Consider the following 128,766-nt stretch of genomic DNA (forward strand, 5'->3'; position numbering starts at 1 on the left):
CTGCATAGTCGTGATTACTAGTGAGAAAGAGGATCTTTTCATATACAAAGTGAAGTGGCCCTTTATATTTATTCTCCTGTGAATTACTTACTCATATCATTTGTCCAATTTTCAATTGGTTTGTCTTTTTCTTATTGATTTCTAGGAGCTCTTTACATATTCTGGATACTGATACTTAGTCTGTTACATATATTGCAAATACTTTCTCCTAGTCTGTTGGAGGCATTTTTTAAAAATCCTATCTATTGAATGCTTACTATGTCCTAGGCTTTGACATGCATTGCCACTAATTCTTGTAATACTGCAAATTATGTGTTACTCTCTCCCTCAGTTTCAGAGTAGAATGACATGAGATGCAAAAGATAAGCATCTTGCCACAAGTCACACCTAAATAGCAGCACCAGGATTTGAAGTCTGCCTAAGTCCAGACCCAGTCTTACAACCGTTCTTGACTTGGTCTATTCAAACAGCTCCATGTGGCCAAATGCAAGGATTATTTTTTAAATATCAGGTCATGCTTATACAACAAATACAAACTTTTGAGTTCAACTAGTAAGTTCCCCTATTTTCCATTAATGTTATTTGGTGTGACGATTAGGCAAGCAGGCCCCAGAAGTAGAAATCCAGCCACAAATGCTTTGAAGACAGGAGCCAGGTCTTTTTCATGGCGCTCTGCCATGACGCAGTGCCTGGCTTGTGGAGGTGCTCGACAAGGTGAGAGGTTCTGACCATAGCAGGCAGAATCCTACTTGCCTGGTGTGGCTGCCATGGAAGGACCTGTGCTCTTCAGTGTCCATGGGAACGTGCTTCCACCAGTGCATCCCCACCCTGGGCCCTGGATGGAGATCTGTGTGAGGAGATCCCACTTCCTTTCTGCTCACTGCTCCTCCTGAATTCCAGATGAGCAGCTGTCAGTCCACTTGCCAGCCTGGCATGCTTGGTAAGCCTTCATCAAAATCAGTGTCTTCGGCTCACAGAGCAAAGGGGAAGTAGACTGTGTTATTCAGTTTCTCTTTAAGAGCCCTTCTTCCAGAACATGACCCCTGCCCCCCCTTGCAAGGTCCGTTCACATTTCAGAGAGTGGTGCAGCCAGCCATCATTTTCATCACTCTCATGGATTCCTGGTCACCTTCCCCTGCCTTTCCAAATCAGTCTCGAAGGCTCTGCAGGCACCTTCTGCTTTGCTTATATACACTTAGGATCTATTCTTGCTTGACGGACAGATGTGCTCCCCTTGAGGCTGATTCCAGGTACTCTGGGTTTTCTCTTCTTGCTTATATCTGCACCTTCCCCCCCCCCACCCCACATGTCTGATATGTGGTAGGCTACATGATAAGTCATAACGGTCTCTCTCTTGCCCCTGCCCTATAGTCATCCTTCTAAAATCCTCTTTGGAAGCAGAGAGGTATTAAAAAACCCAAAAACCTCAAATGTCACCGTCTCGGCAAAATCTCTCCCCAAACTCAGCTTAGCCCCTTGGCTCCTCCACCTTTTCACGGCAGCTTTTCTCCTTCCTGGTCCACCCAGCTGTTACCCCGTGACATTGGGGTGAGGGATTCATTTCCGTCTCCCACCTTAGACGGTCAGCCCCAGAGGACCAGCTCCCCTCACGCACTAAGTACTCCCAGCGCCTAGCACACCGGCAGGGAGGGGTCCTCCTGCTGCAAGTATGAAGGAAGGACAGAAGGAAAAGGGAAGTCGGGGGAACGGGCTGGGTTCTGGGGAGAGGGAGCCTGCCTGTGGAGTTAGGGAGCAAGAGCTGATGGGTTAGTTGGGGCTGCCCGAGGAAGCAGCGGAGGGTGGGCAGGGGCGGTGGACACGTCGTGCGGCTGGGCAGAGGTTGGGGGGGGGATGGCCTATCAACCCTACAGGTGCTCCGCCCCAATGCCTGGAAGAACACTGGCCTCCGGGTCTTGCATTGCCACTCTTGTGAGACAGGATGGGCCAGGCCTCTCCCAGCGGGTAGAGCTGGGACGGGAGGCCAACCCTGCCGGGTGAGGCAGCGGGCCGAGGGCGGGGAGTCAGCACCCAGCCAGGAGCGGGGCCCAGGTGCCTGGCCTGCGAGTCAGGGCCCTCGGGCCTCATGGGGCTGCCCCTCGGGCTCCGGCGCAGGAACCATGACCCCGGGACGGCAGAGGAATTCTGTTTGCTCGCACACAAAGCCCTACTCAGGCCAGCTCCGTGGCAGGCCAACTGAATTGGATGCTGAGAAACAGGAAACAACCAAGCCATGAAGTAAACTGATCCGAGTGTTGAAAAGATAATTTGTCCAGAAACAGACCCCTGGTGAAGCTTCACTGTGTTATTTATTAGCTAAGGGCAGGAGTCTGTGCAAATGACGGTTGCTGGGACCATTACTGGGAGAGCTTGAAGGCCATTCCTGACTCAAATGTCAGCGACGAAGGTGCTTTCGTCTCTAGGATTTCCAGCTCCTTTTCTGGGAAGGTTTTTCAGATAAGAACTCAGTCCAGTTTGGGAAACCATCCCCATGCTTAAATTTGGGGTGCCACAAAGGATAGGGAGAGGAGGGAAAGAGGCAGTACCCACGGCGGGGCTCGCATCTTCCTGGGCAGCCAGGAGAGGCAGGTCTTACTGGTCAAGCTTCCCTCTGGGGCAGCGTCGGGGTCCCCACAGTCATGCTCCCAGCGCCCCTGGAGCCCTGGCCGGGGGTTGGGTCTGAGCAAATCCCGGCCCGATTTCATGGCAGGGGAGAATTCAGCTCTCCCGTCCACAGGAGACGCACCGGAACCCTCCAGTCCCTGAAGGCAATCGCTGCCAGCAAGACAAGGACACCAGCAGACACAGGCTGGGGCCTTCGGACACGCCAGGCAGAGAACTAAGAGCACTGTGTACCCGAGCCGCCCTATTGCTCCGTGAGGCGTGATGTTCTACCAGCCCTAGGTCTCAGCTCCCTCATCTGCAAGGATAAGGAGACTCTAGAGCAGACCCCCCACATGCCTGTCTTGAGACCCGCTGCACCGCAAGCACTGGGGCTACACATTAACAATGTCAATGGCATCTTTGGAGAGATACCGAGAAACCGGCAACGGGTCTGCTTCTGGAAAGAGGGCTGGGGACGGGACATTTAAACCTAACACAGGGAAACAGCTGTTGAGCAATAACTAAAACAATTCCCATGAACCACACATCCAGATTTCCAGACTGAACCTCAGTCCAACTGAATCGAAATAGCCAGAGAGGAAACAACGGGGCAGTGCTTTTAACCAATTCTCCAAAGTGACCCTGATGCCAGGTTCAAGGACCGCTGTCCCTGAGGATGCCTCTTCTCTCCTCACCCACGACCTCTATGTTACAGATAAGAAAACTTAGCTCTGAAAGGGACAGGGATGGGGCCAAGTCATCCTGTTGCTTAGAAGCACAGCACAGCAAGTAAAACCAGGTCTCCAAACCATGACACCCTCGCCCTCACCCTGCTGCAGGCCCCCGTGTCTTTCTCCCTGATTCCACTTCTCTCCACAAGAAAGACTTTCCTCATCTCAGAGCCCTCACCCTCCAAACCATGCTTTCCTTAAGCTAATCTGGTAAACTGAGTGATGATGTGTTTAGTGGGTACTAATGGGCTAACGTGTTCTATTAAAAGACGCTGCTTGAACCCTTCTGGAAACATTTGCAATTAATGGCCATGTTTTACGTCTGTAAAGTAATATGGGGGATTCAGTGTAACAAGTTTCCAAAAATTCTATCCCAGGTGGCAGAGGAGAAAAAACATCGGACCAAAGTCCTGTAATCTGGGTTGTAAGGTTTACCGTGTGGAAGTCATTTCTCTTTTTTGGCTCATTTTCTGCATCTGTGAAATGAAGGTGTTAGACTGAATAATCTCAAAGGTCCCCTTTAACTCTTAAAATCCCATTACATAACCCTGTCTAAATCTTCCTTCTCTGGCGAAATCTGTATTTTCAACAACAAGCACCAGAAAATGCCATTGGCCCTTTGGAGAACGGTTCCCGGTGACACTGAATATTTTGCAGCTCTGAGCACCAGGAGCATGGTCTTAGCCATTTCAGGATCAGGTACGGTGGCAAAGGGAACCATTCAGTACAAATTCCATCTTCGTCACAAGAAAGAAGAAGAGCTTGGGGTTCACAAAAAGAAAATGAAAGCAAACAAAAATTAAAGAGGGAAGACAGTCTGCTTGCGTTGGAGGGGACCCAGCACAGGGAGCTGTTTGTTAGCACGAACATGCCTGGTCTCTAGTAATTTCTGCCCCTACCGAGGGAGGAGAGCCAGGTCTGTGTCTGAGACAGGGATTGTCAAGGAGAAATGCTTTTTTTTTTCATTCCCTTACAGTTCCCCCTCTAACAGCTGGGACAAGAGGCCTTGATCTAAGGCCTCTGCTAAAATGCAAGCATCCCAAGAGGTAAGCCTCACAGTCACATCGGCCTTCTTACCCCTGAGTGCATATGGATTGATCAAATCTTTTCACGAACAGGATTTTTCCTTATTGCGGTGAAATATGCATGGCATACAATGTGCCATGTTAACCATGTCTAAGTGAATCATTCTGGGGCATTAAGTATATTCCTTATTGTGTTATGAACACCACCATCCATCTTCAGAATATTTCATCCTTTCCAACTGAAACTTTGAACCCATTAAATAATAACTCCCATTTCCTCCTCCCCACCCCCAGCCACCCCCAATCTGCTCTCTTGTCTCTATGGATTTGACCATTCGAGATGTCTCATAGAAGTGGAACCGTGCAAGAACAAATGTCCTTTGGGGCCTTACTTCTATCACTTAGCATAATGTCCTTAATTTTCATCCACTTTGGAGCAGGTGTCAGAATTTCCTTCCTTTTTAAGGCTGGATAATATACCATTGGATGGAGAGACTACACCTGTGAACACGGGTGTACAAATATCTGTTCAAGTCCCTGCTACGACCAGATTTGTAAATAGGGGTGGGAGGACCGTACCTGGCAGGTTGGGGCACTGAGGACCAACTCTGTACTTCAGGGTTTTTCCCAGGCTTTCCATGGAGTGAGTCCTCCGCCATCGTCTCTTCAGATCTGTTCACACCTTGGCATCCATGGCCACGATGGAGGTCCATCTACCTGTGAGCACTCCCTAGTGGGTAGCTCTGTCCAACATGCCTAGACTCTCCTTCCTGACCACGGAGAGCCTGGCCCAGCCCAATTTGGTGGCTGTGGGGACCTTCCTGCCTCCTCAGCTGAGCACATGGATGTGTGACTCAAGCTCATGTTCAAGCACACCTTCCAAAGTCTTAATGACCTTCAAAATAGGAAAGAATTTAATTGGAGGGTATGGGAACTTCTCTCCTAGAGTAGGGCTTTAAAGGTTACCAAAACATTTCTGAACAATGTGTTGAATAGACAAGACTAAAATTGTGGTTTAGTTTCCTGAAAAGAATTCCTGACAAGCTAATTTGTTACAAAGTCCTTGATATCGCTGAGGGTAAGTGGAAAAAAAATAAAGGACAAGTGTTTCCAATATGTATGTGGCTTCGCGCACTAGTTTATTTGTTATCTTTGAGTGAGAAATGAAAAGAAAAAAAATACCCAAATCAGAATCCTGGGTCATCGTGGCCCCTGGGATTGAGTGAGTTTCCAGGGTGGTTTTATTTTCCCTAAGTTTTTTAAGGTTATTGATTCTTCTTGTGGGCAGTTATAAGAACTGTTACTTCTTATAACTAGTTTGTAAGAATAACAGTTTCTTGTGGGAATGAAACGGAACAAACAGGCAGCCGAGAAAAGTGTTCTGGGCATTTTTCGGTTTTGTTCTCTGCAGTCTGTTAGGCTTAGCTGATTTTACCAAGGCCCCTGCTTGGGGGAAGGTTCTTGTTCTTAACATCTGGGCCAGAGCAGCCCCCAGTCCTCTGAAAGGGCCCAGGTGCAGAGTCACACTTTGTAGCTTTGGGGAGAGGTGATGCCTTCCCACAATGTTACTCTTCTAGAAGTGCTGCCATCACCTTCCTGAGAACCTTGGCTATAGTGTAAACATTCAAACAGACAGGTGATTCCCTCCCCCGCACCTAGGCAAAAACCCCACCAGGTTCCTTGAGCTCAGTAGCAATCACAACCACAATAATATTGTTGTAACATAGCAAACCCTTACTCAGCAAAGTTGGCAAAAGCCTCTTCTAAGTTAATGTTTGCCTCCTTCACCAACTTGCCCTGACTTGCTACCTGTTCTTTTAAACAAATGGGAACCAGGACAACATCTTCTGTGTTAGGAAATCTCTAGATCTCAGTGACAGGGCAGGCGGAGCAGAACTGACTGGACACAGAACCGTGATTTTAAATGATTATATCCTGCCAACCTCCCCGCATTCACCAAAGCTCCTGGTTCTAATCCCACCACTTAAAGCTACCATAGTACCCGTGCCCTCCTGCCTGGCTTCTGCATAGGAACCCAAAGCCACGGACGTGCGAAACCAAACCCAAGGGACTGTGAAATTTACCATCTCTACGGGACTATAGCCCTCCTGAATACTGATTTGTTAATTAATTTTTATTAATTGCTACCATTTTTTTGAGCTCTTACAATGGACATTATTAAGCATTTTACACACATTTTCTTATTCCACTCTCATGACAACTGTGTGAGGTCGGTGATTTTATTACCCCATTTTCCAGGTGAGGAAACTGAAGTTAACTCATTTTCCAAGGGCACACAGCTAGTGAGCAGTAGAATACTCTAGAATTCCCTTCCTTTGCCCATTGGAGAAGCTCTTTACGGTACTAGCTAACTGTACTACCGGTTACCGAAGACAATTCCTGGAATCAGAGTGCGTCAGATCTGAATTTAAAAGAGTAGACATGTGATGGGTGGACACCCATACACACACACACACCCGTGGTCCCCAGCCTTTGTCTGACAAGCTCCTGTCCCCACCTTCCCTTTGGCAGGCAGGGCATGGTCTTGCTTTTAGCACATAGAATTAAGGGCTGGGAGGGAGTGGACATGGCTGCAGGCTCTGGGAGTGTTTGCGGGCATTCTACCTCCCTTGGGGCCTCTAGGGAGCATGAGCTAATGGTACTAACAAGGGACATCTGGAATTTATCCAATTCTACTCAAATCCCATGTTGTTATGAATGAACCTAACTTGGGAAATGGAGACTGGGATCTCAGCTGTTCAACAAACAGCCCCTTCCCTTGAGTTTAGCCAAGCTATGGGGTCTTGTTCATTGCTACTTGGCTACCTTCTTGGGGATCTTTCAAACTTCCCACTCTAGGTCACCAATCAAGAGGAACTGGGAAACATCCTACGCCATCCTTCCGTAAACTGGACATATCTGCTTAGAATTGAAAAGCGAGAGGTCTTCCCAGGGTCCTGGAATCACGGCGTTTGGCTCCTGATGGGGTAGGGACCGGAGGAGTCTCTGTTCCTTGCAGCTCGGGAGTGTTTGGGGTTGGAATATTTTTTATGCTGCTCAGAATATAAAATATGAAGCCTGCTGCACATCTCTGAAAACAGACTGGGGAAAACACACTGGAAAAGAGATGAGGCAACTTAAGCCCACCTGATAAGTAATGTCTATTTCATGAGAAGGAGAGGAAGGACCGGGACCTGCTCTTGAGGAACAAACCCAAAAAGCAAGGCTCAAGGACCTTGAAACCATTAAGAGGAGCTCCTGCTCCAGCAGGGAGGGGGCCCAGGCCAGGCTGGTTTCAGGTTCCTCCTTGCTACATAGATAAATGGCCAAAGGAAACATTATCTAAGCAGTTTCACATCAAAGGCTACATGGCAAGCTGATCTTCCTTTTAATCTGGCCAATAACCAAGTGAGAATGAGACAATGCGTGTTTAGGAAGAGGGCTCATGCGGTTCTGGAGTGGACTTTCCCATGCTCTCGTTCCCAGCCGTCTCCACCGAGGAGCAGTTGTGTAAGACACTCGGGGCGGCACCGAGCCCGCGGGCCTCATAATCACCCCACATGGGCTCTGAACAAAGCGTTGAACCCACAGGACCGAAACTGGGGGAACGGTCAGAGCTGCAGTCATCGCTTGCCCCTAGCTGGCTCGAGGGATGCACCTGTGGCCCGCCTCCAGGCCAGGAGTCCTATCCGAGAGAGTCAGGGTCCAAACGATGGCCTCAAAGCTGGGTGAGAAATGACAGATTCTGGGGTCCTAGGAACTGATCGGCAAAGCAATGGAGTCATCCTGTGATGACTTTTTGCAGTTCAGAGCTGTGTGTGCAGCATGACATCTTGGAGCACCTGAAGAAATAGATCATCCACGAGGTTTTCATCCCCACACCGCATTGCAAGGTAGGCAGGGCAGGCGTGATCATCCCGATCCCACAGAAGAAGGGGAGGCCCCCCGAAGTGAGGTGACCTACCCAAAGACACACACCTCGTAAAGGCACTCCAAGTGAGCAGTGCTCATCCCTTCCTGGACCTTCTGGGGCAATGTGCTTTTCACTCTTTCCACACTGCTGGTCAGCTGTGTCTCTGAGCCGAGCTGTCACTCTGGATGACCACCCCGAGGATGTGGGAAAGGGTCTACAGGACCCTTCCATCAGCTGGATGTGTGTGCCCGGCAAGGAGTTACAGTGAGAGCAAAGCATGGGGTCCCCCCGCAGGGAGCAACGGCCTTGGCCCGCGAGCTTCCCCAGGGCAGGAGCCGTGCCCGGCCTGCTTTGAGCTCCCGCATCCGTGCCAGCGCCTGGCGTCAGAAACATTGCTGGAGGGAGGGAAAGGAAGAGAAGGGGACAGAGGAGGAGGGTGGTTTCTTAGGGTCACTGGTCAGCGGTGCCGGCTCTTCCCCGACCGGCTGACGGCAACCCCCGAGAACAGTGCCAGGACTTCGTGGAATGTGTATTTTCCAGCCTCGTTGGGCTGCATTCATTAGCTTCCCACCTTTGTTTTCTTCTTTTCTCGTCCCGTTTTTAAATTCATGTGATGCTGTTGCTGTTTCTATTATTCCTGTTATAGTTTAAGCATTGTGATTGACTTTAAATATTTTGGGGATGTTAGTCAACAACAACAATAAAAAAAACAAGCTAGAAAAACTAAGAAGTGACTGTATAAGTACATGTAACTGGCAGTGAGCCTTTCCATTCTGCCCCCGCAGAGAATGCAGTCAGTATGGCAGTAAAAGGGCCTGGAGATTTTCCCCAGCAGTCCTGCTACCCCTCCTCTCTGCACCTTCCCCAATTCTACCCACATTTTGACGCTTATTCCGAGGCCGGTTTCCTCCTCTTGACCTCCCCCAGCTAATCCAGCTCGAGTTTCTTCTAACTTAAGACAGGGAGCTCACGTCCTCTCTTTCCATGGGGCTCTGGAAATTCAAAATCCCCTAATGCAGGGCTCCTCAAACCATCCCCATCCTTTCAACCTCTTGGCTGCCTGTCCTTCTTGAGCTCTCTGCCCTGGGTTTCTGGGGTGTACCTCTGACAGGGTTTTCTCCCAGTTCTCTGCCTACCGCCTTCATTTCTTTCACTCAGCTCCTCCTCCTCCTTGGCCCAGGTTTTGTTTTTATTCTTGTGTTCTCTGTACAGACAACCATCACTCTTACGGCCGTGTCCCAGTCCAGTCACCCGAGCCAGGTTCCAATCTCTTACCTCCAACTGCCTGCGGGTCTGTCCGGATATCCCTTCATCACCCCCAGAATTACATGTCCAAGGCTGGACATCAAGATCTCTCCCTAAAACTCTGTTCCCTGTGTTCAGCTTCTTGGTTCTACTTCTGTGGCCATGGCATTGCCATTTCCTTCTCAGCCAGGCTTGAAAACATAGTCATTTACTTTTTATTCTTTCATATTCACTCACCGAGTTCTGGTGACGTCCCCACTGATTTGGTTCCCTCCTCTCCATCCTGTGACCATGCCAGGATCACCCCAAACTCATCCCATCATCAGTCTGCTTCTCCTGCCATCCATTCTGCTCCAGAATGGTAAGCTCTAAACGCTGCCTTGTCATTCTCCCGTCCCCAAAACCACTGGGGACCCCCTTCCCATTTTCTATTTCAGTACCAGGGATCTCTGGCTGACCCCCAGGACCATCGGCACTCTGAACACTCGCTGGCATGCGGTGCCTGTCCCATCTTATGATCACATGACCGAGCCCTGCCTTACCTCCAGGCCCCTGCAGATTACTGTCTCCCCGGAGTGCCTGCTTCCTGCTCCCTTGCCTATTGGAATTACATGCCATCCTCAAGCCCAAATCAAAACCCACCTCCTCTGCTAGCTTCTCAGACTGTCCTCTTTTCTTGGGCATCTTCCTGTTTTGTTGTGCAGTCCAGTGTATTCACGGTTTCTTTCTGTTCCTTAGTCCCTACATTATAATATTCTTGCCCTTTATTATCTAAAAGGTAGTGAAAAAGCATGAGATCACCAATATGAAGGCACTGAGCAAGTTTTGGAGGAAAAGGTATAATGGAAATCTCAGGTGTTAACAGTGAAAAAAAAAGACCGCAAATATATGGTGCTGATGGCAAATGACGGAGTGTCTCTGTGTTAGTTTCATTAGTGACATTTGCAATGCTGTCATTTGCCTTTATGTTGGTACCATAAAGGGATGAGGTTTGAGGGACTTTGTGCTTTAAAGAACCATCAAATTATATCTTATTCTGGATTCCTGTTATCTGTAAGCTCTATAATGCCACCTGCCAGAGGACTTTCCATGATTACTCTATGCCCGTCTCATTCTCGTTTTCTTCCCGGTGGCTCAAGGTAATGGACATGAGATAGAATCACAGGGAGCCCACATCTTCAATTTCAGAGTACGTCCCAGCGCCCAGGGACCCCGCGCCTAAGGCTCAATTTGTTCCTCCGCCCTCGGAGGAACGAGGTATCAGCAGTCAGAGAGCAACACGTCCCGCCCCGAATCTGATTCTCTTTGTGGCCAACTCAACAGTTTTTGTTTTGTCTCACTGGACCAGGACTCGGGTGGAGACTCCAAGCATTGAAGGAGGGGATGTACGGGTCTGGAGGGGGGGGAACCTCTCCCCAGAAGCTCAACTCTGAGAACGTGGAGAGAGCAAACAAGCTCTGGCTGGTAATACAGTCACCACTTACAGCTTCCTTTTTGCAGCTGTGAAAATAGTGCATCAGGTTGTCAGCTTTTGACTTCATCTCACCACGGTAAATAAAAATAAAGCTACTGCCAAGTGCCATCAGCGATGTGAGCTCTGTCATGTAGCCCACGACTCTGAGGACAAGGCCCTCAACACCCCTTCACGTTTTAGCTTTCAGGGAGGCAATTTTGAATTAAAACAGTCGTTCCAAAGATTTCATCCATGATTCTACTTGTTGGCCGTGTAAAACAGTATGTGTACACAAAGTTTAAATAGTGTCAGAAAACAAGGGTGTTGCTTACTGCATTCTGTAAAAATACTCTCCCAGACTCCTGCTCAGTAACCAGAGAAAACAACACAGCTGAAAAACCCAGCAGCTGAGAGAAGGACCCAAGTGTACTCAGTATGACGCAAAGATTTGTAAACACAGCCACATAATCCCAAGGAGTACACAATATAAATGCTTTATTGCTAGCACAGAGGTTTCTTTTTAAGTAAATTAAAAGACATAAATCTTCATTTTCACATTCTATATTGCAGTTGAAAGGTAAACTAGCTGGTTAATGGGTATGTTCACTTGGACACACGCTAGAAGAGGAGAGCATGACATTCACATGGAAGAACTCAGAAGTGTGGCGTCTCTCGAGGCATCGGGCCACTGAATGCACTGTCGTTTGTAAATAACAGCAAACGGAGATTTCTTTTAAACATCATGAATAGACGAGACTCATAAATAGAAAACCGGTGTGGTTAGAAAGCAGAAACCCATTACATACAGAAGGCTACCTACGTGTTGCCCATATTCCACGTACTTCTAGGTTATGTTTGGTACTTTTAAATAAATGATCTTCATCTAGGTTACAGACTGGATTGGATTCAGCAACTGGAAAAAGGGAAGGAGCAAAGGAAGCCGACACTGTCCGTCAGCTGGTGGATGCGCTGGAAAGCAGGAGAGGAAGTGTGTGGCTGGAGGAAAGGGAGAGGGGCTGCTTTGTGCCTCCCCCTCGGGAGGCCTGTCGGGAAAACCATGTGTGGATGAGCCACTGGGCATGGCGGGCTGGGGGGTTGTTGCTGGTGGGGCATGGCAATCGTGGTGCACTGCAAGTCTAAGAATGGAAATGGAACCTCCAGGCTTGGCCGGATTTTCCAAGGTTACTGCCAGTGCATTTAGGGCATGAGAGGCCACAGCAACACCCAGAGCATTGGGAGGAGCGGGGTTGGTGCAGGGGGCCTGGGGAGCAGAAGCAGCTTCGGAGTCCAACTGCAGAGATAATTCACTTCCTAAGAATTGTCAGCCAGCAGGGAAATGAATTTCTTTCTGCAGGCCCCCAGCACTACCCCGTACCAAATTCTTGAGCCAACTCAATTCATTTTAGGGTTGATTGTTAAGAGAAGCTTTGGAAAAAGATCTTATCAGTCTATGAAAAACAACTGCCCCCTCCCCCGCCTTATTCCAGAATCACCCAGAAGGAAGTAAACACACACGCACACCCACACACTCTAAAACCAAGCGGCAAGCTCAGAAGCTGTGAACTACATGTGATCATCTCTGGATCTGCATCTTCCTGATCTTTCACTCGTGTCTTTTATGGATGTATGAAAGCCAGACTGGGTCAGGAACATCTGAGTTCTTAGTTCTCGTTACATCTGCAGTGTACCAGCTCCTGGCAGTTTCGGTCTGGTCTGGCTCTAACTAAAACCATTTCATGTTTCGCTTTGAAGAAGTGGATAACATGAAATGGTAATTTGGCTGCAAAACCTTGGAAAATTGTTCCCGGCCCAAACATCTGCCCCAAATGAGCTCAGCTGAGATCTTGGAGGGGTGGGAGGGGTGGGGGGGAAGTGAGCAGAGAGAGCCTGGAAGGGGGAAAATGGAGACAATGGAAAGACGACCTTTCCTCAGGAGGAAAGTTCCTTGTGACGAAAGGCATCAGCCCATCACTCCGGAAAGAGAGACTGGGTGTATCCGGCAGTGACTTCTCCTGCCTTCAGCCCACTTTCCCCAATATTTGGTATCGTTAAGGTGATCCCTTACAGAGCGCCAGGAAACCGTGCCCACGTGGTCTGCTTTCGTTATGCAGTGACTGGCCTGGCCTACATGTCATTATTTAAATCTTTAAATAAGGACTGGGTATGGACTTTGGATTCCTGAGAGCCGGGCCCCCCAGGGAGAGCAGAGAGGGAGGGTCCTGTGGGCTGGCCTCCACCTTCCTCCTTGGCCTTCTTAGGAGTTCTTCTGAGGGATCTTTACTGTCACCGTCTTCACCTCAGAGTACTCTCGCAAGCCGAATTCCCCCCTGAAAGGCAGAAATAAGCTGTGTCAGACACCCAAGGCCCAGGCAGCCTGGTGTGAGTGATAGCAAGAGTCCCGAGAAGGGGCCGTTTAGCACCTGCTAACAGTAGGCCCTGGGTTTCCATGTAGAAATGTCCAATGAGTGGACAGCCCAGCCCTCCTCTGAGGAGCAGAGGGGGCTGTCCTGTCACGAGCAGTGACCGTTTCTTAAAGGCAAAGGCCGATCCGTCTTCCCAGTATGGCCCAGGAAGGGGCAGCATTCCCAACTACTCAGAGAAACAGGCATGCGCGTTAGCCTGGGCCAGCGGTCACACAGACCCTGGACCATGTCCCTGGGTGGGCACCGCAGACAGCAGCAGGCCCAGGCCCTTACCGCCGTGTCTCTACCACGGACAGCAATGGCTCTGGAGGACAATGGTGTGCTTTCCTCCTGCCACCTGCCACCCCGATCTGTGGCACCTCCTGCCACCTGCCACCCCGTCTGTGTTCTAGTCGCTCTCCTAGACACCTAGTCCACTTTAGCTGAAAGAAAAGCCTGAGATTTCTAGGCTGGGATCCCCTGGATGTTCTAAATTCTTTTCCACTGGTCCTTAGACTTAACAAATGGAAGCGGGGACCCAAAGGCCTGGGCAGGGAAGAGCATGGATCACCAGCAATGCTTTAAAGACAATCCTGACGCGTGCTGCCCACAGCCCCACAGAGTCAGGGGAAAGAGGGAGGAAATCCAAGTACCTGACTTCAAAGGAAGTGGCAGTAAGCTGGCCCCCCAAGACTCTGGGTAAACGTTTATGGGGTGGGAGCTGGGTCCCCTGCCTCTGCGGGGGCCAGGGGACGCTGCCCTTCCCGGCCCCCGGTCCCGCTGCGCCGGGCTCCAGCCACTGCCCTCAGGGGGCCGGGGTTCGGCCCAGCCGGCGGCTGCTGTGCTCCCTTTCTTCCCCTCTGTGTCGTCTCTCCTCAGTTCACCTCATTTCCCTCGCCTTTTTCACCTTTCCTTTATTTCATTGTAAAGTCAAGCATGTTCTCCTAATTTTCTCTTTTAAAAATTGAACTTTTTCCCCCCTCTATTCTTTTTAAAGTCACTGGCCCGTGAGGCTTTCCCTGGCTCTCTCAAGGGGAGGAGCTCCTCCCTCCTCTGGGTTCACAGAGCACCTGGTGCACCGACCACCACAGAGCTGTCACCTGTCCCCGGGAGAGAGGCCGTCTCCCCCTGCAGACCTGTAGCTGACTGTTCCTGCTTCCTGCCAGCCACCGAACCTGGTGTAGAGCCCACGGCTTCAGGCTCGGACGGCACTTGCAGAAGGGAGGGACAGAGGGAGGGCTTTTTCCCATCCCCCCTTCCCCAGTTCCACCCAGTGGATATATCACCTCTGCCAGGAGAAAATAAAAGAACACTTAGAGATTTATTTGAATAAGAAAATATTAATAAAAAAGTCACATATGGGGTGCCTGGGTGGCACAGTCGGTTAAGCAACCAACTCTTGGTTCGGGTAGGGTCGTGATCTCAGGGTCGTGAGCTCGAGCCCCGTGTCGGGCTCTACACTCAGTGTGGAGTCTGCTTGGGAATCCTTCTCCCTCTCCCCCTTCCCCAATCTCTCTAAAAAGAAATAAATCTTTAAAAAAGATCCCAGTCATGTATAAAAGATACGATGTTACAGTGACTGGGCTTTACAATAAAGACCTGCTGTAAGGGATTCATGCCGCTTCCTTCCAGGAACCCCGTGCCCTGCACAAGGCTCCAATTATTTTGCCAGCGGCAACTCTGAGCACCCAAGTCACCTGAGTTGTCATGCCCATGCCCTCCCCGCCGGGACATCAGAGGCAGCCAGGGAGAGACCAGGGCATGTGTGCTGTTTTCTTATCTGTGTTGGCCATCTTGCTTACGGGAATGAGAATCAATTTGGGACTGTCCCACTCAGTATGAGGTCCCCTCATTAGCTCCTTCCAGGCCCTGAGTCTTTATTACCAGCTCAGCTCTGTCTCCTTCTCGACTTCTTCCTGCCCTTGGGCAATTCTGAAAGTGTCTCTTCATCACAGACATCATCTGCCTCCTGTTTGAAGTGAGGTTACTCCCTTCTTGTTTTCTGGCTTGCGCACGCACATGGGGCAGACCCTGAACCATCTCCTCCCACTCAGATCTCTAAGTCTGTTGTGAGAAGCAGAAGGAAGCCTACAGAGTCAGAAGCATGGTGGTATGGTTGCTTTTGAGTGTGATGATTGGCTCCTGTAATCTTTGGGTGCACAATGCGAAGGAAAATCATCCTGGGCTGGAGGAGCTCCTCCCGTGTGTCTCGGGCAGCCATCTGCCACCCTGGTCCGCACACAGCCTGCTCCGAGAATGAGGAGTGGCCTCGAATCTGTCATAAAAACAACCCTGGAGCTGGGGGTCAGCAGGCAGGCATGCCCACTCAGCTCTGCCATTAACTGGCTCTAAGACTAGGCAAGCCACCCCATCCTCCTGGTGCCCGGTCATCTCTCAGGCATCAGGAAACGTAAGGATCGTCCTTGGAGCTTGCTTACATTGTGGATTCCTGACCATCCCCACCAAAGACTCTGATCCGGTAGGTCTGGGGAGGAGCCCAGGAGACTGTGATGTAGGTGGTTGTTTGGGCCACCCTTTGAGAAGCGCTGCTGGAAAGTCTCTGAGGGCCCCACGTTTAGATTCTTCTGCTATTTCACCATCTCATTCTGGGGGCTTTCTCTCCAATCTAACTTAATCCAGTTAAATCCCAGTTACGGGAGAACTGCACTACGGTGCAAACGTAGACACGCCGCTCCCGCTGCACCCCGATCTCTCTGCAGAGCTCCACAGTGCGTCTGGGCAGAGGCACACTCAGACGCCTGTGTTCCTGCTTCTGAGCCAGACTGGGTTATATTCCCTACCACGAACCAAACCTGGCACCCCACGGGCAAGTAAGATGTTAGATTTGAGTGCCTCTCAGCCAGTCATTGTAGAAAATCACTCATAAAACAAAGAGGGATTTCCATGTAGGATGTATACTTCCCCGCTCTTTTCTTTGCCTTACAGCAACATTTCGCAGAGCAGGGTTTCCAGACCACCTGCGCCGAATCATTCCAGAAGCCTGTTATCAATGCAGAACCTCAGCTTTACTAAAGCCAAATCTCTGAGAGTGGGTCGCCAGACAGGCACGCTTGGCAAGCCCTTCTCCCAGACCACAGGTGACTTTCTGTGCACAGGCATGCTCTGCACCTACATATGAGCACACATGCATGCATGCATGTGCATGCGAACTTGGGAAGCCCTTATTATCCTAATAATGCTTCTCATCTTCAAAGCCGATGTCCTTAGTTTTTAAAATGCTGAGGTTCACAGCTTTCTTTCCATGTGCTCAGTTTGTGACATGTATTTTATAGCTTGTCTCAGGGAAGCTTAAATGAGGAGTAAGGGAGGGGTCAGGAGGAATGAAACCGGGAACTGGCTGCAGGGCAGGTCTGAGCCGCCCCCCTCTCTGACCCTGGGAATCAGAGGCCAGCCCATCGGGGAACCTGTAGAGGGCAGCCCTCCACAGCGCTCTGTGGGGGGAGAACTCCGGTGCTCCCACAGTCCGCCTTGGAGCTTGTTTCCAGAAAGTGCTACTTCTCTGTGCCTCTGAGAGGTGGGAAAAGGGGTGCCAGGGACCAGAGCCACATGGGGTTTGCAAGGCCAGGAGATAAACAGTACTGTCCAGAGGAGGGTAAGGGGAGTTTCTGGGATTGCAGTAAGTAGGAAGGAAGAGTGGGGGACCAGGATAGAGTAGGTTCTTTTATTTGAAGCCTTTGCGACCACTCTCGGTCATTTAAGGAAGAAAAAACATGTTTGGGGAGCAAGTAGGGACTAAGAATCATATAATCTAGACAAGATGAAGTGAGTCTCATCAAAGAGCACTGTTCCCTAATTATTTTTTAACTGCACTGCAAAGGCCAAATCACTACAGCACCGAGACAAGTCGAGAAAGGCTGCTTTTCAGTCTCTTGGGCCACTGTTCTCTGTGTGGTTCTGACACAGCCAGACTGTCTCCTGGCAAGTTCGTCTCTTTGTCTTTCCAGGCAAGGGGAAGGTTTCTAATGGGAATAGACTGGACCTGGACAATGTCACAAGCCCGAATCCGGTCCATGCTGAGGGTCCAGGACAAGTCTGGGACAAGCTCCATCAACCGGCGATTATTTATTGTATTTTATGCCCATGATTCACCCTCTTAATGATCTGTAACAAAACAGTCGGCGTGAGAAGCATTCCCAGAGCCAGGGATCGTCCCAACATTTCAGAGACCAAGAAGGCACAAACACAGAAGCGGGACACGGAGTATCAAGTTACATGCATGCTGAGAAGTGGGAGTAGAAAGTGAAGGTCATATGCAAGTTAGGAGGAGATAGCTGGAGTACACGAGGACTTTATAAAAGCTGAAAAAATACTGGTAACAGAGCAAAGAGGATCCAGACTGCTTCTGTATCCTCTGGTTTACTTGCTGTAAAGCAAGTGGGAAGCACTGAAGGCCAGAAGCAAGACTCAAGCAAGAGCGATTTCTCCAGCATTCCCAGGGACAGAACAGAAGTTGATGATGCGAGCTGAAATTCGGGAAAACATTCTGCCACACTTCCAAAGTAAGACATTTATTAGGAAAAAGAAGGATCACCTACATAACACTCATCTACTTGACCACTAGTGACGATATCAGCTAACATTTCTGGAGGCTTGCCAGACACTGCTGGATATCTGGAACACTGAATCCTACCATTTAATCCTCACGGCAACTTCTGGGGTAGGTACAATAATTATTCCCATTTTAGAGATGAGGAAACAGAGGCTTAGTGAGATAAAGTAATTTGTCCAAGGTTGCATAGGTATTAAGTGGCAGGGCCAGGATACGTATCTGAAGCCATGTGATTCTAGACACTCTGCTCTTAGCCTCACCACTATGCTTAACTTTCAGTTTAATGGCTCAGAGCTAGAAATTACCAGCTGAAGTATCCGAAGCATGTAAATCTTCTGCACTGGTCTTACGGGTTCACTCTACTTTGTCCGCAACACCGTACTTGTTTCTCCCACAATTGCCGCTACTCACTCTTCCTCCACTCTTACCAACCCTGCAAATTATTCCCCTCTCTCCAGCTACCCAAATGTTCCTCTCCTTTAAAGGCCAATTCAAATCCCTAGGTTTGATCCTACCCAAAGGTTTTCCAGGCGTCTATAGCTCACAATGATCTCCCCCATCCCTGAACTCTATGACTTCATGGTCTTCTCTGGAATTCTTCTGATTCTTTCAATGTTGTATATTTCATTTATCCAGCAAAATCTCAAGTGCTTTGATGAACCACATCTTCTCCCACAGGCCAAACACTCAATACTTCAGCAGACTGATCATGAACTGGCATTGGCTCACAAAAGGATGCATTCATTAATGGCAGAGGGAATGGACATAAGGATGTTTCCTCTTGGGAGTCACAGGATTTAAGAAACACAGAACCAGCTCCTTTCAAGAGGAGGGAAAATTTTTTGTTTTTGTTTTTTTAGAGAGAGTGTGAGTGGGGGCAGGAAGGAGGGGCGGGGTTGGGGAGAGCAGAGGGAGAGGGAGAGAGAGAGACTCTCAAGCAGACTCCACACTCAGTGAGGAACCCAATGTGGGGCTCAATCTCATGACCCTGAGATCATGACCTGAACTGAAATCAAGAGTTGGACGCTTAACTGACTGAACCACCCAGGTGTCCCGGGGGAAAATGTTTTTTTGTTTTTTTATTGGGGGAGGTGCGTGTCAGCTCAGGAAGACCCTGGCTACCATTCACACTCTGAATGCCACTCAAAAAATCCATTTATATATGAAGGCGGCAAATAACATCCCCTTGAGTGTAGTTCTCCACTGCTACAGTCCCATTTTTCAGGTCCTTTGCCTCACAGGAGGACCCTCCACAGCTCTGATCCCGGCCCTGAAGAGTCCCCACACCTGGCCTCCCTGCTTCCTTGGCTGCATATCACGGCAGCCACTGAAACCTACGTTCAAACCTCACATCTGCCACGTACGGGCTGTGTGACCTGGGCAGGCTGCTTAGCTGGTGCAAGCCCCAGTTCTCCACCTGAACCATGTGGGACGTGAGGGGAAGTGTATCAATCCCACTCTGTCATCATGAAAATCAAATGAGACATTAGGAAAGAAGCTAACGTAAAGCCATACACAGAGCGGGCATTTAATGAGTGATACCTATCAGCGTTAATTGTAAAATCCTCGTGATGGGTCTTCTTCCTCTAGTCTTTGCCAGGACGTCCTCTACCTGCCAGAAATCTCGGCCTTAAAACCTCTGGTATCTCCTCAGCTCCCACAGAACGTCTAAGCCCTCAGAGACCGGGTTTAAATCAACCTTTCCACTTGTATCTTCAGCATCCTCCAGCCATCCTACGTCCAAACCCTGCAGTCCCAGCCTCAGAGAACCTACAGGAGCAGAGCAGGCGATGTAAGGGAGGGGCTTGGGCATGTGTAAAAACGAAGGGCTACCAATATTCAGGCCCCAGAAACAATAAGGACGGTGGGGAAGAAGGCGAGTTCTAGAGCTCACAGCTGCAGCAATTTTGCTATGGGGGAATGAAAATAAGCAAGAAATCCAGATTTTATGGAAAGCCTCATTTTTGAATGCCAGTTAAGGATTTTAAAATGTGGGGCAAAGTGAAACACTTCTGCAGGCCAGATTTGTCCTTGGGCTGGCAGATGGTGACCTCTGTTTTAAACACACCAAATCCCTGATGTTCTGTATTTGTTGTACCTTCACACCTTGGTTCCTGCTATTCCCTCTACATGGCAAGACTGGTCCTCACAAACTGAAACGTGATTTGCTCTGTGAAGTCTTCTCGGACCCCAACAGGCAAATTCCATGGATTGTTTCCTCTGTACTTGCAAGAGGTTTGGCACACTTCTATCAAGAAAGCAGCCCTGATTTTGTGAAATAGATGGTAAATTTTTATCCATTCCCACGTAAGGGAAGGGAGTTGTGTTCTATTCATCTTTGTGACATGTAGCACAGTGCTTCGTTTATAGAAGTACGTGCTTAACAAACTGTTTGCTGAATGAATGGATGAGAGTAAGAGAATTAAACAATTGTGTGCATACTCCTCTAGGCTGGTATTTGTAATCCGTTTCTCTGCAGGCACCAGCAACTTTGGACACTTACATTTCTCTCCCATTTCCAGACATCTTGAATCCCCCAAAGGGGCTCTGGACATTTAAGGCATTGTAACAATTGATCCTAAGAAAAGAAAACATAGTACCGTGAGTGTGAATTCTGCTTGCACAGAAGTAGTCCCCTCAGCATAATAGTTCTTTTAAAAGTTTTATTTTCTAATTCCCCTTTTTGCATATGAAATATTTAGAATTTAAAATTGACTTTGATCTCCTGACCTAGCCATGAAGGAGTGTATATCCCTTTTCAGGGCGAAGGCTGGTTGCCTTCCGTCTTCCCCATCCCCCTGGAGGATATGCTTATGACCCACACTCCAGAGATCACGAGTACCGCCAGTGGTGTGTGCGTTATGGCCAGAACCATGAGGCTGGCCCTCATCTTACCAAACAGTCCCAGCTTGCATTGCAGAAGACACTGTGAGCGCCTTGTTGATGTCATTAGTGAAGACGGCTGCTACAAGTCCAAAGTCTGAGTTATTGGCTCTTTCGATAACTTCATCCATAGTCTTAAACCTCAGAATTTCCTGAACAGGTCCAAAGATCTGCAACAAAACAGTGTCAGCCAACATGGGGTTGTTGCTCTGCCTTCATTATTTAAATGACATTTAAGTTTAGTAGCACAGAACTGTAAAATTGCTCAAACTTTGCCAGAACAGGATTATGTGAGTCTAACTTTAGAGTTCATTTAAGGCCCCCTCTCCTCCATCCTCCCTGGCATCCCCGGATCCCATGGTCTGTACCAATGCTGCCTTCTCCGTGATTCCCCAGCCACTGCCCCAGACCTCAGAACGGCTGCTGGTTGAGGTGCTCCGGTTGCCCTCCTGCACAAACGTGAGGTGGCTTGGATGCTTTCTCCTTCCCGGCGGGCAGCTTAGTAACCCACGTCTGAAGGATTGACCTGTGACTAGCATATTACTAAGGCCAGTGATCGGCTGTTACGATTGTCCTCTTGGCTAATAATAATTGCAGTCGAGGAGCAAGTCACGACCTGCCTCCACCTAGCTTGCCTGCCTTCTGATTTAACATTTTCTTGAAAGCAGGATTTGCACAGACATGTGTATTGTTACAGAATGTATATCAAATATAAAGAGCCAGAGCTAGAATATCATCTACAAGAAATGCTCTGGAAGCCATCCCAAGAAAGGCATGTCTTCCGCTCGAACCCCATATTTGATACCTCCTCTTTGGCAATGCGCATGTCGTCGGTGACGTTGGAAAACACGGTGGGCTCGATGAAAAACCCCTTTCGGCCCAGCCCTTTGCCTCCACATTCCAGCTTGGCACCCTCGGCCACACCACTCTGGATGAGTTCCAGGATCTTGTTGTATTGTTTCTTATCAATCTGCAAGAGAAATTTCCTAAAGACTCCATGTAAGGTCTTCTATGAAAAGAGAAAGAAGTGTGTACTCAAGGATCTCTCACTTGTGATTTTTTCAAAGCTCCATTATATCTAGTCATGTCATAGGGGACTGCTGCCATTTAGGCACTGTTCTCCGAAAAAATGGTCACTTTGTATGTTTAATCCGATATACTGAGAATTCCATTAAATGCACTGCACAGATGACGGTGCCAAATCAGAAGTACCAGATGCAGAGTTAGGCAATGTTTCTAAATGATGGAGAAACTGGCTAATTGATTAAATGCGGTTTCTAAATGGGGAAAAACTGACCGCTATAACCAAATGAACAGTTCACCAAGTTGAACTGATACTAAAAAGATGAGAACCATAGGTAAGCTCCATGGTGCTTCAAATCCTGCTGGGGTCTATTTTTGATGGAGCTCCTATTACACTTCTAGAGGAAAGGGTTAAGTATAAAGAGCAGGGACCAGCTTCCTAGTCCATAAAATACGGTTAGTCTTGCCCACCCCCCCAAGTTATAGTCATCATTCAATTATGATGGTAAATACAAAAACCTAAATTCACTTAAGTTTGAATTACTCGGCTAGAACATCAGTCATCTTTCAAATGGTCCCCAAATCTAGGAGATGTTGTTTCTTATCGGGAAGACCTATATGCCAGAGATTCAGATGCAATCTGATCCAAGTATCCTTTAAAAATTCCCAGACTCTATCTACAGTTTAAGATTCGACCAGAATTCTATCCAGAAATACACCTTGATGATTGTGGAGAACGTGCAGAGCCAGATAGTGTGGGACTTTTGTGGCCCTCCCCACGGCACTGCATGAAGCCTACAGAGTAAGAGACAACCATACAGCAGGGGGACAAGTAGACAGCCCTCTATTCCCTACACATGACAAGCCACAAGTAGGCCAGTTTGGCAGAGAGATTCCTTAGCCACGGATGAAAGGATACAGGGCTTCTGAGAAAGAGAGATACCCACTCTCCCTGACTGTGGCATTTGCAGGGATGTCTTGAAGGCCAGTGGTGAGGACTGGGACTGGGTTCTCAGGTCAACCTCCGTCTTGTCATGCTCAGGTCCTCCCTTAGAGCTAAGAGACTCCCACTTACCCCAAGTTCAAAGCAGCCATGAGGCAACTTTAATCCCTTAATGTTTCCAAGATAACACTTCCAAAGGGAAAGGGAAGCTTGAGGAATAAGCAATGCCTCATCAGCTCCAATTCCAGCCACGAAGCTGAGGTGGGAGAGCAAGGAGGCGGGAAAAGGACGCTGTTTCCGGGGCCCCGCTAGAGTGTCCGGCGCTCGCCAGGGATTACGAGGAGAAAGGGAATGCTTATGATTTCTCTACCTGGGGTCCCTGCTCCGTGGTGGGATCAAAGGGACTCCCCACGATGCGCCTCTTGGCCCGCTCCACGCTTCTTCTCACAAACTCCTCATAGATGGACTCCTCCACAAAGATGCGAGACCCAGCAGTGCAGCACTGGCCCTGGTTGAAGAACACTCCCTGGTGGGCCTGCTCCACAGCGTAGTCCACTGCAAGAGGAGACAGCCGTGTCCTCAGCACCGTTCACCCGCGGACGGCCCGTCCATGCAGCCCCCTCCCCTCCCCCTGCCGGAGCCCCGGGTCTAATGCCGCGCTCACCGCACAGTGGAACCGTGAGGAGGCAGCACAGGGGAAAGCAGTGGCTTGAGAACACAGTTTAGTACAAGTTCTGGCTAGATCCTGACGGGACTTGCTACGTGACCCTGACCTTGGACAACTTCACTTCTTTGCGTCTCGTTCTTCTTCTGTAGAACGAGGGCCTGGACCACACCATCTAGAACGGGAGTCTCAAGCTCCACGTGCCAAGGGGCCAGGCAGATAATGGAGTGGTATCGATCGGCCAGCCAGGAAAACAATCTGATGGAGACTCAGAAGGAAAGCCACTGCATTTGGCTGTTACTGTGCATGAATGTAAGCCCCTGGGTTGCCAGATTCCGATTTTAAGAAAAAACAGACATCAGGATTTTTCTTTTATTTTCTTTTTTTAAGATTTTATTTATTTATTTGACAGAGAAAGAGACCGCGAGAGAGGGAACACAAGCAGGGGGCGTGGGAGAGGCAGAAGCAGGCTTCCCGCCGAGCAGGGACCCTGTTGTGGGGCTCGATCCCAGGACCCTGGGATCATGACCTGAGCCGAAGGCAGTCGCTTAACCAACTGAGCCACCCAGGCGCCCCTGAAATCAGGATTTTTAATGCGTAGTTTTTATTTTTTAAAGTGCTGCGTGACATTTCGACAGTTAAACATATGTATGCCCTGCGTTGGGTCTAGGGACTGCCAACTTGCAATCCTTGATCTATAGAACTTTGTAGCTGTATGTTTAATTAGTATTATGGTGAATTAAACTCTAACAGAAATGGAGCTTCTTGAAAGATACCAAGTTTTCTCTACATTTACTGGAATTGTATAGCAGCAAATAACTCTTTCATCTCAGAGCTTACACTTCAAGATAGGACTAGCAAATACAGTGTGTGCTAGTTGCTAAATGACTGACTGAATCAATCAGGCACTCATCAGTCAATCAGTCGTGTCAATGGAGGACCTACTCCCCAAGAGAAATTTAGGTGTGACAGTTCTGATCCCTCTGACAACCAGCATGACGCTGATGCTTTATTCTTCATGGACTCCAAGTTGGGGCTGAAAGGCAAGCAATCCGCTTTCTGTTTTCTGACCTCCCAGTGGTGAAAGGGAAAGCAGCTCTGTCTGGTGGGATGGGAGGAAGAAAAAGAGGGTGCGAAAGAGCTTTTGAATTTTTATTCCCTGGAAAGCTTTTCAAAACAGAAGGACCACACCGATGCAGAATGGCCTAGAGGGCATCCTGCCTGGAGACATGGGGTTTCCTAGATTACTGCTCCACGCCACCATAGGGTCCTACCTCCAAGGTGTAAGCAACTGGCCAAAGTGCATCGACATTCTCAAAGTCATGGAAGCAGCAGAGGATGGGGGTACTAAACAGAGGAGGGGTTGTGGGTTTGGGAAAATGTTGGCAGGGCTAGTGAACTAGAATTTTTGTAATGATCTACAAAGCCACCAGACACCGTTGAGAACTTTCAGATTTCTTGAATCTAAGCAAAGAGAGGATATTTCTGGTTTTGAGAGGCTTAGACCATTGCTCTTTCCACTACACAGCACAAAGCAGGCCTTCTGCTCTTCTATCCTGGCCTGAAGTGCCACAGAGTCAAAGCAGCTCAGGAGAGTCTAGAAAACACTCTGTTCAGCTATCAACTGGCAAGTGCTCTTCCCCAATACTAAACTAGTTGCCCTCTAGGTGGGAGGGTCCAGGTTCTTCTACTTGAAGCTTCTTCTTAGCCTCACAGATCTTTTTCTTAGTGTCCTGTCAAAAGTGGAGATACAAAAGAGAGCACCGAGGGGCAATGTACCGGGACATGGAGGAGATCTGTAGTTGACTTACAATCAGCATCAGCAAAAATAATATTGGGACTTTTCCCTCCAAGTTCCAGAGTTACTCGCTTCAAGTTACTTCTTCCAGCTGCTTCTTGGATAAGCTTTCCAACCTGAAAGAAAGGAAATGGAGCGAGGTTTTGCACACCTTGCAGCTGAGACAGGCAGTGGCCAAAGCCAACGGTGGGAGGCAGCAGGGATGGATCCTGCAAGGCAAACTAGCAAACTAGCCCCATGGACAACGCAGGAGCAGCTCCCGTGGTCAACTTGGTCAACTTGGGTGGACAAGATACAAGTCAGTTGGGATGCAGTTTAATGTCTAACTGGAAGTGAACTGGAAGTGAATTGGAAGACTGCTTTAGTTTCATGATGAAAAGAGCACTGAAAAGGGGTTTAATCTGGAAACTTAATCATTGAAAGATTTCTTTAAAGGCAACTGGCAAGCAAAATGTGACTAGAGGTTTTCTACCACTGTACTGTGGCTTTTAGCTCTGGACTCTGGTCTCAAAAAAAAAAAAAGGCCAATTGGCTCCACATGAAAGACATGATGACTGTAAAAGAAACTCTTCATGGATTTATAAAACTGCCAGGTATGACTTTAATCAGATGGTTCAAAGAAGATACAGATGTTACACCTTTGCCTCTGCCTAGTTCTGTAAGTAAAAGGAGTCCAGACAGCTGAGGATCTGTCTGTATGTGTGCAATGCCTATTTACTTAGAAGCCAAGCAAACAAGAAGCTAGGTTGGAGATAGCATTTACCACTGTGTAAAGTTGTGTTTCTAATGAAATTGAAAGCGTTCAAATGGAAACAGGGATGTACCACCTACAGCCTCCCTTCGAGGAAGAACACATTGATTACCTCGGTGAGTAGAAATGTTGCCAGATCCTTCAGAGTCGGCCTCAGATGAAGAGCGTTTCCTTGCCCAAGAGGATCCCCTTCCCCTGGGTGGCCTATCCACTGGTGGCAGGGGTACGAAGATCCTCACTTTCAGCTCACCACAGGACAGCTCCAAAGGACAATCTATGTGCCGCCATGCTGCCTGTTGTTGGCGGAAGCTACCAGGCCTGCATTGCAGTTCAGTTTCCCCTTGTGCCCACTTCCCTTCAGCAGGGATCCCTCATAAATAATCAGCATGGCAAACTCTGTCTCAGCAACTGCTTCCAGAGAACCTGAGCTGTAACAGAGTGCTACTCTACTATGGAGTAGAGGTCCCATTATGGAAAATGCCAAGTCCCCACAGAGCCCATATGGGCAGTTTGCTCTTGTTGAGATGAAAAATGCAACTTTTGCCTGGAATCCTACAGAAAATAAAAGATTTTAAAAGCCTGGAGAAGAGAAATGCTACATTTCAGCCCCTCCTGCCCCTTGATATCCTCAAGTAGGGCTAATAACTCCTCAGGCAGTGTAGTCATGGTTGAGAGAAAAGGCTCTGGAGCCTGGAAGTTTTACTGATTTTATCACTTACCAACTGTTTGACCTTGGGAAATTAATTTCTCTGAGCCTCAGTTCCCTCCTCTGTAAATGGGGCTAAAAATAGTATCTACCTCAGAATCCATTGTCCTGAGGATTAAGTGAAGGTACTTGGGCCTTAAAACCTAGCCTGGTACAGAGTAAGTACCCACACATGGTAACTACACACAGGCAGGAGAAGTCGGGGCCCCTCTGCTTCCTTGTTCAATGCAGAGAAATGGAGCTGATTGTAAAAGGAGTTACTGCAGCTAGACTTTCCAAAGCAGGTCTCCCCTTCTTCCCTCAAACAGCCTCTGCATATCAATTGCTTCAGGAAAATATTGGGGAAATGCTGACTTCCCTCAGCCTCTAATATTACTCATTCACTGGATTAAATGCTTTTATGTTATTATTACTCTCCCTCATGGCAAAAAAAAAAAAAAAAAACCGTGGAAAATATACTTTCATTCTAAGGAAACCTGTGGGGGAAAGACAGTGATGTCTCTGAAAGAGCTAGAATTAGAGAGTTTCTTAATTTGCAGGACAACGCTAGTTTCCAAGGGGTTGAAAAATACTAACATGTGGCCCTAAAGATTAATGGGTGGGCATCAGCCCCCCAGTCAGATGGTCCCTCTCCCGCCTTGCCAGGTTGTCTTGTCTGTCTTCTACCTCAAGGTAGACTCCCTGGGAAGACAGGCTAATAAAGGCCCTGTTCTCAGGCAGACATGCTCCCTCTCCCTCTTCTTCAGGAAGAAATTACATGTATATGATGGAAAGGAGAATCTGGCTCTCTGTTGTGGCAAGAGAATAGCAGTCAGGTAGAAGTTATGACTGAAGCCTGAGATCTCGAGCGTGAAACCTGCACTCAAGGGCAGCTGGGACAGCGCCGTGGGGAGTCCCCGACCAGGTTATCCCCCGCGACCGCCTGTTGTCCTGAGGAATTCTAGGGTTCTTGGCTCTCTCTGCCCTGAGGAATCCATATTCACTGATGATGACTCATCTTAAAGTCCAGGAAGATAACAGGCAAGTGCTTTCTCAAAAAAAGGCAACCACTGGAATTCATGAAAATTATTATTAATTATAATAAAAAAAACTAACATTTGCTGAGTCGTTCTGTGTCAGACATTGGCATGTATGAGCTCATCTAAGTCTCGCAAAAACCCTTCAGAGTAGGTACTATCTCATGTTAAAGGCGACCAAACTGAAGAGCTGGAAGCCAACGGATGTTCCCAGGTTACCCGGCAGGTGGCTGGTAGAGCCCCTCAGAGCCCAGGGAGACTGACGCCAGGGGCCAGGGGTGTGTCACTTGCTCTATGCCCCTCCCTTCTTCTCTACTTTCTGCCCTGTCTGCCTTCCTTTCTGTATTTACTGAGCACCCGCAGTGTGCCACACACCACCAAAACCTTGGCCCTGAACTCTAAATTGATTTCAAAGTGAGTAGGAATATCCCCTTTTGAAGATACAGATGATGGTCACACACGATCAGCTGCAAAACTAGCAGTTGGCCTTCAGAGTGACAGAAACAAGAAACAAGCGAAGGCATGGAGAAATCACAGGTTTCACACACAGTAAGACGCTGAGTAAATGTCTGGGGCTGGTAAAGGGAGTGCTGGCCCAGCTGGTATCACGGTTCTGTCAGCCCTACTCCCTGACAGTAATCAAAGAAGTTCTAGGGGTTGGTGTTTTTTGCCACAAGGAAATGTTGTCCGGTGATTATTTTCATGGCTACGGTAACTATACGAAAACCTCTCTCAGTCTGTGGTCATCAGAGAATACCTAAGAATAATTTTTCTGGGGTCAGTGCTTTGCCAGTCTTTCCTTAGAAACCAAATTTGTACTAAACATTGCAAGGCAAGTCTCAGATGAATAATGCCTTTCCTCTTCATCTTTGGAAGAAGGTCAAGTTGCAGCTCGGCCTCAAGAAACAGCTGGATGGGGGCGCCTGGGCGGCTCAGTGGTTAAGCATCTGCCTTCAGCTCAGGTCATGATTCCAGGGTCCTGGGATCGAGCCCTGCATTGGGCTCCCTGATCAGTGGGAAGCCTGCTTCTCCTTCTCCCACTCCCCCTGCTTGTGTTCCTGCTCTCGCTATCTTTCTGTCAAATAAAAAAATAAAATCTTAAAAAAAAAAATAAAACAGTATAGCAAAAATTAAAAAAAAAAAAAGAAAGAAAGAAACAACTGGATGTATGAGGCCACGGGAGAACCATTCCCATCTGGAGCAACCTCTGGACTGGACACTGAGAAAAACCCAGTTTTCACTGATCCCCTTCATTCACCATGTATTGCTGGTTCTCCTACTTCGTGTCAGGTGCAATGCTGGGCACAGTCCTGCACCCGGAGGGCACTCGCAGCTAAGAGACTGCATTATAAACTTAGCAGGTGCTCAGTAAGTGAAGCTTTGAGGTCCACTTGGGAGAAAAACCTGGGTCAGAATGTAGTATTAGATCTGAGCAGATGGGATTAGGGCTCTGCAGTACTTTGTTATAAGCCAGGGTCAGAGCACTCTGGTCCTTATGCACAGAACTGGACTTCGGAGAATGTACTATTGCTCATGAATTCTCTCTGTGAGTGGACAGAGGTTAAATGACCCCAAATAGGCACTCCTCATGATCACTACCAAGATGGGAAAAGAGATGATGGAAAGGAGAACAGATACAACTCCAAAGCAGGAGATTCTTAACAGGGCAAAGTAATGTTTAAAAACAAAGAGTTCAAGTGAGAACTGACTCCGTGTCTGCTTACAAAATATGATAGGTCCTATGCAAACTAGCCTAAAATACTACTTGTACAAACCCCATACAGAGGTTTCCAGAATTACAATCTATGGAGTTAGACAAGTTCAGAAAGAATGAAATACAGGCACTACACAAAGGCCTGGGGTTAACTGGCCCTTCCATGACAAGAAAGCGGTGAGGGGGGGCGTTCCTTGGGGATACGTGCTGCTGGGTCAGAAGGCAGAAGAGCATGGAGAGACAAATGGGGTTGCAAGACACACGGGCCTTGTGAGGGGTTAAGAGTCAAGTCAACAGGGATGGATTCATAAAACCAAGTCCTATTCTGAAAAACAGGCAACATCTCCTGTCTTATTGCTGACAACCTGGCTAATTAAAAGCATATTCAGCTTTGGAGACTACAGTTTGGCCCACGGGAGGCAGGAGACCCAGGTACTCCAAACTGTGGCTTGGCTCCTAACTCCGACTGCAATGTGGGAAAGCCACTCTGGCTCCTTGAACCTCAGTTTCTTCACGTGCAGAATGAAGGCACAGGCCAAGCAGTTAATGTCCGTGGTACTCGAGTTAGTTAGAAGAGTTTAAAAAGACATATGGGGCTCCTGGAACTCCTGCTCGTTCTGAGAGTCTGTCCACAATTCTTCTGCATTCTTCTTGCTTATGAAGCAGAAGTAGCTTATCATACAAGTACCCAGCTGCCCTGAATGATAGAACCACCTGATTTTTTTTTTTTTTTTTTTTTAGTTTCCTGCGCAGAGCTCATTATGAAAGAGTAAGTGATAGCGTTCCTGCCATGTGGTTTCTTAACTTTGCATTCCCCGTAGTCAGCTGTATCTGGGTACCCCAAACAGGCGCAAGGATGCGAAGGGGGGGCTCCCCCACACATAATGGAACTGGGCTTGCTCTCAGCAGGAATGTTGGCACAGAGCAACTCTGACTCCCATCCTCGTTTTGAATAGGCTTCAAGATTGGTATGAGGAGTATCCCTGGAAGAGCCACAATGGACCAGACCACGTTCATGGCAATGTAGCAGGGGCAGGAAAGGCAATGTGCTTTGCAAGGGAAAGGATTTGTTATACAGGACAAAAAAACACATGAAAGGCCTTCCCATATGTGCTCTTTGCTCTTCATTTAAGGCTGTTACTGCCTGAACAGAATTTATGAAGTTAGGTAAAGTTTTTATTAATTACTGAATTGTCCATATTAGGAGAGGTTCTTGCTCAGAAACATTTCTTTTTATTAATTAGTTAATTACACCTATTAATAAGGGTGGATTCTTTCTCAGAGATATGCTACCTTTTTAAAAAAAAACAGAAACACCTCAGTAAATTGGTTGAAAATGCCTGCTTTCTGGAATATATTTTCATTTCTTAAACCTCAAACAGATTGATTCTATGCTTTTTCCCTCCTCTCCTTTCTTATTTTTCATTGTTGGGCTTACTGGTTGACTATGATGGAAACAGGAATGCTGAAAATATGCATAATTGGATATTTCTTGTCTTTCTGAAATATCTACAAATAATAGCCCAAATCAATCTGTTCAGATTTCCACCAGAAAGTAAAAGGACCAAGATATTTAAGCAGTTCCTTTAATCTCAGTGTAACAGCAATTTCCAAACTTTGTCAAATTCAGATTATGAAAGCCAATATGGCCACTACCGACCCATGCCCCCCATTGCACACCTGCCCCTCCAGCCACATGAAACCACTTGCCTTTCCTGGAACATGCCTCTCTTTCTTTGTACAAGCTGTTTCATCTGCCTAAAAGGCCTTTCTTCCCCTTGCTCACCGATAAACTCATTTTTCCAGACCTACTTCTGCTACTTCCTCTGTGAAGCTAGTTTTCCAGACCCACCCTCCCTACATGTCTGATCCTCTGATCCAAAAAAACCCTCACCCTGTTCTTGTTTAATATTCGTCTTCTAGACTGAATGTGAGCAGAGAGACCCTCTGTCTATCTGACATACATATGGAAGATTTGTTGGGCAACCACACCAGAACATGACACCTGCTCTTAAGGTCTCTGGAAATCAGAGACCATGAGGGCTTTAGGAAAACAAGTGAGAGATTGGAATACAGGAGGCCTATGTCCAAGGTAGTTGTATTTTGCTACAACTAACAGAATAATCTTGGGCCTCCCAGTACTTACCTTTGGCTTAAATTTCCTCTTTTTAATGAGGGGGATGACTTCATCTACTACTGGCCGCACAGTTCCTGGGGGGCTTAAAAACTTTTCTATGTCTGGGCTCTCCCTCCAGAGATTCTGGTAGTTTTACTCTGGATTATTTTTAAAAGTTCCCCAGAACATTTTTTTTAAGACTTATTTATTTGAGAGAGAGAGAGGGAGAGAGCATGAGCAGGAAGGGGAAGAGGGAGAGGGAGAGAAAATCTCTAACAGACTCCTCGCTGAGTGTGGAGCCTGATGCGGGGCTTGATCTCATGAACACTGAGATCACGAGCTGAGCCAAAACCAAGAGTCAGATGCTTAACTGACTATGCCGCCCAGATGCCTCCTCCCCAGAAATTCTAATGTGCTGCTAGGGTTAAGAACCAGGAGATTCAAGAATCTTTAAGGGCATCTCTCCCACACTTGTCTCTCACCTTGCATCATTGCTTCTCCTTTCTAGTTGTGCAACGTTACTGTTGGCTGAGCACATATTCTGTGCTGTTTGTTCTCACAAACATTATTTAATCTCCATGTTGTTTCAGTGAGGCGAAATTACCCCCGTTTCATAGTTGGGAAAAAAAAAAATGAGGACTCAGAGAGGTCCAGAAATGACTTGCTGACAGGCTCCTATGGAGCCTGTCCTGGTTCTTCCTGCCCCATTACAGTTCCTGTCTGCGGTTCCTGCCTTTCTGCTCCAGATGCCCTGCTGGGGATAAGGTCCCCTCCACTAGGATAAGAATCCCATCAGCCAAACACACTATCCACAGCTAACAGTTAGTCCAGATTGGCTGTCTGGTACACTTAGCATCCTTTTGTTAACTACACAGGACCCTCCCTTTTTATTTCAAAATAAATAAAAAAGGCAAGATTTTGATTTTTTGGTTTGCTTTGATAGGAAGACTCCTGGAGTACTCAAGTCAAGGTATGACACTTCCCACTCACCAGGTGAGCTAAATAAAGAGCTGGGCATCTTGGGACCTATTATCATCCCGAGCTCCAAGGAGAGGGACCCACTGCAGAATAAATAAATAATCTCGGCTAGCATGCAGAGGCCATAGCAGACTTTTTCCTATTCTCCAGTACTCGAGTTTTAAGTGTTAAGAAAAGGAAAAAAAGAGAATTTAAAACCTGTACATCCAATGGCTTTGACCCATCAAACTGGTATTTTTGATTCACGTGCCGGATGGTTTACTCGTGGACTCATAGACCCTTAGGAAAAGGCCCATTAGCTTTTTATTAAAAATAGCTAAAACTCTAGCAGGCTGCTTCCCCCACCTACGAAGAGGTGGTGCGGCTACGAGAGAGAGAGAGAGAGAGAGAGAGAGAGAGAGAGAGAGAGAGAGAGCGCTGCTCCAATCCCTGCCTCCAGCAGCAGCGGGGGCGTCCGCACTATACGACATAACCTTCCTCCCGCTTAGGAAGTGAGAGGAGGACCCCGGCTGCGTGAATTCGACTCAGTGCTAATACAGCTGTTAGCTACAAACATTTGTTTGGCACGAATCAGTCTGGACTCTCCTGTAGTTTGCTTTGATGGTCTCTCGACTATCTTGTTGACTAATGATGAAATCATGGTTTGTTCATCTAACTGAATAAAGAAAACACCACACCAAGCAAAGTGCAAACTGCTTTCCTGCACTTGGTTGAGGTTGTTTATTGACTCTGTGTTTATAAGAGCCCTTTAAAACTCACTTAGTAAATATTTACATGCATTGTTTATGTATTTCGCTGTATAAGGAGAAATTAATCCCATCTTTAATCTGCGTAACTCTGTTTTTCAAAGGCCTTTTGCTAAAGTAAAATGGAAAGCAGCCACCTCAAATAAGCTTCTTGTTACTGCTGCAGACATTCTGTGATGTCCCAGTAAGTCCCCTCTCCCTAGGGTAATCAGACCAAGAGCCATGTCCAAATTCTTCCCTCTGGAAGAATCTATACAATTTCCCAAGAAGCCTACAAAGTTAAATGAGAATAGATGGATCAAGAAGTAAAAAACCTGATGAGAGCAAGCTTAAAGTGGGTCTGGGAATTATGGGCTCATCTGATTTGCCTGTGAAAATTCTCTACCCACCCCCATTAACATGGGTAATTATAAGCTGGCTTCCATATTCTAGACAGATGCTTCTCCCTCAGGTCTTCCATTGTCTGTTAATGATATCGTTCCAGAGAAGAAACTAGGAGATACTCCCGAGGCCACAGAAGTGGTTCCCCTCCAAGTGAGTGCAAGCCTCTCTAGAGACAAATATCAAATAGAGACTGTGTCAGAAAAAGTCAGTGAAATTTGCTCTACTAGCTCACTATTGTGAGTATTCCTAAGAGCAAAACTCTTCACAGGGTCACCTTCCGCCTCATTCTTCTTCTCAAATTCCCCGTTCTCTCTCTCTCAGGTCCCTCCATTGAAGATGTGCATCTTTGAAGACTACATATTTAGTTTTTAATGTTCTCCCATTAAGATAAAGAATTTCCTATGTTATATAAAGCTACAGTAATAAAAAAATAGTGTGGTATTGGTGAAGGGACAGACATATGGATCAGCAGAACAGAACAGAATCTAGAAAAAGACCCATACAAATATGGACATCTAAAACACAAAGGGAAAGGCAGAAAGCCAATTCAGTAGGAAAAAAACATCTTTTCAAGAAATGGTGCTGGAACTCTTATTATCAACATTTTTTTTTAAAAAAAGAACTTAGTTCCTTACCTTATCACATGCACAAAAATTAAATAAAAACAGATCACAGACCTAAATGTTAAACATGAAACTATAAAATTTCTAGAAGGAAATATAAGAGAAAATCTTTGTGATACTAAGCTAGGCGAGAATTCCTTAGGCGTGACACCAAAAGCCTGATCCAGAAAATTAAAAAATTAATGAATCAATAAATTGGATGTCATGAAAATTAAGAACTTCTGCTCTGCAAAGGACACTGTTAAGAGAATGAAAAGATAATCTACAGACTAGGAGAAAATATTTGCAAAGCACAATGGACTTGTATCCAGAATACACAAAGAATTTTTAAAATTCAACAATAAAACAACAGAACAGTAAAAAATGGACAAAGATTAAAACACACTTCATCAAAGAAGACATACAGATGACGAACACACACATGAAAAGATGCTCAACATCACTTATCAGCAGGGAAATCCGTATCAAATCCACAATGAAGTATCCCCTCACACCTGTCAAAATGGCTAGAATCAAAAATACTAGAAATAACAAGTGTTGGCAAGGACACGGAGAAAAGGGAACCCTTAGGCAATCTTGGTTGGAATATAAATTGGCGCAACCATTATGAAAAATAGTATAGAGGTTTCTAAAAAAGTTAAAGATAGAACTGTATGATCCAACAATCCCACTTCTGGGTACTTACCTAGATGAAGAAAACAAAAACACTAATTCGAAAAGATATATCTGCACCCTCATGTTCACTGCAGCATTATTTACTATAGCCAAGATACGGAAAAAAACCTGTGTCCATCAATGGGTTACTGGATAAAGAAACTGTGGTTACGTACACAATGAATATTAGCCGTAAAAAATACTAAACTCTTGTGCTCTGTGACAACATGGATGAACCTCAAGGGCATTATGTTAAGTGAAATAAATCAGAGAGAGACAAATACTGTAGGACTTCTTATATGTGGAATCTAAAATAAATATATTTTATATATGTGTATGTGTATATATATGTATACATACGTACAAACATATATATATATATATATATATATATGCATGCCTATCTAGAGAGAGAAATATCAGATATATGTATCTAAAACAAGTTCATAGATACAGAGACAAAACTGGTGGTTACCAGAGGCAGGGGTGGGGAGTAGGAGAAAAGGGTGAATTGTTTTTTAGTTTAAATAAACTGAATTCTTAAAATGGGGGCTAACATAAAAACAGTAAGTACGGGAAACAGCCTGTCTTTCAGGCTCTCCATCTGCAAAGCAGGTGCTTTATTCTCTTCCAGGACCACAGCTGCCAATATGTGTGCACTCAGTGTTTTAGCTCCTCTGCTTCAGAAACTAACATTACAGGGAGGAGGGCCAGAATCCAAAAGTAAAAAATGTGCAGTGGAAACACCACACAAAAGCAACTACCTATCTATAATGCACATACATGCACAGGATCCTAAGAATAAGGGGAAAGGACCCCCAAGTGATGCACCAAGATCACCTAAAAAATATTTTAATATTTTTTAATTTTTTAATTTTAAACAAAAATTGTTTAATTTTTTAAAAAACTGCAGGAACTCACTTTCAATTATGCCACATGGTATGTTTGTTGATCTATCTCATGATAAGGTCTGGACTGATTATTACCTAATTTCAAACACTGTTAAGGATAATTAATATGTACAATGTCTGATTTCAACTCACAGTCCAGAAGAATCACTTGTAAGCCAGTAATGGGGTAACTGTGTTAACAGGATCTTCTGCAGATGTTGCCTAGTTTAATGCTCACAACCACTTTGTAAAGTAGGTGTCACTCTCCCCACGTCATAGAAAACAGACTCAGAAAGCTAATGAGTAATCAGGTGGAACTTGGCATTAATTATGTATTTATGAAATAAATTTATAGCAAAATGTTTTCAAATGGGCTTCTATAATTTAAAAAAATTTTAAATAAATGTGGTGCACAGTCAAAAGTTCCCAAGCTAGATATATACTATATACACACATACACTTTAAAAAACACTATGTTGAGATAACACTATAGATTTATTAGAATGGCTAAAATTAAAAAGACCGACCATACTAAATGCTGGATGTAGGGGAGTTGGAAATCTTATACATTGTTGGGAGGAATGTAAGATGGTACAACCACTTTGGAAAATGGTTTGGCAGTTTCTTAACCTACCATATGATCCAGCCATTCCATTTCTAGGTATTTATCCAATAGTAAAGGAAAAATACACACACAAAAACACACACAACACAGATGCACAAAGACTTGCACATGAAATGTTCATAGGAAATTTTATTGATAGTAGTTCCAAACTAGGAACAACCTAAATGTCCTCCAACAGCTGAATGGATGAACAAATTGTGATATATCCATAAAATGGAATATGGCTCAGCAACAAGAAGGAATGAATTACTGAGATACACAACAAGGATGGATTTCAAAATTACTATGTGAGTAAGTACAGCCAGACAGAAGGGTATATACAGTGTGTTTCAATTTATATGGAATTCCAAAAGTGCAATGCAAACAATCTGCAATGGCAAAGAGCATATCAGTGCCTGGGAATGGGAAGGGAATGGAAAGAAGGAGGAGAGAGATCACAAAGCCCAGCAGGAAACTTCCAAGGGTGATGGATGTATTTGCTATCTGAACGTGGTGAGGGTTTCACAGGTAGATACATATGTCAAGATATATCAAAGTGTACATTTATGTGCAATTTATTGTATATCAATTACAGCCCAATAAAACTGTCAATAAAGATACATTAAACAATGAAATTGTTACTTTATTAGAGCAATTATGCCAGACATCTGCTTGTTGTCCTTTCTGGACTGTTGTCGGGGAAATTATATTGAATCTACTTGACCATTTAAAATACGATTTGATGGTTTTAATTAAAGTCAAACGCGTTAGGAATAAATCAACTAAATTTTAAGATAATTTGAGCTTGAGAGGGAGAGAGAAGAAGTGACGAGAAAAAAAGAAACTGACAAGCCAAAGGTGGTGAAAATAACAGATCAGAGGACGAAAGAAAGAATTATGATTAGAACTAGAAAGAGGCAACATTTGAGATAATCAGTCTCAGTAAGAACGAAGCACCACACTCACTAGAGAAGCAGACCAGTTCTCATTTACCCGCACGGACGGTAGAACAGACCCACGGCACCAAGGGCTCACGGGGCAGATAACGGAGAGGAGGGCGCTCCGGCAGCAGAAGCAGCAAAGGCAAGGGACAAGGTCACGGAACGGAAAGGCATAGCACTTGTGGGGCTATGCAAGTGGTCTGGGAAGGCTGGACAAAGGGGAAGGTGCGGGGCCAGGTCATGAATCGACCTGTCCGTGACCTGGAGGAGTCTGGCCATCCAGGTAGAGGTGTCCACTCTGCAGTTAGAAAGCAGAAGTCTAAAGCTCAAAAAAGAGGTCAATAATTACAGTGAACTATTTCAAGGAAATATTCTAAATGACATACTGTGTGGACTCCCTCATTGAATTATTTCATATTGCTCAATTAAAAATTAAATGGGCCAATTAAGTTACTCCAGGTGAAAAATCTTTTGTACTGATGGTCTCATAGGATGGAAGAGTTGGAGCGGGAAATGGTGGTTAATTTCCAAGTTCAGAAGCCAATAGTGAGGACTGAAATGAACCTCGTACCTTCCCTTAGGAATAGTGCTTTTATGCAGAAAACGGCAACAAAAATTGCTTGTAAGAAGAAAATCTGACCGGCTAAGCCTGGAGTGTCAAATTTTCTCTGAATTCATCAGCTGATTCTCTGGGCTCCCTTGAACAACGTCTGCAGGGGGATACAGGATGATGCCATGATCTTGGAGCTGTGCTCAGCCTGGAGAAGCCTCTGGGGAACGGGCCCGAGGCACAGAAGGACTAGCAAAGAGAGGGAGGAGGAAGCTCATGAAGGACCCGGGTGATCTTTGGCTCTGTGTGCCAGGGGAAGCCCAAGGTCATCTGTCAAACAAGAAGTGACTTAAGAGCATCTTTACCAGGGCCCAGCATGCCGTGGGGAGTCCCAGTGGTTACCGGATGACAAGGGACTCTGAGTTTTAAGATTATCAAAGTCCTCCCTCCTGGGCAGCTGGCAAGGCCATCCGGGCCCTTCGGGGCTCCGGCGCCGCTCCAGGATCTGGAGAGCAGGAAGGAGAGACGGGTCATTAGCTAAACACAGACGGAGAAGTGGCAGAGGACGTGCTGTGGTTCTTGTCCCTGAGGTGTAGCTTATGGAAATAAGAAAAGCCTGAGCACGTTACAAGGGCACTGTGTGAGCGATAGCTTCTTCAGAGAAATATAATCATTGCAGAACCCGTCCCCGTGGCAGGGAATACCCCCGTGTTCCGTCTAAGCACCTCTGCTGGTGCTTAAAAGAGAGAGGGTCCCTGGAATGAACTTACGGACAGAGCGGACACCGTGAGTGGCAGGTGTCAGTTCACACAAATGTTCTCTCTGGCACAGGCTAAAAACCTCAGACTTGTAGTTGTTTTCTTAAACGGACCCAGGAGCATGTTCTGGAATATGAGCCAACTCGTCAAATTATGTATAAGCTAGTGATTCCTGAGAGTTAGTGAACCTAAGGATCACTAGAAAAGCTTATAAAATGAGAATTCCTGGGCCTCGTTTCCAGTTGTTCTGACTTAGAGGCTCTTGGGTGGTGGCCAGGAATCTGCATTTAAACAAGCCCCTCCACCCTCAGCCAGCACTCCCCGTCCCCAATCCCTGTAGGTGAGGGAGTCCTTGAAGAACTGCTGGAAAACATGGTAACCCATTACACTTTGTTGCAAAGAAATTCTCCCTGCTCTGGGATTCGGTTCTGGCAAACACAGGTTGTGGGAGTGGTCCCCACTCTAGGCCATAGTGGAATCATACGAAAGTTCCTTAATAGGTACCAAGTGTCCTCTTCTAGCACGCTCTCTAAGTCAAGTACACTGTTCCACTTTGGAGAAAAAAAAAAAAAGGACTTAAAATCAGCTGATCCAAGGAAGTACCTGGGCGACCTTTCAAAAAAGTAAAAAAGAACAGCAAAAACAAAAACACCCCCACATTCATTAGAAGACAAAAATATTTGTAAACTGTGTATAAAAGCCCTAAAACACACAAATGGAAAGTAAAACTGCCAGAGGACTGCAGGAATTAGGAGTTATTCATAGCCCTTCTTATAGATGAAGAAACGAGAGGTCAGAAAGACTAAATAATTTGCCAAAGGTCACAGAGCAGAAGATTTGGGATTTGATCCCAGGTTGGTTGAATCCAGCCCCCTTCTATTCTACCCCATTTCCCCAAGCATAAATTATTCTATAAATTTCCTTTAAAAATAAATAGAAAACAATGACAGCTAATATTTACTGGTACATTACTATGAAACAGACCCTGTCCTAAACATGTTACATACATTAGCTTATTATATCTTCAGATCCATGAATTAGATACCTTCATCCCTTATCTAGAGGTAGGCATCTGAGGACTGGAAGGATAAAATAATCACACGTACTGTGAACAAGCCCACACCACCGTTATAGAGGTTGAAATTATGTCTAGCTTCCCGATACGGATCTGACGTATCTTATTTAATCTTGATTGCTTTTAGTGTGACTTGAAGACAGTGCTTGGAATTTCTTACCGAAAAAGTGATTTCCTCTGTTTGTTTGCTTGTTTTACCCCCCTCTGGTTTTTTTAAAGAGGCAAAGTGTGGTGTTGTGACGGCAGTGTTCTTTCAAGTTTTCATTTAGCAAAAGAAGAGGAGTACTTTATTTCCCTTTAAGAGGCTCTCAATAAAGGATTGAAAGAAATTAACTCAAGCTGAATGACATTAAAGCTCTAAAATTCCTAAACTAACATAAGATTCTGTGAGGAGGTCTTTGTTATCATGAGGCTGATTGGATTGATTACTAACGGTTTGGCTCAGTGATTAACTTCGGTTATGATAAGCCACTGGATAGCTTTGCAGATGGAGATTAACCTGGCCTGAATATAGGGGAGAGTAACATAATCTAAGGAGTAGAAAGATGATTTATGAGAAATAGGTATAGGGTAAAACCTAATATTTTACCTAACTCTGGCACATCTTTGCATCCTTTGAATATGAAATTCTTCCACTAGAACTCTGGGATTCCGTGTTTACCAGTCACCGAACATCTGCTGTCCAGTGTGGGTTTGCTCTACGAAGTGTTCGGGGCACAAGGAAATCAAACACACACCAACTTCTCGATATGTCCCATCTGGCATGATTTAGGTTCCTTGGGCTGGGTTTTGGGGGTTTTTTTTGTTTTTTTCCCCCCATCTCTAAAAGGTTTTTCACTTCCAGAAGGGACTGTTAAGGATACACACTGATTTAGCATAAAATCTACAGTTCTGGAGCGTCAATGCCTGTTAAAAGTAGAGCTGTCGGAAACGGCAGAAAAATGAAAACTATCTTTGCTTTTGAGAGGCAAACGGTGACACCTAATCTCCCGTTTTACATCCCAGCAAAACACGTATTAAGCTTTTTGAAAGTGCTGGTCCTTCCTATCAGGCTTGGGAAAGATTCTGAGAACTGAATGGATTTCAGTATTTGTTGATTATCTGCCAGCATCGAGGAACACATTACTCACAAGAGTCCTCACAGCTGGGGTTACTGTCCTCCAAAGGCCCTTCTGTCCCTTGGTCCCCATATCACCACCATTTCATTTTCCCCCAAGACAAGAGGAAGATAGGCCTACATTTCTCCCAGGTGTGAATACGAACAACTGTGGAATTAAGATGTAGAACTATCTTCTTCTTAAATGTTATCTTTGAATGAAGTAGCTTTTCATTTAAACTTAAATACCTTGAACTAATGATATTGTGGTAGTGCTGTATGGTGGCAGGTGGTAGCTACACTTGGGCTGAGCATAGCATAATCATCCCCTTCTAGCTCTGAGATTAAGCTTTTTTCCCCCCCTCAAATGCAGTCCTTCCTCTTTTACGGGGCTAACAAATATTTATAATGCAAGGTGACTACACATCAGATACTACTTGAGGTACTGAGAAGAATGCCTAAGATAGACTCCAAAGAGAATGCCACCCCAAAATCTGCATATACGGCCAGAAAGTAAATAAATTTATAACCTCACTGACAACCATCTATCCAATTTGAGGCAATGAGGACAAGGACAAACTACGAGGATAAGTGATCTGCCTGAAATCTAAAGAAAGAAATCGAAGAATAGTATCAAAATTAACGAAAAGATGCCACAGAGGCTTCTGCTTCTGGTCATAATGGAGTAATGGCCCTGAACTTGTCTTCCCACCGTGAACAACTAGAAAAGTATGTGAAACAGCTTTCTTCAAACTGGCCACCGGGCAGTATGGGACTGTGATCCCAGAGATGAGAGAAACGGATAAGGGAAGACCTTTTTGCCAAAAGACTTCCTTCACTGCAGCATGGGATGGGGAGACCAAAGTAGAACAGGGTGGTCTCCCTAAGTTGATGAAGAAGATCGGAGTTTATAGAGGCTTCAGTGGCTAAAAGGTGAGGGGCTTAGTACCAGAGGGAGAGAATGAGGTCCAGAAATCAGCACGGGGGTCCCTTTGAGTCTCTGGCTGAATGCTAAGCTGGGAATACATGGGGTGAGACTTCACGAGACTGGATAAAGAACAAAGACCAGGTCATCTGTATGCTGATAATCCCCGGAGCTCATACAGGGCTGGGAGACCTTTGAGTTTGGACTGGCCAGAGTGGAAAGACATGCTTAAACACTGGGAGCATTCAGTCGAAGCTTTGGAAGAATCTTCGTAATCTTAGTAAATTTTAATATTTAGTGAAAAATAAACTAGTCCCAACAAAGCTTAAAAGTCAGTGTCAAAAGGGTCAAGCTGTCATGCAAGTGACTTAACCATTTGTCAAAAACAAACAAACCCAGCACTCTTTAAAGAAAGACAACAAAATCCACATGGTAACAATCCGTTCCAAAATTAACAGACATGAAAACCAGCCAAACAACTATATATATATATAAATATAACCAACCAACCAACCATATATATATATATAAACCAACCAACCATATATATGTGTATGCATATATATATAACTAAACTAAATACATATATTTGAAAGAAATGGTTGAAGTTTTCCAAATTTGATGAAAACTATCAACTTACAGATCCAGCTATAAACTCATAGATCTAAAAGTTTTCAATGAACCTCGATTAGGAAAGGAAAAACAAAAAAGAAAGAAAACTACACCAAAGCACACAAGAATCAAATTATTGAAAACTAGTGAAAAGAGAATCTCTCAAAAGCATACAGAGAAAAAAACATTACGTTCAGTAAAACAAAAATAATGACTGCTAAGTTCTCATGAGAGACAGTGCAAGTCAGGAAACAACAGAACGGCATCTTTATAAAGCGTTGAAAGTAAAATAAAGCAAAAATAAAAACTGTCAAATCAGAATTCTGAATTCAGAAAAAAATTAATTCAAAAACGAAAACAAAATAAAGACATTTTCAGACAAAAGCCAAGAGAGTTTGCCTCTCATAACCTGCACTCTAAGAAATGTTCAAGAAAGATGGTAACACAGAGGGAAAACGGTATCCGAAAGACACTTGGGCCTACACCAAAAAAAAGAAGAGGGCCAGAAATGGCAAGTCTGTGAGTAAACACAAAATAACTGTTTTCTCACTCTAAATTTTTTTAAAAGATAGCTTACTTACCAAAAAGAGTAGATAACATACACAGGAGCAAATCAGAGGGCAACAGCATAAGGGATGGGATGAAAAGTGGAAGAATTCTGTTGTGCGGTCATTATATATGAAGTAACAACACTGTTTAATGATAGACTGTGATGGAGATGCGTATTGTAATTACTAAAGCAACCACTTTAAAAAGAGGTAGAGCTAATAATCCAAAACAGAAGATAAAATGGCGTACTCACTTCATCCCAAAAGAAGGCAGAAAAAGGAGGAATGAAGGAACAAAAAAACAGATGGGACAAGTAGAAAATAAAAATCAGGATGGGAGATTTACACCCAGTGATATCAATAATTCTTTAATATTAAACAACAACCAAAAAAAAAGAACCCACCAACACAGGAGAGTATGTACTGCATTACTCGATTTACCTAAAATTCTATAATAGACAAAAATAGAAAAAGGATCAGTGGTTGCCTGGGGCCAAGGGTATTACACACAAAGAGGCATGAAACATCTTTTTAGGGTATGGAAGTGTTCTATATCTTTATTTGGGCAATGATTATATGAGTAATTTTGTGTACATCTGGTATTAGGTATTTTATTGTGCATTATACTTCAATGAAGTCTTTTAAAAAGTTGAAAAAAAAAAAGGCAAGACAAGAGATTTGAACCCAAGCAGCCCAGAAACAAGTGCTTATGTTTTTACCGATTCACTATACCCTTTTTTTTTTTTTAAGATTTATTTATTTGACAGAGAAAGAGAGAGAGAGTGAGAGAGAGAACAAGCAAGGGGAGTGGCAGGCAGAGAGAGGGAGAAGCAGGCTCCCTGCTGAGCAGGAAGCCCGACTAGGGGCTCGATCTCAGCACCCTGGGATCATTACTTGAGCCAAAGACAGATGCTTAACCAACTGAGCCATCCAGGCCCCCTCCCCTTTTTTAAGATTTTATTTATTTGAGAGAGAGAGGGAGAAGGAGGAGAGGGAGAGGGAGAGAGAGAGAAGCAGACTCCCTGCTGAGCAGCAAGCTCAAGCTCACTCCATGTGGGGCTCGATCCCAGGACTCTGGGATCATGACCTGAGGCATGACGAAGGCAGATGCTTCAACGACTGAGCCACCCAGGTGCCCCTTACTATGCTACTTCTTGTCCAGCCTTTAAGATTGGGTCATCCATCAATATAGCTTGCCAATACATGACATTGTAACTTTAAAAACCTATGTAACTGACACATAAATGAAAAGATTTGCATGGTGCTCCTAGATGAGAAGTCAGTCTTGTACAGAAAGCACTCACCCTCAATTTAGTACAGACAGATAATGTAACACCAGTCAAAATTCCAATGAGAGTTTTTGGGAGGAAGGCAAAGTGTTTAGAGAATCAATTTGAAATTTCATCTGAAAGGATGGGCAAGAATAGCTAAAAGGTTTTGAAAAACCAAATAAGAGGGTATCTTGCCTGACATATTGCAACATCTTTTTTTAAAGATTTATTTATTTATTGTAGAGAGAAAAAGAGAGAGAGTGCATTAAGGGCAGGGGGAAAGAGAGAGGGGAAGCAGACTCCCCACTGAGTGGAAAGCCCAAGGTGGGGCTGGATCCCAGGACCCTGAGATCATGACCTGAGCTGAAACCAAGAGTCGGACACTTAACCAACTGAACCACCCAAGAGCCCCTACTGCAACATCTTTTAAACCTAGTAATTGAAGTAATCTGGTACTAGTGAAAGAATAGACAAATAAAATTGTGAGTCCTAAAACAGAAACATGTATATATGGAAATTTATCATACGTTAATGTTGTACTCAAATTAGCTGCAAAAGGATAGAGTAACTGAACACTCACTTATAAAAAAATAAACCTAGTCAACATCACTGATCATCAGGGAAATACAAATCAAAACTACAATGAGATAGCACCTCACACCAGTCAGAATGGTTAAAATCAACAACACAGGAAGCAACAGGTGTTGGCGAGGATGTGGAGAAAGGGGAACCCTCCTACACTGTTGGTAGGGATGCAAGCTGGTGCAGCCACTCTGGAGAACAGTATAAAGGTTCCTTAAAAGGTTAAAAATAGAACTACACTATAAGCCAGCAATTGCACTCCTGGGTATTTACCCACAGAATAAAAAAATACTGATTTGAAGGGAGACATGCACCCTGATGTTTATAGCAGCATTATCCCCAAACTATGGAAACGGCCCAAGTGTTTAATTGAACTATGATACACTGATGCAAGAATATGCTATTCACCTATGAAAATGAATGAAGGGGATCTGTAAGTACTGACATATAAGGAGCTATATCTCATTTTATACATTATGATCCCATTTTTATTAAAAAAATATTATATAGTAGAAAGCCCTTAACTGGCTCAATCTGGACCACTGACTAATTAATTGATTTTTGAGAAAGAGAGCATGTGTGCAAGTGGGGGGAGGGGCAGAGGGAGTGAGAAAATCTTAAGCAGGCTCCATGCCTAGCGTGGAGCCGGACGCGGAGCTCGATCTCACAACCCTGAGATCGTGACCTGAGCCAAAATCAAGAGTCGAATGCTTAACCGAATCACCCAGGCGTCCCACGACTAGTTAATTTAAAAAAAGGTTAAAGCAGGTAAAGATCCTTAAATATTTCATTTTAATTTAAAAAATATGTACATTCATTCTCTAGTCTTTGGATATAGAACCAAGGACTTTTCTTTAATTATGGGTTTACCTTTCCTTTCTGATGAAACCATCCCCCTAAAATACTGTTTAAGATTTCTGGTTTCAGTTTCTTTAAAGTGGAGTGAAGACTTAAAAATATTTGCAAAGTGAGCCAGGTGCACATTCTAGCTAGCTTTATATTGTCCCCCAGGTTCTTATAATTGTCTTGCCCACTGCTCGTTGATTGCAGTTTTTAAGGCATCTAGCCCTTAGCAAATCTTTTCAAAGCACTAGACTTAGTTTAAATAGGAACTATAATTTCCTTTCACGCCCACATTTTGGTTTATATATTTCATTAAAACTGCAAATTACTGTAACAAGTACAACTAGAATAAGAGGTTTGGAAACAAGATTAACTCTTCATAAACATAAAACCCAAGAATCTCTAACTATAAATTAACACTCGGGTTTATTAACCAGTCTCTTATGGAACTTTTTTACCTGAGTCCATTTAACCAAGTATCATTAATTGCATCCATTGATACAGTCAAGCCCTTCCTCGCGGGCAGTCCAGTGTGGGAGTCACTAGCCACATGCGGTGTAGCGACTCACAAAGGGGCTGGTCTGCTTTGACACGTGCTGCAAATGCAAACTACAGGCCAGATTTCAAAAGCTTTGTATTGAAAAGAGAATGCAAAATACTGTGACAATGACTCGTTATACTGATCCTGAGTTGAAATGATAATATTTTGGAAATACTGGATTAAATAAAATATGTTAAAATTAATTTCACTTGTTTTAAAACTTTTTTAACGTGGCTAACAGCAGATTTCAAATTCCAAGTGTTGCTCATTGTATTTCTGTGAGGCAGCACTGTTCTAGATCTGCAAACATCCTTCCTTCGACAGGGAGGTCATCCGTGAAGTTCTACTTGAAACAATGAATCACTTTCTTTTTTATCATCTCTGTTACCTGAATCCAAGACATTGAGAGTAATATTTCAGAATAAATCTTTCTAAGCAGATTTATGACTCTTTATCAAGGGTCAATAAACTATGGCCCATGAGCGAATTTGGCCTGCTGTCTATTTTAGGTATGGCCTGCAAACTAAAAACCGTTTTTGTGGTTTTAAATGATTGGGGGGGCGTGGGGGGAAGAATCAAAAGAAGGTTAGTAATTTGGGATGTGTAAAATTATATGAAATTCAGATTTCAGTCTCTATAAACAAAGCTCGATGGGCCTGTGGCCATGCTCAGCTTGTACGTTACCTACAGCTGCCGCTTCCTGCTTCACAAGGGCAGAGTGGAATGTCGCCGCAGAAACGACAGTACCTGCAAGGTCTCCAATATTTAGTCTCTGGCCTTTTCCCGGAAATGTTTGCTGACCCCCGCTCTTTCTCATCCCTTATGGCTCATGGGCATAGTTAGATGTCAACTGTATCTACAGGATCTGGTGAAATAGTGAGGACAGAGAGCTGTGTTCCCATTTTTATCTCTACTAGAGATCAGTTTGGATTTCCAGCTTCTTAACCTGCTTCTGCCATTAATGTCCTTGACTCAGAAAAGTGTTTAGAACCCCAGCTTCTGGGATAGATTTTGTTTGTTTCTTTTTGCCTCTGGGAAGTGTTCCTTCTATTTCAAAACATAAGAGGGTGTTTTTTTGTTTTCTGGGACAGGTTTTCCACAGATGGCATCCCGAAAAACACTCCAAGATCCGTGCCATCGAAAGGTCAACGCACAACTTGACTTTGACATTCGCGAGTGTTCTAGCTATGACAATATGCCAGCCTCTGAGGGCTTGGGTACTCACTGCTCTTGCGGAGTCCCACCTCTATAGATAACACATTCTCTTTTCTTTCAAACCCTCTCTTCATTTGCAGGACTGTTCCTCAACCCACGGCTTCTCAGGTACCTACCTCCGTTGACCCTGTGAACGCAATCTTGTCTATACCAATGTGAGAAGCTATTGCTGCCCCAGCCGTTGGCCCGTATCCTGGCAAAATATTGATGACTCCCGGCGGAAAGCCAGCCTGACAAAACAGAATTGGAGGAAATGTGGCTTGTGAAAGCTGATGAAGCACATTAAATCGGATATGCTCCAGTAGGCTCCAGCTATAAGGGGAGCGTGAGCCACTCCTAAAGCCGGTTTCCCTTACCTCCTTGATGAGGGCTCCCATGTAGAGCGCGCTGAGCGGGGTTTGTTCTGCCGGCTTGATAACTACTGTATTACCACAGCAAAGAGCCGGAGCAATTTTCCAAGCAAACATCAGCAGGGGGAAGTTCCACTGAAAGGGAAAAACTCAAGGTGGATAAATGAAAAAATATTACTCTATGACTCTGTTTTCAAGCTGTGACTGCTCAGATTTCTCAGACGAGGCCTCTACATAAATCTTGTCTCACCACAGAGTATAGATTTTGGATATTTTAATTACTTCATTAAGAAGAGAAGAGGACTGGCCTTGAAAATCTCCCCTTTTCTCTCCATTCAGCAAAATACTATATCCCAACGCCCCACCCAAAGGAAAGCTCAGGGTGAAAAGGGAGTTTTTGTTTTTTCTTTGTTTTGGTTTGGTTTTTCATTTTTGTCATTTTGTCTGTTTTTAGAATTAGACTTTGGGGGGTGCCTGGGTGACTCAGTCGGTTAAGCGTCTGCCTTCGGCTCAGGTCACGATCCCAGAGTCCTGGGATCGAGCCCCGCATGGGCTCCCTGCTCAGCGGGGAGCCTGCTTCTCCCTCTCCCACTCCCCCTGCTTGTCTTCCCTCTCTCGCTGTGTCTCTGTCGAATAAATAAATAAAATCTTTAAAAAAATAAAATAAAATTAGACTTTGGTTCCAGTAAGTTCCTGTATACGAAAACTTTTTCTTGCATGTGTGATTTTACACCAGCAGCTTCAGACGGGTTTGAGAGAGCTATTCGGTGTGGAAGGGCTGGAAAAGAAAACTCCGGCTGTTAAGTCAACGTGTACTTGAAGAGAGTGCCTTTTCTTCATATACACGTATTGTCACAAAGCACCCGATGATGAAAAAGAATCGCATCGCCTGATGAGTATGCAAAAATTTTCATTTGTCTCCTTTCCGTTGCAAAATAAACGAATGGGAGGCTGAGAAATATAGGGGAGTATCTGATTTTGGGGCCTAAGATGGTTTATTTAAACTGATTCCTAAAAAGGATATTAAGCTTGTACTGTCACAGGCATAGGGATGAACCTTGGTGCTATCAGGTGTCATTGATAATTTCATTAAGAAAGAAAACAGAAATCCTGGTCCCCTGGCTTCAGCCCTTGACCATAATGTGTTTCAGCCTGAAGCATCTCAGCGGCCACCCTTGAAAGATTCTCACTGGCCCTGGCAAGCTTGCAAAAATATACAAGTGTCTTGCCTTCACCAAACACCCAATTTCTTTTCCCCTTGGTTGTTTATAAACTTGGGAGTCCACAGAGATGTTTTAATTCCATCTACAGTATATAAATCTTGGAGTGCGGTAATTGAGCCGGAGCTGGCTGACAAGTGGTTCTTGTGTTGTCAGTGAAAGCTGGAGCTCCGAGCTTGCCTTTGGGGAAGGGCGAGGAGAGCAGGTTTGAGTTCCCGCAATGGAGGTGACAGACCTCACCCCTGGCCCGATCCACGGGGGATTTCCCTAGATGGGTTAGGAGCAGCAGAACTTAAACCCAACTTCTCATTTTCTGTTTCATTCTCTAGTAAATTTCACAGAAACCCACAGCTTGCAGATCACTTAAAAAAAAATACTAATACCTCTCAAAAATCTCTGCCCCCCCCCCCCAAAGCCAAAAATGACTTCCTCCTACATTTTGGAAAGAGAACACTTCTTGTCTCTACTGTAAGAGTTGAATTTGAGCCTCTCCTGAAATCCCTGCCAGAATGATTAGCTAGTACTGTTGGAAAATTCGATGATGTTTTATACAGTGCCAAGGCTGTGTATGAGAGAGAGAGGGGAAAAAAAAAAAAGACAATGTTTAATGTTCCAATCCAAACACTAAGCACTACATCTATTTCCCTTTACAAGACATACAACAGCCCGGCATGGTTTCAATTATGACCGTGACGTTAATTGTACTGCTGTGTCTTCCGTAGAGTCTTCTATCTAGATTCTTGTGAAAAGAAACAGTGGGAAAGAATGGGATTACAAGACCATATAAAACAATATGCCTGGAAAGATGGTGAGTCATAGTTCTAAAAAATAAACAAGCAAATATAACAAAGCATTAATTTTCCATAAGCAGAACAGACATCCATAATCAAGGGCAGGTTATTAATACACTGGGCTTTGCTTTGCTTTGCTTATTTTAATATGAGAATTCCATGGCTTGAGAACTCAACTCCTGGTAACAGAGCCGAAACCCTATTAACCTGTTCAAATAAGCATTTGCGGGGAGGCTGTTAAAGATATGTCAACAACATGAGCTCAGTTTTTTGCCCCCTGTAATGGAAAGCATACCTCGTTGAGGTCCATGTTTTATGTATCTTTAAGAGAACTGATTCAAATGAAAATAAATAGGAGGCGTAAGGAGATTCACTCACCGGGATGATCTGTCCACACACTCCAATGGGTTCATGTCTGGTAAAAGTAAAATAATCTCCATCTGAAAGAAATGCCCACGGTCACTACCAGAGAATTTGGATGAGAGGAAAAAAACGTAGAGAGAGAATTTGGATGAGAGGAAAAAAACGTAGAGAGAGAATTTGGGTGGCGATGGAAAAACCAGAAATAAAGTTGAGAAAACATCCTACTCAGCCGTGTAGGAAAGCTGGCAGAAGAGCTTATCACTAGGCACAGGGTGTCTCCAGATACGGCTCCTGGACACCCAGAGTACTGATGAGGGGCCTCGAAGGTGAAATGAAGGACAAGTTTATGACAGGAGAAGCAGTCTTCTGGGGAGGTGGGGGCAGGGGACTGGTGATGGGAGGAGAGGGGCTGGGAACTGGAAAATTATAAATACTAAATTTTATGTTAAGTGCTAAAATGATACTTCAATGTACCTCAACATTTTAAATAACTTTATGAAGTATTCAAAAAAAACTAAGTAAAATGCTACTGGGTAAATTTTAAATGGTAGGCAACTAGGAAAGGTGAATAGTACAGTAAGATCTTTTTTTAATAACTGAATCTAGGTGTCAAAACACTTTCTGGGCCCTGGGGGAAGAGAGACATGTCCGGGCCTCTTTCAAGAAGGCAAAAGTCCACTTCAAAAAAGATTCTATCAAAACCCCAAAGATTCCACCCTCAAATTAGCCAGGGAAATAAGGACGATTTAATAATCTTATTTTCCTTATAGGAGCAATAGGCATAATAATAATAGGAATAATTACCCAGGAAATCCAAACCAAATTTTTCTTTAGGAAAATACCATTATGTTTATCTGATTTTATTTTTGAATTTTTTTATAGATGCATTATTTATTGAAACAGTCTATTGTTAATGAAAATTTAGATTGTTTCCAGTCTTTTGCTAATGCAAACAATGTTGCAATGAATTATTTCATCTTTATGTACCTGTACACATGTATTTTTGATCACTTCCTTGAGGTGGAGTTGCTGAATGAAAGCATATGTTCATATTAAATAGTAATAAACCTTTTTGACCTGACCTCCCTAGATACTGTTATCAACTTGTACAGCCATCAATGATGTGTGATAGATTCTGTATCAATGCATTATTATTTATTTATTTAAATTTTGTTAGTTAACATATAGTGCGATATTGGTTTCTGGAGTCGAGTTCAGTGATTCATCACTTATGTACAACACCCAGTGCTCATCATAACAAGTGCCCTCTTTACTACCCATCCCCCACCCAGCCCCTCCCCCACCCTCCTCCCTCCATCAACCCTGAGTTTGTTCTCTGTCATTAAGAGTCACTTATGGCTTATTTCCCTGTCTCCTTTTTTCTTTTCCCCCTTCCCATATGTTCATGTTTTGTTTCTTAAATTCCACACATGAGTGCGATCATATGGTATTTGTCTTTCTCTGAGTGGCTTATTTCACTTAGCATAATACTCTCTGGCTCCACCCATGTCATTGCAAATGGCAAGATTTCATTCTTTCTGATGGCTGAATAATATTCCTATATATGATATGATAATATATATATCATGTTTTATCTGAATTATTTTAAATGGCTAACTGAGATAACCAAATAATGGCTTGTTCTTAGCATACGGCATTACAATGCCAATACTGGACAAAGTCTTTGTTTTTCCCCCAACTGCCAACCCTGTGGCCACTTCACTCATACTTGTTTTCTATCTCAAAAGCTGTCCCCAGGGAAAGTGAAGACCTCAGCTAATTCTCCTGAAGAGCACTACTCTTAAGGATGAAGAAGTAGGGACAGGAGGAGTGTTGTAGGTTAGGGGAAGAGAAAGGATGTGATTGTTTATCATTGTCTCTCAACACAACTAAACCCCTCCTCTTTATACACAGAACTGTTTTAATTAAGTTCAAAATCAGGCATTTAAAAATATTTAAAGGTCTCTCTCCCTCCTGGACCTCTTCCCAGAATTCACAACTATCTGTTGCTGGTGCATCTTTTCAAAGAACTTAATGTGATCATACTATTCACAGTCTTCTATATTTTTTCCCACTTTTTTTTTTCAGATACAGCTTACACATTTTTTGAACTGCTGAATGCTATTCCACTGGCTCAGTACTTGAAACTACTATAAACTGTCCCGAGGGACACAGAAATTGCTTTCAGTTTAAGCTATTATAAATAATGCTTTAAACATGATCATTTCACATTATCTTTGCACATCTGTGGAATTTCATGGTCAAAGGGTATGTGCATTTCACATTTTGATAAATACTGCCAAATCATCCTTCAGTAAAATTATACAATTTAGAATTCCAAACAACAACATGATATTTTTTCCCATCCTTTGACACTGGGGCTTTTCAAACATTTTGATTTCAGTCAACCGGACAGGTGGAAAATGACAACTTATTTTGATTTGTGTTTCATTATAGATACATGGTGTGAATATCTTCTCATGTTTACTGGCCATTTTCAATTATTTTCTTCAAATTTATATCTTTTGCCCTCCTGCTGTTGGGTTATTCAACTTTTTAGTCATTTGAAGAACCCTACATACATACATTAAGGAAATTAGGTCTTTGTCACGTGTACTTGCAAAGTCTTTTCCTAATCTGCGCTGCCTGTCTCCAAATTTGTTTTATGACAACGCTTTAAATGGAAGAAATTGGGAAACAGGCAGCATTCAACAACTGTAGGAAGGGAATTATTTTAGCATATATCCCCATTAAAACAAAAGTAGCCCAGTGGAAACTGTCCATAGGATGACAATAAGAAGTCTCAGTAATACTTTAAGAATCAAATCAACTATCTTAGCTTTGTATGCAGACAACTCAAGAATTTTCATAGATACCGTTCTTTTAAAGATTTTTTTTTTTTTATTTGACAGAGAGCAAGACAGTAAGAGAGGGAACACAAGCAGGGGGAGTGGGTAAGGGAGAAGCAGACTTCTTGCTAAGCAGGGAGCCCGATACGGGGCTTGATCCCAGGGAAGGCAGACGCTTAACAACTGAGCCACCTAGGCACCCCTCATAGATACTGTTCTTTACAAAAGTACAAGTTACTGTCCTTTTTCAACTTACAATCTCTGAAAAGGTTGTTTTGTTTTGTTTTGCTTTGTTTTAACTATCAGTACCTTTTACTGCTTCACTTTTTGTGTGTGTGTGTAAGATATAAATGGGATGTCAGGCCCTTCTTCCCGGAAGGTTTTTCATAAGGAGCAATAACCCTAATCAAAAGGTTAGATAGTTTCATTTGCACGGAAATCCTTGCCAACCCAACTGTAACTTGGCTAAGGTGACGGCTCCAGGTGGATCATCATAGACGACAGAATCAGAGTATCATGTCAAGAAGAGGTGCAAACGGGCTGAGAAAAAGATGGGAATCTGGACTAAGACCACCACGGGCATTTACTGTGGCAGCACATGCGGGGAAGCTGGAGGAGTTCAGATGAAGCATGTCCCCCTCTACATTCTAATGGCTCAAGAATTTAGTTGTATTACTTATATAATTTTCAAAGTTCCTGAAGAAATGAAAGAGAAACAAAATGTAGGCAAAATCTTACAAGGCTGACCCCATAAGGAATTGAACTCGACTCTGTAATTGTGTCCCAAGAGAAACTGAGTTATGGGGAACGAAAACTTCCTTGGATGAACTGTCCACAGATTTGACACTTAGCTAAAGGCTGGTATAAAGAACGGACTGAAGAATCTTCTATCTCTACAGCTCCTCTAAGCAGGAAATGAAGAAATAAAGGGTATTTTGGTGCTTGAACTCTTCCCCCAAAGAATGCTGTGTGAAAGAGATAAAGGGGCCCTGACCTTGAGCTCAGTCTGTATTCTCATCTGGTTGGTGAGTGGGAGATGATCCCGGACACCCCGAGTCTGACCAGGGGTGCCAGGCAAACATAGGAGCTATGCCTTCTATGCGTACCCTTGGCTAGGGCTAACGTGGGCACCACAGAGGTCTTTCAAGCTACTCTGACCCCGCTCTGAATCCCACCCAGCTGCTCCGCTAACATTACCCAAAGGCCACCGTCATCATTTTCACCACGTCCAAGTGCATTACTTACTCTGTTACTTAATGATTTGTTAAATCATTTTTTAAAAATATGTGAAGAGCCACTTGTTAGTCTCACCTTAAAAAACTCTATGGAACAACGGGTTTCATGAGCTAGCAATATTTTCTTCAAACCTAATAATTAAAATGAAGAATGTTCACTACTTTACTGTTTAGAATAATCTAGCATGCTCCAGTGCCATGTGGTATGTACTGTGCTTCTCAAACTAAAATGTGTATATGAAGCACCTGGAGAGCTTGTTAAAATGCAGGTTTTGAATCAGTGAGTCTGGGGCAGGACCTGAGAGTCTGCATTTTTCCACGCTCCCAGGCGATCATGGTACTTCTGATCTACAGACCACGCTCTGAGTGGTGAGGTGCAGAGGAACCGGAAGAGCAAAGAGGGTCCCTGGGTATCATGAGGACCTACAGCTGCTTTACAGCTGCTGACTTCCTGTCTATTTTACTGTTTGCCTCTCTGATGACTCTACTGATCTGCCCAAAGGAGTTTAACTGTAGGAGAATCTGCTCAATCTTTTTAATATTTTACAAATGCTAAAATAAGAACAAAAACGTGTCTTTCTATAGAGCTTAACAAACTATTTTCACATTATCTCATTTCAAGCTCAAAACAACTCTATAAAAATATAGGGCAACAGTTATTATCAGTATTTTCTAAGGAGAGAAAAAAATGGCACACAGAGGATAAGTCTAAAGTGACTTAACCTGGTTAAACTGTGCTTCTGGATTTGAATCTGAGTCATCACACTTCAAGTTCATTGCCCTTCGAAATATTATTAAAGACTATTCTGTGACTAGGCTGGATTTAGCTGGATATCACAAACCACAGAATCAGAGTATGATGTCTAGGAGTGCAAAGGGGGGAAAAAATGAAAAAATTATAACCCTTTTGTGAAGAGTGAAGATGATTCTTTGAGGATTTTTTATGTGGACACAGAGAACTCACATAAACTCCAGTATCTAAGAAATAAAGGGAACACTGCAGAGCAATACCTCCTCCCCTCAGATGGGACACCCGGGACTGAGTGCCTCTCTCCTCTTCATGGAAGCAGAGTCAACTCCAAGGGGTAACTGTTACTTCTCTCTCTCTCATATACCATATGCTACATAATGAGTACTTTTCTCTGCCTTACAGCCCATTTTCCCACCTTTTATGTTAATAATGTTCTCTATATATGGCAAGATGACTTAAAGGGTGTTCCCTTCATTTCTCTAGCTTTGTGCTATAGAGTGTTTCAGCTGGATATAGAAAAAAATTTTGGCTCCTGGGTCCTCAGTTGGTTAAGCGTTGGGACTCCTGATTTCAGATCAGGTCATGATCTCAAGGTTGTGAGATTGAGCCCTGTATTGGGCTCCACGCTAGGCATGAAGCCTGCTTAAAATCCTCTCTCTCCCTCTAAAAAGAAAAAAAGAAAGAAAAACAAAAGCGAAAAGAAAAAAATCTCCATCCAAACTCAGATACTCTGTTTTAAGGCTATGATGATCTTAGGTCTTCTTACCAAATATGAGATATTATAGGGAGAGTTCAAACTCAGCAAGGAAGGACTGTATTTGATGAGAATACCAGAAAAATGTTCTGGATTCCAAATTCTGAGCCAACAAGTTAGATCATAACTATGGTGGAGAAAATTAAAAACGAGATGAGATACCAAACCAGAAATACAAAATCACACGTGTAGGAAATTTCTCTCTCAGCCTCTTTTCTCTTTCACTCAAAAAAGTAAAAAATATAGGGTAATAGATATTGCTCTTGAAAGGAGTTTAAGATCCACCCAGAGACAACTTCTCTGATATGTTCTTATATTTGAATTTTTACAACTCATGAAGGATATAAAAATCTTACAATTAAATACATTATATCATGAATCTGGTTAACCTATGGATCAAACTTTATTGACTATGTGTAGATGGAGGCATTTCTAGGATTATACTGAGAAAAGCCTTTGACCCCTAGAAATGAGTAACAGAGTAAGCTTCTTCTGCATTTAGAAAATGTCAAGCCACTGTTCTATGTTCTTTGATGGGAACTTGTCAAACTACACAGGAGAAACAGCAATTATTTAGTTAATTAGCACAATTTCATTATTTGAATTATTCCTTCAGACTTATCCTTACTTCTTAAGGGAGATTTTATCGTTGCTTGAAAGAATTTTTTTTACAGAATTTTTATTCTCATAGGAATATTGGCCATTGGCAGAATCTCTACATGAACTTGAGTATGTTTAAACAATATGTCAATAAAATCAGAAAAATCTAAAATGTGCCAGAAATCGAGGAGAAATTTATCTAACATGGACCTCCAGAAATAGCTTCCAATTACAATCCTAAGAGTATTTCAAGAACTACAGCAAATTTTATATACTCACTAAAAGTGCGTTTATTTAACAGCATAAAAATCTGTAACACAGGGGCGCCTGGGTGGCTCAGTTGGTTGAGCGACTGCCTTCGGCTCAGGTCATGATCCTGGAGTCCCGGGATCGAGTCCCACATCGGGCTCCCTGCTCGGCAGGGGGTCTGCTTCTCTTTCTGACCCTCTTCCCTCTCGTGCTCTCTGTCTCTCATTCTCTCTCTCTCAAATAAATAAATAAAATCTTTAAAAAAAAAAATCTGTAACACAATTCAGTGAAGGGAATCTCTAGTCTGTGTTTCGAGGAGTTAGTAACCCTTGTGATGACCCCAGTATTCAACAATTAGACCAGCTACACTGAGTTATTCCATTATGTCCCCTAGCAAATACCTATGTATTCTGACACTGAACAGACCTCACTGAACATTTACAGCTATTACGATAAACCCTATAAAGGCCTATACAAACACTGAGACTTGATGTTAGTGTATAATGGTGCTTACACTGTTCTTCCCCGGAGTCTGCTAGTAACTTCTCAGAGGTGAGATCACATGTTCCTGAGTCAGGAAGATCTCTCTTAGCTCCACCACTACTCCATCATGTGCTCTTGGAAGAAAGTGACTTCTCGACCTCCGTTTCTTTGTCTGAAAAATGAGTAGACTGGCCTTGGGACCCCTCAGGTCTTTTTTAACCCTAACTTCTCAAAGAGGTGTGAAGCAGACTTCACAACCTCCTGTCACCAGCAATTCAGGTCCTACGAAGGACCCTGGGTTCTCTATAGGTGGGCTGAGCAAACAGCTCCTCACTCTCAGTCTAAGTGAACAAAAGACCTCACCATGCGCACTCTCAGTCAACAACACTAAACCAGATTGAACTCTTGAAGGCAACGCCTTATGATTTGAGTCAATGTCTGCACGTTTTTAGCCTATTTTTTAATTTAAAAGGTAAATCTGAAAGGGGGTGTAGTGGATAAATAATTACACATGATCTGGGTAGACTTTTTAGTCTTTGCTATATGCTAATGTACCATAAGGCCATTTTCATGTCAGAATTCAGCTTAAAGCATGGACATTTTCCCTGCTTACATATCACAAAATCATTAAAATCAACACTTGTTACAGAGAAAAACCTTAAGTCATGCAAATCGATTAACCTCCATTTCTCCCTCAGCAAACTCTAAACAAGCTTGGATCCTTCCTCCATCCCAAGGAGTCTGTGGACACCAAAAGAAGCAGAGGATCTTGATATAGGTTAAAAATAATCAAAATGGGGAAAATAATATTCCCTCTGCAGGGCTGCTATGAGATTAGAGATACTATAATGGGCGCAAAGTGATCAATAAATCACAGTAATGATTATTATTTATCAGCATAATTAAGAGGTGCCATAGTAAAAGGGTCAAAGCGTAGGATTTAGGGTCAGAAAAAATAGCTCCATTGAATAGCATGGCAGGAAATAAAAACCAGTGTTGTCAAGTGAACATCGAGACCCTTGTGAATCACACTGATATTACATGACTCCGTGATCGTGTCTGACGTGGGCCTTATGGGAGAGGGAATGCGGAAGGCTGGGAGAGGCTCTCAATTCAGAGGGAGAAACAGCTGCGCAGCGGAAGGTTCAAAGTGCTCATGCCATAACCTGTCTCTCTTCGTCTCAAATATTCTAAAGGAAGGCTACGGTTCAGGGGAGGGGGAAAGAGCAGGTCCTTGCTCTAAGTAGCGATTATACAATCAAAGTGCTCTCTGTAAAATGCAATTTTGATCAAGGCATTTGTCTATTTAAAAGACTTTAGTGACTCACCACGGCTTTGGAATACAGCCTGTAGCATGCTTTACCAAGCCCCAGAGCCCCACCGGCTTCTCCACCCGGCTATGCCGTCAGACCCATCGCCACATCATACCATCCTCCCTCCGTGCTCTGCACAGGCTACTGTCCCCACCTGTGACGGCCCTCCCTCCATCTTCACTGAATTGCCCTTCAGGGATCATGTTGTACATCCCACTGCCTTCTCCAGGAAGCCTTAATACCCGGTGAGAGGCCTCTCCTACCGCGTCCCATCGCACTTCGTGCTTCCGTATCTGAATAAGCCACGCTATATTGCAATTGCTTGTCCACCTTGTTTTCTTTACTGTTCTTTGACCATCTTACTTACTCACCTTTGTATCTCCAGTGCTTTACACAGGACAGGAAACATAGCAGGTGCTCAAAAACAAAACACAACAAAACAAAAAACCTGTCGAGTGAATGAATGCATGAAGGAAAGAGTGAATAACCGAGAGGCTGAAGTTGATGCCTGGGAGGGGAGATGAAGGAAGAGCTCTTTCCATCACAGGGCAGATCGCCCTCCTCCCTAAATGGGAAGGAGTGAAAGAGACAATAGCATCATTCTTCCTACTCTCTTTGGGTACTAAGCTTGGATGAACCATAGATTGTCCTTCAATGAAAACAAAGTGATCTTATATTTTGAAATTAAAAAAGAAAACTTTCCAGTTTACTTTTTATGGGTGACCAGACAGAACTGTACCTTTCATCCCTGTCTTTCCTCTAGAAGCAACGGTTTGGTATTTGCTGCTTTAGTGTCCAAGCCAACTTTACAGAACACAACTGCCACGAACAATAGGAATCAAAAGTCTACTGATCTAAAAACCTGCAGAGGATTAAAGACTTCACCAGGGTGACTGGCCTCTTCATCTTTTTGTCCTGCTGACCTAGTCTCCATAAGAAGAGAGTCTACGATGGCTTAGGCAGAAAGAGACTTGGGCTTGAATCTCAAGCCTGCCATTTACTAGACATGTAACCGTGTTCAAAATGCTAAACCCTTGCTGTCTCATTTTCTTATCTGTAAAATGGGTACAATACCTTTTAAAACCCAACCTGCTTCACAGGATCACACACAGAATCACACAGGTCCTGTGGGTGAAAGAACATTTTACACAATCAAGTACTATGCAAATATAAACTACATTATTCCTTTACATTATAATTCCAAATGTAAAATTAGGGTATTCCACAAAAAATGTATGTAACACAATAAAGACCGCATCATTAAAGACTAATAACCTTCTTATATTCCAGATTTCAGTGGGAAAAGCCAAGAATGCAGGGACAAAATGAAGCTGATGTTATGTTACGGAGTTACAAATGACAAACGCAAAGGGACTGACTGAACATATCTGAGAATAAATAAGTGAATAATAACGACTCCCCCTTTCCTTGACCTTTGCCTATCCCCCCTCCCCCCGGTTCAGTCCAGCTAGAGTCCCTAAGCACTGAACTAGCCAGAGGGGCAGAGGAGCTGAATTCTCAGTAGCCTACAGGCAAGAGCAACTGTACCTATACCTGGAACAGAGAGGAAAGCTGCCAAGTTCACGTCTGCCTCCAGCCTTCCCTCATCTGTGGGAGGCACCACAGCGAGAGCTCTTCCATCTCAAATCCCCAGCCTCCGAGGAGCACTGCCTAGCCTCCTGACTCTCTGGAGTGTCCCTCACCTGGTATCCCTCTAAATGCACTTTAAGAAAAATTAGGGAAACTAAACATTACTTAGGATTTAAGAGAGTGCCTCACTTTTCTCCTTCACGGGCTGCACACCGGTTTGTGCGTAAAGGTGAGAGAGACTCCCATGACAGCCTTTTCCAAGCCCTGTGCTTCTAACTCCTATGTCAACGTCCTCAGGATCTCCAAAGAGCATCAGATGAAAACAGTGAGGTCTGTGCACCAACCACCCCTTGCCAGATAAAGTAAAATAAGCATCTAACATCAGAGACTCCAGGAAATCTTTATCAAGGTCTTCTCTCCTCTAAGAAAGCAAAAAACACTAAGACATGGTTAGGCCAAACCAAACCTATGTGTCCAGCCTTCTATTTCATCTTATTTCTTAAGATGTTTATAAATCATAAGAAAAGATATTTAAATGCCTAAAACATATTTGTTTTAATAATAGTGAAATGGCGGGGGGGGGGGGGTGCCAAAAAACCCAGGGCCTTTGGTCCTGGTCTTGTTTTATTTACCTTTCTGCACCGACATAGGAGAAGCCAACCTAAAAAGGCTGACACGTGTTCTGTTTTTAGCAAAGCTTTTCATTCTCAGGCCCTCCAACAGGTATGCTCATACCACACAATAACCCTGCTCCGCTCAGGCCATTCCTAAATCCCGCCGGTGATGCTAGAGAGCAGGGCTTCTGTAAAATCCTCAGAGCCAGGACAGCACTAAGAGCCTGACGTTCCCGAGAAGTAGTCTTCTCCATCCTGAGTCTGCTGAACAAGGAAAACCTCTGGATGGCCAGGAAGAACGCCTCTGACTGCAAACCCATTTCCTACAGACTAATGTTGTGCATGCTGCCGTCATTCATGGAGCTAATTTTAAAATAGACCTTTGAAGTCTCACCTCTGTCCCTCCTCTACTCTCACTGCGACTTCTCTTCTTGCCCCATGCCTGAGTGAAGAAGGGTCCCAACAGCCACTCGGCTGGGGCGGGTCTCTGGAACCTCTCCTCACTGCTCAAGGCAGCGAAGCCCCAGCACAGACAGGAGCTGGCAGCTGGTGAGGAGGGCAAACCTCGGGCCCCACCCCAGGTCTCTCCCGGCAGAAACTGCGCTGGAGGAAGATCCCAAGCGATACACACAACATGCATCGAAGTTTGAGAAGCACCGCTCCATGCCGTCCATCAGCACCGCCAGCCAGCCGCCCCTTCTTGGGTAAAGCAACACCTGGCCTAGGAAGGCCCAGCCCTACTTTCCGCTCCTAGCGTGCCCGTGGAGAGCCGGCTGTCTCCGGAGCACAAAGGTAGAGTACCTGGCACAGCACTTTGCAGCCACCAGGAGGCCTCAAGGAACACGCGTTTCCTTTCCTTCCGTCTGTTCACCGCTACCGACATCCTCCTGTCTCCTTCAGCCGCTCCCTTTCGTCTCCTGGTATCTTCCTCCCAGAATCTAAAATGGATCCGCTAGTGCAGTGATTCGCCAGACTCTAACGTCAGAATTTTGGCTCTACAACTTACTTGCCGTCGAATTAGGAAAACTACTTAGCTTCACTAGGGCTCAGTTTCTTCCTCTGTCAATGAGGATGCTAAAACACTGCCTTCCCCATTGGGGTTGCTGTGAAGCCTCAGTCTGGTATTGGTTATCGCTGGCACGCGCTGCGCAGGTCGGGACCTGTCCACTGACGGACTCAGCTTGGACACCTCCCTCCCCTTTACAGGACTACAGCGCTGAAGGCCAAGCCACACGACTCAGCAGCTCGTTGTAACTCTCCCATAGAGGTCTTTGTTTCTGTTGTGGGTTTTGTCCCCTAACCTGGATCTTAAAAGGATGGTTGCTGTTTTTACAGACTGTGAAAGTAATTCATGCTCATTATAGAAAATACAGCCAAGTATAAAAAAGAGAAATAAATTATCCACCAGCTCACCACTAAGAGACAATTGTTAACATTTTAGAGTACTTTCTTCCAAACACATAGATCTCATGTTTCAGGAGGGGAAGGTCCAGGTCTTTAACGCTCGGGGAATTTTCCCTGACTTCCCTACGTCCGACACCTGTCCGCACCCCCAGCACCTGACGGAGCGCAGTGCTGAGCACTTAGCGGCTGACAAGCCCACCTGCGCCTTAGCTGAGTGCTGCATGGATGTGGCTTGCCACTGCACTTATGTGGGGACTGTCCACATACAGAAACAGGGATGCTGTCAGAGTTAGTGATGTGCTCTGTTCGGCTCTTCAGTTCCAGCTGCTGTGAGTGTGCTCCCGTCTGCTCTGTGACTGCCGTTTGTGTTTGATGGTGAAAGTGTGTTTCTGGTGGAGCTTCACGTTTCCCTTTCAACGTACTCGAATTTCACGTACCTACAGGAATGGTCATCCCGTGAATTTTATCAGCCCAGCCTGCGTAATACCGAAGGGTTTTGATGACCCCCTGCAAATCCACGTAAAAAGCTTGCAGGAACGGTTTGCCACCATTTAGGGATTCCATGGTCTGTAGGAAAAGAAATGAAGAGAGCTTTCTAGTGATATACTAAATAATTTCTGGAGCAGAAGAAAAAAAGGAAGAGAGAGGCTATGAATGAATATGAATAATGATGCACACCTGGTCAACTCTGACTTCCCCAATAAATAGATTTTTAGCACCGCCAGTTTAGTTTAGCTTCTAGTAAAGCCACGATGACTACTCATGCGCATGTTCTTGTGCCTGGGTGTCTCCAGGAACCACTACCGCAATAACACATAAACATGACATTTCTTCAACTGATGATAAAGAAATGTTCTGCCTGTCAAACCAGCTTCTGTTATATTAATGATCAGAGCTGCGTGGGGATTTTTTGGAGTCTGAATCCATAAAGAGAAGCGGGGACATGGGGTTTTATGCGACTGACGAGAATATAAAACGTTTTCCACTGCTGCCAAGACCCCTGCTGAGAAATGGAATATCCACAGTGCACAGCGAGTTTATTTATTACCATCAAATAAACAAGATCTCCTCTAGGGAAGCTCACACTTTAACAACTTCAGGGCTGGTTTTTTGTAAATATTTATGTTAACAACCATTACCTATTAATAGGGAAGTATCTGGTCCATTTAATAAAAATAGACATATTGAGCAGTTCTAGATTATAAATGTTACTGTTTGAATGACATATTCTGTAAACTGCTTAAATCTGTAGCAACAACTAAAAAATCCAAATGGACACACTGAAATGAGAAACGAGTATTTCAACTTGAGAAATATCAAAGGTGTTACAAGTTTAACAAATTAAATAAGCAAATACATATGTTTATAATCTCACGTCCTTCTCTATAAGCACATTTTATAACATACTGGTGTAAGAATGACTTGAGTGCTGACAAAAGTAAAATGGAAATATTCTCCATTCGATGACATAAAAATACAATTACTTATGGTGCAATTTACCCACTTTGTGTAGAAGATGGGACTCATTTTAAAAGATCACATTGTTTATCACTGTATATTGGTTCTTCTTTATTAAAGGGAATCAAATTATCTCCCCATACTTTTTAGGATGTTTATATACTCGTGAGATGGGCACTACATTCTCCATGCAGCCAGCACATGGCCAAAGTCTACACAGCACTGAGTGAAGCAGAGTCAATAACCAGAATCTGGGCCACCTATATGGTCCCAATGAGCTGCTGACACCGGCCAAATTCACCTATGTTTATTTTCAATTAATTATGTGTACTTGGATGAGGTATTAACTTTGCTCTCTGGTCAGCAGCTCCTCTATATTCCAGAGGCTATCTCTTGTTAAAACTTACTCCTCCTATGGCTCGGGAGTGTTTAAAAGGAGAAATCTCATTTAGGTGTAAGGGCAAAAAGGAATGGATCACAGTGAGACAGAATGTCAGAAAAAGGATGGCATTTGAATTTTATGACATGAAAATATAACTGCAGAAATGAACTATATCATTATCTAGTACACACTGTTAGTGGAATGTTGTAAATATTGTGTAGATTTCACTCAATGAAACAGACACTTACAGACCATCAATGTGCTCCCCTCCCCCCCCAACCGTTTATGTGCAAGGAACTGTGCTGGGATCACAAAAAAAGAAGTAAAATACAGTTTTCACTCACAAAGAAATTATAATCCAGTGAAAAGATAAGCATCTAGACGGGCATTCCCCCCCAAGTGTTCCGAAGAATTCAGTTTTGCACAATATTGACAGATTAGACAAAAAATAGTGTTGAGGCTTAAGTTTGAGAAAGACTGAACAGGGCTCTTCAGGGTCTCTCATATGCTCGGTGTCTTGGGAATATCTGAGAAGGAGCTACGTCACCATGGAACGCCTTTTTCACAAAACGCGTAAACGCCTCATTGGGAGTTTTCCTTGAAGTACCAAATTAGAAAATGTTTTTATTGAAAAGTAAATGTTACATACGGTCAGAGTTCCGCGATTCATTTGTGTTCCCATCCTGGGAACAGATCCCTGAAGGGGGACGGTTGGAGGGAAGAGCCACGGTGGACGGGACAGTGAGGAAGGACACTCGTGCTCCCCAAGCCCAGAGCAAGCCCAATCGTGTCCTGCTTCTGCGCAGAGGGGAGGATACAGCGTTCGTGATTCGAATGCCTGACTGAACAAGGACGTCCTCAACATTAATGGATCGCCTGTGGGTGATCGAGGTGGAGATCCCTGGTGTATGACAGACAGTCCCAAATGGTTCTGGTTTCCAGGCAGTTTATATTCTCTAAGAAATCAACTTTGATTTTAAAAAGAGCAAAAACAAACAAACACAGAAACCACTAAGAGAGAGGAAGTTCCTTAGGTGAGAAAACACTTTAGTGAAAGAACGTTTGCTGTCCCGGGCTATCTCTCCTTTTTACTGGTTCTAGAAAGTGGCAGAAGAACAAAGGGAGCAGACGTGTATGAGAGGCCCTCTGCTTCTGAAGGACTCTATTTAGTCAGGAGAGGTAAAAAAAAAAAAAAAAAAAAAAATCTTATTTGATTCTCAAATGAATCATTTGGGATTGCTTTTCCACAGGCTTCATGGTGACTTTCCTGCTGCTTAACTGTTTTTGTTTTGTGTTTTTTGTCAAGGGTGGGATACGGTTGGGAAGGAAGGCAGGGAGGTCCTTACCAGTCATGGGCAGCAATGGTTTTGTTCTTCAAAATTCAGTAAGAAGAGACACTCAGCTGGTCTTGCACTTCCCCATCTGATCCCAAAAGCTTACCCCTCTCATTTTTCCTGTGTATTATGGACTTCTCACCTTGTTCCCCAGGTCGGCTTCACATCACATTTTCAGAAAGACTAAGGAATCTGCATTTCAGTGGAATGGTAAATTTAGAGTAAAGACTTAATGTGTTTTTTTTAGGCTACTTACTGCAAGAACTGCCCTGTCTCGTTCCACCAAGTCTGCAAGCTTCTCCAACAGACGGCCTCTTTCAGAAGCATCCATCCTTCTCCACACTGAACCAAGAGAGAAAGCCAGGCGGGCCGCCTGCACCGCTTTGTCTATGTCTGCCTGTTTGAGAGAGAGGAAGAGGCACAACTGAGGAGACACCACGCTCCAAATAAAGGAAGAACCACCTGCTTTCAGGGAAAAGGTGACGAACGAACGTCAGTGCTGGTGTCTAGAGAGCATAAGCTTAGTGCTCCGTTGTCTGAAGGCAGTTATTTCATAGGGAACATTTTGCTAAAAAGGACATACCTTGTCTGCTTCTTGGACTTCACACACCTGCTCTCCTGTGGCTGGATTATAGACAGGGAACGCTCTCCCGCTCTCTGAGTTCTGCCACTCGTTGTTAATAAAAATCTAAGGGAGCAGACAACAGACGGGGATCAGTGAGATGGGTGATAGGAAGCCAACCAATGGCCAAGTATTATGGAAGTACCATGGTAGTAATATTTGTTCTCTGTGTTTGCTGGCCTATAAGCAAAGTACAGAATTTGAAGCATTGCAAGAGACCCTCAAATAGTACGCAGTCCAGACTCTCCTGGAATTCAGGAATTTCTTCTATGCTATTTTTACCTCAAGGTTATGCAAACTGAAATGTAGTTCTTACCTTGAGTGAACCTGCCAACCAGTGAGAGAGTCAAACAAAGATGGAAGGACAGAGTGGCACATACATACAAACAATACATGGAGGTTGTAGAAAATATTTCCTGATTGTCCAAACTGGCCAATATCAAAAGGAGTAAATCACAGAACAAACTGATAGTCATCGAACTTTATCCTAGTTTCTCTGTCAGAGGCATAAGTACCTTCACAGTGGAACTTGAGAGGGTGCTGGAATCAGTAAGCATTCACTTAATTTATAGTTAGATCCTGAACTGAGCAATGACTTTGAACAAACTAGTCAGTGAGTTAAACAAATTTCATGTGTAAATCCAAGTTAGATTTCTTTCCTTTTGCTGGGTAGGCTACCCAGCTCAGCAAACGGAAAAGACCTAGCTTTCAAACTGGTCTCTCAAGGATTTCTTAAGACCCTTGGTTTCCTTATAAAGGAAATGGAGACTCTATTAAAATGGCAGAGACTAATAGTTTAAAAAATTACTCAAGTTAATATCTCAGAAAATTTGTAAGAAATGAGTTGAAGAAAAAGAGAAAATACAGGCAAAGAAATGTAAAAATTTTTATTGATATTAAAGAGAGAAATCCAAACAAATATTTTTGGACTATGAAAGCTCAAAGAATACACAAAGATATTTTACTCTATAAAATTTATAGCCTGACAATGAAAATTTCTGAACTTATGAGCCAACAGTCAGTTTAAAGTAAACACAATGATAAACTGATTTGTTATTTTCTGCCATTTTAATAGTCACAGATGAGGCTAATGAGGATAGAGCTACAATTTTAAATATCAAGTTCTAGATTATTCCAAAGCTTTATTTTTCCTTGATTTGATAAAACAATGAGCCTGTGTTGAAGGAGCCTTCTTTTCCTGAAGGTTTTTTTAAAAGATTTTATTTATTTATTTATTTAGGGCAAGGGGGTGAGGGGCAGAGGGAGAGGGACAGTCTTTTTTTTTTAAGATTTTATTTATTTATTTGTCAGAGAGAGAGAGAGCAAGAGCTCACACGCACAAGCAGGGTGAGTGCCAGGCAGAGGGAGAAGCCGGCTCCCCACTGGGCAAGGAGCCCTACACAGGATGCAGGACTCAATCCCAGGACCCTGGGATCATGACCTGAGCCAAAAACAGATGCCTAACTGATTGAGCCTCTCCAGAGTCCCAAGAGAGGGAAAATCTTAAACAGACTTCACACTGAACATGCAGCCTGATGCAGGGCTCGATCCCAGGACCCTGAGATCATGACCTGAGTGGAAATCACAGAGTCGGATGCTCAACTGACTGAGCCACCCAGGAGCCCCTTGAAGGCTTTTTAAGATAAAGGGGAAAAAAGCTTAAAACTGCATAAATACTTAATTCATATGTAACAAGCATAAACACAATGACCTTGTAATTGTATAACATTTTAAATGTATAATTTATACACTCACTTAATGTAATGTATTCATTTATTCAAGCAACACTCAGATACTTTTAGATATAGGACAGGCAAAAATGACTAGCAGTTCCAGCCGCCCAGGGTCTTCCAGTGTCTAGTAATTCATTAAATATTCGCAACAACCCTAATGGCAGGATTTTATTATCTCTACTAAAGATGAGAAAGTTGAGAGGATGGGAGGTTAAGAGTCTGATGAAGCAGGTTCTTGTTGTGGCTCTGAGTCAGTCCACCGCTCTCTCCACTACATCAGAGTTTGCAGGATTGCTCAGAACAAAGAAACACAACTAGTTAGTGTCCAAGCCTGAATGAGATCCATAGTTCTTGGACTCCTGGTCTAGTTCTCTTTCCATTCCGCTTAACAAACTTCCTAACAGTTCCCAGCTCATCAGATTTGCATACTCCTTTGAAACTCAGCATGATCTCCGAGGAAACAAAGGGAAAAAATTAAGAGATCAGTTTCGCTTCTAGAGCATTGTCAGGCTTAAGGAAGAGGGGTCTTGCCCATATTTCGTATTCTCTTTATTCACTATTTGAATGAAACTTCTTAACCTTTTTAATCCAATTTTAGTTTTTAGCTTCGGTACTGAGCAGTTCTAACTATATGTAAGCATTGATATTTCATGACTTTTATCGATTCTTAGAGGTCTTCCAAAGAGAAAAATTATTATTTTTTAACAGGATAAAACTCACTCATTCTCTTACTGTTTTCATTTAGGTACATGGATCATCTTATCAATTTAAGATACATTATATGACCTTAGTGATCTTCCCCTGTATCTTGAAACATTTTGCTATTTCATCATCCTAGGCATCATCCCATTATCACTCATCATTTATTTCCAACCATGCTAAAAAAGAACAAAACAAAAAATTATGGAACTCTCTAGAAATGAATAAATAAATACATCACAACTATCTCATCGTCCTTCAGTGGTGCTGGAAATCAAGTACATACTCAAAAACCTGTGGAGACATACCAAAAAGACACAGGAGCTGATGTGAAGGGGCTCCCAATGACCAATACTGGGATAATTTAAGCAACAAAATAAATAATGACAGCAATGGATTATCACCCATAGAATTAAAGAGGCACCCATAATGATACACATTTTTTAATGAATATGTAAGTGGGGGATAAGGTAAAGCTATGCTTCACAGTAGAATTCCAACTAATAGCTGTGAAGGAATAATGGAATTAGATAATCACCATTTGTCAAATACCACAGTAGTAATTGCTGGAGGCAAAAATTATCAATGGATGGTAAAATCAGCAGATAAAAGTATAATGGAAGACTGGATGTTTTTGTAGTCTCAAAGTATATTCCCTCAAGATACTTATTAATTACAAAGGGAAAAACAGGAACTTTATGTTGGAGAAACTTGGCAGAGGGCACCTTAATCAAGCAATCGATGTTAACATCACCACTAACAGGACAAATTAATTGTTATTGACATTTTATCTGCTTGTCTTAACAATAATTAGAAAGCTATGTCGAAATCTCTTGCTTTGGTGGTGGATTTGTCAATATATCCCTTAGGGTCATTATTTTTATATTTATAAATTTTAGGTTATTTTATTAGTAAATATAAGTGCATAACTATTAAATCTGGTAAAACAGAACCATTCATCAGTATGAAGTGGTCCTCTTCATTACTAATAAAGCTTTGTGCCTTACAGCCTATTTTGTTTAATATTAGTAAAGCTACCTAAGCTTTTCTGTATTTCTGTAGTATTTCCCTGATAGCTCTTTCCCCATCCTTTTTTTTTTTTTTTTTTTTAAAGATTTTATTTATTTGACAGAGAGACACAGCGAGAGAGGGAACACAAGCAGGGGGAGTGGGAGAGGGAGAAGCAGGCTTCCCGCCGAGCAGGGAGCCCGATGTGGGGCTCGATCCCAGGACCCTGGGATCATGACCTGAGCCGAAGGCAGACGCTTAACGACTGAGCCACCCAGGCGCCCCTCCCCATCCTTTTACTCTCAGCTACGTCTTTATTATTTTACTGTGTCTCTTGAAATGACGTATGGCTAGATTTTATTTTAGTCAATATAAAAATCTCTATCTTTTAACTGGCAAGTTTAATACATTTGTATTTATTATAATTATATATTGTGTTATATACTCTGTGATATTTGGACTTCATGCTTTCAATCTGTCTTGCTTATTTTACTTCCTGTTTTCTCGTGCCTCTTTTTTTAGTTGACTAACTACTGATGTTGGTTTTACAATTCAGTTTCCTCACTTTATTGGTTTGGAAGTTGTATACTGTATTTCTATTCTCTCATGGGTCACCCATGATATTTTATCATGCATATTTAACAACTTGAAGTTTATTATCTTAACATTCCTCCCAAACAATTATAATAGCTTTGGAACACTAAATCTAATTGCTCTCCTCCAGGAGTTTATTTATTATAAAATTATTATTCTGCACAGAAAACAATTTCTTATATTTAAGATTTTTTTAAAAATTTCATTCTCATGATTCCTTAGAATTTCATTTAGTCAAGATTTATTGGGAATAAAGTCTCAATTCTGAACATATATTTATTGCACGCTCATTTTCAAAAGGTATCCCAAGAAGGTTACACAATTCTAAAGAGACAAATACTTTCTCACAATATTTTGAGTATATTTATTATTCCAATATTTTCTATCTTGCAATGGTGTTTATAAGAAGTCTGCTGTAAGTCTCTGATTACAACTTCCTGTTTCTCAATTGCCTTTTCTGTCTGGTTGCTTTTCAGATCTTGTCTTTGCCTTGGTGTTTCTAAGTTTCATCACAATATGTCCAAGAATCAATTTCTTTATCTCAGTCATTAAGCACTGTGCTCACAGTGTGTGTGAAATTCTGTCTCATATGTTCTGGAGTATTCTTAATAATTATCATCATTTCCTTGAATATCATTCTCTTTACTCTCTCCTGGAACTCCAAGTGTTACACCTTTGTAGTCCACCCTCAATGTCCATTATCTACTCATATTTTCCATCCTCCCTCTTTTAAAATATTTTATGTAAAAATAGCTTTATTGTTTTTGTCAATGTGGGATATATTCTTCTAAACAATTCAAACTATACAAAAAAACACAGAGAAGAAAGTAAAAAATCACCTCAAATTTCATCATCCACAGATAGCCAAAGTTCACACACTCATATCTCTAAGCCCCATACATATATATAATTTTATAAAACAAGATCACATCTCTATGAGCTGGACAACTTGCTTTTAAAAACTTAACAATATTCTACAGACATTTTTTAATGGTTTCTTTGTATTCCAATGTGTATATTTACACATATGTAGAGAGGTGACTGTGCAGTTGCATGTGTGCCTGTATGTGCGTAGCTTAATTTATTCACTCATTCATCTTCTACTGAAAAATGCTTTATTATTTCCATTCATCTCCTTTTTTCTTTGTGTTGCAATTGGCTGTTTCTTCAGTTCTGTTATCCAGTTCTCTTTACCTGGGTCTAATCTGCTAATTTCAATGTCTGTATTTTTATTTCTAAAAGTTTTGCTTTGTTCTTTTTCAAATCTGCCTGGACATGTTGTTTTGGTTTTAAAAACTTAATACTTTAATTTTTAGGACAGTTTTGAGTTTGTAGAAAACTGAGCATACAGTACAGAGATGTCCCATATGTCCCTATTCCCCTCCTCAGTTTCTTCTTTTTTTAATATCTAAAAGATATCTTTAATATCTTTTTAATATCTTAGAGTAGTGCATTTGTCACAATTTATGGACTAGTACTGATACATTATTAACTGAAGTCTATAGTTTACATTAGGCTTTACTAGTAACTTTGTGTTGTATACTTCTATGGATTTCGAAAAATACATAATATCATGTATCCACCATTGCAGTGTAATACACAATAGTTTCTTCACTGCCCTAAAAATCCTGTGCTCCATCAACTCACCTCATCTTCTTCCAATAAACCCCTGATAAACATTCACCTTTTTTTTGGTTTCCATCAATTTACCTTTTCCAGAATGTCACATAATTGGAATCATATAGCAGGTAGCCTCTTCAAACTGGCTTTTTTCACTTAACAATCTCCATTTAAATTTCCTTCATATTTTTTTCATGGCTTGTAAGATTTTTTTAAGGCTGAATCATATTCCATTGTATGGATTCCATTCCACAGTTTATCTATTCACCTTTTAAAGGATATTTTTATTGCATCTAGTGTGGGGAAATTATGAATAAAATTGCTATTATGTGCACGTTTTTGTATGAACATAAAGTTTCAACTGATCTGAGTAAATGCCTAGGAGTGTGATTGCTGGATCACACAGTAAGATCTTACTCTTAGATCTATAAGAAACTGTCAAACTGTCTTTCAAAAGTGAGTGTGCCACTTTGCGTTCCCACCTGCAATGAATGAGAGCTCTTGTTGCTTCACATCCTCATCAACATTTGGTATCGTCAGTTTTTTGGATTTTAGCCATTCTGATGTGTGTGTGGCGGCATCCTGTTGTCCTAGTTTGAAATTCCCTAATGACATATGATGCTGAAAATTGTTTCATATGCTCATTTGCTGTCTGTATATCTTCTCTGGTGAGGTGTCTTAGATCTTTTGCCCATTGTTTGAGTTGTTTTCTTAGTGTTGAATTTTGAGAGTTGTTTGTATATTTTGGATACAAGTCCTTCATCAGGTATGTGTTTTGCAAATATTTTCTCCCAGTTTGTGGCTTGTCTTTTCATTCTCCTTCACAGTGTCTTAGGGGATAAAAAAGTTGTTCATTTTTAGGGAAGCCCAATATATCAGTTTTTCCTTTCATGGATCATGCTTTTGGTGTTGTATCTAAAAACTCATTGCCAAACTCAAGGCCATCTATATTTTCTCCTATGTTATCTTTTAGGAGTTCTATAGTTTTACATTTTACATTTAGGTCTATGATCAGTTTTGAGTTAATTTTTGTGAAAGGTGTAAAGTAAGTGTCCAGATTCATTTTTTGCATGTGAATGTCTAGTTTTTCCAGTGCAATTTATTAAAAAGACTATTCTTTGTCCATTATTGCCTTTGCTCCTTTGTCAAAGATCAGTTGACTATATTTACGTGTACTTAATTTTGGGCTCTCTACTCTATTCCATTAATCTATTTGTCTATTCTTTTGCCAACGGCACACTGTCTTGATTACTATAGCCTCACAGTAAGTCCTGAAGTTAGGTACTGTAGGTCCTACAACTTTTTCTTTTCTTTTTTTTTTTAAGACACTATTTATTTATTTGAGAGAGAGAGACAGCGAGAGAGGGAACACAAATAGGGGGAGAGGGAGAAGCAGGCTTCCCGCCGAGCAGGGAGCCTGATGCGGGGCTCGATCCCAGGACCCTGGGATCATGACCTGAGCCGAAGGCAGACGCTTAATGACTGAGCCACCCAGGCGCCCCTTACAACTTTTTTCTTTTCCTTCAATATTGTTGGGTCTTTCACCTCTCTATATAAACCTTAGAATCAGTTTGTTGATATCAACAAAATAACTTATCAGGATTTTGATTGGGGCTGCATGAATCTACAAATCAAATTGGAAAGAACTGACATCTTAAAAATATTGTGTCTTCCAATCCATGGAATATCCTTCCATTTATGTAGATCTCCTTTGATTAATTTCATCAGAGTTTTCCTTACAAAAATCTTATACGTACTTTGTTAGACTTATACCTAAGTATTTCTCTTTTTTGTGGTAATGTAAAGGTATTGTGTTTTTTATTTCAAATTCCAATTATTCATTGCTGAGATATAGAAAAGCAAATGACTTCTGTACATTAACCTTATATCTTGCAATCATTTATTAGTTCCAGAAGGGTTTTTTATTTTTCTGGGTTTCGTTTTTGGTGAATTCTTAGGGATTTTCTACCTAGACAATCACGTCATCTATGAACAGAGACAGTTTTATTTCTTCCTGCACATTTTATTTCCTTTTCTGGTCTAGTTGTATTAGCTGGGACTTCCAGCACAATGTTGCACAGGAGTGGCAAAAAGGAGTTTCTTGTTCCCAATCATAGACAAAGAGCATCTAATTTCTCATCATTAGGCATGATGTTAGCTATAGGGTTTATGTAGATGTTTATCATTGAGTTGAGGAAATTCCTCTTTATTTTTAGTTTGTTGAGAGTTTTTACCATGAAGGGGTGTTAGATTTTGTCAAAAGCTAATTCTAAATGTATAGATACTATCATATGATTTTTTTCATTAGCCTGTTGATGTGACAAATTGTAATAAACTATTTTTGAATTATGAACCAGTCTTGTATACCTGGAACAAATCTACATTGTTGTGGTGTATAACATATTGTTGGATTTTATGTGCCAATATTCTTTAGGGTTTTTGCATTTATGTTAATAAGAGGTATTGGTCTGTAGTTTTCCTTTCCTGTAAATGTCTTCTCTGGTTTAGTTATTAGAGTAATGCTGGCCATATAAAATGAGTTAGGAAGTGTTCCTTTTGCTCCTATTTTCTGGGGAAAAAACTGCAGAGAACTGGTATGTTTGGTAGAAGTCACCAACGAAACCATCTGGGCCAGTGCTCTTTTTTTTGAAAGGTAATTACTAATTCGATTTCTTAAATTTTTAGGGCCCATCTAGGGTTAACCAATAGGAGTTCCATCCTCAGCTTCCACTGTCAACTCTTCCTTTTTGGTGTGTCTCTTAGGTCAAGCTCCTGAGAAGAGCATCTGATTGGTTGCAGCACATTTTTTTTCAAGTGCTTCCAAATGTAAATTAAATGACTGTCCCTGGGTCCAAATACATGAAACCAGGAAGAAGAAAGTCATATAGTATAGTTTGAGGCCATTAAAGGGCCAAGTCCTTCGTCAGGATAATTTCTTTTCAAAAGGCCTGTGGAGGGGCAGGCAACAAGTGATGAATATCTCAGGAGTGGGTGCCAATTTAACAGGTGTTGAGATTTTAAGAATTTCTGTATTTTTAAAAATGTCTTTGGTATTGGTATCTGAGTAACGCTGGTCTCAAAGAGTAAAATGGAAGGTATTCTCTTCTCTTCAATTTTCTGGAAGAGTCTGTGTAGAAGTAGCATTATTTTGAATTCAGCAGTAAAGGTATCTGGGCTTGGAGTTTTCTTTGTGAGAAGGTTTTTTTTTTTTTTGGTTTTGTTTTGTTTTTTAGCTATAAATTAAATTTCTTTAATAAATATAGGGCTATTGAAGTTATCTATTTCTCCTTGTGTGAGTTTTGGTAGAATGCGTCTTTCAAAAAATTGGCCCATTAGTTATCAAATTTGTGGGCATATAGTTGCTCACAATATTCCTTTATTATCCTTTTAACATCCATGATGGTCCCTCTTTCATTTCTGATATTAGTAATTTATGTCTCCTTTCTTTTTCTCTTTGTTAGACAGGCTAGATATTTATCAGTTTTATTGACCTTTTCAAAGAATCAGCCCATGGTTTCATTGATTTTCCCTATTGTTTTCCTGTTTTCAATTTCATGATCTCTGCTATAATTTTTTATTATTTTTCTTCTGTTTCCTTTAGATTTATATTACTTTTCTTTTTCTAGTTTCCTAAGGTAGAGGATTAGACTATTTCTTATTTTCTGTATATATGTAACTCAATGCTATAATTTTTCCTCTAAGTAGTGTTTTCACTGCATCTCACAAATTTTGATGTTTTATTTTCATTTAATTTAAAATATTTTTAATTTCTCTTGAGACTTTTTCTTTGATCCATGTATTATTTAGAAATGTGTTATTTAATCTCCAAATATTTTGGGATTTTCCAGCTATCTTTCTGTTATTAATTTATGGTTTAATTCTGTTGTGGTCTGAGAGTATTTTTTATATGATTTCCGCTCTTTTAAATTTGTTAAAGTATATTTTATGGTCCAGAATGTGGCCTATCTTAGTGAATGCTCCACGTGAACCTGAGAAGAATGTATATTCTGCTGCTGTTTGATGGAGGTTTACTTTACTATTCTTAGAGCTGATATTAGCATTTGATTTTATAGAAAGCCAGCTTTTGCATTTTCCTTCTGCCCCAATTCATTTTAAGATCAATGTTCTTTCAGTTAATTAATGCATTAAAATTAATATATGCACATAGTTGTTTTGATTTCATATTGTAATAATATTTCATGTTATACCATGTAATAAAGCAAGAAAAAGAAATGAAAGGCAAAAAAGGCTGAAAAAGTAATATCATCTTGTTTTTCAGACATGATTGTCTATATAGAAATTCCTAAGAAATCTACAAAAAAAAAAAATACTGAAGGTATAATTTAGCAAAGTCCCAAGCACCAAGATCAATATATTATCAACAAATCATTGGAAAATGAAATTTAAATGCATATATTTATACACACACATTAGTTCATGCAAGATATAGTTGCATTGTGACAGTCCCTTTAGAGTATACAATTTACTTTAATGCTAGAAGTGGAAATACTGGGGAGCAACTATTAACCCTTTAAATTATGTGAATTTAAAAATAACAATCTAAGAAAGAGTCTAAAGAAGAGTTAAGGCTCTTAGGTGCAATGTAACCATTTCACAAAATTGAGGGACCTGCAAAACTCTCACCCTCCCAACCCTCCTCTGTAGAAACAGGTTTGATAGGAAAAAAAAAAAAATGTGAGTTGGAACTAAGAAGGGAACAGCTGAACAGAAATTTGAGTTTACAGAAAAAATGCCAAACGTTTATTAAAAGACTATTCTAAGGGTGCCTGACAGGCTCAGCCAGGGGAGCATGCAACTCTTGATCTTGGGATTGTGGGTTCAAGACCCATGCTGGGTGTGGAGATTGCCTAACGTTAAATCTTAAAAAAAAAAAAAAAAAAAGCCTATTCTAAACACTGAGTTGTTTGGAGGTACTACTGAAAACCCACAGATGATATGTACTCTGCTCTCTGCTGTCCTGGGGCTTATAATGTTTCAAAGACAAAATTACTTTCCAAAAAGTTAAATAACGTAGTATTCTATGATTTAGTGCCCAGATGAATGGTAAAGATAACCATGGCAGGAGCTCGCCTGAGAGAAGGGAGATAGCGGTGCGGGCTGACATGTTAGAAGAACACTTCAGGAAAACAAGAAATAATGAGGGAGTATAACCCAGGGTAGGGAACAGATAAAGTAGAAGAAAGAAACTCTATCCCTAATAAAACAATTCGGCTGGCCTGATCAGCCCCTCCTCCTTGACTTCACAGTTCCTCTTTGAAGATGATCTGATGCGCTGGTTTAAGGAGGGTGACAGAGAAGGAAGAAATCGAAGTCAAGCTGCTCTCCTTCCCTCCAGGAGTCCCCGAACCCTGCCAGCAACTCCAGCGGTTGAGTGGCCCTGGGGTCCCAGCCCCAGCCTCTGCTGCAGGACTGTCTTCAGAGAAAGCAGAGTGCCTTCTGGCAAGCAGGGCCCCCAAACCACGAAGACCCACCGAGTACCTAGGCCAGAGACTCATCAAGCTTGTCACAGTCACAGACAGAAGGGAGACATGAGAAAAGATTCTTTTAAATGTTTCAAGTTGAAATATTTAGAAAGAGCTGTGATTAAAAGGCATGAAAATCACAGACCTGTACCACTGAAACAAATAATACATTAAATGTTAAAAAAAGAAGAAGAAGAAGAAGATAGTAGGAAGGGAAAAATGAAGAGGGGGAAATCGGGAGGGGGAAACGAACCATCAGAGACTATGGACTCTGAGAAACAAACTGAGGGTTCTAGAGGGGGTGGGGGGGTGGGGGGATGGGTTAGCCTGGTGATGGGTATTTAAGAGGGCACATACTGCATGGAGCACTGGGTGTTATACGCAAACAATGAATCATGGAACACTACATCACAAACTAATGATGTAATGTATGGTGGCTAATGTAACAAAATAAAAAAAAAGAATGGAAGGAGAAAAAGGCATGAAAAATATGGCAGAGGAAATAAGACAAAGAGACTGAAAAGATAAAGAAAATAAACACTGAAAAAATAGTGTTGAGAACAAATTTTTTTAAAGAAAAATACAGTTGTATTTTAAAGACTACGAAAAATAAGCCTTACGGATTTCCTACTGTGAAATGATGAACAGAGAAGGGAACCAAAGAGAAAGAGAAATGGGGAGTAGAGGGAAAAGGTGAGGGTAGAAGAGGGAAAATAGAAAGAGCTAGACCTCATCTCCTATGAACGTTCCAGGATTCGATATTTTGAACTACTCAATACTGGATAACTAGCTTTCTTTCCTTTTTCGCTGTGAAAATACAGTTAGCAAAAGCATTAAAGCCAGACCAGCCAGAAAACATACACAGCCCGTGGCGGGAGAACAATGTGATAGCCACAGACTTGTGTCATCAGAATCCTGCTCTTTGCAGACACGGATCATGTTCGTGGTTTCGGTCAACGTCTGCATTTTGCTAGTCGCCCACACAATGGAGAAGGGATTACACTGTAGGGAAAGTGTGGTATTCTTGGGTAGCATAATCCTGCTATCCTAAGTATGTGTACTTGGGCCAAAAGTTTCTCAGAAGCCATGCAAACAAACACAGAAATAAAGACAAGGAGTGCCAGGCAATCAGTAGGGACAATTTTGTTATAAAAAGTCTAGTCTAAACACAGCTGAACTCCTGAGGGTAAGTCTCTTAAGACACGGGTTTCCAGGCTCTCTTCCTATTAACACCCTCCCATCCCTCCTTCCCCTCCCTTATCTCCCTCAACAGTTTTTACGAAGCACCTACTCTCTTCTAGGCATTGTGCCTGCTAGGGTCTCCTTCGATTTCTAGATTTTCTTCCTTTCCCAGGCTGAGCAAATTATGTCTTTCAGGCTAAATATGTCTGCCTGTCTCCAGTCCAAGATGGCTAAGGGGGTTCTGGTGCCAGTCATCCCAAAAGACAAAGGCCACCGCTTCCATGGAGCGCATCAAAACACACCCAAATAATTTTTTAAAGAGAGGGAAAAAAAATCACTCCCGTGACTGATTCACTTGTAGAGAACAGACTTGGCTAAAACAAACTCGATTATATACAATCAGTCCTACCTACTCTACTGCCCCATGATTCCCGTATTGAGAAGGCTCTTGACATCTGTTTTAGGAAAAACAGTAAGAAACAGCCAACCGGTCTGAGCGGCCTTATCAGAGTCCTGTTGGATCACGGCGTTTGTTACTCTGTTGAAACAACACAGCATCAAGGCCAAGTACACACCAATGTCAGTTGTGACATATTCCCAACCTAGAAGAAACTTTTCTTGCCGTCAGCATTGTGGTAGAAGGCAATGGGAATTGCTACTGGTAATGGTTAATGTTCATTTCTTCCTGTCCCACTTTCTATAAACACGGTAATGCCTATACAAGCTCATTACTGTAAACTGAGCACATTTAAATTGGCAGTAAAACCAGAGTATTTACTCTAGTGCACATATAAAGTGCCTCATCCAATGTTTTGGAAATGTTTCAAGTTTTGAAACCCAGCAGCTGGCAGCTTTACAAGCCAAACCTTACGCTTAAATCACTCACTCTGGAAGGTTTTTTGGTGTCCCGTGTCAGGTAGTACCATTCAGCAGACACTCATTCCCCCACCCCTCGGATTCTTCTGCAATAAATTTGCATTCACAGGGCTCTTATAACTAACTCTTCCAGCACCAAAGACTCCCGATGGCTGTTGATTAAATGTATATATCCTGTGCATTTAATCTGACTTTCATTATGGCCACTTCGTAAAAACGCCACAGACTGGACAAGCGATGACACATAGCGAGAACCTGGAATCCCTGCAAAGCCTCAGATTAGGTTTTTTCTCCTTCTTTATTAATAGTGACCATTTTGTGGACCGGCTCTAAATCAGCCAGAGTACTTGACAGCAAATGTTCCTATCTATGGATTATATATAACCTGTCCCACACACCAGATGAAAAAGGGATAACCCTGGGAGAGGAAGGGCTTGCTTCCATGTAAATCATGTTACAAATTGGACAACACCCAGAGAGTTCATTGTTCAACCTCAATTGAAGGCCATTCCCATTTACTATTCCCCGAGAATCGATGTTAATTAAGGTGGACTGAGACCATAAATCAGCCCGGGAGTTTTACAATGTAATTCAGCATTAAGCATATATATTTAAATTAAAAGTAACTGATTAACCACTAGAGTTTTTCCAGAAGTGGCTGGGGCCATTTCTTTATAACGAAGATGTGTCACCTTTCATTTTTGTGAAGAGAGGACACGAAAGAAATAGTGTATTATCTTCCAAAAGGGGGAATTAAGGCTAGGAAGTGAGTCACAGCACTGGTTATGGGGAGGGAGGAGTTGGAAAGAGAGAGGGAAGAGAAGGACAGCGAAGAGCTGCATGGGAAGGGGAAGCAGCACATCTTCTCTCTGTCTCCCTTCAAACCCTTAACTCTTCCTCTAGCCGCGATCATTCGCTCTGCACCTACCACACGTTAGGCTCTGTGCTAGGTACGGGGGTGAGACAGAAAGAAGTAAGAATCAGCGCCTGCCCTTGGAGTACATGTTCTTACTCTGTAGAGGGGAAGACCGTCACAGTAACAAGATGCGACAACAATGTTCCCAAGTATTTGTGGAACACCCACTCTGAATGTGCTTCAAAGATAATATACTTCATATTCCAATTCTGGGAAATGCTAGACCGGTCATTTGTGTGCCTCAGAGAAACCCCACTGAAGAGCTACACCTGCCTGACAGAAGTCAGGAGAACATCCTTGTGGATGACAGGACCTGGCCTTCATCAGGAAAAGCTCCAGCTCTGTGAACCCACGGCTGAAAAGACCAGGCTATCTGATGAGGAAGTCCTTCTTCAAGAGCCCTGCTAACATAGCCCATCAGCACACGCCTCACTACACTGTGAAGAGGAAAACTACCTGCAGAGAGAGAATCTGGGAGAGGAATTTGTTTTAACCCGAAGTACGTGCGTAATGCACAGTCAATGAAAAATTCAGATTAGTAACATTACTAGATGCCCACGGTATACCGAGCATTTTCACTATTTCACAAACCTGCGATGTAGGTATTTTCCTTCCAGATGTGTAAATGAAGGCTCGGGCTACCAGTGCAAGTTTATACTGCAAATAATTTACAGGGCAAAAACTTGACCGTAGGTCTCTAAATGCTAACTACAGAGCTTTTCCATTCCTCTTGACATTACTGGTCCCCCCACCCACCCACCGTCTCTGCTAAACTATAACTTTAAGTTAAAGATCTATGTTCAGTTAGGCCAAAAGCAACAGAAAGAATATAATTAGAACATTGCCTGTAAAGTCAGGATCGAAAACCCAACCAATCAAGAGAATGATAATAGAAGTTAACATGTGAGTGCTTACTATGTTCCAGGCATTGTTCTAGACACTTTCCATGTATTAACTCATTTAATCCTCAAAATGATCACATGTGGTAGGCATTATCATTATCCCTGTTTTATAGAGGAGGAAGTTGAAGATCAGAGATATAGAGGAGCTCACCCAGAGCTAGGCATGCAGTGGAACTGGGACTCGAAACCTACACAATCTGGCACCATCACCCCTCAGCCCTGGACCTGGACAAGTGCCCCGGAGCAGTTTCCTTCGCTGCTGCATGACCTTCCAGGGGATGCCTGTACTGTTCCAAAGTAAATACGCATATTTCTTCCCAAGGGGTAGGTTCCTTCCTAATCTGGTCCCAACCAGCCTCTCTGGTTTCATCTCTGGCCATCCCTCACCAAGTATCTAAGCTAGAATAACGTCTACAGCAGGATACCATTGCTGTAAGTGAAAAACAGCTCGTGGCAAAGTAACACCGTGCTTCCCATCAGGGATATGTCTGTATCTAGATACAGAGTGGAGTGAGTGCCTGTGGAGAAAACAAGAAAACTTGCGCGTAGTGTGCCCTAAACGGAGGAGCACAATGATATAAAACTGTGGATCTAAGCTCCCCCTCATGCCCCCCTCTACTGAGATCACACCAAACATGCTATAAATTGTTATGAGTAAGGACATTTGAGCCTGCTGTTCTTCCCTCCCTTCTTTACCTGACACAACACTAGGATTGTGGTCATTCTTCAAAACTCAGTTCAAATACTTGAGAAAGCCTTTCCCAAATCCCTTCAGAGCTAACTGCTGGTTCTCTGACTTCTACCTGTGTATCGTATCATCCTGTCACATTTTACCCATGTCCCTCCCTAGACTGTTTGCTCCTTAAGGACAAATACCATGTCACTAGGTCATCTTTGTTTTTGTATCTCCAGGATCTAGAAAGGGAACAGTGAAAAGGTAGTTGCTCAATAAATGTTTAGATGTATTTGTATTCTTTCAACCAAAACCAAAACCATGTGTGTTTTAATTCCAGGAGCCAGATCCTTGGACTCCTAGAACGATTTTCGTCCATCCAGAGAATCAGGCCCCCGCTCGACACTGAATACTATGCCACTATGCCACTAACGCTAGATACTTCCTACTTCTTCTTGTCTGGATTGAGGCTATGACAATCAGTGTTCATCCAGCACATGGTTCTGGGTAGATACTGCGATACCAAGATAATGGAGTTATTCACTTACCTAAAAAGACTGCAGAGCCACAGTACCTTGCGAAACCTTTTTAAGAGAAAAGGGGTTCCGAAGGAACCCCTTTCCTCTGGGGCCCTGGATAATGACACCCGAGGTCGCCTGAGCAATCTACAACCTGGAAAGTCACACTGGAGCTGCAGTGTCCCCGTCTGACCACTACCGAGTATGCAGTGGGGTTGGTTATTCAAACGGACTACGCCGAGGGGTTTCTTTATAAGGGGACGTCACTTTAACGGTCTTATTTTCTTCTGCAGCAAAAGGAAGCAGAGGTAGAGTGCTAGTGTTCTGCTCTCAGTTTCACACTAACTGTCCGGCAAGTCTCCCAGCTCCCTGAGCTCTCAGTTCCTGTGTCTATGACAGTATCATTCCCGGTCACTGAAGACAGGCTAACCTAGGGCACTCGTGATGAGGTCTTCTGTCCAGCCCCTTGACAGATTGATAACTGATCACAGTATCTTCCAGTTGAACTTCTGAATACTTTTCAACATGGCACGTTAACAAGCTAGTGCCACCTGAATGGAAGATGTCTTCCCTAATGGTTTACAAGTTCTAGCGACTCGGTTCATCTGAGGTCCTGGGTATCCAACACGCATGGCCACCAGTGGGCGCTCAATAGTTTATAGGAAGTTCTGTGACACCATAGCCTTGTCTTGCTCCTTCTCCAAGTGCATGTTGAGGTTTCTTTTTTTTTTAAGATTTTATTTATTTATTTGACAGAGAGAGACACATCGAGAGAGGGAACACAAGCAGAGGGAGTGGGAGAGGGAGGAGCAGACTTCCCGCGGAGCAGGGAGCCCGATGCAGGGCTCGATCCCAGGACCCTGGGATCATGACCTGAGCAGAAGGCAGACGCTTAACAACTGAGCCACCCAGGTGCCCCGCATGTTGATGTTTCTAGAACCATTTCAACAACATATCTCTGTGCCCATGCAGAGTCCATCCTCTGGGTTCAGAAACTGTGGTTTCCTTTTCCAATTATGTCTAGTATTTGAACATGCAACTGATGTACTAGAAAGACACCATTCTGAAAAAGGAAAATTTAGGTGGAAAAGAGTCCTACAACAGACATTTTAAAACGCATGCAAGGTCAACACCGAGCACAACTGGAAACTGCCCACCTCCCCCAAAGCACTGGGCTTAGTATCTTGTTGTGAAACTATGAGGTATGCCACGATGATACTTTACCAGCCAAATCTTATTAAAGCACGATTTTTCAATGCACTAATGAATGAATATCTTTTTCTTGGCCTAAATATAGTGAGAGGAGGCTGCTTGGGTTAGGAAGAGATAGATTCACAAAGCTGGAGGTCTTAGATATAATCCACCCAAATGAGAAATGTTACTAAGTAAACGTCTCAAAAGGAGTCCAATGACTTGCCCAAGGTCACACACCCAGCTAGTGGCAGAAGAGGGACTGGAACCCCCATATCCTGATTCCCATCCTACTGCCTTCTCTAAATTTAATCTTTGCTGATGTTCCTTTGGAAAGCAGATGTGATGGCTGCCCGGGTCATAGGAGAAATCCTCACTGCATTTCATTCACAATGTCTCTTAACAACTACTCAGCACAAGGAATTTTGCTTGAGTCCCTTTTTCCTTCAACACAACCAACACAAGTGACAGCAAAATAATTTTTCATTTCCTTTCTTGAAAGCAAAATGTGTTTGGGGAGCAATGGTGATTTCCATTCCTAATGTGATTATGCTTAAAGATGAGGTCCTGGGATATTTTCTGCAGTCCCCCCACCCCAGGTGTAGAACCATGAATTTCTGCCAGAGGACAGGCAGAAGCCTGGCTACTGTGATCTGCAGGTAGGAAATTATTTCTTGGGCCTATTAAAGAACAGTTTCGTGCTCTTACAACTACGGGGGCTATGTTTGAGGGCCCAGGATGGGTCCTTCAAAACCTTCCCAAATGACTTCCCACAGGACAGTTGGTCTTAGATGAGCAGGAATGACCAACCTTGACTGATTTAAGAGCTGGTAACAATTTCACTGCATCAAAGTGATTCCTTTTTCATCTGTTCCTTTCTCTATAGAATCTAGGTATCCAAGGCTGAATAAGAAAAGGGCATCAAATGCCACAAAGTCTTTATAAAATGGTCACAGCTGTTTGCCTCATGGTTCCTTCTCCCAGCTAAGGGAATTAAAGTAAAAATTCATAATGACACTTTGTTAGGGACACTCTACACAGGCATTTGGGGAAGAAAAAAAATCTGTAAGTATAATTTCCGACTGTAAATATTTCATGGTATCCTAGATTCTGGGCAGGAAACGTCATATATTTCCCCATCTCAGAAATGTTATCCCCTTCCTGATGGAATGTGTTTAAGAACTCTAACAAGTACAATACTCTACTGCAACAAAGGCTTCTGCTGAGCGGAAGTGTCCTTTCCAAATCTGAAAAGAACAGGTATCTCAGGGTCCAAGAGGGGTGGTCCAAAATATGAATGGAGTATACGGTTGTGTTTCTGGATTGAAACAGTAAGGGCTTTTTGAAAGCCAACTCAAGGTGACTGGGCTGGTTTATGCATTTTATTTTTTTCAAATGAGACCATCAGGATAACAAAGCAACATGCAAGTCTTTCTCCCCAAGACAAGTGTAGAGACTGATGTTGTTTAACGTATTCATTCATGATGGTAAAGTGTTATGAGGGCTGTGTTCATATGTAAAACAGAGCAGAAAAATAAGGAAATCCACTGAGGACTGAGGTGATTAATCTTGTACTTATTCCTTTATCTTCCTTGTAGAACCAACCAGAGTGGAGGTACTGGAGCTGGAAGATCCCCATGTAAATAAATACCAGTCTGTCTTTAACCACTTATGCAATCTTGAGCCATCTTAAATAGACTCTCAAACTCTTTGAGCTTTGTTCCCTCCTCTCTAACAACAGAATTATAAGGCCCATCTACCTTGCAGGGCTGTTGTACAATTAAGTGAGATAAAATGTGAATGTGCCTAAGGCTTAGCTGGCTAAGATGAAGTTTCTTCCTTCTCTAAGTTCCTTGAAAAAAGCTCTCTTGGCTTCGTTTGGTTTCCCCCGTACTCTAACATAGCACTTAACATGCAGTCAGTGTTCAAAAGATGTAATAAATCCTATTACCTTGGAAAGAAATAAAAATGGGATAAGGAATTCAGATTGGCTGTCCACAGGGATCCAATTCACCTAAAAGTGGCTTTACGTTGTTTTTATAAATCTCAGTAGTTAACCTGGATAGAGATTCAAAACTGTAAATTTAGCCACCAAAGCCAAGCCACATCACTCGGCCACTTCCGCAGCAGGAAGATAACGGAGAACAAATCAGGTTCGCCACACTTTTCAGCCCAAAGCCACGTGGCTGTGACAATATAGAGAGGCTGCCATGAATTTTCTAACTGGGGAATCGAAACCTCCGCGGAATTCCAAAGCGGCAGGCATTAATAGGAGTTAGGTGTAAATAATTTCCCATCCTCAATGAATCTTTGACATAAAGCTGCCACGTTTTATTTCCGCAATAAAATGTTTTGTTTTTTTAATAGTAAATGCTTCAAATGATTTGTATTAAACCCTGCAGTAGACTGTGCCTTGGAGAGCTGAATTTTACTCAGCTTGCCACTTAAACTGCTTTTGGCTCATCAAAGGAGAGTACCAGATAGCAAATCAATAACCAGATGGATCTATCTACAGAAAAAAGTTCAATTACCTTTAATTAAGCAGTACAAAGGAGTAGTTTAAGAACTTGTCATATGTTCGTTATCTCCTTTGACGTGACTGCTCTATTGTTTCTACTGACGTACTGTACCTTAAAGAGATCTGCGGACAACATAGAACACACAGCACTATCACTTAACTGGACAAAATTAAATTTCTCTTGTAATAAAGAGTCGTACTGATGCTCACCTCAGTGCGCTACTCTGCAAAGCTGGTAGCCTTTGAATACTATAATCAAAGGTAAAAAGATTACTTTTAAGTTTGATGAAAAATAGCCCCATCTTATTTTACTTCTAATGAAGAGGCTACGTATATAAGGTAAAGGAATGAAGGAAATGCTCAGATCACTTATGGGAGGAGAGAACCCTCCTGTTGAACTAACTAGGTAGTTAGAGCAAAAGTGATTCTGTTGACTTCCATTCTTTGCTTTGCTTCACGCCAAAACATCTGGCTAAAAAGTGAAAAAACACCCAAATGGCATTCTATAGGAAAACACACTTAGATGATTGATTGCATTTTTCACTTTAAAGTCAGTGTTTTGATATTATAGAGACGGGGACTTGGTTCAATAGGTGTAATCTCTTACTGGCAAAAGCATGGTTCTACAAAGCTTGCTTTGACAAGGACAGACTTATCAATTCTAATTTTAAATCAATTAACTGTTTTAAATAATGGACCCGATATTGTATGCTCTGAACCCCACTTATCCTGAGTCTTAGGCTGAAAGGCAGGAAAAGGGAAAAGTCTTCACTAGGAAAGACTGCAAACTAGACTTCCCAAGTATGCACATAGCACAAGGTCAAAAGAACTGAGAAATGAGGGGCAACATTTAAAAACAGCTTTTAAAACTATTAATCCACAGTGTTTGTGTCAGAGTATTTAAAAATGAAGGTTGTATGCCCAGCACATTACACTAATGTGCAATGGTTACACGACTTGTGTTAGTGTTGTAAACAGAAATAAGTTATGACCTTAGCAATTCTAGGTAGCAAAGATCCACCCGGCTTTTCCCGTATCCATCTAACCTCAAGGTCTGTTTCTGAAAGTGAAAGGACACTGATGAGAGTCCAGAGACAAAAGGTCATTCATTAGTCATGTTCCCAGAAGACAGTTCCGTCTGGGCAGCCTTCAGGGGACAAGGCTAGATCTGAATGAACTGGGAAGTGAGGTAAGGGGTGGGGTGGCTGGCCTCTTTCCCCAAAGGAGGCTGCCTGGATCGTTCAGATTAAAGGGCTCTGGGGTAATTCCAGGGACCTGTGATCCAGATCAGGGAAGACCTAGTGTTCCTTTTGACTCAGGATTCCAAGGGGCATGGCAGGATATTTCTATCACAGGCCGAAACAGTCTAATATTCCCAGTCCCTTATCATACGACTGGTTTGACTAGCACCTAGGTTGAATCTCATGGATGTCCCTTTGGTATTCTTTAACCACAAAAATGGACAAAGATGTCCTAAAATCAAGTTCTGCCTCCCCATTGCTCTCATACTATATATATATATATATAAATATATGGTATACTTCCTATGTGTAGAAAGATTACTAGATGGTGTGACTTGAGTATGCCATTTAAACTTTCTGTGGCTCAATTTTCTCATCTGTACAGAGATTCAAAACGGTGACTTTAGCCACGCAAGCTAATAATAAAACCACCTCATCCAGTGGATATAAGAATTACTGGGACTACCGAAAAGTCTGGAATAGTGTGCACCCAAACTTTTAACGGATTCAGATTCTGAATGTAAACAGCCAATTCAAGGCAATTTATTAGTGCTCTTAAAAAGCTAGTTACTGCTTGTTCTGTGTTTGTTTGTGTACTCATTCGTTTATTTTCTCCCCATTGCTAGTAACTGAATCCCCTTTGACAAACCATCAGAGACGAACAGGGCAAAAAGATGGGGGAAGAAGGTAAAGATGGTGAAGGCCATCCAACATATGAACTGGTCTCTGGGAGTTTCTGATTGCTCCCCTCTTCTGACTCTCCCATGAAGATAGGCCAATGCAGGCTGGTTCAGACGTACCAGGGTTGCCGGGCCCTGAGAGGGTCTGAGCAGTGGTGTGGGAAACGAGCTCTGGGAAGAGGAAATTCAGCAAAGGGCTTTAATGCCCTCCTGTCAGTCTTGAGAAAGCGGAATGTAACATGATTTCTTTTGTCTTCTGCTTGGAAACAAATGTTCCTTTGCCTATCTTCCCTAGGTTTAATTAGTCTTCTGTCTTTCTCAGAATTCAGCCTGTTCATTTGCAAATGGCAGACATCAGAAAGGCTAGTGACTGTGGGTGTAGGTGTTGGGGGGAAGGAGGCTGAAGTGTTTATTTTCAAAGCCACAGGGGTCCCCATTTGAAAAAGCACCCAGCTTATCTCAATGTTTTTGTTTGTATGATTTTGAATTAAAAGGTTGGAGCAATTCATTTAGGAGATTAAGCTGTCTTTACAATGGGCCTAGCTGCCCTATTTATTCACTAGTATTGCTAGGGTTTAAAAAGAAAAGTCTTTCTACTACATTCTTCATTATGCTAGTGCAAGAATTTTTAAGGATTCCTTGAGTTTTTGATTCTTATTGCCAATTAATTTTACATTAAAGTGATGTTAATTTGCTGGTCACAGATAAAAATCACAAACCATCTGCATAATGGTTTAGGTTTGCCAGTTTTAGCAAATGAAAATACAAGATGCACAGTAAAATATGAATCTCAGAAAAACAATTAAATTTCAGTATAATATGTCCCCAGTCACTGGCAAATCATGGGGCATTCTTATATTTAAAAAGATTTGTTATTTACCTAAAATTCAAATTTAACTAGACGCTGTATATTTTATCTGGCAACCCTACCAGGTTTTCATGGATGTTGTACACGCTCCAAGAATGCCAGTGGAAACTGGGAGAAATTCCATTTTGTTATTTCATTATTATACTTAAACTTGCTCCTTACAGAGTTGAAGTACTTCATCAATTGGAATAATACTCCCCATTTCATGAACAGATAAACAGATACCTGGGAAATCAAGTGAATTTTGACTACAGGATGAGACTTACTTCTAACCACCAAAGCCCATTCATTTATGATAATTTTTCTCATTATGAAAAAGTAAAACACAAAAGAGACAACTGGTATCTCTGGTTGAATTAGAACTTCATGTCATGAACTACTACATTTAAATGCCAATATCTTTCATTTATGTTACAAAGCAAACATCCTGTGCAAATAGAAGCTGAAACACCCCAGTGAATATCCTAAGGTTGAAGAGGTCTTTGAAACAATAAATGAGTGATTTCTCCACAGGAGACTAAACATTTGCTTGTGACAGTAAACAAAAAGCAAGCTGAATTTTATATAGCACGATCATTTTCATGATGAGGAGACGGATTATTGGATTTTTTCTTTCAGTTAAAATCAAAATTAGTGCCCTTGACTCAAATCTTAGCAAATGGTTTCAAACATAATTCTATCTATGTTGTAAATGATTAAATTCTTCCTCCCTCTCCTCCACTACAAATATGCAAAAAGGTCTGTGTGATGTCTTCCTCTACCCCAGAACTGGATGGTTAATATTTGTAACAATTCATTCCTAAAACCCCTGAGTTAATAAAATGTGATGATGAACTAATAAGTCTATTTGTGCAGACCCTACACAGTCAATTTCATTACCCTAAAGTCACATCTAATATTTAGGAAGAAAGGGTTTTTTTTTTTTGCAGACCTCAAATCACCTTAATTTTTCGTTTCTTTTTTCTTTCTTTCTTTTTAAAATAGGCACCTTCTCCACAAAGGGAAAAGGAAAGGAGACATCAAATGAAAAGCTCAAATTAACCTTCAAATATCTGAGCAAGAAATCCCTATTTGCCATTTAAACAAAATATTAGAAAAATCTTGAGAGGACTTGATTTTGAAATAACCTCATGCTCGAGGTAAGTCTGGCTAAGAAATGCCACCAAAAGCTGCCACTTGACCCGGAATTCCTCTGCAAGAAAAACTAGCCATACCTACATGTGAGACCTTCTATGAGAAACTGCCGGAATGTCAACTTCATTTGCAGTGGCCCCATATGGCCTGATCGCTCTCCCTGGCATGATAAATCACTGGCAGAATCCTTACCTTCCTACGTTTGATCTCTGCTCAGCAAGATGTGGTTTTGATGTGAAGAACTCCAGATCTCTTAGGTCAGAGACAAAGAGCAGTGGCACTGACCTGCAAAGTGCTAAGTCTCTATTAGACTCAAGTGAAAAGCCGAAGGCTCCTGACAAGCATCCTCGCCATGGAGTTTGCCCGACCCACCGTGGTTTTCATGAGCTTAGGCTGACAGAAAAACTGCTGAGAATGGCTGGAGGAAAAGTGCCAACAAACCTTTTCTTTCTACCACCATGACTGGGTACTCACATCCATTTTCCCTAAGATTTAAAGAAGGAATTCTCGTGGGAGTCACTGCTCTGAAACTTCTAGTACTGTAAGTCTTTAACAAACACAACATTTTCTATTTCTGGTGGATCTTTAGGACACGGCTAAATCGCTCATTCACGTAAGGAGAATCATTACCAGATTTCTGCGGACTGCTCTCTGGTAATGATAAGGACATCCTTGGGAAAATATTTGAAACACTGCTTTGACCCAAAATGTGGGGTCCCAGAAAGACTGCAAGGAAGACATACAAACAAGTTCAGTATTTTCCTTCTGATCCTCATAATCCCAGGTTTGGGCCCAGGAAATGAAAGAGTTCTGAAGAGTCAGGGTGGGGGTCAAGAACCTTACAGCTCTTCCAATCCAGTTATTTTTATAAGTAGATGGGTTAATAAGTAAGCATCTCATTCTGCCCTATCATTTTATAAGTAATAAAACTGATGTCCAGGGAATTTAAGTAACTAACTCAGAATCACGAAGCATTTTCATATCCCCAGAGCCAATACAGAAGAAAGTACTCAGTAAGTTATCAAATAATCTGTTTATTCATTAAGTCCACGAATTTGTATTCTGTGCCTACATGTACAAAGAACGTGTATGCTAAAAAGCATACATCAATGGCAGATCTGGGACCAGTCTGCTGACTCTTTCACTACTCTACAGTACACCCTACTGATTTTCTATTTCAAAGGAAGGGGTAGGTGAGTGGGACTGAAAGGGGGGAGTTTTTCATCCTAAGTGTGTGTGTGTGTGTGTGTGTGTGTGTGTGTTTGTGTGTGTGTGTCACTCTCGCTCTCAGAAGAGAGCTATTCATTTCAAAACACTCTACCTGGAATTCACTTTTGGGTCCTGGCATTTTGTCTATCAGTAAGTATGCAAATGAAATCAGACGATTTTCTTTTCTAGGACTCATTCCTTTACTCATTCATTCTAACACAAAGATGTGTGGACCACACTGTGTGCCAAGACCATCGTGATAACCAGCTTTTATGAAAATTCAAATCCAGGAAGAAAACTAGTCTAGGCATTAAGCAATAACTGGATCCCTTGCTTTGGCATTATCAAACACACAAGTTATTCGACAGTAATAATAAAAATAAAGATCTGAAACCAACCTAAAAAAAAAAAACACATTTGAAAGGCTTCTTCCAACAAGTTCAGAAGCTATTTATTATAAAGATAACAGCCAAATCATTCCAAGAATTGTAAGACTCAAATTAGTATGAAACTTTAGTTGGCTGAAATGATGAAGAGCCCTGAGAAAGCAAAGAGTGAGCTATCATTTAAACAGCTGCATTATTTCAATAGCCGCCCCCTTGATACCACTCACAATTAGAGACACTCATAAATAAGCCCCTCGTTAGCTCTCTATACAACTAAGTTGGTGACTTCGCAAATGTTCATTAAAAGCAAAATGTCCGGTTTCTTTTCTTTTTTTTAAGCTAAATGTAGTTTATGTACCCGTCTTTGTACATGCACGTCTACACTCAATGTTGAGCAATAATCTCTCTCCTTAATTCAGATCATCAAGAGTTCCAGAAATCACTGATCTGTGTACTTCTTTTCCAAGCCTTCTCTTTTTCTCTGTTGGAATTCCTGGTAATGATACCAGAATGTGGGCAAACCTCATTAGTCTCCCTGCTGTTTACAAGACAGGATTTATGCTCAATGTGCTGAACACAATGACACACATCACTAAATGGCTAGAACTACCACCCAGGCTCTAATCTGAGAAATTTTTCACTCAGTACAAATACCTATCAGCATGGAGAAACACAGAAGAACAATTACAGCCAACACATGTAGTCTTTTAAGAGTACACCAATAAATACCCATTTGTGAAGGTTAATTTAATGCAACCCAGGCTGTTATCTGGAATAGTGTGTGTCACCAATTCAATCCATTAAGTAATTACTAAAGTCTCAGGAGAGCTCATTGAAGTCAAATGTGGTTATTCCAGGTTCATTGCTTCTGGTCTCCCAAAGGACCGTTCAAGCCAACAGCTGGGAGAGCTGACTACAAAGGTTCCCAGGCAGAACTAGACATTTTATGAAAACAGGTAAATGAGTCTGATCAAGGAATGAGGGTCATCAAAGGCCTGCCTGACAGAAATACTTAGGGAGGCGGAAGAGAAGCAGACAAAATACTCAGGGAAAAGAAGAGTAAGATGAAAAAGGTGAGGAGAAGGAGTACCTCTGACTGAGAAGCAGAGGTACTTCTCTAAAGAGGTACACTTCTCTAAAAGTGAAGACCAAGAAATCTGAAGACTATCAGATCTGGCTTCAAGGAGACAACCTGTCAGCAGATTCCAGGTAAGACTTTTGAGCCATTCACAATAAAACATTAATCGTGCCTCCCAACTACCACCCTCCTGGCACTGAAGCTCTGTTACAGTAAAGGTCTTACATGAATGCCTGGGGCCCACTATTTCTCTGTTCTGCATCTCCACTGAGGCTGCGTGCAACAGACAAATCTAATGTGGTTAAGCCTCGTGAGAAACGGTGGCTCTTAAAGGCAAGGTGGAACATATCCACCTGACTCTTTCTGCCAAGTGTCTCTCCCACATAGGTTATAGTCAAGTTACACAAAATGATGGCCTAGGGAGAGAGAGGAAGCACTAGAAAGAATGTGAAATATACTCATTTTCAGCGGTCTCAGACATACTCACTCCCAAGTAGATCTGAAGAACCATAACAAAGAAAAGCACTTGTTGAATGAAAAAAAAAAAAAAACAAAAAAGCAGGACTTATTAAGGGCAGTTATGTGGCTACCCAGCCAGTGGGAATCCAAAAACACAGTTCTTTACCATAGCCTAAAGAGTCACACCTACCTACATGTTGATTATGTCAATCCTTTATTGTGTTGTTGTTGTTGTTTTAATTGAACACTCTCATCTTTATGTGAAGTTGAAATTGTTGCTAATGGTAGCTACAATACCTACTATAATTACGTTTTGTAACAGGATTTGTAGTCAAAGAACTGGGCTTAGGATTGTCCTATACAATACTCCGCAGAGCTCTAGGCTAACAGTTCAAATTGTGCTTACTCCTGTTGTTAGGAGCAGAGAAGGAAGAAAACTGAGTCCTGGAATTGCCACCTACTAGCTGTCAAGCCTGGAGAATTTATTTAACTTTAATAGGCTTGATTTTCTCACTTATAAAGTGAGAAGATTAATATAACATCCACATCATAGGACTGATGCAATTATTAAATGTAATCATATATGAAAAGCACTTAGAAAATTTTTGTATTAATATTAAAAAGAACTATTAGTAGCCACTAATGCCAATAAAATATAACAAGTTTCACTTCACTGTAAGGCACTGAGCTAGATGCTTCAGAAATACTAAAATGAGTAAGAGTTTATAATCTAGTACAGTTTAGGAGTAGGGAGTTACACAGAAAACTATAATCATACAAGGCAAAAATTGTACCATTTAGGAGTAGGGCAAACAAGTAATACAGGCATTCAGAGAATATAGGTTCATCCTAAAAAAATAAGTGTGGGGCCAACTCTGTCAGGTATTACATAAGCAATATGCACAAAAGGGCCAGATTCAGTTTTAAGGTTGGAGAATTTCATTCTTCCTCAGTAGCTTCTTTAGAGCTAGAAGTACACATGCACAGATCAATAACTTATGAAATCCAAACACAAAAGTGAATGTGTAACACCCGCTTTGAGTTTAAAACACAATGAGTTAAAACATTAATGAAATACAAAATAATGTGATTTTCAAGCTTGGTGCTAAGGAATAATTTAAATTCTCTAAACAATAGGATGAAGCACCCTACTGAATTAGTTATTCAACAAAAAGGTATATCAAAATTCTTTTTCACATTATATTAGTTGTCATCTCTCTAGTTTTTCTCCAGTCCTATAAACAAATAGCACACAGTGAAGAATTTACCTATTTACCTGGTAAAGCTCCTTCAAAAACTGAGTGGTGTGTGTGTGTGTGTGTGTGTGTGTGTGTGAGTGTGTGTGAGGGAGAGAGAGAACAACAGTAGCTAGCATTTGAGCATTTTTTCTGTTCTAGGTAATATAAGAAAGCTAGGGAAATAAGTCTTGACATGAAAAACTTATAATGATCATATTATCCTAAAGTTTTATACAATGACTCCTTAAAGGTAGGTTTATAGAATGCACTACTGTTCTTAGTTTAGGGAAACCAACATGTACTTAAAATCATCCACCGAAGTAGGACTAGTTTCTGATATTTTCCCATTACGGAGAAGACCAGGCTTAGAGAAAAACCACACATTCTGAACCTCCTAATCCCGTTCCAAAATTACACAGAATACAATTTTGAATTCTTTACACATTAATATCATTTGATTTTCCTATATGTTACATCATTTGTCCTTAAGATTTACCTGTGTTCTTACACATATACAGATAACAATTACAGGTAGATTAAAACATAATGAGAAAGATAAATTCTTTCATAATAAAAGTAAACTTTCAGAAGACTATATAAAAGAATATCTTGAAAAAATCAGAATAAGGATGGATTTCTTCAAAAAGACACCAAAAGCACTAAACATAAAGAACAGATAGGGGCACCTGTGTGGTTCAGTTGGTTAAGTGTCTGCCTTCAGCTCAGGTCATGATCCCAGGGTCCTGGGATCGAGCCTCACACTAAGCTCCCTGCTCAGGGGGAAGCCTGCTTCTCCCTCTCCCTCTGCCATTCCCCCTACTTGTGCTCTCTGGCTCTATCTCTCTGTCAAATAAATAAATACAATCTTTTAAAAAAAGATAGAAATATTCCTCTCTCTTTGCATTTAAAACCATATGACATTACACTTAAAAAGGAGGAGGAGGAAGAAAAAACACAAGGAGGCAGAAAATTTTCACATGGTATAAAGCTATCAAAAACTTATAATCCCAAGTACATAAAAACTGCTACAAGTCAGTAAAAATACACATATACGCAAACAGAAATGAGCAAATGATATATTAGCCAATTCACAAAGGAGGACAGCCAAATGGCCAATAAACATATGGAAAGATACTAAACCTCATAAGAAATCAACACAATGCAAATTAAAATGGCAGTGAGATACCATTTCACACAGATTGGCCAAATTTAGGAAGTATGAGAACTCCAAGTAGAGGTGAGGACGGAGAGTAGTAGGGACGCTGATAGACTGCTGGTGGCAGTGGAAATTAGCGTTAACAGTGTTGGACAGAAATTTGCAATCCTTAATTAAGATGTAGATCCACATACCCCATGAGCCAGCAATATCACTTCTTAGTATACATCCTAGAAAAACCTCTCACCCAGGCACCTAAGGAGATATGCTTAGGAATATTTAATGCAGCATTACTATAATAGCAAAATGCTGGAAGTACTTTAAATGTCACTAGGAGAGGGGCGCCTGGGTGGCTCAGTCGTTAAGCGTCTACCTTCGGCTCAGGTCATGATCCCAGGGTCCTGGGATTGAGCCCCGCATCGGGCTCCCTGCTCCGCGGGAAGCCTGCTTCTCCCTCTCCCACTGTCCCTGCTTGTGTTCCCTCTCTCGCTGTGTCTCTGTCAAATAAATAAATAAAATCTTTAAAAAAAAATAAATGTCACTAATAGAATTGATGAAAAATTGTAATATATTCAAAGAATGGAATCTGACAATGAATGAATGATGATTAATGAATCACAAATACATCCAATAACATGGGGGAATCTTGAAAATATGATATGCAAACAAAGCAAATTATAGCATGGTACCATTTATATAAAAATTAGCATGCAAAACAAGAGTATATATTGTTCATGAATACATATACATATACAGATACTTAAACCTATGGGAAGGATAAATGTCTCTGAGGAAGGAAAGGGGAAGAAAAGAGAGGAGTGGAGGAAGGTCATAGGTGGAGTTTCAATGTATTTCTTTAAAAAAAAAAGAGCAGCAAATATTGCCAAATGTTAAGAACTAACAAATCTGGGTACAGGGGCACAACATGTTTGTTATTTATTCTCTATAATCTTCTGTATGATTAAAACATTTCATTTCCTGTTAAGTAGGTCTAACAATACAGTGTGCTGTTGGTTTGTGGAGCCTGAAGCATCTCTCTCCCTTCTGAATGCTCATGATGCTTCAAGGGCATTCATCTCAAGCATCTGCATCTTCTATTATGCACCATAGTTATTTGTGCACATGTCCTCACCCCACATCCAAGTGGGAATCCTATCCAGCCCCTTCAGGGCAGGGCCCACATCTGTAGATTTTTTCATGCCAGACAGTGACTAACAGTGCTTTGTACACAAGTGGCCCAAATAAACGTCAAATGAATAAACAAATTAATAAATTCAGGTAAACAAAAGGGTAGCTCTAGCTGTAGATAAAAATGACCTCAAAATACTATAGTGAGATACCCTTCCCTGTGAAAATCAAGTTATATTGGTGTGTTGGGTATCAGATTCTAAAACACAGATGAGAGGGCGCCTGGGTGGCTCAGTTGGTTAAGCGACTGCCTTCGGCTCAGGTCATGATCCTGGAGTCCCGGGATCGAGTCCCGCATCGGGCTCCCTGCTAAGCAGGGAGTCTGCTTCTCCCTCTGACCCTCCTCCCTCTCCTGCTCTCTCTCTCTCATTCTCTCTGGCTCAAATAAATAAATAAAATCTTAAAAAAAAATAAAAATAAAAAAAATAAAACACAGATGAGAAACCAGAATTCACTGGTTTCGGGTTTGCTCAGGAATTTAACCAGTCATACTGATTCCTCATCTCCTCCCAAAAAAGGATTCTGGGCAAAAGTCCAATTTTCACACCTAGGAAAGTAAGACTTTAAGTTATTCTCTGTAGATTTTTATAGACACTTCATAATTTTGTCTTATCAGGCAAGGTCTTCTTATGTCCCCTTTTCCTTCCCACCATAAACACCCCTCATTACACACATATCAGCCCATACACTGGGTGTATGTATTGGTTGTGGGGACTGGGAAAAGAATGAGGTTATTTTTGCCTGTTATTTGGTGTACTTAAATCTACAATATTTTGTAAGATCCACTTACCTGGAGGTAGTTTCCATTATTCTTGTGGGAAGAGCCACCCAATTTATACAATTTTTTGACTAACTTTCAACTTTAAGAAATCCCTAGGAATGACCTGGGACAAAAAAAACCCTAAGAGTCATTGGACTTGAAATCAGAAGATATAGGCTAGAGGAATGAGAAGAATGTACAAGAAAATATATAAAAATATAATCTTTAATTATTTTGAAATTTCCCCCTATATTTTATAATCACAACTAGAAAGTGTTGGTACCCCTGATATCTTAAATTCTTTGCAAATAAGAGACAGGTGTGTAGGGCGCCTGGGTGGCTCAGTTGGTTAAGCGACTGCCTTCAGCTCAGGTCATGATCCCAGGGTCCTGGGATCGAGTCCTACATCGGGCTCCCAGCTCAGCAGGGAGCCTGCTTCTCCCTCTGACCCTCTCCCCTCTCATGCTGTTTCTCTCCTGCTCACTCTCTAATAAATAAATAAATAAATAAATAAATAAATAAATAAATAAATAAATAATCTTAAAAAAAAAAGAGACAGGTGTGTCTAGTTTTATCTGGACAATAGGTTTTATCTTTCCAGAGGTCTAGGGCTAAAGCAACTGCTACGCTGGCTCGCCAAAGGTCAGCTTGTGATGAGGAAAGGAAACAGAGCAGCTACGTACTTCTGGAGGTAACAGAGCTAAACTGAAGTAAGAAGAAAGCTTCCTTCGATAATAAAAATTAGAATGTTCACTCACAGACATTCTAATTTTTAACCACATTCTACAGGGGTCAATAAACCCCCGTGTTTAGCCCCAGGGAAATTTTGTTGAGAGCCCAGCAGAAGTCTAGGTGGTGAAAGCACCCAATTATTATTCCAACTGGAATTTTCAAAGGTTGGAAGTATTTCCAAATCATGTGACACAGCAGAGACACGCTGTAAATAAACTCATTAAGAGTTAAGATTTTGAAGGGAAACATTTTAAACATTACTTCATCTTAAAGGCCAACAAAGGAGCAATGGAGAAATGCCAGAGGTAAGAAATTCTCAACTTGGATAATCTCATATATCTGAAAGGTAAAATGGAATGGAGCGCAAAGATACATCTGAAAAGGCAATTAAAAATTATCCAAAGTGGGATGCCTGACTCTTGATTTCGGCTGACGTCATGATCTCAGGGTCGTGAGAGTGAGCCCTGTGTCCGGCTCCACGCTCAGCATGAAATCTGCTTGAGATTCTCTCTTTCCCTCTGCCTCTCACCCCCGTTTTTTCTCTCTCTCTCTCAAAATAAATAAATAAAATCTTTAAAAAAATTATCCAAAGTGAAATTGTGGCAATCACTTTTATAATACATCAGATTTGGTGTTTGGGGGGACATGACTGGCTTTGAAATGATCTGTCACAGCGAATAAAGAAATTAGTGAAATGCTAGAAGGGCTTTCAAAATAGTCACTGCATGGTGGTTTCACTTTCTGGAAGGTGAAGTGCCCCAAAATTGGGCAGTCAGGACCAGTGAAAGTCTCTTTAGTTTTAAATTATATGAACTAAAATACCTTCCCACTTCTGAAAAGTGTATATATATATATATATATACACACACACATATAAATTCTGAGAATGTCCTCAAACACTGCTACACCTCCCAGATTTATGTGCCAAAGACTTGGCAACATCTTTGCCAAAACTACTTAAAATGCCAGAAATGGTTGTTTGCCATCTGACACTTAGGGCCAGCCACGTGGGTGTCCTGAGGCACATTAATGCTGAATTTTGGCACAAATGTCAGATATCTAATTTGATTATTAAAATACTGGCTGGGAAATTGTTTGATTTAGTGACTTCTTAATAAAGAGAAGACCTTGGTAGGGAAGCCTCCAAGGGATGTCATTTGATGAAAATCCAGTGTAAACATATAAGGGATCCATAGCTACCCAGAATATTAAACTCTTACGACTAATTAAAATAATACACAATGGCCTGTTTTACAAAACTTTATTGACTGTACAATTCTGATCTTTCTTAAAATGGGCCTCGGTTCATCCATAGCTCCAAACGTAAAAATGAAAATGGAGTTAGCCTTTGGCTGATCGCCATTCTATGTACTTTCACCCAGTTGTTCATTTAGTCCTGACAAAAACCCCGAAAGGTAGCTACTATTATCTCACATTTGGCCGATGTAGCAATTGACACTCAGTGAAGAAACTCCTCAACAGGAGACAGCATCCATACCTTGTTTACCATTGCATCTCTGGAGCCTCAAGGCACAGTTGACCCTGTGTGCTGTCTACATGTTGACTGCCCACACAGCTAATAAGGACATGTCCAACCAAGCTTCTTCTAAAATGTAGGCCATATGATCTCTGTTGCGACTACTTGACTCTACCATCGTAGTCCAAAAGTAGCTCCAGCTAATATGCAGTTGAATGGGTGTGGCTGTGTTCCAATAAATCTTCATTTACAAAATCAGGCAGATCGTCTGTAGTTTGCTAACTACAGCAAGCTGTTACTAAGATAACTAAAAAAGACAAAAATATACATCAGTATTTCTATTTCGTTATCCAGCGGAGAAAGACTTGAGACAGAACTGCATATGTTGGTATTTGAGATGTTTTTGATCTGGTCACGGTTTGATCACTGGGCTTGGGTAATGCAACAGAGAACGTATTACGCATGCCTGGCTTCTCTTCAGCCTTGCTACAAGGAAATCAGACCTCACAGAACAGGCTCCTCAGAGAATCTTCTAACCTCAAATAGAAAAACTATTATTCCTCATTTTATAGAAGTGGAAGACAGAATTGTCCTAGCAAATGATGATTCCATAAAGTAACATAAGCCTGTACAGTAGAAAGCATCAGAACCCTAGGAGAGTTATCTAAATCAAGCCCTACAATTAAAATGGTTAGCTTCTCTAGTTTAAATGGAGATGACACAAACATCAAAAAGCTATACAATTATGAAAATGTATTCCTTGAAAATCTGAGGTTCCTATAAACATGGATGTGTGATTCACAATTTATGATCAAGACAATCTTGATTAGAGGTTTGGAAACAACTAGACCCACACCATCTTTTAAGAAATGATCCCTGGGATAGGCAAGAATCTTGCCCTAGACCTAACAACAACAACAACAACAACTCAAAGGCACATCAGAAATAGTAATTTAAAGCCAGGGAATCAAAAGCCACAGATGTAGCAGCTTCTTAAGAGGAGTGGACCAGTACATGTTCTCCCCATGTTTGCAATAGAAGCAACACAAAGAATAAAGACTTAAACTCTTTCAAAAAACCAAGCCAAAACAAAACAAAAATCCAAAAACAAAACCAAAAAACAACTATGTGCCTGTTAGGAAAAACAAAGTATATGGTGAAGCAAGTTCCAGCAGTTTTTTTAAAAGTCAAGGCCAAGGTCTTCCTTATCATTTATTTCTACCTCTTCCTATTCTCTCTCCTTCAAAAGGTTTTGCAAGGATCAAATAAGATACACATGAAAGTGCTAAATAAACCATTAGGCCCCATAAACAATGTAAGTGGCACCATATATTTTATTATCACCATTGTTATTACATTGATCGACTGAACTATTGCCATGCTGACGATTAATTTTTGGCACTCAATCTTTTTAATAAGACCCTAAGCTCCTGGAAGGCAAATGCCCAACTAGCATAATGGAGAGCACTGTTGTTAGAATACTAACAATACTCGATGGCCACTCAAACAGCCTTTGGACCAAATTGAAGTTGACCCCAGAAAACAGCAGATGTTCAATAAAAAGTTTTTAAATGAATGAATGAATAAATAAATAAATAAATAAATAAATAAATAAATAAATAATAGTTACCCAACACACATTAGCTCTGATTTTCAGTTGATTGTCTTTTATTTTTTCTCTTCTAGTTTAGTAAGTCAGTACTCCATAAATGTTCCCTTCCTCCCTCTGTTCTCGCTCCCCACAGCATCAGATGCTGGAAGAAAACGCAACCCCTTATGTTACTGTTAGTTATAGGCATAAAGGGTCACTGAAAAAATGCTCAACACAGAGACCACACAATATGTGTGTTTGTGTGTGTGTAACGGGGAGGAAGCACTGGAGCCAGAAGAGATGATAGAGACAACAGAGAAGGTAGGGTGAGATAAAGACCGAAAGATTCCAAAGACCTTCTGGGAATCTGGAAGAAATCTCCCCTGCAGTTAGGGGCAGTCAGTAAAGTGCCAGCCTTGATTTTACAACGTGTGAACTCCTACAATATATTCAGCCATACGAAGGTTTAAAAACCAGACTGATGAAAAATAAACAATTCCGAAAAGCTTTAATTCATAAAAACACGGCTAAAAGCAATCAGGTTCCTGCGATCGCTGATAAGCAGTCTTCTCAGGATACAAGCAAGAGAGCATGCATTCTCTTGGCCTCAAAGTGGTCCCCCTGCTACTTCTTGTGGGTGGACTTAGCACTCTTTCTTGAGTAACACAGTCTTTGAAAACAACCACCACCACCACCATATTCCTTAGTAAGCAATCATTTTTAAAGCTTGGGATCTAGTTCACTGCATTAAGGAAATAAAATTAGACATATACCAAAGATGGTACTGCCATTGATCCTTAGTCTAAAATAGGTATTAGAACTTCAGAGAGGTAGGCTTCTTTTTAAAACTAAATATAACTGCGTGAAAGTCAATATAGGAGCACAGCTTTAGCCCTTTCAGCATCCATGGAGACCAAACCGTAATTCTGGAGTATTTTCACTGGACCTTTGACAAAGGTGTAACTTTCATTTCTGATGATTTCCCCTATTCCACCATTTATAAAAAGTGCCAAATACTTTTAGAAGAAGAATGGCAAAAAAATACAGGACAATACAAGATCACAAATGCAAAGTTTTCTGGATGCATGCTACTTGAAATTCTCATAATCTGACCATTTACACGTAGGTAGTGACTTCATGTTGGTCTCCAAAACACATTTAAAAATCCTGTCGTAATATCCTTCCCTAAAGAGGTATTCATTTAAGAAGACAAAAATGATGTAGGATCCGTCTTGTTTATCTTGTACCACTTTGTGACACAAACACCGTATTTGTTTCTTATGTGTTATTCAACAAGCCCTCCAGCATAGTAATTTCTAAGCCATTACTCTTTTAAAAATTCCTGATGAATGTGGTACTACTGTTCTAAAGGATGAACTGTCCATTCCACCTTTTTCAATCTCCTGTTTCAAATTACCAATACCCCTCACTTCTGATCATAAGTGATTTTCAGAAACCTTTCCACTTATCTTACTTTCCTTTTAAGTAAAAAATCATTACCCACTACCCTCAGCTACCAACAGAGCACTGCTCTTCACGTTAAAAAAGCTGCTCGCCCATGACGCTTGTCTCAGAAAATTTAGAAGCCTCGCTAAAAAGCAGAGGAGGAAAGCTGCTGGGAATGTTCACAGATACCTGATTTAACAAGGTTCTGTGAAAAGAGCTTGCCTTTAGATTAACATTACTCAATGTTTATGAGGGTTGTTTGTCAAGCCAAAAATAAGGTGCCTCCTCCCCACAAATTAAAGAGTCAAGTTACAATCCATTATTTCATTTCTGATTGTTTTTCTTTGTAATAAGTGGGAAAGTGGATACTGGATAAAAGTCTCTCCGGAGCTAAAAGACTCCACATTAAAGGCTTCAATTAGCTATAAATCAGTTGTCTTTCCTACTGGGGGAGAACAAGAGAAAAAGAGAGCAGGAGTAGTTGGGAAAAAAAGAAAACTGGAAGAGCTTCCAAATTAAATTCCGGGATACCTACTGCATACCTAAAACTCCTTTCCGGGGCTGGGAGGAAAATCCAAACAAAAGTTAAGACTAAACTCGAACCCTCCCAAATATGAGAGTTCGCTCCTGTCTCACGGGGAGATCTTGGAACTTAAGACCTTTAAAGAGAGGCTGAAGAGGTTAGGGACCCTCATAAAACAAAATGTTTATGCTGTATACTTTCCCCGCTCGTTCCCAAACCCAGATATGTGCCCCCACATTGGCACTATTGTTATGCAAACTATCTAAATGGCTGTAACCACTAACGACCTCCCATTAAAACGGCTTTCAAAAATTTGTCACACCATCTAAAAAAGCTAACAGGTACATCAAACCCATCATAAACCGGGCGTTCAGAACACGAATCACCTTGGCTTGTATTCTAAAACTAACACAAGTAAAATTTCAGTATTCGGATTTTGAAAAAATTTCTCTCTCAACCATTAAGCCAAAACCAAACAATCTACTTCTCAACAAATTTAGTTTATCTCGTAATAAGCATGATGGAAAACAACTTTAACCCTATTGTGTGCGCGCAGTGTGTGTTTAAGTTAATCGGAAGAAATTTGGGGTAGAAATCAACTGAAAGGATAGAAAATCAAACAAGAGAACTGTAAAATGAACTCCAGGGAACATGACTTTCAATCCCATCTATCTCCCCCCCCCTCCATGCTATAACGTTATAATCACCCCCGTGTGTCTAATTAATATATTTTTTCTATGTGGAATTCATAGAAAGTAAATTCAATTTACATCAAGGCAGCGAACGCATATTCTTTTTTACGTGGTGCAACAGCAACAAAAAATCCTGCTTGGCAAACCCAAGATGTCAGAGTTCGTTATAAAAAATAATTTCTTTTCCGTCCGACAGCGAGCCCGTTAGTTTGCACACATTTAGAGAGTTTCCGACTTTTCCAGAAGAGCCGCCACTGCCTACAACATTCGAACGAAATGCCGATAGTGGAGCTGCCGGTCGCCAGCAGCCAGGTTTCCGCGCCATCTGCAAAGGCGGCCGCAGCGCCGCGCGCCGGGTCAGTGCCTCCGGGAAAGCCGCTCTGCACGCGCGGGCTTCTGAGACCGAGCGGGACGCGCAGCCCAGCGGCCCCTGAAGGCGCAGGGCCGCCGGGAAGAGCGGCCGGGCTGCATGGCCCACCTGGCGGGAACCCTTCCTCCCCACTTGAGGAGTCGAAGCGGTGCCGACGCCTTGCCCGCGGCAGTCCGGACCGCGAGAATCGGATCAGAAGGCAGCGGCAGACGCGGCAGGGTTAAGGAGCCGTTGACCGCGACCCCCGGCGCCGCGCTTCAGGTTGGGGTGAGTCCCTAAGGCGTCGCGAGACCCCGCAGGACTTCGGATGCCCCAAGCCCGAGGACGGGGCGTCCCTCTGCCGCGCGGGGATGACAGGCTGGCCCCGGCCATCCCGGCCCCTGAGGCCGTCACGCCACGCTCGCTCCCTAACAGATCATGGACAGGAAGGAAGGTTCTAGAAAGCCTCGGCGGACGGCAGGTCCTCGCCGGCCGCTTACCTTGGTGTACTTGATTTCGAGGTTGGGCGTGGGCGATGGCAAGAGGTGCAGGGACGCCATGAGGGCGGCGGGGTCGGCCTTCACCTCGCCGGGCATCTCGATCTTACTGGAAGTCATGGTGGCGGGCCGAGGTCTCGCTCGCCCGCGGCGTGGGCTGTGCGGGTTGTGCGCGCGGTCCGCGGGCCGGGGGCGCGCTCGCCTGTATATAGGCAGGTGTCAAGCTGGGGCTTTTCTTATTGGACGTGAGGGCCGAGGCGCGGGGGGGCTGGTCCATCCTACCTAGGACGCCCGGGCGCAGCCCCGATTTACATAAAGCCCGCCGCCCGCGCCGCGCGGCCGGTTCGCTCGGCGCCCACGGTCAAGTGCGGCCGGCGACAAGCCGGCTGCGGGCACAGACCCACGCCCACCCCGCTGCCGCCGCAGGCCTCGACGGCCAGAGCCGGGACCCGCGCCGCGGCCGCGCGGGGCTCGGAGAGCGGGACCGGCCTCGCTCCGGCACGGGCGGCGGCGGCCGGGGGCGCACCTTGGCGGATGTCGCGCGCGGGTCGTGGCCCCAGAGGCAGAGCGAGCGGGGGCTAACGCGGTGTCGGCGGAGGAAGCTTCCGAGGCGCGGAGGGCGGCTCTTGGGGCGCCGAGCGGGCTCGGCCGCTGGTGGGGCGCGCTGGAGCCCCTCCCACCCGCGTCCCGGGGCCCGCCGAAAGCGCGTTCCCCCTCTCCTCCGAAGACCCAGGGGCCGCTCTCCGCTCTCCTTCCTCGGGCAGGCGGCCCCGCACACGCCCACGGCCCACAACCGAGCCCGAGCTGCGCCCGCGGCCGCAGGGTCCGGGACCGGTAGTGATGAGTGCGAATCCTTCGCCCCACACTCAAAATTAAGTGTCCCCGCAAGGCGTCCCTCGCCCGGCTTCTCCCGCCCAACTGCTGCCCTCTGCCGGCTGGGACCGTCCTGGGCGGTCTGGGCTGCGCCCCAGGATGCGGGGTGTTGGTCCTTATAGGCTCTTGCGAGTTGCATGTTTCATTGGCCCCTCTATCTTTCTTCTTGGATCCCCCCTTCCAGCGCTTCACTCCTCGCCCCCAAATAGCACAACGATATACTTGCTTTGCTTTTCTGTTGTTTTTCACGCCAACAGCTATCATCCCTCCAGACATGGGGTTCCTCACATGGCTGCCCCTTGGGTTTGAGCTTCCATATCTATACCCCCCTAATTTAGGTGTTTATGTAGCTCCAACAGGCCTTCTTCTAGTTTGTGGGATCCTAGAGGTCAGCATATAGGTGTACGTCCAGAACTCAGAGATCCCATCCCAGAATGGACTTTGGGCTGGGTGGGCCAAATCTGGGCTTCAGATAAAAAGACCTTAATAGGTCATGTCTCCCCCTCTCTCCCAGTGTAAGATTGACAGGGGCCTACTGATTCTTATCTTTAATGCCATATTCAGAGCCCTTACAACCTCATTTCTTCGGATGTTAAGGGTCAGCCAGAAGAGATCTTGCCTTAGATACTTTCCCTAACTAAAAATGCCTAACACTCAGTGCCTGGATACCAACCAACAGTAGAAATAGACAAAAATATTGCATTTTAGTATTAGGTCTGTAGAAATAAATTCCAGCCTCTCAGAACCCAAAGTAACTACCCAAGGTTACCTGAGTGAATTACCTCAGCTTTAGGCAATAGAAAGATCTCAATTCACAAGGGGATCACTATGGCCAAAAATTGTGTTCCAGTAACAGTCTATGTTCATGAGATACAGGTGGTTTTTTTTTTAAAGCCTTGGAGAGTTGGAGATATAATTGAGGGATAAAAAAATAAAGTCGCAGAGTTAGTTGAGGAGAGAGGGAGAAGAGCATAGCAAGGGAGAATCACTGGTGCTCGAGGAACAATTCTGCCAACATGTTTTGCAAGGCACAGTACTGGAGGCTGGGTTACAAACAAGGTGGGTAGCCCTTACCATCAGCGAGCTGGAATCCTCTCCCCACAGGGAGATAGATCACTGACTATGAGGGGCTGTGGGGAAAAGTTGCAACAGAGCATCAACCGAATGATCTGGGGCTCCACTAAGGAAGAGGCCAGCTCTCAGGGATCGCTGGCCTTTGATCTGGGCCTTAAAAGGAAAGGTGAGACGTCCACAAGGGAGGAGAGGACAGAGTAGGCAGTAGAGTCCACAAGAGCAAAGGCCTAGAAATGCAAGTGGGGGGGGGGCGGGCATCAATGTGACTGGAGGGGCAGAGGATGAACCTGGCAAGGCAGTTGACTCAGGTTGTAAGGACCTTAATTCTTGAGACACTGAGAAGCCATCAAAAAATTCTGAGCATGAGAAAAAGGAAATCTGTGTAAATTAGACTGATAAATGAATATTGTCAGGAAGGTCTCTCACAAACTGGAAACCACTGAGCTGTATTCTTCTCCAAGCATAAGACAGGGTTGTTCCCTCTTGACCCACCTCTTGCTTGCTAACTCCAGTTCTAGCACCATGGCTGGAAAATCTTCTCCCAGGGAAGGAGAAGTGTGATGGAATCATTAGCATCTGTTACACAGTGACATAGAGCAAATAAAGAGATTCGCTCTTCTCCAAGCAAGGAAATGAGAATCTCTGAGCTTCTCCTCATAAACAGCTCCAAAAGGTCTAGTGCATTTTTTTTTTTTTTTTGGTCCAATTCAAGATGGGGGACAAGATTGAGCAGGAAAGAACATGGAATTATAACGACTTCTTCAGTGTACGTTTTCTTCGTTTCTGTTCGTAGGACTTAACTCTGCTGCTACTTACTCGTAAGGCTGCTGGAACCTCTCTTCTCACATTCTTAGTCTTTCCTTCGCTTCTCTTTCTTTTACTCTTTTCTATTATTTTCTCATTTCCTCTATAGATTTCACCATGTAAGTTAAAGTGGCCATCTTCCCTTCAGATTTCTAGCATTTTGAAATTCACTCTTTTCCATGATTTGGTGAAGAAACATTTTTTTTCCCACCCTATAATGTTTCCTTCTCCCACCCTCTCCCATCTGTGATTATTTATTGTTTAGGATACATCTTGTTTATAAAACCCCCTGCACAAGGGAACACAAGCTACAGCATGCTCTATTTCCTTGTGAAAATAATTTATTAGGCCTGGTGGAGCCAATATCCTGGAGTTGTAGAGGAGAAAAATAAATTCTTGCCTCATATTTCCTCACCTAAAAAATAGAATGCAAAGTTGTAATTTTAAGGCATCCGCTTTATGTGAAGTTAGATTTTTTTTTTAAGGTATGAAACCATAGCAGTCTGGGCTTATTTTTAGTTTGCAGTTATGGAGGAACAAATTGAGAAACATGCTTTAGAAAATCAATGAAGGAAACAGCTCCTCCTAACCAAGGAACACTTTTGGTTTTGACAACAACAATGTCCAGCTTGAACTTCAAGCTTCCATGTTCAGGGGCTATTTCAGCCTCAGGTGGCCCTGCTTAATTGCCTTCCTGTTCCCATTACTAACCATGCTGACAGCCCACCTTTTCTAACAGATACACTTGCATTTTAATTTATCTGCAAAAATAAATCACACATTATAGCATTTCTCTCTTCCGGGTTAATTGAATCAGTTCCTTAAATGTCTCTAAGTCTAATGATTTAAAAGGAGCACATTGTTTGAAATATTTAAAAAATTAGGGCCCTTGGGTTGTATGCAGAATGATCTCAGTGCTTATTTCAGATATAAGTGTTTCCTAATGATCTCATTCATCTCAAATGGGATATGCCCAGCTACTTCATTTAAAATGTTTCCTGAAAACTCTAACAGGAAAGCTTAATGCAAAGTATATTTATAGAGAGATGGTATTTAATTTATTAACAAAAGCTTATAGAGAGCATTACATGTTTTTATCCAGAAATGCTTAATGAAGTATTTTGGACCCATTCTGAAACAAATTCACATTCTATAAACAAATTCACTTATATTTTTATTTAACGTGAATATTAACTTTTTATTTGGGATCTAAACACTCATTTAATTATCCTCTTCCTTCCAACATCTAGAAGAAAAGAGGCTGAGATTGTGGCATTTATTAACCATAAAAATTCTCTTCATATTAAGTCCCTTATACCCCAGTGTGGCCTCTGGTCACTGTATTCTATGAAAAGGGGGTATTTATGGTTGCAGGGATTAGATTCCTAATTGGTTATGACTCCAAAAATAATGTTTTGATACAAAACACCGCTCTTTCCTTTTAAAATATATCCTCTACCTTTTGGGAGCCCCGAGAGACTATTTTAAAAGTGGAAACTAGATTTGTCTTTGTTGTAAAGCCAAGTTCCACCTCATATATGTTTTAGAGGCTTCCATCCAGGGGCAGGGATGAGCTCAGCACTTTATCAATAGTCACACTTAACAGGCACAGGGAGAAATTACAATCCCAGTTACGCAGCCTTCTCTGCCAGGCCTGAGGAACAGGGCATTAGCCCCCCCTGCAGTTGATGGCATGTATGTGCAAACGAACGGGAAATGGCAATAGGCAATAGTTGGGATTTAGTGTATTTTATCTGCTACTGTTTGGCGATGTTACAGTTTTAATTTGAATTAAGCTGGAGATGGGAAAAGATCTCAGAATGCAGACAAATTAACTACAGTTAATTTAGGAGAGGGACTTTCATTTAAAAAGCTTTAAAAAAAGCTTTTGACTTTTAGGAAAAGAATGATAGTGTTTATTTGCCGAGTTTAGCGCAGAAAGGAAAAGTGCTCAGACCCCTACAGTCCTGCTCACACAGTAGTCCAGAGCATCCCTGAGCCAGTCACATGGCTGTGTCTCAAATGGGGAGCAACTATTTTTATCATGTTGAGTGAGGAAGGGTTACTAAAAAAAAAAAAAGAACTCCTTTGGCATGTGACTAAGTTAAGTTTGCTTTTCTGTTTTCCTTTCATGTTCCTTAATTTGCAGTTTTCCTTTCACTTTTAAAATTCTTCACATCTACATGTAACTCTTAACTGCTGCTACTTACTTTAGGGCTCTCCCATTCTTAAACATAAGCTCCTTCCCCAAGTCCTTCTGCTCTTAGGCGGTCAGTCATCCAAAGGGTTTTTCTTCATATGGAATGGTCACATGAACTTTGGTGATATTTGAGGCAAGGATCCATATCCATGTTCACAAGAAGATGAGGCTCATTGAACAGTCATCGTCTCTCTTTTACATGCTGAAACGAGCCTCTGAAAACCTTCCCACTTTAGATGTCTTGACAACAGAGGGGGAATGCCGCTTCTTTCTTCTCAACCACACAGTTCAAGCTCTGAAAGACACAGGGCAAAACTGGGAGGCATTCAGAGCCGGGACACTGACATCCAATGTGGACATCCCGCCCCAAACTGCAGAGGACGGGTCTCCCGCTTCCCCCTTTCAGGGCGTCTGTGACTCCCTGACTACCAATGCTAAACATAGACTCTGTCCTCCCTCTACCGGTCGCAGAGCTCCAATTGAACAACCATTCCCTGACGGTACATTAGAAGCCAAGCATTGCCATGGAGTCTCCGAAGAACAAAAAAGAAGCGTGTGGGATGACAGGGGCTGGGGACATGAAGCTATTCAAGGGCCGGATGAGACAGGAAAGAAGTCAGAAGATGCGGTGCACAATGAAAGCGACAGGCCGTAGCGGGCAGGGCACAGCCTGTTGGCAAATCCCTTTGCCGGCCTTTCCACGGGCCTCACGCTCTTTTAGGAGCTGTGGGGGGCATACGACACACAGTGGTAAAGATAGCATCTCCCAAAACGTGGCCCAAAAAAGAACTCCTTTGACATCTTTTAGTGTAAAGCCAGCTAATGTGATTGGAGAGGTGAGCTGTTTGTAAAATCGCAATTCCCAGAAGCAAATACTCAGAGCTGAGATTCCTCCCACTTCCCAAATCCAAGTTAAATGTTCTCAAGAGTAAGACCTTTTGGTACCAACCTAGCTAGAAGAGAAGGTAGAGGGACCAAGGGCAGCTGAATTTTTTCCTTGCTTAGGAAGAAAAGAAAGCATTAAGTACGACATTAGGTCATGTTTCTAATGCTTACATACCTACTACGAATTGATACTGCCACCTTACTCCTGCTTAGTTGGGGAGATCAGACATTCATGGAATGGCCCAATGGTTTTCAACTCAGCTTCCAATATAATCATGTCGGGAGCCTTAAAAAGTTTGGAGGCCTGGTTCCACCTCCGAAGAAGTTAGTCTCAGGTAGGGCCCAAGGCACTGCTATTTTTAACAAACCTTCCTGGTGTCTGTAAGACACAACCTATTTTAAAAACCACTGATTAATCCACAGAAGGTTAACTCCGTGGACTTACTTGAGTCCACTCTGCAACCTCTGGGTTGGAAAAGTAGATTCCATGCTTCCTCCTCTGTAGTGTTCTTTGATTTGCTATTTTTAATTTAGTATTTGAAAAACACATCAAGCCTCAAATGGATTGACCTTTCTGCTAATGTAGTTCACCTAAATTAGCAGAGGCAATTAACTAATTTATATTGGAATTGTGCACTTTCCAGTTCACATTTATCAACTCTTAAATGCTCAATCTGGTGTTGCAGTTTAAATTTTTTATTATTACCCTTTAAATCTGAAGAAATGTCTTACATCTAATTAGCCAAACTTACATATTCAATTAATAGATTCATTATGGGCTAATGAATATGGAGGCAGCACGAGGGCAACATCTGCTTGCCGGTTGAAAGGATGTAAACTTTTCTGCTATGAAAGAAGAAAAATCTGTTATAGAACTAAAACAGCGTGGACTTTCAGTTTTTGCATTTCTGCATACTGTAATGCCTGTAAGGAGTTTTAGGGGCCTGCTAACATAGGAAAGACAATATATTGTCCAGAGACAACTGCCTTTCCAGAGAAATATGAGAATCGGAACTGCAAAAGAAATACACCTCTGCAGACCCTTTTCGATATGAAACCGGTACAGGTCTAGATTTTCACTTTAAATTATTGAGGTTTTGGGGCGCCTGGGTGGCTCAGTCGTTAAGCGTCTGCCTTCGGCTCAGGTCATGATCCCAGGGTCCTGGGATCGAGCCCCGCATCGGGCTCCCTGCTCCGTGGGGGGCCTACTTCTCCCTCTCCCGCTCCCCCTGCTTGTATTCCCTCTCTCGCTGTCTCTCTCTCTGTCAAATAAATAAATAAAATCTTTAAAAAATAATAAATAAATTATTGAGGTTTTTCTAACATGCATTTTTTCATGAGAAATGCTTAAGAAAATAAACTCAGTGGAAAAATTAATATCACAAATGAAACAAAATCTTTAATTTGCTGTAATATACTTTAGCATCATTCCAAACTAATGTGACTTTATAGATTTAAAGATATAACCAGACATTACCTTGGGAACTGATTATTTCAGTAGTCAGTTATATTTGGAATCTAGATAATTCAGAGACCTAAAATGAATTTCCACAATATTTTCAATTATTGAAATTCTGTTTTTTTATTTTTCTATGAAAAAAATAGACATTTTTAGTAATCCTGAAAAAGCCATGAGTTTCAGGAAAGGTGGCTGAGAGCTAGAATTCATGTGAAAGACTCTTTTTAGAGGTGGCAAGATTGTGAGGAAAATAATCAGAAATCCCTGGTCCCACGTCAGAGCAAGAATTAAACAAGTGACTTTGGACTTGTGTCTGCGATGTGACAGTAAGGGTATTTCAGGATACGTGCATGCTACCATACTGGGGCTTTATAAGTCTTTTTTTCTTTTTTCATTTTAGACTCCTTACATTCAAGCTGACACCTGAAATATGAAAAGACCACATTTCTTATTTTCCATGATAGAAGTGCACAGTCCCAATATCCTTGCTATAGCATCAAGGGCACATTTCTCAAATATTTTTAAAATGAATTACTGCAATATTCCTTATGTCTATTACCGATGGCCTCTTACGTGCCTAGCACTGGCCAGACTCCCTGGGGGTATGACAAAGAAAACTATAAGGTCTGGTCACACCTCAAAGAATTAATAATTTGATTCTCATAAGAAAAAAATCTCTATAATTGACAACACATAGACCCAGGCCCACAAGATTTACTGCATTTCAAAAGTGGTTTATCTTCTTCAGTGTCTGAAAAACAGTGCCTGCGTGAGTAAATCTTCCCCTTGCTGCTCCCAGTAGAAGAAGCAGAGGAAAAAAGAAAAAAATAAAAGGCCCCTGGTCGGCTCAGGGGGGCTGGAAGGAGGAGACCACATAAGCAATACCTGAGTCAGAGGGATGTCGCTATCGAGTGCTCGGAAGTTACAAATACAAAAAGAGCCAATTTAATAAACATACCCAGGCACCTCGGTCATTCGAGATCTGACTTTCGGTGCTAGTCAGCCCTGAACATCCACTGTCACCACTAACACAGTTCAGGCCCCAAGGGAATGCTCTTCCTCATCTCTTGTCCTGTGTTCTGAAGACAAAAGACAGCGTGAGTGCTGGAAGATGAGCGTGTGAAGCATTGTCCTCGTGAGTGCACAGGGAGGGTTTGAGCAGTGCATGCGTGGAGGTAAGGAAAAGGACAAATGAGCTGTCTCTCAGACAGCATGAATGCAACAGGCTTTCAAAATGGGGGCATTGTTGCTCGAGAGTGCCAAGTGTCCATTTTCTTGCTTCTCTTCATATTCCAATGGGGATGGTTTTTGCGGTAGTCACAAATTAACATGGTATTCTTATCAGTTGTAGGCATTAACTGAGGAATATTTTGCAATATTAAACAATTTTTAATACTCTAAAACATGTATGTATGTAGGTCTGGACATGCATTAAGTGTGATATTGATTCTTTATCTTGGCAACTAGCTGTATATTAAACTCTAGAATTTCAAATAGTTTTATTTTTTAATTTTTAATTCCAGTATAGTTAGCATAGTGTCATATTAGTTTCAGGTGCACAATGTAGTGATTCAACACTTCCATACAATACCCAGTGCTCATCACAAGTGTACTCCTTCATCCCCATCACCTGTTTGACCCAACCACCCACCATCTCCCCTCTGGTAACCATCAGTTTGTTCTCTATAGTTAAGAGTCTGTTTTCTGGTTTGTCTCTCTCTTTTTTTCCCCTTTTGTTCATTTGTTTTATTTATTAAATTCCACACAGGAGTGAAGTCATATGGTATTTGTCTTTCTCTGACTTATTTCACTTAGCATAATATTTCCTAGCTCCATCCATGTCATTGCAAATGGCAAGATTTCATTCTTTTTTATGGCTGAATAATATTCCATTGCAGATATACCACATTTTCTTTACCCATTCATCTATCGATGGACACTTGGGCTGCTTCCATAATTTGGCTATTGTAAATAATGCTATTATAAACATAGAGGTACATGTATCCCTTTAAATTGGTGTTTTTGTATTTTTTGGGTAAATATCCAGTAATGTGATTACTGGACTGTAGAGTAGTTCTGTTTTTAACTTTCTGAGGAAACTCCATACATTCCACAGTGGCTGCACCAGTTTGCAATCCCACCAACAGTGCAAGAGAATTCTTTTTTCTCCACAACCTCACCAACACTTGTTGTTTCTTGTGTTTTTGGTCTTAGCCATTCTGATAGGTGTGAGGTAATAGTTCATTGTAGTTTTAATTTGCATTTCCCTGTTGATGAGTGATGGTGAGCATCTTTTCATTTGTCTGTTGGCCATCTCTATGTCTTCTCTGGAGAAATGTCTGTTAATTTCTTCTGTCCATTTTTTAATTGGATTATTTGGTTTTTTGGGGTGTTGAGTTTTATAAGTTCCGTATAGATTTTGGATACTACCCCTTTATTGAATATGTCATTTGCAAATATCTCCCATTCCATAGGTTGCCTTTTAGTTTTGTTGATTATTTCCTTAGTTGTACAGAAGCTTTTTATTTTGGGTGTCTGTGTGGCTCAATTATTTAAGTGCCTGCCTTCAGCTCGGGTCATGATTCTGGAGTCCTGGGTTGGAGCCCCACATCGGGCTCCCTGCTCAGCAGAGAGTTTGTTTCTACCTCTCCTCTCCAAACCCCGCCCCATGCTTTCTCTCTCTGTTGCTCGCTTTCTCTCTCAAATAAATAAATGAAATCTTAAAAAAAAAGAAGCTTTTTATTTTGATGTAGTCTCAATAGTTTCTTTTTGCTTTTATTTCCCTTGCCTAAGGAGACATATCTAGAAAAATGTTGCTGCAGATGATGTCAGAGATGTTACTGCCTGTGCTCTCTTCTAAGATTTTTATGGTTTCAGGTCTCACATTTTGGTCTTTAATCCATTTTGAATTTATTTTTGTGTATGGTATAAGAAAGTGGTCCCATTTCATTATTTTCCATGTAGCATTATTTTCCAGTTTCATTCTTTTGCACATTATTGTCCGGTTTTCCCAACACCATTTGGTAAAGAGACTGTCTTTTTCCCACTGGATGTTCTTTCTGCTTTGTCGAAGATTAATTGACCATATAATTGTAGGTTTATTTCTGGGTGTTGTATTTTGTTCCAGTGATCTTGGTGTCCATTTTTTGTGTCAGTACATACTGTTTTGATTACTATAGCTTTGTAATATAACCTGAAATCTGGAATTGTGATACCTCTAAGTTTGCTTTGCTTTTTCAAAATTGCTTTGGCTATTCAGGGTCTTTTGTGGTTCCATATAAATTTTAGGATTTTTTGTTCTAGTACTGTGAAAAATGGTGTTGGTATTTTGTTAAGGATTGAATTAAATGTATAGATTGCTTTGGGTAGTATAGACATTTTAACAATATTTGTTCTTCCAACCCACAAGTGTGGAATGTCTTTTCATTTCTTTGTATCATCTTCCATTTCTTTCATCAATGTTTTGTAAAATTAAATTACAGATCTTTCACCATTTTGGTTGGGTTTATTCTTAGGTATTTTATTAGTTTTGGTGCAATTGTAAATGGGATTGTTTTCTTAATTTCTCTTTCTACTGCTTCATTATTAATGTATAGAAATGCAACAGATTTCTGATTTTTTTTATTATGTTATGTTAATCACTATACATTACATCATTGGTTTTTGATGTAGTGTTCCATGATTCATTGTTTGCATATAACACCCAGTGCTCCATGCAGAATGTGCCCTCTTTAATACCCATCACCAGGCTAACCCATCCTCCCACCCCCCTCCCCTCTAGAACCCTCAGTTTGTTTTTCAGAGTCCATCATCTCTCATGGTTCATCTCCCCCTCCGATTTCCCCCCCTTCATTCTTCCCCTCCTGCTATCTTCTTCTTCCTTTTTTTTTTTAAACATATAATGTATTATTTGTTTCAGAGGTACAGATCTGTGATTCAACAGTCTTGCACAATTCACAGCACTCACCATAGCACATACTCTCCCCAATGTCTATCACCCAGCCACCCCATCCCTCCCACCCCACACCACTCCAGCAACCCTCAGTTTGTTTCCTGAGATTAAGAATTCCTCATTGGGACGCCTGGGTGGCTCAGTCGGTTAAGCGTCTGCCTTCGGCTCAGGTCATGATCCCAGGGTCCTGGGATCGAGTTCCGCATCGGGCTTCCTGCTCCACGGGGAGCCTGCTTCTCCCTCTGCCTCTGCATCTCTCTCTCTCTATCTCTCATGAGTGGATAAATAAAATCTTAAAAAAAAAATTCCTCATATCAGTGAGGTCATATGATACATGTCTTTCTCTGATTGACTTACTTCGCTCAGCATAACACCCTCCAGTTCTGTCCACGTTGTTGCAAATGGCAAGATTTCATTCCTTTTGATGGCTGCATAATATTCCATTGTATGTATATACCACATCTTCTTTATCCATTCATCTGTCGATGGACATCTTGGCTCTTTCCACAGTTTGGCTATTGTGGACATTGCTGCTATAAACATTGGGGTGCACATACCCCTTCGGATCCCTACATTTATATCTTTGGGGTAAATACCCAGTAGGAAATGCAACAGATTTCTGCACATTGATTTTTGTATCCTGTGACCTTACTGAATTCATTATCAGTTCTAGTAGTTTTTTGGTGGAGTCTTTAGGGTTTTGCATATATAGTATCATGCCATCTGCAAATTGTGAAAGTTTTACTTCTTCCTTACCAATTTGGATGCCTTTTATTTCTTTTTGTTGTCTGATTGCTGTGGCTAGGACTTCCAGTACTATGTTGAATAAAATGGTGAGAATGGACATCTTTGTCTTGTTCCTGACCTTATAGGAAAAGCTCTCAGTTTTTCCCCATTGAGTACGATGTTAGCTGTGGGTTTTTCGTATATGGCCTTTATTATGTTGAGTCTAATAGTTTTATTTAAATAAAAGTATTTTGTGAGATGTAATTATATTTTTAAAAACTGGGTAATTTTATTTAAGTTTGATACTCATTAATTTCTATTTTGCCTTTTTAATAGAAAATTTTAAATAGTTTAGAAAAAACTTTTGAAAGCATCTATGAGAAATATTTTACTGTTTCTATTTTTATTTAACTCATATGTCTGATGAAATATAGTCAAATTTGTACACTTCAGGGGCGCCTGGGTGCCTCAGTCATTAAGCGGCTGCCTTTGGCTCGGGTCATGGTCCCAGGGTCCTGGGATCGAGCCCCGCGTTGGGTTCCCTGCTCGGCGGGAAGCCTCCTTTTCCCTCTCCCACTCCCCCTGCTTGTGTTCCCTCTCTCACTGTCTCTCTCTCTGTCAAATAAATAAAATCTTTTTTTAAAAAAACTGTACACTTCAAATATAATTCCTTCTTAAAAGAAACTTTAAATCATTACTATCAATATCATCAAATTATGTGAAAATCTTGATTATAACAATACAGTGATTTTAATGAAACAAAGGGCAAAAGCTGCATTTTGCATTCTGTGGAATACATATATAACTTACAAACCATGCAAGTCTTTATTTCATTAGTTACCCACACATTGCTGGCATGTCAACAGAACACTAAGACATACACAATATGTCTATGTTTACTGCAGTATTAATTATAATAGCCAAGATATGGAAACAACCCAAGTACCTATCAATAGATGAATGGATAAAGAATATGTAATATATATATACAATGGAATATTACCCAGCCATAAAAAAGAACGAGATCTTGCCATTTGTGACAACATGGATGGATCTAGAGAGCTACTGATAATTAAATTCAGTAGCCTTGATATTTTGCTGACTTTCAGTCAAATAAAAAATATAGCTTTACATATTTGATAATGTTGCCATCATGAAGTTCTATTTGTTAAAGCAGAAAAGAACAATATATTTAACAATTGGTAAGTTAGTTAAAAATTATAAAATATTTAAATGTATGGTATTTGGGTCTCCATTTGTCCTCTTTATCTGGACCCCACACATGTTAGGGGTGGGCCCACATATAAGGAGCTACTTTTCTCTAGGGGCTTAGGAGATAGATGTTTTTTTGTGTCCTGATTCCCCATGACTTCTCAGAGACCCTTGGCTAATTGACAACTGTTTTCTTTTGTTGACTATCCTGTGATAATTCCCTTGCATATTTTTAAAGTTTTCTCTGAAAAAGCATGTAAAGTATTTCCAGAAACATTGTTTGAATTTGAACTGAATGTGTTAATTACCTTTTTAGTTTTAAGTGGTTTTCATGCATTGTTAACAGATTGAATCAACGTTATTGAGGTTTTTCTCTATCTCATGATAATATTTTTCTTTTTTTCTATATTCCCCATGCTGTACTTCTTATCTCCGTTACTTATTTATTTTATAACTGGAAGCTTTTATCTCTTAATCCCCATCACTTATTTCTCCTACCCCCCGCCAATCACCCTCCAGTAACCATCAGTTTGTTCTTTGTATTTGAGTCTGTTTGTTTTTTGCTGTTGTTGTTTGTTTATTCTTGTTTTTTAGATTCCACATGTAAGTAAAATTATATGATATTTGTCTTTTCTGTCTTATTTATTTCACTTAGCTTTATATGCTTTCTAGATCCATCCATGTTGTCACAAATGACAAAATCTCATTCTTTTTTATGGCTGAGTAATATCCCATTGTATATATATATACTACATATTCTTTATCCATTCATCTATTGATAAGCACTTGGGTTGTTAAATACCCAGTATTACTGGAATTACTGGATCATATGATATTTCTATTTTTAATTTTTTGAGGAACCTCCATCCTGTTTTCCATACTGGTTGCATCAGTTTACATTCCCACCAACAGTGCACAAAGGTTCCCTATTTTCCATGTCCTTGTCAACATTTGTTATTTCTTGTCTTTTTAATATTAACCATTCTGACAAGGTGTGCAGTGATATTTCATTGTGGTTTTGATTTACATTTCCTTGTTGATTAATGACATTGAGCATCTTTACATTTGTCTGTTGGCCATCTTTATGTCTTCTGTGGAAAAATGTCTATTCAAGTCCTCTGCCCATTTTAAAATCAGATTATTTGGGAGTTTTTGGTGTTGAGTTTTATAAATTCTTTATGTAATCTGGATAGTAATCCCTTTCGGATATATCATTTGCAAATATCTTCTCCCATTTGTTAGGTTGCATTGTTGTTTCATTGATGGTTTCCTTTGCTGTGCAAAAGCTTTTGATTTTGGTGTTTATTTTCATGATAAATTTTTGTTTGTTTACCTTATTTCAATATGGAAAGGGCACTGTATCAGGATTCAAGAAACCTAAATTCTATTCGTGAATATTCCCTTAGTCACTATGCTTTAGCCATTGAACGTCCCCTGCTTCCCCCAGGAGAAAATTTTTATGCTAATGTGAGTATATCCTCATGAGAAAGTGTCGAAGTTTGTATTAGGAGGTCAGCATTTTTATTTAAACTACAAAGGAAAACAATGCCAATTTTCTATGTTACAAAGCCATTTTCAAAACTGTGGAAGAGAGAATTAGGATATGGTTGAGCTAAACAAGCTATGGTATATGTGAAATATGATTATTACATTACATCTTCATAATCCAACAAAAATAACCACAGCACTGTTAGGAACTCAGGGCTATAAAGATGCATAAGATGAAAGCTCTGTGTTCAAGCCAGCAGGGAGCGTAGTGGTGCTCTAACAGGTGTGCAGTGCTACAGAGATCAGAAGAGAAAGTTGTTATGTCTCCATGGGAACCAGAAGATGGCATTTGAGCTGTACCTACCTGGTAGGGCACATAGGCAAGACTAGTATGGTGGCAGGAAGACTGGAGCAAATTTTGGAAAAGTGTAACATATCTGTAGACCAATGGTAAGGACATAACCTAGATGATAAGCTAAGAAAGCAATTTAGTAGAACGGGGAGCTCGAGTAAAATACCTCTTTCTTTGTCTCTGTCTCTGTCTCTCTCACTCTCTCCTCTCTCTCTCTCTCTCTCTCACACACACACACACACACACACACCTCTTTACATGAGGATATTACCTGGGTTAGATAGATGATAGCAAATCCTAGAGAAGTGTGATGTGTAAGTTATTGCCATTCAATATTGTAAATAGTTAGGCAAAAGCAGAAAAAGGTCCAAAAGGTCTATGCACAAATCAAAGGATTCCCAGATATGAGGGAAATTCCTACGGTCACAGGAGGGGGAGGCAAGCTGATGAAAAGGAAAGGGCCGTGAGATGCCTGGAGGTGTTGCTAAGAAGGGGGTAAGAGTCACTCCCACCTCACTGACTGCAATACCTTGCAAGGTACAGGCTGGTCTCTGTGTTAACCCTCTCCTCACCAATTTCTGTATCTTCTAGCTCAGTACCATTCTCCTGCCCTTTCTCTCCACCTCTATGCTACTGCTTTGGTCCTGCTCCTCCCCATCTCTTCAATAGCATAGGTAGCTCTGCAAAGTTCTACACTGACAAGAATGAATTTCAGTTAAAGCTAAGTGATACCAGGCCAGTTCCTGTAGGATGTGGGAAGCGGGAATGCTCTAAGCCACTGATAAGAGAAGAGGATGTCTGGACTCTTATAATAATTTTGTCTTTACTGCTTCTGGTCTTGTACCACCCTTCACGCAGCTGATAAAGTGGCCTTTCGACATCTCAACTATGATCATGCCACTCTTCTCCATAGTGGCTTTCCAGTGCCTACAGGATGAAGCCCAAACTCCTTGATGTGGCCTTAGCTGATCAGAGCTGTGACTTTGGAAGGTTATCTGTATAACCATGTGTGAGAGAAGTATTCAGACCCAACAAGAGAACTTGAGGTCATCCAGTCTGTGCTTTCCTAAACTCCCCTCATCACTCATGTGTATATTAGACTCACAGGGTCCTCCCAGGCCCACTGGATGGGTCTCCCAAGGAAGGGCCCAGGAGTGTGTGTGTGTGTGTGTGTGTGTGTGTTTGAACAATTGGAGCTCTCCCAGAGCTTTTTTATCTTCAGGTGGTTTGGGGAAACAGTGAGAGAGCCCACCACCTTTTACAACAGATGAGGATAGGCCATATTCCAGAATGGAGGGGCCCAAAAGCAGGAGAGTTGTGAATGACACTGCACACCTCATTATCATGTCACCAAAGTGCCCATGCCAGAGCCTACCCTAAGGTCCACCTTGGGGCTCCTGGGAGTGTGCAATGCTGGTGGGTAGGGCCTCCCACTCCCATCAGCCCTGTGGAGCCACAACAGCAGCAACTCTTGGGCAGCAGGGGCTGGAGAAGGGAATAGAAGATCAGGAGAGAGAGGAAAATCCTAGACTGAACACATGATACTCTTGCCCCCAGCTTTTAGTTGTTCAGAGACAGCTGAAAGTGAGCAAGAGTTGACTGAAGGCAGAATTATGAGTGCAGCAGAATTTGTTGCTGGTGTTTATAGCCTTCCCTTTTTGCTCTTTCCTGGCTTGTTAATGTCCTCACCTCTTCATCCCGTCAGTGAGTACTTATTCTCAACCCTTTCTTCTCTAGATACATAGAAATGGCTGTGTTGTCATCAGCCATACTTTGACTGAGGCAGTGTTTTGCTTTCACCAGGCATTTGTACTATCCAGCTTTCTCTCTCTTTATCTCTCTAAGGCAAAAAAAGTAAATTATTTCAGGCAGTAGTAGAAGTAGAAAAAAATAATTGCAGCAGAAGGTCAAGGAAGCCACCTTGCCCTTGAAATGATAATTTTTCCAAAGGTTGCCTTAAAGTTTTCTTCAGCCATTCAACTTATATTTAATGAGTGGGGACTTTGTGTTAAGTAAGCACCATGTTGAATATTTGGCAACCAGAAGAGAACAGGGAAATATGCAAATAATAATAATAAATAACAGGGCTTGGTCTTTTTCTTTGACTTGCTCACAGTCTGATGAGGATGAAAAGCCAGCCAGATAATACTGTAAGACAGAGGTATGTTTAACATACATAGGATCCTAGGGAACAGAATAATTAACTTTCTCTGGGCTGAGACAAGAAGGCTTTACAGAGATGCTACACTTGAATTTGGACTTGAAGCGTGGGAAGGTTTTTACTAGGGAGTTAACATGGAGAAGGAAAGACATTCCAAGTATAAGGAACAGCATACACATGGGTACAGAGGCATGGAAAGGTTTGTCATGTTCAAAGGAAAAAACTAAGCAAAACAGAAGGTCAGTATGGGAAGTGTAGAGTGAGTGGCAAAGAGTAGAAGGAAGTGGTACTGAAAGGATAGGTGGGAGGTGAAGTGTCTACCATGTGGCAGACTGTATCTTTCAAGTGATATCATTTTTCAGAATGACTTCACCAATATATATCCCATCCCACAGGATCTACAATCCACCATCCAGAGGTGAGGTCTCAGTTCCCTCTCCTCAAACCTGGGCTACCTTTAAAACCTCCCTGACCAATAGGATGTGGCAGGAGTGATGCTGCATGACTTCCAAGATTTCTAAGGCTAGTTCATAGAAAACAAGGTGGCTTCCACCCCACCCGCCTTTCCTCTCCCCTTCTTTCCCTCTCCTCCTGCCTCCCTCCCTCTCTTTCTGGACCCTTGTCTTTAGAAGTCAGCATGCGTGAGGAAGGCGAGGTCAAATGGAGAAGCCAAGTGTGCGTGTTCTGGCTCCTGGTCCCAGCTAGGCCCAGATGTGGGATGAACTGGCCTTCAGATGACTTTGGACAGTGAGTCTTCTGGCAGGGCCCCAGACATTGCAAAGCAGTAACAAATCATCCCTGCTATATTCTGCCTGAATTTCTACCCACGGTGACCCTGAGAGACAGTAAATGATTATTATAATTTTAAGCCACTTGGGTTTTAAGCCAGTGAAGGTGTTTTCATCAAGGAGGTGGCGTAAGAATTGCAAATTAGAAAGATAGCCCTGGTGTGATACAGAAATAGGATGGTGGGAAAGGGGTGGTTTAGAGGCTGGGAAAACAGGTAGGAGGCTATTACAGGTATCCAGACCAGAGGGAATGGTAGGGCAGGAAAGCATTTTCGATTTTCTAGGCAAACTGTCTTAATTTTAGTTTGGTTTAGGAACTCTCTTATTTTTATGTACCCAAATGACGACAGTCAGTAAAGACAGCAAGATGCTTGAACTGATTCTCTTTCACTCTCCCTGATCCCAGCCGTTTTCTCTCCTTTCTTATATCCAGATCCTAGACTTTTAGAGTGTATTTTCATGGTGCCCTCATTCCTTCCTAATGATGTCTGGTGGTCAACAGCACAGTCCTCCTAGCTGGTGTCTTCTCCTGGCTTTCTCTCCAAGTATGAAGGTCATGGTGCCAGTTTTATAATCTAGAGTTTCTGTTGCCTCTAGCTCATGGGCATCTGGGTTCAGAGGAAACCTTAGTCCTGGAGATCTGTAGGGGGCATGGGAGGACATGTTTAGGGGAAAGAGGATCTCAACTGTTAGGAAGGGAGAGCCTGGCTTTTTCAATATAGATGAGTGAAATAATGATAATCCAGAGACTTATATGATTTATACTACTGAGTACTATTTTGACACCAAAGATGACGGTAAATACCTAAGGAGTAACGATGTGTTTTTTTAATACATATGATTCGGTCATATAGTGTTCACTGTATAATATCATTCACCACTTAAAGAAAGACTCTTTAACCATTGCCAATTGCCAAGTATATATTATAGAATGTAAAATCTAAGAGATATTTAGAAAAGCAATACAGGCCAAAAATAAAACGAATTAAAATTTTTCTTGCACTTCATTTATGCTTCATTCTTCCTGCTAAATATTAGACTCATCTCTAAATTTATCTAGAAGTAGTTGGCAATAATATCTTACATGAACTGTCATGCAATTTTATTCATTTTGTTAATTTTTGTTTCAACTTTTTCAGAATTTCCCTATTGAGCAATTTCTTTCTACTAGGATATTTCATATTCATGACTTACTCAATCCTCGCATTAAGTCCCAAAGTAGTATTTTATCTCTACTTTATAGTTAGGAAAACTTTCCTGATCCTAAGTTAGGCGACATGCTCAAGGTTAAATGGCTCTCAATGATAAAGCAGAGCCCTGATGCTAGGTATTTTAGTTTTCCAAATTCAGAATTCTTTTCACTGTGTACCAGAAAGTATGATGGACTGAGGTCATATCTTTACAATGGCTGTCATTGAAGGCAAACTGCTTTTGTCGGTTATGATCACTTAATTTGTATTTATCCACACAGTGACAGACTGACAGGTTGTACCCAAATGGCTGGATGTTCAGATCTGGGCTGCTAAGCCTTTTAATATGAGATCGTTTTCACTAGCCCTGTGTGAGCACTCAGTCACTTTCCATTCCATTGTGAGAATTTGTGGACAGTTCTGGTGCTTAAGGACTGGAGCCAACTGTTTGGATTCAGATCCTAACTCTGCCCCTTGTTAGTTCTGTGACCTTGAGGAATTATTTAACCTCCTTGTGCCTTACGTTACTTCACCTTCGAAATGTAGATAATAACTGTGTATTGTGTGAGTTTGTGGTTAGGGTTAAATGAGTTAATGTAGATAAAGTTCTTAGAACATTGCCTGGAACATAGTAAATGCTATTTAAGCATTATTATTATTATTATTATTACAATTCCAGGAACCTAAAGGAATCAGTATGGAATCAGTTTAGCAATTTAGTAGCACACATATATGTGTGGTTATGTGTGGATATGTAGATAGCTGAGGTTTTTGGTTTTTTTTTCTTTCACAGTCTAATTTTCCAACCAAAATTTAAGAAGCCCATTGTCTGGAACTTGAAAAATCTCTGTCTCTTCAGTCATCATGGTATCTTGACACAATAGGTGATGACCTGCTTTAGTTTGCTAGGGCTACCATAACAAAATGCCATCGACTGGATGGCTTACACATGTAAATGTATTTTCTCACAGTTCTGGAGGCTGGAAGTCCAAGATCAAGGTGCTAGGAGGTTTGTTTTTTTTCTGAAGTCTCTCTCCCTGGCTTAAAGGTAGCTGCCCTCTAGCTGCCTCTTCATATGGTCTTCTCTCCGTGTGAGCACATCTCCGGTATGTCTTTGTGTGTCCAAATTTCCTCTTCTTATAAGGACACCAGTCAGATTAGATTAGTTTCTCATTTTAACTTTATCATCTCTTAAAAGGCCTTATCTCCAAATATGGTTACATTCTGAGTGGGGGTTGGTTAGGACTTCAACATGGGAATGGGACAAGGATGGGGGGAGGCATCGCGTGACTATTTAGATTATTTTATGTTAACCTGTCTACTGGGTAGGAGCTGTGGTCTCTTACTAGTATTATGTAAATCCCCAGAATTTCCCGAAGACATTGTCCCTGGCAGTTGGAGACCTGCATAGACTGCTGGTTGAAGTGTGATAGCTTGTAAAAAATCCTCTTGGGCATTCAGCTGGATTGCTGGGAAGGTAAGTGAGAAGTAAAGCCACACCCGAGAGCCCCCTTTTTGACTTGTCATTGACCTGCCAGGTGCTGTTATACTTACATGATAATAGAACCAGGTGGGACCCAGAAAGTGGATCTGCCGGAAAATGCCAAGATTGATCAGAGTATTTTCCCTGGGTTTACTTCGAAAGTTTTTGACCATTGAACTTGAAAATAGCTGTAACTTGGCTTTTTCAAGGAGGCAGTCAGTAGAAGACTGGAACAGAAAGAAAGGAGGGAGGTTGGAAGGAACAGCTAAGCATGGGCTGACAGGGCAAGAAAACTAGGTTCACATCTCCTAGATCAGTCAGCCCTGGAGGCACCGGGAGGTTGAAGTGGAGGGACATGCTCGTGCATGGATGGGCATAATCAAATAGCTCTAATCATGCTGTTGCTCATTTGCAAGTGGTTTTTCTCAATAAAATATCATTAACATAGGAGAGGGAGGCACAACCAGGGCAATGGGGAGTAGAGTCAGTGCAGTTCAGTATCAGCGATCTCCAGAACTATCTTGTCTGATCTCCTGTTTTCCCAGAATGCCTTGTTCTCTCTCCTTCTTGTTCTTCTAAAGTAGATTTCCCCTTTGATCAGTAATACTCAACACTTCCTCACCCTCTTTTTAAGATTTTATGCCCTTAGGGGCATCTGGGTGGCTCAGTCAGTTAAACATCTGCCTTGGGCTCAGGTCATGATCCCAGGGTCCTGGATTGAACCCTGTGTCGGGTCAGGCTCCCTGCTCAGTGGGGAGTCTGCTTCTCCCTCTGCCTCTGCCCCTCCCCCGGCTCGTGTGTGCGTTCTCTCTCTGTCTCTCTCTCAAATAAATATATAAAATCTTAAAAAATAAAATAAGAAAATTTCTAAAAAAAATAATTTATTCCCTTATAAGAAAGAAATGAACTTCTGAATTTTTCCATAACCTTCTCTTGTGCTCTGTCTTCCCATCATAAATAACATAAAAGAGGGGTGCCTGGGTGCCTCAGTTTGTTAAGCATCTGCCTTCAGCTCAGGTCATGATCTCAGGATGCTGGGACTGAGCCCTGCATAGGGTTCCCTGCTTAGCAGGGAGTCTGCTTCTCCCTCTCCCTCTCCCTCTGCTCCTGTTCTCTCTCTCTCTCAAATAAATAAATAAAATCTTTTTAAAAGATAAATCACATAAAATAATGATCAGTTTAATTTATGTGGCTAAAACTCATGTTAAAATTATTGATAAGATTATGAAATAGCTGTGATGCAGCTATGAGAGTTTTGGATTTGCAGTCAAAGAATCTGGATTTGCATTCTGATTCTGCTGTGTACCAACCCTGTGAGGCCTAGTCATTCTTTACTCTCTCTGAGCCTCTGCTTCCTCATATATAAAATCAGGAGAGGAATACCTCTCTCAGGATTATACTGAGAATTACATAAGGTATAAAAGTGTTACACCTATTACAGGGCCTTACCTATAGAAAGTACAGGTATACCTTCATTAAATCCACATCTGCTGTATTAGGAATTTTTTAAAAATCTTTTTATTATGAAAATTTTCAAACATACACAGAAGGAAAAGGAGAATTCTAACAAACCCAATGTACCCATTACCCACTGTTCAACACATGTCAACAGTTTGTCAACTCCTTTTACCTAGCTCTCAACACATTTTGTTCTGTTACATGTAAATACTTTAGTATGCATCTCTAACTTACCCCCATGTCATTATTACACCTAACAGAATTAAGAGTGATTCCTTAATATCATCTATAATCTGGTCAATTTGCAAATGTTGTTGATTATCTTAAAGTGACTATTTTTAGTCAATTTGTTGGAATAAGGATTCAGACAAGACCCACATACTGCATTTATTATATCTCTTAAGTTTCTTTTTTTGAAAAATAGTCCCCAATTTCTTGTATTTTTTTACTTTATGCCACTGACTTTTTAAAAACAAAGATGTTATTTGTGTTATAGAATTATCTACATTCTGAATTCAGCTGTTGTTCTGGATTCATGGTGCTATTTAAGTTGTTTCCCTATCTCCTGCATTTCCTGTAAACTGGTGGTTGGATCTAGAGGCTTGATTATGTTCATGTCCAAATTTTATAGACAAGAATGCTTCATAAAGGGTGCAGAGTTAGCAGTCTTTTGAGAATGACTAATGATGTCTGTTTCGCTATTTTACCATCAGTCTCAAAAGTCTTCCTCTGCCACAAACCCAGACATATAGTGAACATGGTGGAAGTTCCATTCATTTGACCATAGAATTCCGTTAGCTTACATTGCCATTGAATATGGCTGTATTGTTTTGTTGTTGCTTATTGTTGCTGTTTTATAAAAGGCTATGATCTAGCACTGTTGTGGAAACTATGATGCCCCTAACTCTAGTGAATCAACTACTTTTGTGAGTCACTCACCATTCACTTCATATACATAGATAGTTAGTTAGAGGTTTAGTTAGTGTTGAGTCACAGTACATTTTAAAAAAATGAGTCGTTGTCTCAAATTAAATATGATAGGAAGGGGTGCCTGCGTGGCTCAGTCTTTTGAGCATCCAATTCTTGATTTCACCTCAGGTCATAATTTCAGGATCCTGGGATCGAGCCCCATGATGGGTTCCGCACCCAGCCTGGAGTCTGCTTGTCCCGCTCCCTCTGTTCCTCCCCGCACTCATGGTTTCTCTCTCTTTCTCAAATAAATAAGTAAGTAAAACCTTTAAAAACTATACGATAGGAATTAGTCAGAAAACAATAATTATCTTCTCTATGGTCATGCCCCTAATTAAAAATAACTGAAGTTTTGGATTCTGGATAATTTAGAATTCCAAAATAGCTCTCCCCCAATTGTCTAGATGTTTTTTGGAAATATTGAGTCAATTCACATGATTTCCTTCAAGTAGATTCACAAATAAATATTTATCCAGCCCTACTTTGAATAAGTCAAGCTTGCAAGATGCTACAAGATAAGACTTAGTTTCTGCCCTCAAAGACTAAGTTTGTTAGGGAACATAGTGAAAACACACATATTTATAATGTAAAGTATGTGTTGTAAGAGTGGCAAAAACAAAGCATGCATAAATTTAGTTTAGAAAGGTTATGGGAAATTTTTTGGTGGCATTTGAGATGAACTGTGAAGATTTGGAAGGTTTTGTTTGGTCCTTGAAAGATGGAAAATGGTGGCTTTGGCAGGAATGGAACATATGAAAAAGCATCTAAAAATCCAGGCTTGGGGATGCCTGCTTGGCTCAGTTGGTTGGGCGTCTGCCTTCGGCTCAGGTCATGATCCGAGGGTCCTGGGACCAAGTCCTGCATCAGACTCCTTGTTCAGCAGGAAGCCTGCTTCTCCCTCTGCCTGCCGCTCCCCCTATTTGTGCGCTCTCTCTCTGACAAATAAATAAATAAAATCTTTTTAAAAAATAAAAATAAAATAAAAATCCAGGCTTGAAATCACTGGATATGGTTTGCCTCCAGTTAAAAAGATAAGCAGAGGGGCACCTGGGTGGCTCAGTCCGTTAAGTGTCCAACTCTTGATTTTGGCTCAGATCATGATCTCATGGGTCATGAGATCGAGCCCCTCATCAGGCTCTGTGCTCAGTGGGGAGTCTGCTTCTCTCCTCCTCCCTCTCCCTCTGCCCTGTCCCCTACTCATGCTCTCTCTCTAAAAATAAACAAATAAATCTTAAAAAGAGATGAGCAGAGATTGAGACAGAAAAACAAATCCATATCTTTCTTTCTTTCTTTCTTTCTTTCTTTCTTTCTTTCTTTCTTTCT

General features: G+C 42.2%; 1 protein-coding gene across 2 annotated transcripts; it reads right to left on the minus strand.

The window, feature by feature from the left end:
- Positions 1-11,446: 11,446 nt before the first annotated feature.
- On the minus strand, positions 11,447-104,529 carry ALDH1A2 (aldehyde dehydrogenase 1 family member A2). 2 transcript variants are annotated; one of them, XM_021693859.1, is made up of 13 exons: positions 104,373-104,529; positions 65,714-65,818; positions 65,387-65,527; positions 62,394-62,523; positions 50,130-50,191; positions 47,747-47,875; positions 47,507-47,620; positions 25,265-25,367; positions 23,160-23,344; positions 21,629-21,793; positions 20,836-20,993; positions 20,444-20,518; positions 11,447-13,295 (listed from the first exon to the last, which is right to left on the minus strand). In XM_021693859.1, exons 1-13 carry the CDS (start codon positions 104,487-104,489, stop codon positions 13,223-13,225), a joined length of 1,557 nt encoding a protein of 518 aa, XP_021549534.1. In that variant the 5' UTR covers positions 104,490-104,529; the 3' UTR covers positions 11,447-13,222. The 2 variants fall into 2 exon arrangements, with proteins under 2 accessions (XP_021549534.1, XP_021549535.1); XM_021693860.1 differs by lacking the exon at positions 47,507-47,620 and having other exon boundaries at positions 11,474-13,295; positions 104,373-104,520.
- Between the last annotated feature and the right edge of the window lie 24,237 nt (positions 104,530-128,766).

Source organism: Neomonachus schauinslandi, chromosome 9 (genome assembly GCF_002201575.2).
Source record: "Neomonachus schauinslandi chromosome 9, ASM220157v2, whole genome shotgun sequence".
Lineage (NCBI taxonomy): Eukaryota > Metazoa > Chordata > Mammalia > Carnivora > Phocidae > Neomonachus > Neomonachus schauinslandi.

What these genes read in the sequence shown, in the direction of transcription:
- ALDH1A2 (XM_021693859.1), bottom strand. Translation starts at nt 104,489, where the DNA reads ATGACTTCCAGTAAGATCGAGATGCCCGGCGAGGTGAAGGCCGACCCC. An exon ending in TATTTTTGCTGATGCTGATT is followed by an intron (nt 23,345 to 25,264) that starts GTAAGTCAACTA and finishes CTCCTCTTGCAG; the next exon opens with TGGACTACGCTGTGGAGCAG. An exon ending in TCTGGAAATGGGAGAGAAAT is followed by an intron (nt 13,296 to 20,443) that starts GTAAGTGTCCAA and finishes TCTGCCTTTCAG; the next exon opens with GGGGGAATTCGGCTTGCGAG.